Raw genomic sequence first — 124,267 nt, forward strand, 5'->3', positions numbered from 1 at the left:
GAAGGTTTATGCAGACAAAAAGAGACTGAATTGAAAAAAAAGTATGAGTATTTATTATTAACAAACTAAAACTAAAGAATTATATCTACAACAATTCTACTTGAGTAAAAGGTACTATGTATTTACAAAAGATACTTTTCCCCCCACTTCCCTTTATATCAGTCCAAGGAGGAGAAACAGTCTTTTTTTGTTCTCAGAATTCCAGCTCTCTCTCTCTCCAGTAACTGCAGCACTTTCGTCGCAGTTGGAACTTCTTTATCTCTCTCTCATTCTGTGTTGGCCTCCAGGGCTGGGCTTACCCCCCTCCTGGGCTAAAACCGAAGGCTGAGGGTTACCCAGGTCCTGAAGGGTTTCCTTCCATAGACTTGCAAGGGGACACTTGCTTACTATGGATCTTCTTCCACAGGGTTACAGGGGATAATGGTTTAAGAGTTCACCCCTGTTTCCCTATGGAGGTCCCTCCCCATGGGAGAACAGTCCTTGATTGACTTCTCGGCATGGGTCCAGTCTGGATCCCTTACTCGGATCCCAATATCCCACCTGAGCCATTTTCTGCTCCAGCGTAGGTTCTCTCTAGCACCAGCAGCACGGATCCCACACATGGATCCCAACATCCCTACCTGAACCGCTTTGTGTTCCAGCGTAGGTTCTAATACCCGTCAGGGTCATAAATCTTCAACAGCAGCAGCATGGATCTCTCACTGAGATCCCAAGCTTATTTGAGCCGTCTCGCTCCAGCATAAGCATCGATCCCTTCGAGGGTCACAAAGTCTTTAACAGGACTCTGCCTCATCTGAGCCGCTTTTACTCCAGCATAAGGCTTTCTCTGTTAAAGTCACAAATCTCTGGTGCATCCACAAGCTCCTCTGTGAGCCGCATGGGGGGTCTTCACCCCAACAAACTTCTACAGGTGGCAGGGTTTTATTTTTCAGTCTTTACCCTGCTGAAGGGAGGGAGAGCGAAAGGGAGAAAAAGCAGTTCTCCCCCCTTCGAACTTTTCTTCTCTTTCCTGTGCTGCCAGCTTCGACCTTGAAAGTCTTGTTATCTCATGGCTGGAATTCTTCTGCAGCGGTTTCTCGTCTAAGCAGTTCATCTTTTTAAACTTTTTTTTTTTCACTCTCTCACAAGAGAGAAGGGAGGCTTCAGTGCTGCACTCTGCCTCCCGGCCCAAGCCGGGGAGGAGGGGGCCTTGGCCCTCCTCGGGCCCACCGCGTCTCTCCTACATGGCTGCTGCTTCTAATTTCAACTGCGCAACAACCTTCTCTTCCGTTTTCTTAAAGATGTAATTAGCAAAGGCGTCATTGAACTTTTTGATTGGTTTTTTGTCCGGAAATCACCTGGACAAAACCATCCTCAGCCCCAGGGATGGGCTGGCGGGCAAAACCACGACAGGCAGGATGGGCTCACTGGCCTTCTGACAGTCATCCTAGGAGAAGGACAGCTCTAATTTCAAACCTGGGTAGATGGAGCTCGCTTAGCCCTGTAAGGCCATCCATCCAAGAGAAGGATACTCTAAGTAAACCTCCGTCCTGAGGACCTCGCTGTCACCGTCCAAGCTTGCTAGGCTGTGGCAGATGAACCTCAGGAGTAAAGGGTGGGACCAGTTCTGTGCATGCTGAGCCTCGCCTAAAAAATCCGCTGTGCAGGCTTGAAGGATTTCTTAAGGCATAGCCCTCCTGCTTAGTAAAACACAGATCTGTAACCTTCTTATCATTCCTAGAACTGTTTCCCAGCTGCAAGCTGATACAGAGATCATCCTTATAAACCAACTGGTAACCTTCAGCTTGAACCCAAGTGGTGAAGAAAGCTGAACAGGGAAGGGAAAATGCTTGTAGATGATCAGAAGCACAGATCACGCGTTGCTGAGTCAGCTGATAGCAGGACACAAACTTTTTTGGTTCACCTGGAATTGAAGAGTCTTGATCCTGTGGATACAGAGTACCCATCTCTGGGGACTCCTCTCCTTCAGTGGTGCTGGCATGTCCCCTCCCAGGCTGGCAGCCTGGCTGTGCCTCTCTCTAGATCACTCCCTGTTCCCCATTTGGGGTTCTATGACGTCAGCTCTGAGGTCAGGCAGGCAGGGCCCCCTCCCAAACACAACAGACTATAGATAGCTGCCGCAGCAAATGCTTTTCATTAAGTAACCCCCCTCCTCAGCCCAGCACGGGTGGGAGCAGCAAGAGGCCCCTGTGCTGCTCTGCTACATGTTTTCTGTTATTTGGGGTGAGCTGTGCATTCCTCACAAGCTTTGAATGTCATGCAGAGCCCCAGGGGAATCCTCAGAGGAGTGGGAGGAGAGACCACGCAGGGGAAGCTGCCTGAGCACACCAGGGAAGAGGCACCCCCTGCCCATGTCAGGCTGAGGAGATGCCTAAAGCAGAGGGATGTACCAGGCCTGTGCCAGCACCCCCTCCCACACATCAACCAGCCCCTCAGAGACGGATTTAAAAGCCTTCTACTTCCAACCAGCAGAACTTACTCAGCTAGCCCTAGTCTGCCAAAGCAGACCATGAGGTGATAAATCTGTCTCTGTGTGCCCAAAACGTAAAGAAACAACTTCAGATTAAGACTGTGAATCAAGAGTAGCTGGATATAAATCAGCCATTAAGACATGCAGTAAGAAATCTGGAGATTTCGAGCTGTTAGGGCAATCAGGCTCCAAAACACCCTTCCAAACTAAAAAGGACATAGAAAAAAAATCCCATCTGCTTCCAAATGAAAGCCTAATAAAATTGTGATTACAGGATTTTTTATCTGTGACAGCTGAGGATCACACACACATGGACCAAGAATGGCTGCACAGTGCCTTCTCATCCTGTACCATGGAAATCTGACCTGGACTCCCTTCCTGGAGCACACGTGGTGTCTTGTACTAAGGACAGAAAAATAAACTCCAAGCCCGCCCCCCTCTCCCGCCCCCAAACTATTTGTGTCTGTGTTTGTGTGTTAAACCCAAGATGCCCAGTTCATGTTTCAGTGTCAGCTCACAGAGTTTGCACGGAACATTGTTATGGATATAGTATGGATATAGAAATGTAGGGCTGGAAAGTAGTTCCTGGAATGGCTGGAGGCAGTGAGCTCAGTAGCCACGCCCCAATTCGCTGCCACGCATTTCGGTCATAAATACATCTCCGGGAAAAGCTTCCATGTGGTTGAGGAAATGCCAGCACCGGGCTGAGGACTGAGCTTTACGGTCCCTGTTATAAAAATACACACGGACCATTCTCTTTAAAGTGACATTTTGAGACTGTAACTTGTTTAAAGCACAGTATACCAGTTTGTGGAGTGCAAGATGTATAGAGATGTTGAATAGGACAGCACGTGCAGCACTCGTGGCATCTCACGCAGATGAGGCTACCACGGCTCCTCTCTAACTCTAATACATATCCTAAAGAGAAATAACACGAAATATTCACCACGGCTGCCACAGACAGTCCCCGGCCTTGCCTATTTGTCCTCGGCATACCCAGCCTAGGGACCCCAGTCCGGGGTCCCAACAGAGCCATGTCCCAAATGGCAGTGCCACCAGTGCCACCTCTGCTCTCCATGCAGCCCAGGGGACAGAACCCGGGCCAAACTACTCGGGGTCCTGCTGCACTGACCCGTTCCCATAGCCTGCACTTCTGTAGGGATCCCCGCCCCGATCCCTGCCCATAGCCCTGCTCATGTCCCTGCCCACTTCCCCGCCCCATGCCCGGCGCGGCCTGCATGGCGTCAGTGCCTGCGCCGGACGCTGGGCCCGTCTGCGGTGGGCGAGGCGCGAGCGGGATGAGCCGCGGGGTGAGTGCGTGGCCCTGGTGCGTGTCCCCCGGTGATCCCGGGTAGGAGTGATCCTCCGGGCCCGGGGGCGGCTCGGAGCGGGGTTTGGAGCGGCGCTCCGCTCGGAGCCCCGCCGGCGCTGCCCGGCCCCCCCATCGCGGTGCTGGTCGGAGGCGTCAGCGCCGTGCCATTGTCCCGGCAGGTCCAGGGCACCGGCGGCAGCAGCGCCGTCAGCAAGTGCTCGGCGGCAGCGCGGGGCTACATCCAGGACCGGTTCCAGCGGCTCCTGGCGGGGCGGCAGCGCCGACGAGCGCCGCTTATCCACCGGTGAGGAGGGGGCGCTGCGCGGGGCTTTTGGCTGCTCTGTCCCGGGTGAAATGCGCCACCGGACTGGTTCCTAACCCCGGTGTTTAATGCTGCTGAAAGCTACTTTAGATTTGAAAGCATTCTACTAATGTAAGCACATCAGTAGATTTCCCATTAACTCTCCTGACCGTTAAAATTTCAGTAAGGTATTTGGTGGCTCCAGGAAGCAGGATTATCTTTTGAATAAGCAGTATCTGACCAGGAGCTCTTCTCCGGAGCTTTGCAAGACAAACATGTTTTAATGTGTGTGTGCAGAGAGTTCTAAGCTGATGTGGTGGTGGAGTTTACATAATTCGAGGCAAATAGTTTAAAGCAATTCAAATAACTGTGAATTGCCAAAGGAGTTTCGTTCAGAGCAAAAAACCAAACAGTGGTGTTCAAGTAGAAGCTTGCAGGCCTATAAAGGCAGGTGTGGCTTATTAAGTCAGGAAGCTGAGCCTGTGTTCATTTGCCACACAACATTGGCAGGCCAAGCTGAATTCATAGAAATGGTTGTGTATTGTAGTTATCAACACTGCCATCATGAATATTGGGACTCTTAGACTATCTGGTGAAATATTTGTCCCTGCAAGGAATGGAGGTGAAAACATGCTCGTTAAAGGGATGATAGGAGCTGGGATATAGCTGGGTGGATATACAATGAAACCAACTAAAAGAGAATGCCGAGGAACAAGAGGCATCAGTCCCTGCCAGACTAGGAAACGATAAACGCTTCCTAGGAGTTAGACTTAGTTCCATTTATTCAGAAATCAGAGAACAGAAGTCCTCTCCTGACTTTGCTGCTCTTCCTTTTTTTGTTCCCCTGTCACTGCATTTGTATACATTCATTTTGTTGTTATAGCATCTGATTTGGGGCAGGAGCTCAGGTATTGGCCATCTGCATTGCAGGGGAGCCTCCTCACTTATACATTTTCACTCAGTGAATATTTACTTAGGCAAAACAGAATAGATCCAGCTGGGATATCTGCACGTTTTCTTGGGGTTATCCGTAGTCTTGATGGTTAATACTCTCACTGAGTGCAGGAGATCTGTATTTGTTAGGAAGCTCGAGAAATGAGAAATTCATCTCCCAGTGCACATCTGTAAATGAGGGGTTATTGGGTAGAAGCTGAGAGAAAAAACCTTTTATTTTTCTGAAATGGAAGATGCCAGTGCTGGAGAAATCGGGTTCCTGGACAGCAATTCCAACTGAATTTCTCTCGGCAGGGGTTATTACATCCGCGCCCGTGCTGTAGATCACTGTGTCCGGGACTTCCTACTGAAGACACAAAGCCACCCTAGGACACAGGTGTGTTTTCTCTGGGGGTACTGGCAGGTTCCACTATATGTGTGAAAAGTCCCTCTGGCATCTGGGCACTGCAGTAAGTTGTTAGTGCATCTGTTGGGATCCTTTCCCAGGAGGGCACAGAGAATCTTGACTGGCACTACTGTGGATCTCCATGTGTCACTTTAGCAGAAATACCTGGGAGAGGGCAATATCCACACAAAATTCTTCTGCCCCTTGCAGGAGGTTGCCTGATTTTGTCACTCTGCAGATAATATTGAATATTTTTCACACCTAGATGCTCAGGATGCTGCTAGAGTTGAGCATAACTTCTTCTGACACTTTCTCTGCAGGTCCTGTCTTTAGGTGCTGGCTTTGACTCCTTATACTTCCGTTTGAAGGACATGGGTCTTCTGCATCATACTGTGGTATATGAGGTGGATTTTCCAAGTGTGGTGTGCCAAAAAGCTACTCTGATCAAAAGAATGGAAGAGTTGTCAGCACTGGTGGGAGACACTGCAGGGGAAGGATTAGGTATGGTATTTATGGAAGGTTTTTTAGGTACTAAATGTTTAGAAGAGACAAACATTCCTTCAGCTGTCAAAAAGTGAGAGATGATAGTGAGGGAACTATGAAGCTGAAAATGAAAAGCATGTTCATTTTATAAAAAACATTGAAACAAATAATTTTTAAGCATTAGGAGATAACAAGAAGCTGCCAGAGTGGATTTGTCAGGAGCTGATTGTATCAAACCAAGGTCTGTTTCTTTCTGTTACAATTTCTGAAGTCCTGTGTCCAGGTTTGAGCTCACTGGTACAAAGACAGTGGCAAACTGCAACATGTCCAGTGGGAGGTGATGAGGGTGATGAAGCGATGGAGCTGGTGGTGTAGGAGGGGAGACTGAGATGACTGGATTTGTTTAGCCTTAAGGGAAGGAGGTTACTGCAGTCTTCAGCTACCTATTGGGAGAGGGTAGAAAAGATGGAGCCAGATTTTTTTTGGAGACACAGAGCAAACAGTCAAGGGACAATGGTTGAAAGTTGCTTTGTTAATGATTTGGTTTTGGTTGAAAAGGTCAACAAACCATAGCTTATCGTATTCTGGTGGAGTACAGAGGTATGATAATACTTGCAGATCATAAACTGGAACTTGCGAGGATGATGATCTGTGAGTCAGGGCATGGTGTTTGCAGAGCTGGCATGTATGAGTTCAGAACTCACTGCCATTGTACAGAAATGAAATCTGTTTAGCAAGCAAACAAACCAAGCCTAAGAAACTTGAGAAGGGTTTTCTGGTTGTGAGGCAAACCATTTGAATTCTATCAAAGCAAGGTGCTTTCTTAGCCTAAACTGTAAGGCATATAATTGAGAACCTTTAAGGTTTGATTCTGAATTACAGTGGTTCTAGAAAAATGTTCTTAAAGTAAATATGATGAAGTTTTGTTGTTATAGTAAATGTAATAATTCTATGAGAAATCTGTAGGTGAAATTTGCATTAAGAATAATGGAATTTTAGATCTGCTTTTAATGGATCATTTGGCACTATCCCTTTATGGTTCATGTAGTGATGGGGATTTTCCTGTACACGTCCCAGGGAAATACAGTTGATAGACACAGTCTTATGAGTGATTGCCTGGGGTTTTTATATTCCTGTTTATCCCTTTTGCTCTCAATATTGCAGAAGCACCATAGTGAGATTGCATCATTTTTGTCTTCTAGGAGCCATTACCTTTTCTGGAGAGGATTATAAACTACTGGGAGTGGATTTATCAGAGCTGTCTGAGCTGGGGAGAGCCCTGGAGGAAGCAGGACTGGACAATGAAATCCCCACCCTATTCATTGCAGAAGTGGTGCTCACCTACATGGAAAACAGCAGGTCAGTTGGGTTCTCCTCCCATAGCCAGGTGACCTTGGGCTGGGAGAGCTGCTCTTTTAAAACTAAACCTTGGGAATTCTGTGAAGTCCCAAATAGCTCCTTATATCATCTTTGTGATGGTGTAATTGATGTCTATGTGATATCCTAAAAGGGAGGGAAGAAAAAAGAAAAATCTCAAATGAGGGATTTTGTTCTCTCAGAGAATTTTTTGTTCTTCTCATCCCCTCATTGTCTGCGCAGGTGGGGAGATGTTCTTAAGTCCCCAGCACAGCACTCTCATTTGTGTATTGCCACTTGTCAGTATGCCTCAATAGCAGCTTCATGGTGTTGCAGGAAGATGTACTGCATATGTGTGGTGATGGGGGAGCCCTCAGTTATTTAGTGTCTTACGTGCAGCCTCCCAACAGGTCAGATGCCTTGATTCAATGGGCAGCAGAGCGTTTCCCTCGGGCCTGCTTCCTGCTGTATGAGCAGGTGCACCCAGAGGACCCCTTTGGACGTGTCATGCAGCAGCATTTCAGCCAGCTGAACTCTGCACTTCACTCTCTGACACAGTACCCTGACTGTGAGGCACAGCAGAAGCGCTTTTTGGGAAGGGTAAGCACCTGCATCTCTAGGTCGTGCACAAAGCGTGACTGACCTGATAAAGATTGGAACTTTCAGGGCTTGGTCAGTGACGGGTTGAAGAAACAGAGCTGAGGCTGAGGCACTGCCTTCTCTAGTAGCATGACTAGTCATTTGAAGATGCTTCCAGCCAGCTTGCAGCCTACTTTCTGATACAGGATTAAGGCACGATGGGTTCCTCAGAGACTTTTGCTATAATAAATTAAGTTCTTAAGAGCATTAGAGATAAGAGATCTATTTTCACCAGATTTTGGGCTGCTGTTATTTTAGCTGGACAGTCTTAGCAGCTCATGCAAGTGTTTAATTTAGGGTCTTTGTTTTCTTATGGGAAGTGAGTTTCTGTCCTTCCAGAGGTGATTACTTTGAGGGATTTCTCTTTTAGGGCTGGACTGAGTGCAGTGTCATGGATATGAATGAGTTTTTCACCTGTTGTATTCCAGAAGATGAACAGCAAAGAGTGCAGGCTCTGGAGCCTTTTGATGAGTATGAGGTAACCCTCCTTTATTCTAAAGATCAGCAACCTGGCTTTGATGCCATAAGGTGTCTGCAGTTTCTCATGGTCGCAGTTCTGTACAGGGCTGTTGGGGTTCAGGTGTTCATGGAGGTGGAAAGGACCCTGGTCCAGCTTGGTTAACACAGAGGCTGCAGGGAGCTCCAGGTGAAGCTGAGGCAAGGAGCATGGGAAGTAGGCTCTCCTTGATGTTAGAAAAGCTTTGCGTTCCTTCCTCAGTGAGCAGTCTCTCAAGGAGACAGTCTTGGCATAGCAAACTGGCTGGTAGTATGGGAGATGTTTTAGATGTTAAAAGTTTGCATGGATTTAAGGGGCTTTGATGAAAGAGAAATACCTTAAGGATTACTGGCTACATAAAAACACACCTGATGTGATGTTCCTGACTGCAAGTGGTGGGTCGCATTCTTAGGGACAGTAGATGCACTTGTCCTGCTCTCTTCCATTTGTGTCACTACTTTATTTTTTGTCATTGTTGGATACAGGCTACTAGTTTCAGATACTTTTTGGTCTGATTTTGTACAGCCGGTCCTATATTAATGATTGAAATTCAACTCTGACTTTATTCTTTGCCATTTTTATGTTAACTACTGGCAAAGTTTCTGACTATTTGAAATCTAGAAGTGAAGGTAAGTGCAAGGTAGTGAGTAACTTTGAGCTAAGTATCCTGTGAAATGCTTACCAGAAGTTTTCCTTTTGATTTTGTGGTTCCCTTCTTATAATTCTGGAAATCCAATAACTGCAGCATGAAAATAATTTAATATGCTTGCATTTATTTTGCCAACATGCAGGATATACTCTGCTACGTGAATGCAAAAGTGATGACTGAAAGTGCTGGCAGACTTGCAAAGTGGTTTAGAAATGTGTACAAGAATTGCTGTAGATCCAGGCCATTGCTCATACAGTGGGGAAGGTAAAGACTTGGTATTGTTGCTGGAAACATGCAATAAGAGTAAACGATGTGATAACAGAGAGCTCTACAATTAGCCTTTGAGAGAAAGATTAAGTAAGATCCAGGTCTTGCTGTAAACAAGCTTGGTCAAATTAGGTAAGAAATATAAAATACACACTTAGTGCTGAGGGAGACATTTTTTGAATAATTTGCCTAGGGACTAATAGTGGATCCTTCCATTTTCAGTATTTACATTAATTTCTGGATACCACTTTTCAAAAGATGCTTCTAGTAGAGGTTGGGGCAATGATGCTGATAATGGGGTTTATTTTGCCTTTTAAATTCATGTTTGTGCTTTGTAGTTGTATAGCTGGCTGAATATATCCCACCCCATGGGAATGGACGTACTCAATTCCCTAGTGTCCATAAAGGCCGGGGTGGACTCTAACATTGCTGCTGACTTCCTGTATTTTCCTGTTGCTTGTGCTTTTGCCTCAGAATGATTCCAAGGCCAGACTGAAAATTATATGTATCTTTATGTATTATCATCCAGCACAGACCATGTTGCACGTTTGAACATTTGTGATTTCTTTGGATTCACTTATATTCCATGAACCTTAAGAAACCTTAATCCCTCTGGTATAGAGCCCTCGCTCTTTCTGTGATCAGAACTGGGAAGCATAAAGAAACTGATTCCAAAAAGAAAAGCTTCTTCATGCAACTTATAGTTAAGCTCTGGAACTCATTCCTACAGCATGTAGGAACAACACCCTACAGCATGTTGGACATGTTAAAAGTCTATGTGAGTTCAAAGAACAAGTGAATGTATTTCATGGATGAGAAATCCATCAAGGATTGTTCAATAAAAAGACACAGCCTCTTGCTTAGAAGATCCCTGAGCTGTAAATTTTTGAAGATTGAAGTGAGGAATGTATTTACACACCTTCTCTTTCTCAGATTCAGCCTTAGATCTCTGATTTTGACACCTATAGTGTAACACTGCTTTGGTGTTTGATTTGATCACCCTGGCTGTTCTGAGATCCTTACTGCTTCTTGCTCTGAGATTTTGAGGGGGATTGTTTTTTGTTTTTGTTTTTTCTTTCCTTTGGGCTTGCTACAGGAATGGCATCTGAAATGTTCTCATTACTTTGTGTTGACTGCGTCAAAGGGGATGGATCCTTCCTGGACTCCGTTGTTACCCAGTGTGACAGGTACACTCCAAACTAGTTTTTACAGTATGTTTTTGTCTCATGCAGGTTATTCTCTGAGAGGTTTTATGAGTCAGTGAAATCCTGGAAGGGGCAGATGGAATTCTGCTGTCTGGTAGCTTTCTCCGCCCTTTTAATAATGCTGTTCAGGGCCACAGCCTGACACTGCTGGTTCTGATCAGTTCCATTCTTTCAGTTTATTGAGCTTTCTAGTCTAAACAGCATGTCCTTCTGTTTATACATAGGTCCCCCCAGTACCTGCCAACCTGCTCTGCTCTTCCTGCTGTTTTTGGGATCTCCCTTTTAAAGTGTTTCCTGCTTGCCTCCATATGTAGCTCTCTGAACCATTCTCTCCTTCTGGCTTCCAAAAGGTTGTTCTGTTTTCCTTATTACCCTGTCCAGCAGAGCACTCAGGAGCCTGTCATGAAGCTATGCTTTGCTTTGTTATCCCTTGTACCTGTAGTATTTCTGTTTGTGAAATGCTTTTAAATCTGTATGTCACTTTTTTTAGATGGGAGGAAAGTGGTATAGTGGGGAAAAGCCAAGACCAAGACTGTGTTTCCATGATAAGGATTTGGCAGCAGTAGCAGTCCAAAGAATTCCTGCTTTTGGCTGCTTTCTTCCTTTTTCAGAGTGGAAAGCAGAAGGTTGTTTTTAACCTGTTTCATATCATTAGTCTTCACAGATTGGTACCACAAGTAGTTCTATCTGCAACAGAAAGTTGAAGTCTGTGTTTTAGGGAGCAAGAAAAGCAGCTGAAAAAGGATGGGGCAGGATGGCATTTCTGAGGCCAGCGAGGCCACTGAAACCATAGTGTTGTGTCTTGATTAGATCTGAAAACATGAAATTGAAGCTCAGTGAATGTGGGTGTGGTTACATATACTGTGTGATTGTCACTGGTCCTTGTGAGGCTTTAAATTCTTAAAGGCTCCTAAATGTATAGTATCTATCCATAAGTTAAAGTCCCTTTGCTTAACAGACTTTATTGCAGTCAGGACACTTGATTCATTAGAGACAGGTGTAGGGTCTTTCTGCTGCTGTCTCTGTTGTATTCAAAACTGATAGCAAAAGCCTTCAAAGTCTGATAAATGTCCATGATTAGATATTTTTTACTGGAAATGCAAAAGGTATGTCTCTAATACGAGTAAATGCCCCCAGTTATCCTCTGAGGTAGATTTGGGTCCCTGTTCAGGAGAGTGCAACTACTAAATCTTCAAAACAGATCATGGTAAGTATATTTTCTGATATGGAAAAACTCCTCAGTCTTAAAAAGATCCATCTTTAGAAAGACATTTAATCCCAAGGAGATGAAATTTCTTACTTCATCAAATGCTAAACTAGGGTCTTGTAATAAACAATATTCAGTACAGGCAGTTTTTTGAAAAATGGAATGAGAGCCACTTCTCCACCTCATCATCTCTAATAACACAAGAATAAAGGTCTTTATTAAATCACAGAAGACACAAATTCCATTTTAAGTGAGAGATAATGTATGCCATCTTTTCAAGATGGTCTTCTCGGGAAGCAAAAATCGAGAAGCAAGTTGACAGAGCACACAGACAATCTGACATGCCCTAGAAATCAGGCTGTAATGGTTAAAACTATCAGTTTTCTTTTAATCAGAGATTAAAAGAAAACATATGTTGGTGAGCCAGAATCCTGTGCTGAGAGTTTTTTTGTTAAGGGGTATAGTATTTAGAGAGAAGATATTTAGATAACTGGAAATATTCTCTTATAGTAGGACCACTGGAATTTATGTAGATCATTTGTCATGCTTCAGAACTTTATTTCAGTGCTTTGTGAAGGTAGGATCAAAATCTAGCAAGAAACTTTGAAATCAACTTCCTGACTTTTGTCCTTTCTCTGCTGTTCTTTGCAATTAATGTAGCCAAATATTGTCTTAACCAGACCAGCACCAAAAGGTGCTCCTTTGGAAGGCACTTCAGTGGTTCATATCTTGCTGCAGCAGCTTAGGACACTGCAGGCTCTTTGCCAGTCTTACCTCCGCCCCACGAAAGCAGTCGCAGAACTGTCAGGAGCTGAGTAAGCAGTAAGTAGAAGTTAAAGTTGGCACAGTGATAGTTTTAACCATTACAGCCTGATTTCTAGGGCATGTCAGATTGTCTGACGTGTGCTCTATCAACTTGCTTCTCGATTTTTGCTTCTCGAGAAGATCATCTTGAAAAGATGGCATACATTATCTCTCACTTGAAATGTAGTCCTTGGTTTGTGTTTGTGTGTAAGTTCTTTGGTTCTCTCTGGCTTACAGTTCCTCACCATGCTGGTCCTGTTGGAATGGCTGGGAGCATCCCTGCAGCAGTGTGTGCAAGGCTCTCAGGAATTCCTGGCCTGAGACGTTACGGTCACTGCTCTGTTCTTATAAAACCCGACGTGATTCTCACCACTGGAGGCTTTGGGGAGGAGGATGGACAACACTGCCGCCTGAGAAATTTCCATGTGCTGAGTAAGCATGCAGGCTACTGGAAAGCTGACTGTGTGACAAAGAAACATCCTGATAAAAGATGGGGTGAGTTCCTGCACTGATGGTGAGTGTAAGGGAGATACCTTTGTGCTAAAAGTGAAAGATATGTCTAGAAGAAGTGATGTCAGAGCACAGTGATGCTGGCAGTCACAGAGATCTGAAGGTTTTGAATGCTAAATGCTCGGTCCTGCTCTTTGATCACCACAACTCCATGCAGTGCTCCAGGCTGGGGGCAGAGTGACTGGAAAGCTGGAAAAAGACCTGGGAGTGCTGATTGACAGTGACTGAACATGAGCCCAGGTGGGCAAGAAGGGCAGTGGCATGTGGCTAGTACCAACCATGGTGTGGGCACAGGCTCAGGGCAGGAATTGTTCCCCTGAGCTGGGCACCGCTGAGGCCCCTCAAGAACTGTGTCCAGTTCTGGAACCTCATGGAAGAGAGACATTGAGGAGCTGGAGCGTGTTCAGGGAAGGGAATGGAGCTAGAGTCATAGAATCATAGAATGGTTTGGGATGGAAAAGACCTTAAAGATCATCTAGCTCCAACCATCTGCCATGGGCAGGGACACCTTCCACTATCCCAGGTTGCTCCAAGCCCTGTCCAGTGTGGCCTTGGACACTTCCAGGGATGCAGGGGCAACCACAGCTTCTCTGGACAAGCTGTGCCAGAGTCTCCCCACCCTCACAGGGAAGAATTCCTTCCCAATATCCCTTCTAACCCTGCCCTCTGTCAGTGGGAAGCCATTTCCCCCTGTCCTGTCCCTCCAGGCCCTTGTCCAAAGTCCCTCTCCAACTCTCTTGGAGCCCCTCTGGACACCAGGAGGGGCTCTGAGGTCTCTCTGGAGCCTTCTCTTCTCAAGGCCAAACAGCCCATACTCTCTCAGCCTGACTCCAGAGCAGAGGGGCTCCAGCCCCATAATCAACTCAGTGGCCTCTGGACTTGTTCCAACAGCTCCATGTCTTTATTGTGCTGGGAGCCCCAGAGCTGGACTCCAGGTAGGGTCTCAGAAGAGCAGAATAGAGGGGGAGAATCACCTCCGTCATCCTGCTGCCCACGCTTCTTCTGATGCAGCCTGGGACATGATTGATTTTTCTGGGCTACAAGCACACACTGCTGAGTTATACTGAGCTTTTTGTTCACGGAACACCCCCAAATCCTTCTCCCCAGGGCTGCTCTCAGTATGTTGTCTGCCCAGCCTGTATTTGTGCTGGGATTGCCCTAACTCAAGAGCAGGACCTTGCACTTGGCCTTGTTGAACAACATTAGGTTGGCATAGTCCCACCTCTCCAGCCTGTCCAGGTCCCTCTGGATGCCCCATCCTTTCCCTTCAGCGACTGCACCACACATCTCTGTGTCATCGGCAAGTATGCTGGGAGTGCCGTTGATTTCACTGTCCCTGTCACCGACAAAGATGTCAAACAGTACTGGTGCCAGTACTGACCCCTGAGGGACACCACTTACCACTGGTCTCCACTTGGGCACTGAGATGCTGACTGTGACTTTCTGAGTGAGACCATACAGCCAATTCCAAGACTACCAAGTAGTCCATCTGTCAAATCCATGTCTTTCCAGTTTAGAGACCGGATGTTGTGCACAGGCAGTGTCAAATGCATTGTACAGGTCCAAGTAGATGGTGTCTGTTGCCCTTCCCTCATCCACCACTGCTGTAATCCCACCACAGCAATAGCTGAGGGAACTGGGGGAGCTCAGCCTGGAGAAAAGGAGGCTCAGGGGGACCTTCTCACTCTCTGCAACTCCCTGACAGGAGGAGAGAGGTGGGGGGGGATCGGGCTTTACTCCCAGGGAACAAGGGACAGGACAAGAGAAAACGGCCTCAAGCTGTGCTAGGGTAGGCTCAAGTTGGATATGGAGAAAAATGTCTCCAAGGAAAGGGTTGTCCATGCCTGGCATGGGCTGCCCAGGGCAGTGGTGGAGTCCACATTCCTGGAAGGATTTAAAAGCTGTTTGGATGTGGCACGTAGGGTCATAGTTTAGTTGTGACTTTGACATTGCTGGGGGAATGGTTTGGCTCAATGATCTTTTCCAACCTAAGTGATTCTGTAAACTTCTTGGAAAAAACATCTGTGTGAACTATGGTGTTTCGTGTCTCTGCAGGTGAGCGGTTGTATCACACTGTGTCCTGTGTCTCGGACAGTCTGGCCCTGGTGGTAGGAGGACGAATGTCCCCATCAAGTGCAGGCTTGGGAATGTTGTGGCTAAAGTTCCCTGAAAACTATAATGCTTCAGATTCAGATGACATTGCAGTGGAGCTTGTAAATCTGCAGCCTGCTGCTGAACCAGCAACTTTGCGTTGGAGACACAGCACAACTGAAGTGACATTCAAAGGTAAAAAGCCTGGAAAGAGTGGAAATGGCCATAGATAGGCAGGACCTTGCACTTGGTCTTGTTGAACTTCATATTGACCCACTTCTCAAGCCTGCCAGTAGGAAAGAAATTAAAAGAGGCTTTGAGATCTTGGTGCTTGAAATGCGGTAGTTTTGTATTTCCTATGCTATATAACCCTCAGTGGAAGTGGAATTGAAACCTAGGGATGTAATCTATTCTGGAAGACTGATTCTTTAAGATCATTTGTGGCTGAAGTTATTCTTTCTTGATCACACCAGAAGGAAGTTTTGCTATCTCTAAAGGATATTTTTTTTGGAGCAGAATTCCTAGCTCTTTATCCAGAAGTGCCTCAGAAGTGTTACTTTTCTAGTAGGAATTGACAAATAGTAGTTGTGAAGGGCTCTAGAACCAGATTCTGCAATAGTAAGCTGATGGTTGGCCTAGTAAGAGATCCTGACTCTGAGGGGCAAAAACTTAAGCAGTGGCATTCAGAAGGTGAAAGCTGTCCTTTCCTTTCCTAAGCTGTCCCATTCCTGCCAGTGGACAGGGAGCTCTCCAAGGGGAGCAGAAGGGAATTGGTAGCCTAGTCTGGAGCATAATTTCCATTTGTGGAGCAGTGTTAAGTTAAAAGTGGAATGTAGTTTAGAGTTCAGCCTTCCAGTCAGAATTTTATATCAAAGAAGCAAATGTGAAATGGTTAAGTAAAATTTGATAAATATTGCATTATTCTTTGTCAGACTGTATTGTTTCATCTTATTTTTGCCTTGATGTTGCTTTGTAGCTGAAGGAAATGACCAACACAGATATTATCAACACAGTCCATTATGAAGCAGTAAAAGGACAGGGCATAGTGCAGTGAATGCATGTCCTTGACATCTATCCAAAGTACTTTTGCACCCTTTTTAACCTCCTTTTTGAAGCTTCTCCATATTAACAAATACACATTCATGTTCTGAGGATTTATCAGTTTTCCTGAGATGAATAGATGTCATTGAGCTGCTGTGATTTAGATACTGAGTGTTTTCTAGTTTTATTAGTTCTACAGGAGTCATTTTTCCATTGCCTAGAATTCCATTCCCTAAGTCCATTAGGTATGTTGGAAAACATGGTTTCTTCTCTTCATTTTGAGACTAGAGTGTGTGACTTCCATTCCTTAAACATTCCAGACTGTAACCATTCAGCAGCTACATAAAGTAAGTGGATGATGTGTTCTTCTGAATGACCACAAACATGAAGAGTGCAGGTTCTTAGTAAAAGTGTTTAAGATGCTCTTGTGCAGGGCTAAGGGTGGGACTTGATGATCCTTATGGGTTCCTTCCAACTCAGCATATTCTGTGATTCTGCGATTCCATGTGTCTTATAAAAGGTCTAGGTACAAGAGTAGTTCCAGTATCTACGAAACAATTTCTTGTCTTTATTGCTGAAGTCTGGAGTTGTTTATCAAGTTGCAGGATGTTTTAAAGAAATAGTACTTAGAGCTTCTGTCCAACTGCAGTAATTTCTGTCTTCAGTCAGCTTCCCTTCTATGCAGACAGAAAGTTTTGCTTTGGTGACATACCAAATTCTTTCTCTTTTCACCTGGTTGTCTGTTTCTGTAGGTGAGCAGTACCTGTTTGTGTATGGGGGCCGCTCTGCTCTGGAGCCTGTGCTTGGGGATTGGTATTTTCTGCACACTCGAGAACTCTCCAGCACTCTGGTAAGAATGTATTCCATGGTGATTCAAGTTAGAGCTGACTTCTAAACATCCTGCTCTTTAGTGGAATACAGTCTTCACTGACAGTCCTTGACCACCCTGATAGTACAGTGTGAGGGGTTTTATATAATAGTTTCTGAAAGTCTTGTCACTGCAGACTTTCAGAAACTATTATATAAAAATCTATGCAGATGATAATAGAAATAGTTTCATTTAGTTTAGGGGAAAGAGATGGACAAGGTGGCCTCCAAATTTTTCTCCACCTCATGCTTGCTATGATATTTCTTTAAACACCTGATTTTACATTTTTTCCTTTAGTGCTTGCACTGAAGTTTTTTTTTTCTGCATTTTAGTCCTGCAGTTCAGCCTGTTATTGTGCTCTATGGTTTGAGCTACTGATCACCTGCTCTTCTGGTCACTGCCTTAGTCCATGTGTTTGTAAACAAGCTCAGGGTTCTCAGGTGTGTCTCTTGAGCAGAAAGCAGCATGCAAGAATGCAAATCAAGTTACCTGTAATAAATGTGCAGAAATAAACCCTCTAAAGACTGATCATATTAAATATACTGAGGGCCAGAGAAATACTTGAGGTAGTGTAATTGGAAGCACTTGTATTTAGCAGTCTCTAGAGGAATGTGTGGATAAGGTTGGGTGTCAAAAAACTCAACCACACAGGAAAAAGTCATTTAAAATCCTGGACATTAAGAAGACACTTAGCTTGGCAAACTGCAGCCTTGGACCTGTGTTTTTCTAGATTGCTGTTGAGGGTCCAGTCCCAGAAAGCCGCCACTCTCACAGTGCCTGCAGCTGGGAAGGAGGAGTGCTCATCGCAGGAGGTCTGGGAGCAGCTGAGCAGCCCTTGGGTTCAGTTTTCCTTCTGAGGGAGCTTGAACATGGCTTTCGGTGGCAGGCAGTAGAGACATACCCTCCTCTCATCCCAAGGTGAGCAGAAGGTGCTCATAGCATCATAGAATAGTTTGATTTGGAAGGCACCTTTTAAAGGCCATCCAGTTCAACCTCCCTGCAATGAGCAGGGGCATCTTCAAGTAGACCAGGGTGCTCAGAGCATTCATCAGTGAATCTTCAGCCTGTCTCTACCAACCTCCCTTACTAATGGGGTTCAGTCTCATTTTGAACTCACAGGTATTCACATACTGCACATGTGCATGAAGGAAAGCTTCTGCTCGTTGGTGGAGTGTGGTTTCATGCATCCTCCGTGCCAGGCATCACTGTCATTGACCTAATGACTGGCCTCTGCTTGGACTATGTGATTAATGTGGTAAGTACTAAAATTTTTCTTTCAGGGTAAGCAGTAAGATGGTAACTTTAGGGCTGTTCCTTGAAACTGAGTAGAGAAAGCAAAGTTGGCAAAGCTGGGAGTGGAATAAACATTCCCTGTTTGAGATAGAATCTGATTCTGAAGCGCTTTTACCAGTACAGAGAACATAATAGTATTAAGAGAAAGAGAGAGACTGCATGGCAGAAGACTGGAGGACATGAAGCTGTTCTGTTCCAGACAGAGGCAGTAGAACTGAAATGGGCACAAACATAGTCCCTTCAGGATATCTGTGGAGGAGGGGAACAGGCCAAATGAGAGAGCCTCAGTAAGTCTTTATGGAGGTCTGTGGTATAATTTCATTGAGAACTTCTTAGTGGAAAGTGCAGTGTGTTATAGCTGCTGCTTGGAATGCAAGAAAAAACAACATGGAAATACCGGAAGCTCCACTGAAACATAAGAAAAGTTTACTGTAAGGGTCACTGAACACTGAACAGAGAGGCTGCGGTGTCTCCATTAACAAGGAGATATCTCCATTAACATGGAACTATTCAAAACCTGACTGGGTAGGGTACTGAGCAACCTACTGTAGTGAAGCCAGCTTTGAAAAGGAGTGGTTGGACTGGATGACACCGTCAGGTCCCTTCCAACTTTAACTATTCTTTGACTTTCTTCTACGAATCACTGAAGAGCAGTCATACAGGTGGTGTCACATAGCAGGATTTTGGCACACTCTGGGCAAAACTTGGTCTGTACGTGTGAGTAGCCCTCACCTCAGATAATACTGTCTGGAGTAAAAGAAAGACATAGATCTGTTGGAGTGAGTCCAGAGCAGGGCCACAAAGATGATCAGAGAGCTGGAGCACCTTTCCTGTGAGGATATTCTGAGAGTTGCGGTGGTTCAGCCTGGAGAGAGAGGGTTCTGGGGAGACCTTAGAGGCCCTTCCAGTGCCTAAAGGGGGCTTATGAGAAAGATGGGGACAGACTTTTTGGATGGGCCTGTAGTGATAGGACAAGAGGTGATAGTTTTCATCTAAAGGACAGTAGCTTTAAACTAGGTATAAGGAAGAATTTTTTTATGAAGAGTGTGGTGAAGCCGTGGCACAGGTTGTCCAGAGAAACTGTGGCTGCCCTGTCCCTGGAGGTGTCCAAGGCCACATTGGACAGGGCTTGGAGCAACCTGGACTAGTGGAAGGTGTCCCTGTCCATGGCAGGGAGGTGGAAAGAGATGGTCTTTAAAGGTCCCTTCCATCCCAAACCATTCTATGATTTTGTAAGAAAACTTCTGTTGCTTGACAAGTTATTTCTTTTAAATAATAATAATAATAATAATAATAATATTTTTTGGAGCCCCTGGTGGTCTAGTGGTAAGGGCGCGGCGCTGTCACCGCGGAGACCCGGGTTTGATTCCCGGTCAGGGCCACTCCCGGGCAGATGGAGCTCGTTAGCCCTTAAAAAAAAAAAAAGGCAACCCATCTACATCCTAAGGACCTCGCTGCCACCGTCCAAGCTCGCTTGGCCCCGGCAGATGAACCTTAGGATTAAAGGGTGGGCTCAGTTCCGCGCACACTGTGTCTCACCTAAAAAATCCAATGCGCAGGCTGGAAGGCGTAAAGACCTTCCCCGGATCTTCGCTCGCGAAGACTGGCCATATATATATATATTTCTTTTAAGTAAAGAAACAACTTTCTTTAGATAGCTGTACGTGTGGAACTTGTCCTTGGTGAAACTGGAATTTGTGACAGGTCAGTTTTTTATGGTGGATTGTATTATGTGCATCTGACTGACCTTGCAGCATTTTCTTGGAGGCATAAAGCATGAAGCATCCTTAAATGTTGCTTAGTTTTTAGTTACTGTCTGTAGCAGAAGTTGTAAGGGGCCTCATATCATTAGGCTACCCTTGTTGGACAGCAGTGAGGGTGGGTAGGGTGATAATAAAGTTGTATCTAAAAGAATATAACTTTTTTGTTTACATTGAGTAAGTGGATGCAGGTGGATTGGTAGCTGCCTTTGCTTATGAGCTGTTTGCTTTGGCTTTGGTGAAACTCTCTAGGCTTTTGAACCTACCAGTTACATAGTAAGCTTTGGAACTCCTTGCCACAGCCCAGGAACGCCACAGGTTTCCATTGAATCAAAAAGTGACTGGTGTTGCCCTCTTGGGAAAGCATTAGGGTTCAAGGGTTACCAAGACATTCTCTCCCATTAAAAGCACTGAATTGCAAGCTGGTGGGTGGGTTGGTGTACTGGAGGATTATACCTCATTGGTTCTTTGTTCTGTATTCTCTTACTATCTCTTTTTGCCCACATTCATGGGTGATACGGTGAACCATGTGAAGTCTTGTATGTTGAAAATCTTTCTTTTTTCAGGAGCATCTGGAGTGGCCATTAATGCTACATAATCATAGCAGTGTCTTTCTGCCAGATGAGAAGGAGTTGTTGGTCATTGGTGGTGGTGGGAACTGCTTCTCCTTTGGGACACACCTGAACCCAGAGCCTGTCTCACTGAGCCTCAGCAGCATCGTGACAAGTCACTGATTGGGACCAAGCAAGGCTGAACTGTGCTGTGGGAAGACATCTGTTCACTCGGAGGTCCAAGGTTTCCACAAGGGCTTTGTATCCAGAATGCATTTGTGAAGGTGGGATCAGGAGGGCCAGTTTACAGCAAGGGGCTCACCATCCTTTGCTTTGGTGCAGCTCTTCCTATTGCTGTAAATAAAGGGCCTCAGAAACGGCTGTAGCAGAGGGTCTTAGAGGTGAAGTGAGGGTCAGACTTTGTTGAAAGTCTGACCTGAATTCATAGAACCATGGAATGGTTTGGTTTGCGAGGCAGATCATCCAGTTCCACACCCCTTCCATGGGCATGGACACCTTCCACTATCCCAGATTGCTCCAAGCCCTGTCCAACCTGGCCTTGGAGAGTTCCAGGGATGGGGCAGTGACAGCTTCTCTGGGCAACCTCTGGCAGGGCCTCCCCACCCTCACAGGGAACAATTCCTTCCCAATAGCCCATCTATCCTATCCCTCTGTCAGTGGGAAGCCATTCCCCCTTGTCCTGTCACTCCAGGCCCTTGTAAATAGTCTCTCTTCATCTTTCTTGTGAGTACTGGAAGGCTGCAGTTAGGTCACCCCAAACCCTTCTCCAGGCTGAACAATCCCAATTCTCTTGGCCTTTCCTCCTAGCTGAGGTGCTTCAGCCACCTCTGGACTTGGTCCAACAGGGTGATGTCCTTCCTGTGCTGTTTCCCAGGGCTGAAGGCAGCTCTACCCGGGGCGGGGGGTCACCTGAGAGCGCAGAGGGCCAGAATTTCCCCCTGCCCTGCTGCCCACACTGTGGGATCAGCCAAGCATACAAGAGTTTCTGGGCTGGGCCACGTCCAGCCTCTCACCCACCAGCATCCCCAGGTCCTTCTCCCAGGGCTCCTTTTGATGTGTTTATCTCCCAATCTGGATTAATATTCGGGGTTACCCTGACCCAGGTGCAGCACCAGCACATCTGGATGGCATCCGGTCCTTCAGGATGTGGAGCTGCTGGAGCGAGTCCAGAGGAGGCCATGGAGATTCTTCACATGCTGGAGCCCCTCTGCTCTGGAGTCAGGCTGGGAGAGCTGGGAGGGTTCTCCTGGAGAAGAGAAGGCTCTGGGGAGACCTGAGAGCCCCTTCCAGGGCCTAAAGGGGCTCCAGGAGAGCTGGAGAGGGACTGGGGACTAGGGATGGAGGGACAGGATAAGGGGGGAATGGCTTCCCCCTGCTAGAGGGCAGGGTTAGATGGGAGATTGGGAAGGAATTCCTGGCTGTGAGGGTGGGGAGGCCCTTGCCCAGGTTGTCCAGAGAAGCTGTGGCTGCCCCTGGATCCCTGGAAGTGTCCAAGATGAGGTTGGACAGGTCTTGGAGCATCCTGGTCCAGTGGGAGGTTCCCTGCCCACAGCAGTGAGGTGGTATTTGATGATCTTTAAGGTACCTTGCAACCTAATCCTGTGATTCCATGATGATTCTCTGACTGCATCTTGGTTGTTGGGTTCAGAGAAATTGTTCAAATTCGCTTTGGTTTTCTTCTTTCCTTGTTTGTTTTCTTCCAATATTTTCAGAATTTTTTTCTAGTTATTAAATTATCTCACAAGTTTCTTTCTCCCTTTTTTTTTTCCTTACTGAATTGGCAGGTTGGGTTAAAGCACAAAACCCTTCCCCAGCTCCATTGCCCTTCTCCAGACACACTCCAGCACCTCAATGTCTTTATTGTTATGTGGGGCCCCCAAACTGACCCCAGGATTCAAGGTCTGACCTCACCAGTGCCCAGCCCAGGGGGATGATCACTGCCCTCATGTCATGGAGGCTCCTGAAATTGAGACAAACCACCTATTCAAAAGAGATTTATTTGATGAACCAGTTAAACCCCTGGAAATTACAGATCCAACAACAGCTGAAAACTTTCATGATGTCAAATGGAATTGTTACAACCTGACTGATCTTAGGAATCCCAATGGTTTGAGCAGGACAACCTGGAATGCATGGTCATGTGCCTGAGGCAGTGAGGGCTCTCCTCGGGGCCCTGCCTGCCCCGTAAGGGTGCCTTGCCTGACCTGTGATGTCACAAAAGGGGCCGTGCCTGACTTGTGATGTCACAAAGGGGACCCTGCCTGCCCCATGATACCACAAAGGGTGCCTTGCCTGCCCCGTGATGTCACAAAGGGGGCTCTGCTTGCCCCACAGGGTTGGGATCCTATCACTGGGATCCCACAGGTCACTGGGGAGCCTTTTCCCCAGCCTGTGCTGGTGACCTGGAGCGCCAGGGATGGTGCCATGAGGTACCTCAACATCTTCACCGCAGGGGAGCTGGTTGCAGTCACGATCCTGGTGCTGCAGCTCATCCTGGTCACTGCTGTGCTGCGGGACAAGCGTCTATGGGTAGGTGCCTCTGCACCGCTCTGTAGGCTGGGGTGGGGTGGGATGGTGTGTGGAGCGTTGTGGAGGGTGTGCGGTGGGCCCAGGAGATGCTGCTGTCTCACCCATCTGTGGTTCCTGCAGAGGATCTGGCAGAACTGGAAGCAGCCAAGGGCAGCAATAACCCAGTCAGAGGAGCAGAGCAGCTTGGACGGGGTGCAGAAGTCAGCAGACATGTCCACTGGCAGCTCCCACCGAAATTCCATGAACTACAGGAAGCAAAGGTTCATCCAAAGCTCCCAGGACACCCGGGCACTCTTTGAGGAGCAGCATAGGGAGCTGGAGGCACAGCTGGCCCAGCAGCAATACAGGGGAGGGGACTGCAGGGTGCTCCAGACCGAGATGCTGGTGGAGCTGCCGGGACTGCTGGGGGGCAGAGAGTCTCCCCAGTGCCTTGCAGTGGAGCTGCCGAGGCCGGACATGAACAAGGGGACAGAAGAGGCCAAACATAAGAACACAGGACAGTGCAGCAGGGACTACACGACACTGCAACGCAGAAGATCCGTGGTGATGGCCAGGCTTCTACCTAGACTAGTGGTGATTGTAAATCCCGCACTGTTGGAAAGCTGCAGCAGCAGCAGTAGCAGCTCCACGGAGGTGGAATACAGCAGCACCACTACTGGATGGTTCCTGGGGAAGCTCCGTGCCCGGCTCCAGAGATACCTGGAAGCCTTGCAGACACACTTTGTTCAGCGCCGCCGGGGCTTCTGCATCCACCTGAGGTCCCAGTGGTGGTGGCAGCGCTGGACACAGAGGAGAAAAAGGCGTAGTAATCATGAGTAGGGAGGGGTGGAGGAATGGGGTGCTTCAGGAACCATCTGGACAGCCCAATACCCGCCCCTCTCCAGATCCCTCTGTAGAGCCCTCCTGTCCTCTAGCAGACACACACCCTCACCCAACCTGTCCTCTGCAAACTGACTGAGGGTCCCCTCCTCTTGCCCATCCACCAGTGCTGTAGCACCATTGCAGAAGGTCACCAATTTTGTCAAACATGATTTTGCCTTTATAAAGCCACATTGGCTGTTACAAATCATCTCTGTTTTCCATTAGCCTTATCATAGTTTTCAAGAGAATCTGCTCAGTGATCTTGCTTGGCACAGAGGTAACACTGACTGGTCTGTAGTTCCCTGGGTCTTCTGCTTTCCCCTTTTTAAAAATGGGGGGTTACATTTCCCTTTTTCTAGTCATCAGGAACTTCATGTAACTGCCACAATTTTTCAAAAATGATGAACAGTGTCTTACCAACTTTGTCTGCCAATTCCCTCAGGACCCATGGACGGATTTCATTTGGTCCCATGGACTTGTTTATATTCAGGTTCCTTAGATGGTCTCAAATCTGATCTTCTCCTACAGGGGGCTCTTCCTTCTCCCAGTCCCTGCATTTGCCTTTCCCAACTTGGGTGGCATGGCCAGACTCAATTCTAATGGGCCTTGGCTTCCCTAACCTTGTCCCCTAGCTTCTCTTACAATTTCCCTGTGTTCCTCCCAGGCTACCCCTCATTTCCACTTCCTGAGAGCTGCTTATTTTGCTCTGCTCACCAGCTCCTTACCCATCCATGGAAGCCTCGTGGCATTTCTGCCCCATTTCCTCCCTGCTGGGGTGCGTTGCTCCCAAGCTTGGAGGAGGTGATCCCTGAAATTCAGCCAGCTTCATGGCTGAGAAGAGATGGGCCCTGCTGGGCAGCTCCTGGGGATCACCTGGGCCCACGTTCTGCAGGGAGCTGCTTGGGGGGGAGCAGTGCAGCATTTGGGTCTCTCAAGGAGAGTTGGTGAGAGCGCCTCTCAGCCCTGGGGAAGCACCTGGATTCTCCTGGACATGGAGCATTGCCCAGGGAAGGGGCCGGGGGTTGAACCCTGTGCCGAGGGGCAGTGCAGGAGGGGGAGCAGCACCCAAGAGGGTGGGGCAGAGTGGGGGCACAGGGAAGATCATTCTCACTCTGCCTTTCGATTTCATCTTCCCAGTCCCTGCCCAATGCATTCCAGTGACCTCAGAAAATGAGGGGTTCGAGGGGAAAATGGGTTTAAATTGAGGCCTCCAGTTGTGATTTCAAGTGTTTCAACTGAAGAAAACCCTGCCTTTTCCATGTTGTTAGAGGTTTTAATTGACACGGAATCCCTTATTTTTTGCTTGAAATGGAAGGGGACAACCTTTATGAGGCCATTTTCATCATCTGAAGGTTTAAATTGAGGGGGAATCCCTGTAGTGCCTCATTTTTGAGAGTTTGAAAGGAACTTCTTTATGTGCCATTTTAAGAGTTCCATCGAGGGGAACCTTCCGTTATAAGGGACCCTCAGGGGGAAAAAAAGATATAAAAAAGCCACAAAAATAGTGCTTCTTGAGAGGAAAAAGAGTGGTGGGAAGGGGAAGCATTTTAAAAAAAAATTATTAACAAAAAAGTAAAAAGAAAACTAAACTGAAAATAACATAAAAAGAATAAAAAGAGAAAAGAAAATTGAAAATAAACACAACAAAAATAAAATTAAAAAAGAAAGAGCAAATAGGCATTGTGTTTAAGGGAATAGCAGGGGAGCCTTTCCTTTGCCCAGAGGAGCTGCAGTGTTTCCCTCTATGGAAAAATAAGAAATAAAAAATAAAAATAACATAAAAAATTAAATTAAAAAAAAAGAAAAATTAAAAAGGGAAAATAAATGAAATAAAAAGAAAGTAAAAACAAAGAATATAATATAAAATAAAATAAATGTAAAAAAGAAAATTAAATCCAAGAAAACTAAAAGGGAAATAAGATTGAAATAAAAGAGAAAAAACCCTTTTTGGGGACCCCATTTATTCTCTCCCTAAACCCCCAAACCCCAAATTGGATGCCACCCTTAAGATGGGAGGGGGAACCCCAAAAAGTGGATAGGAGACCCCAAAAATTGGAGGGTGGATACCAGAAATAGGGGAAGATCCCCAAGGACCTTACAAATTGGAGGGGGAGCCCAAAATGGCACGGAAGGGCTCCAAAAATGGGTGTGGGGACCCCTAAAAGTAGGGAACCCCCCTCAAAAAGGGGGTGGAGACCTACCCAAAATGTCAGAAAGGAGCCCCAAAAATAGGTGGGGACTCACAAAAGTGAATGAGGACCCCTGGAAGTGGGAGAGGAGACCCGAAAATATGGCTGGTGAACCCCAAAAAAGTCAGGGAAGGGCCCTAAAACATCCCCAAAATGTGGGTAGGGACGCCCAAAAGGGGCAGAGGAATGCCAGTGATGCCCCCCGGCACCATTTTGGGTGTCAAGGGGGTGTCACCCCTCCCTTTCTTCCCGCTTGCCCCCTCCCATCCCACCTCACAAAGCCTTTAAGGAAAATAACAATAAAGTAAAATAAAAAAACCTTAAAAAATAAAACAAAATAAATAAAAACAAACCCAGTAAAAATAAATAAAAAGAAAATAAATTTAAAAGAAAAACAAAATCAAAGAAAAATAGGATATAAAATTAAAAAAAAAAAGAAAATAAACCATAAATATAAAAAATATATTTTAAAAAAACAAACAAAAAAACCAGGACGGGCGGGAATCGCTGCTTCCAACTCAGCATATTCTGTGATTCTGTGATTCCATGTGTCTTATAAAAGATCTAGATACAAGAGTAGTTCCAGTATCTATGAAACAATTTCTTGTCTTTATTGCTGAAGTCTCGAGTTGTTTGTCAGGGTGCAGGATGTCTTAAAGAAATAGTACTCCAGGCCACTGGGAGGGAGTCAAAACCCAAAGAAAACCCAAATCCTACTGAGGGACTCATCCAAAGGAAGAAAGCCATTATTGCCATCAACAGCTTCAAAACCTGTTCAAAATTCTAGGACAGCAATACTGGGATTCACAGGAATCTTCTTAGTGCTCTTAGTTCCATTTTAATGTATCTTTAGTCCTCAAGGAGCAGTTTGGAGAACTTACCCTGGGATTTAAAGGCCAAGCAGGGCTTGCTTTGGATTGCCTTGCACCTCTGGCCCCAGCTGGTGCAAACACAACTTGGGCCAATGGGGTTAAACACACTTTCCTACCAAAACAGTTGCTGTATCCCCTAGAAATTACCCCAAGTTTCCAGATAAAAATGACACCTCTGTCCCCAGTGAGTCACCCCAGGTTTTGCCAGTTGGGAGCTGTAAGGAGGCTGTAAATTCAAAGGCAGAAGGAGAAGATCTATCAGCAAAAGGCAGAAAGAAGGGGACAGGTTTCAGAAGACATTTCTGCAATATCATTAATAACTATTTCCAGTTTCCCAGTGAGAAGAACATGAATGCACCACCACCAAGGCCTGACAGTCCTCTGCAGCCAGAGCTCAGCACACATCCAGAGAGGTAAGTCCAGCACCTGAAAGGAAAAAAGAAGAGATAATTTTTTTTTTTTTTTAAAGTCATTTAAAGTTCTTCCAAGCAAAGCAAGACTTGCTCTGGTTTCAGGTGGGTGCACAGTGAACGGTGGGCACAGGGCAGGTCATTAATGCCTACGGGGATGGTGCTTTCTGAGGGAAGAGCAGCTGACTGATGGCCTGAGTCCACTTGCTGCTCCCGGGATTGATTTGCACAGGACAAACTCTCTGGCAGGAAGGGGTTTTGTTCCCTGTCAGGGGTGGACCAGAAGAGGCCTACTGAGAGTGGAGAGAGATGCAAAAGAACTACAAAGAAGGCTCAGAAGAAGAGATCTCTATTGAAGCCTCCTAGCAACTGTAGCTGCGTTTGAGACCCAGCTACAAGGCCATAGCCTTGCAGGCTCTGCAGATTCCCATGTCTCTGCCCCCAGGACAATCCTTCCATTCTTCCCTAAGCTCTCCCTACCCCCTGCGTGACCAGACATATCCCATGCAGCCTATCCCTCCAAGTTCACTTATCACTAAACTTTAGGATTCGAGGTTCCCTAGCAAGAAACCCTCCTCTGTTCCTGAACCTTCTGTATCCCCCTGTATATAAACTGTCTTCTTGTTTTAATAAATGCCATTTTGTGAGTCACAACTCGTCTGTGTCCCGTCTCCCACTCAAGATGTGCCACTGGGTCTGTCGCGGGACCAAACCCCACCCGCGATAGTTCCCTGTAATGGTCTTTGCCCCGTGTGTCCCTGTGGACAGGGCCAGGCTGGGGACAGGCACAGAGAGCTCTCAGCACTCTCTGCTCCAAACAGCCTTTGCTGGCACTGCAGCCCCGGGGATCGAGGGGGGCCGGAGGCGGCGGCCCAGGAAAGGCCCCCCTGCTCCCCCCGGGGCAGCTCCACAGCCCCGCTGCCCTCTCTGCCTCAGGGGCCCCACTGCTCCCCTGGCTGGCACAGAGACCCCTGCCCATGGCCTGGGCAATCAGGGTCAGGGCTCAGCCTTGCTGCAGCCGCGCCACAAAGGAGCCCCTCCAGCCTCACCCCAACATTTGCCTACTTGTCCCCTGCAGAGAACCTCAGTTTACCTCAACATTCTCTGCCTTGCAGGTTTCCTCGTGTGACTCCCAACATCTTCCCTCCCTCTCCACATCTCATCATCTCATGTACATCTAAATATGTTCATGCTCTACCCTACAGACCACCTCGAATATACTCTAAACTTTCCCCACCTGCTCACCGCTGACCACCTCCTTTTGACCTCCAAATATTATCACTGGCAGAACCCTTTAGTTACCCCTCTCTGGGTCGTGTTGGTCACAGGTCTGGAGCCTGCTGAATTGCTCCCTGAGCTGTTTCAAACCCTTGCTGCTGCTCATTTCCCCCTCAGAGTCACAGTCCTGTCCTGCTTCTTTATGTTACGGGGCAGGGATTTGTCCCAAAGGAGGACCTTGTCACCAAAAGCCAAACAAACCAATAAACTGCTGGGCTTCTGCCTTGCTCTGGGGGGTGACCAAGTCTAAAGTCTCTTGCCTAGTCCTGGGCAATACTTCCTGATGACACAACGCCACTGAGGGAACTGAGCCCAGTGTTCCTCAGCACAAGGCAGCCCTTGGAAATATCCACTGCCATTCCACAGTCAGGCACAGCAATAAGCACTCCACAAAGCTGCTGTGGCAGAGAACAATTTGAAGCTCAGCTTTTCTTTGTACCACCTCACTTTGTTTGCCACCTCATCCTGTAGTCAAAACCTGCTGTCCTTGCACCTTTTTAGGCTGACCATCAGTTGAAGAGGCCTCTGCTCCAGCACCCACAAGGGCCTGAGCCCTTTGACAAGATCCATTTTTCCAAGGAATTCAAAGCTCCACCTGAGGGCCATGGGCTTTTCTCACCCACCCTTGTGCTGGAGCTCGGCCTTCATCTCACTCTGCCTTCACTTCTTTCAGTGGCTGCACCATTTCCTGCCCTGCCTGGACTGGAGCTCGGCCTCCTGATCCCATCCCTGCCAGCCCCCGGAACCGCTGACTCAGCAATGGGGGGCCCTCCATTGCCAAGTGCACGGTCCCGTCGGGGCTCACGGGGGGAGCAGGAGGTTGAAGGGCTCCAGTCCTCCTGGGACAACCTTCCACCACTACAGCCAACAAAGGAGCCTCTCCAGCCCTGCCTCCGAAGGCATCCTGAACAAACCCAGCCCAGCTCCACGGGACAAACTGCTCCCTGTCTGCCCAGTCCAATCTGATCCCAGAGGCTCCCAGGTCATGCAGCCCAACTGCCCAGGAGATCACAGACTGTCTGGCCTTTGCTTTTAAACCTGTCCATAACACCAGCAAGTTCAGGCTGAGTAAAATCCTCCACCACACCAGGCCTGACGGGATAACCATCGGGGTCACCTTCCACTTTCCCTCCTGTTATTGGCTGTGCTTCAGCAAACACTTCACCCTCTGAACCACGCTCTAAAGCAGCTCAGTCCCAAGCATCTCCACGTCAGTTTTTGGGATCCCAACCTATCCCTGCCTCTGCAGTCACAGCATGCACTGGTTTACTTGAACACTTTGCTTCTCATATTTATATTGGGCTTCCTGGAGAGTCACGTCTGCTACTGTTTGACAAGTGTCCAACCTGGCCCTTCATAGGCCACAACTGTTTTCCACTGTCCCACACCACAGGAACAATTCCATCTGCCGCTTCAGTCGGGACGGTGCTGCTGACAGGAGTGGTTTCCTGCACAAAAAGAGCTGCTGCTCTCACACAGTTAATTTCAGAAACTACAATTTCAACCGCCCCATTTTCCAATTTCATTTCTGCCTCAACTTGTCCAACCAATCCCTTCCTAGCAAAGGTTTAGGGGAGCTTGCAAACAGACATTGTGAGGAATTACTCACTGTTCATCCAGTTTAACCCCTGTCACGCCACAAACCTTCCCAGTGCCATCCCTTTATTCTCCCTCTGTTGTGATAAGGACTCAGGAAGTTGGACCTGTGTCTGACTTACACATGTGCAAACCAAATGGTTGGGGACTGGAACCCACACCTTGCACTCCTGCAGCTCTCACAACTGCATTCAAGAGAAAACAGCCAACGGTACCATCACCACTCATTCCTTAATTCCAATCCCACACTCCTTTTGCTGTTGGAGCACCAGTTTTATAACCCAGTTACAGTCCATTCCAGAGCTGCATGGCCAGGATGGACAGCTACACCTCTGATACTCTCAGGAATGCCTGAATCCATTCCAAAGACCTTGCTTTGAGCTCCCCAGCTTGGGGCACTCGGAGGAGCTCCCCGAAGAACAATTTCGGTGCGCGCTCGAGTCCTCTGAGTCCCCAAGCCCGGGGGGCAGCAACAGCACTGTCCCTCCAGGGGGGCCCAATCTTCCCCTGAAATGCAGGGGGATCTTGCCCGTGTCCCAGACTGCTCCGGGGATCTGAGGGCCTTCCCGAGAACATCTCGGTGCCGGCGTGAAGGCCCAGAGATCCCTGGGCACACCAGGAGAGCAGGCTCAGAGTCCCTGCTGGGGGCTAATTTGGCTGCCTGAAAACAGCTTGGCAAAGAAGCCTCTGTGACTCAGTTGGTGAGTTTTAGAAGCCAGGCATTCCTACACACTGCAAGACATTCGAAGACCTTACTAACTGAGAAAGTAGAAAGCTTTTGTCATGGACAGTTGAACTCTCACAGACAGCTCCCTTCCCCTTCCAGTACAAAATTATTGTCATGGTACCATTTCACAGGGAGTGCCCGGGAACCCCAGACTGGCAGGACCAGGAGACCCCAGCATGGCCAGCAGGGCTGGAGCCTCTTACCTTTGGCTGCTCACACCCCAAGGCATTGGCAGAGCTGGACCCAAGTCAGTGATTTGCCCTGTGCTGAAAGAGAGGAGAACAAGACAATTAAGTGCACTGGGGAAGCCAAAGGCTCTTGGCTTTCACCCTTCTCTTCCCGGTACTTGCTACAGGCCTTTCTTCCCTAAAGCCTGCTCTTACCTAGGACAAGCTGAGCAAGTCACAGAGTTGCTGTTTGTATCCCAGCTTCCCAAAGGATTTCTCTCTCCTGGCAGCAGCAGCAGCAGCAGCAGCCTTCCATGGGAAGCCCTGACTGAGGCTGGGAATGGACACAGAACAAGCCAAAAGCGTTCACTCAGCACCAAAACACTTAACAAGAAACCAATTTAGAGTCACCTTTGTCTCCCTCCATGCAGGCAGAGGCTTTGGGATTCCAAGGCAAACCCAGAGACCCCCAGAGAGCAGCAGCCCCTCAGCCCCACCACGGCCTCCCCCAGGCTCACCCAGCAGGCAAGCCCAGCCCCTGTTGTGCAGCACAGCACGCAGGGGGGTGACCTCTGGGATCCCATACAGGCAGCAGGGCCAAGTCCTGCCCAGCCCCCAGGTACCGCAGACACTGCAGCCCCAGCAGCAGGGGCATTTTCTGCCTCTGGCTCCCCTCTCATTTGCAGCTGAATGGTGAGGAACAAGCCCTGAGTAGACAGTTCGGGACTGGCACCGGGCATAAGCAACATCAAGCAGCAAGCCCTGGCCTTGCCAGAGGCCTGGGCCTGCCTAGGCCAGTCTCTGGGCTGCCCTGGCTTTCTTCTGCTGCAATTATCCTGCCCTGGGAAGTGTTAAAACACAGACTGCCCAGTGAGGAGTGCTCTGAAACAGCAATCAATTCCAGCTCCAGAAAAATCTCAGAGCCACACTTAGAAACCCTTCAGCAAGGGCCCTGGAAAAGCCAAGGTGAGCTGTGATTACCTGGAGTCCCAGGGAACTGAGGAGAAGGCGGGGACCGAGCAGAGAGCAAACACCTCCAGCTGCTTCTCACTCCAGCCCCCACAGCAACTGCAGCGAAGCACACTGGTGGAGAGTTTGTAGGAGAGCTTTAAAAGAAATTAAGAAACAATTAGTTGACAGGAAAATCCCTGTATAACAACTCCAATTGCTCACTGAGAGAATTACGTAATTTAGAACAACTGAATCACAGAACCCCACAGCTTATCAAATGTATTCACTGCCACAAAGAAAAAAATAACACTAAATTTCCTCCAAATCTGTTCCCCAAAACCATCCACTCACCACACTGTGCCAAACAACATGTGGTAATAAAACTCTGATGTGTTCAAAACAGTCAAGTTCTTGGACACTTGCTATTTGCTTCCTCTTACTGTTGTTCTTCCTTCAGGAATTCTGCTCATAGCCAAGTTATCCCTACTGCTTCAAGCATTTCCCTCCCTGGTATTACCAGCACATTTACACAGGTAAAGAACTTAACAGCTCTTCTAAAATTATCCAGGTGCCAATTACAGCCACAAAAGAAAAGCAAAAGGAAAAGAGGGCTCAGGCAGCCAGAGAGCTCTGCAGGTGGCACCGGGCAACGTCACACTTGCTAAAACACGTCCTTTTGCACAGAGAAAGAGACAGGTCTGTATTATGGCAAGTTATGCCCTTCCCCCAGTGCTGACAATAATCACACACAGCACCAAGTAAGGCTCAAAGATAAGCTGGGGGGAAAAAATGGCAAAAGCACACACCCCGGGACATTCTCTTGCTTCCAAGGCAAGACCAATCACCCCTCTAGGAAAAGGGAAAGAGGCGAGGGTTTATCAGCAATGCACAACTTAGCAAGTCAGGTTAACGAGTACCAGCAGGGTTTGTGCACAGAGGAAACAAAACTCAGTGGGTTTAGTAGCTAAAAACTCAGTGTAAACCACTGTCTGGTTACAGCAGTAAGCTTCCCACAGCAGTTTCAGGTGCCTTCCTTTGTAGCCCGGCCCCAAAGTAGAAACTCCTCTCGACTGCTCCTGAGAGAGGCAATTAATTGGAACTTTTGGTGCTCGGGAAAGGTAGTCCCTTCCCTAAGTCCTGGCTCACCTGCCCGAGCAGCTATAGTGCTTATAACCTACCTCGCTCCCTGCTTTGCATGTTCATATCAGTAAAAGAAACCTCCAAGCTCTTCCTCCAGTCCAAGCTGCATCTTCTCTGTACTCCCCCACTCCCCCACCTGTTCACGTGCACTGCTCCTCTCTCCTGCGCTGCTTCCTGGCACACGGCTCGTCCCTCGGCCCCTTCCTTGAGCCATGAGCCATCTCCAGATGCACCCAGGGGCTTCCTCCAGCTGCTGCAAGATGCTCTCACCATCACTGCTTCAGAGACTCCCTGGAATCAGCCGCTACCCTGCAGAAGCTCCCTACAAAAAGGGAACTCCCCTCACTCCCCACTCACCTCACCCGTATGTGGATGTTGCCTCGTCTCCCGCTCAGGATCCACTCCACCTGCGATCCAGTCAGTGCCAGATGTCTCAGCCCTACCCTACGACGGTGCTGCAGGGAGATCAGCCCATGAAGCTTTAGGACATGGCTTTACTGGGATCAGAATATGTGCTCACAGACCCACCTCAAACTAACAGCACACACACCCCGGCCTCTGTGCGCCTCTGTCTGTAGGGACAAACTCTGCAAAGGGGCCTTGGGAATGAGCACTGGACACAGGACACAGTTACAGAGTGCTGAGTGCAGGGAAGATGTTCTCTGAAAGATATGAATACCACACAGAAAAAGAAGAATTTTCTTTGAAAAAGCAATTTGATTTTTTATTTTCTACAGAGTTCCCAACAAAAGTTTCCCATTACTGAAGGGAAAAAATACAGGTCAGGCAAGCTTATCCAGAAGTAGTGAAGCACGCCCTTCACAACATGGTTGCACCTGTCCTTGGAACTCCACTATGGTCTGGCTACTTCATCTTTGCACTGACAAAGAAAACTGCACTGTTGAAAGAGTGCTGAGATAAGGAAGGATACATTAGGAGGACATATAAAATAAATAAAAAGCATCCATAAAACTTTCTTTCCACACATGAAATAACTTTTCCTTTGGACAGTGATTTCCTTTTTTTTTAAATTGACAGCCTATATAGAGATAAATCTTTCACCAGAAATCACGTGAAAATGCTGCTTTTACAAGCAATAATAGGGCATTAATCAAACCACCAGTCTTCTGCACACCGCCCAGTCTCTCCTCAGAGTTGAGGGTGCCAAACTTTGGGGCCAGCCCTGCTGCGGAGCACAGCCACTGGTGGCCCCGAGGCTGCTCAGCAGGCAGGACTGACACTGCTCCTGATGAGTTCAGTGTCCCCAAACTAGGGAAAAACCAGTCACCACCTTGTCAACTAGACCAGAGCACTGAGTGCCACATCCAGTCACTTCTTGAACACCTCCAGAGATGGTGACTCCACCACTGCCCGGGCAGCCCCTTCTAATGCCAGACCAGCCTTTCCATGAAGAAATTCTTCATGATGTACAGACTGAACCTGCTCTGGTGCAGCCTGAGGCTATGACTTCTTGTCCTGTTGCTTGTTACCTGGGAGAAGAGGCTGATCCCTACCTGGCAACAACCTCCTTTCAGGTAGAAAATCCAGAGATTATTTGCAACGACATTCTAGAATACTTGTCAGGAACAAGTCACTCAGACACTTCTCTGAGGGTGATACTTTCATACCCCTGGCCTGTTAAGCTGCCACTGTAGGAGAAGTTGTCCAGAACAGAAAAGTCTGTGCTTTTGAGAAATCACAGATATGAACTCAGCAGTCATGGCTTGTGTTCTTACGACGGAGGGCACTGAGCTCCAAAAAGCTGAATTACAAAGAAGAAGTCCATGAAAACGAGTAGAGAGATGAGGTGAGTTGGCATGTCGTACCAAGGGAGATGTATGTCTAAGCTGGATTACCTTTTAGGCTTTTAGGATGCCAGATTTACTGTGCCTCCTTGCTGCACAATAACCTAAGGCAAGAAGCTTAGCTTTAAAATGAAGAACATTACATCTCTAACCCCCCCCTCCATGAGTCACCATAAGGAGAGAGATAAGAATTAACAGTTCATGCCGCTTCCAAAATCTTGTATAGAAACAGTACACTATGTCCTTCTGGCAGTCTTGAAAATCTGCAAATTCCTCCTTCATCTCTCCATTTCAACAGAAACGGTCAGGTCCCATTCCCAAGACTTGCGTGTTGGTCAAATTGACAGACAAATGAAGTTCGTATTCTCTCCCCTTGGAACCCATTCCATTTCCATCCTCACTGTCTGGATTTGTTTACATTGTCTTTTTTGTCCTAAGGAAACGCATTGGCAGTGCAAACAAAATATAGGTATGATGAGAGCCTCACCCACCCCCCTTCCCCAAACAGCAGGTGTTCACCTCAGCATCGTAGAAAGCCTCACAGGGTGTTATCTGCATGCACAGGACTCCACTGTCATGTTGGGGTACACCTTCAGAACCACATTTTTGTTTTCATCAAAGAACAAGATACTAAGAGAAGACATTTTGTCAGGAACACAGCAAGGCTCAGGAATGCCAGGAACAACTCCAACGGCTCTCACTATGCTCTGGATGGTGGCGTGGTTGGATGGCTTCAAGGCCTACAAGAGAGATACGGCAGAACATGTTACTGCACCCACATTCCCATGGACTCAGTTACTCTACAAAATTGCTCTCTCAAAGAAGGGCCCTGTGGAGACCCATCACCTGTAACATGTCTGCTCCTCCACCCTTGCCAGTTGCCACCACAGTTGCCTGGAGCCAGCCGCAAGGAATGTGAAACTGGGCTGGTTTCTTTTGGGCCCCTGTCAGGACTTAAAGGAAGCAATGAATTATCTTAAAACACTGTCAAAAAGGGAAATTCCCATAAAATAAGCCACCACAGGAACTCCTGGTAAGAGCAGATGGCAACAACAGGAGCCTGGCCTGGTAAGGCAGATCTGGGTAATGCACCTGAACAAAGATTCCCACAGTGGAACACTGTGAGAAAGGAAAGCGTTCATTCCAGACCTAAACGAAGCTGAAGTTTGAAATAAGCACACTGGACAAAATTCCACCGTGCAAACTGTGGGAAAGAAAACAATTTGCCATGCCAAGTAGTGGGAACATCTGAGACGCCCCGTAAATAACAGGGACTTGGACTGTAGAAAAGTGGTACCCTAGAACCAGGACTCTGGGACCCTCACCATCGAGAAGACCAGAAGAAGGAGCGGCAGGACGCTGTTAGAATCCATGTGCTGGCGATACCTTTATCTTTTTACTTAATCTGTCTCATTGTCTCTCTCTCTACCTCATGTTTGCTGTTAAATAAAATCCGTACCATTGACCTTGGCATGTGGTCTCGTTTGCATCCTTAATTCGGGCACAGGCATCTTTTAATAATTGGATCCTAACACCCCCGGATGACATTGTCCCTCTGCCACGTTCAGCTCCAGCTGCTGTGACAGGACCTTGTGCTCCCTGTGGGATCTGCCTGCCCAAGGAATACCTATAGGTCAAGGTGGTCTCTCCTGTGCAATTTCAGTTACGCATGGGCTGCAATTCAGTCATACAGCTCATCAGGCCGGGAGGGAGGCTGTCCAGCAGGCTGAGTCGGTGGGGGAGCCAAAGAAATCTAACACATGGGCTGAAAAGTCTGACTGATGGAACATAAGCGCGTCAGGAAAAAACAAAAGTGGACAAAATCCATGGAAAGGAGAGAACGGAAGCGCCTCAGGCCACGATGCCAACTGTTCCAGCTAGCACTTGTGCCAGGCTCGGCTCTTTTGCCTTCCATGCTAATGCCTTCTCATCTGTAGTATCCATTTGTAGTCGTGGCACTGCTGAGGAACCGAGCCCCAAAGTCAGTTGTACCTCATAACTAAGGCGCCATTTTCCTCCAAAGGACAAACTCCAAATGACAAAGTTCACGGAGTTATACTGATGTAAAAAGGAACACACTTGGCTTTGCTTTGAACAAAAAGCAAATCTGACTGGTGAAAACTATTTGATCAAAACACTAGAATACATTAGGATGCTCAAAAACATAAAAACATATAGAAGTGCAAAATACCAAGCTGTACCTCTGAACCAGTAAACCCTTCCAGATCCAGGTACCTGTACAAAAGATAGGGGGGCATGAAAAATGCACAAGATGCAGCTTTCAGCCAAAGACTTTTGGTTTGCTTTTTAGAGCTGTTCTTACACACAGAACCTGGATATCAAAACAGTTCCCTGTGCTGCTCCATCACATGCCACTGTGAAATAGAGGGAACAAGGTCATTTGGGTCAAATGAGCAATTTGCAGTTTTGCTGCGACAAGAGGCGATTTGTTTCTGGGAAGAAAATCAGTCCCAAGGTTAGATATGTACCAACCTGAGGACCAAGTCTCAGTGACCTTGCAAGCAAAAAGCACAGGAATAACTCTGAGATTCCACCTCGCCATATCATTTGCATAACATGTTAACACATTTAGTAGTAAGTCTCCATTTGGCAGCTGATCTCAAGAAATATACTTCTGCTGGTTTGTTCTTGAATTCAGTAGCCCCCAGGGTTTTAAAAACATGTCTTAGATTATCATACAGTTCCAATTTTTGTATCATTTCTGCCTGCAAAAGGACGTGAAAGCTCCAGTAGCACCCAGGTATCTTTCCCTACTCAGCTGCAGTGCAGCGTTCTCCACAAAAACAACTAGGAGCCCAAATGATGTCCCAAGCCTGCTGATCACATGCCAAAAGGTACAACACCTAGTGAGACCCTATTTCGTGTAGGCAGTAGTACTGGAATTAAAATCAGGTCTCTGAATATGCCATGTAACATCATAAATCCTCTCCTTCCAATATGGAATATGTACAGCCAAAATGCTGAACTGCGCTGAACCCACTTCAAGCAAAGCACCACTGAACGGATTTCAAGCATGGCCTCAGTCGTCAGTAGGAACAGCCTGGACACGTTCTGTTCAAAGAGAAGCGTCTCTGTTTGACACAGCTCTCATCCAACACGGAACATCTTCCGTACTGACACGAGCCCTGTGCTGCGCATGCTGCCCCAGCTCTTCAGATGCACCTTGGAGGACAACCAGCTTTGGGACAACTCTGCTTCAGCTGGCAGGAATTTAACTGGGACTGAAGCAAAATCCAGAGGCGTGTGCTTCTAGGGAAACCCAAATCCCCTTGGGAGTACTGAAGTGCCAGAATGCCCTGCACAAGGCGGGGCAAGTTGGGCCACTACCTGCAGGCTGCCTACGCTCCATCCAGCACATGGTCACGGAAGGCAGACAGAGGTTTGCTTTTAGGAGGGGAGCAGTGGTAGAAAAAAAATGCCGAGCTGCCTCCAAACCGCCAAATCTGTGAGCAAGTCCAGCTGCGGTCAGGCTGCACCCGCTAAGTTCCCGTGCTCTCAGGAAACTGGTTGCCCTGCAGGAATGTCATTACAGCTGGGTTATGAGCAGGGCATGTGACAGCAGTTACAAGCTGTCATTCCTGACCATGAGAGCATCTGCCTGGCCCACATGCTCTGCACCATGGCACATGCCCAACACGTGTGCGTTTGACATAGTCAAACCAGTTCCTGGAACCAGGGAACGTGTAAAGCCAGAAAATCTGGAGGTGAGAAATGGGAGGCACACCTGTTCTTAGTTACCCAACAGCTTGTCAACTCCAGGAGCTTGCCCTCAGCCAGGGAACATTATATACGTACTGGCATAGATCAGTCTGTGAGTGTCTGATGGCCACAGTATCACTTTGCAGACATGGCCTTAGTAGTAGCAGCAGGCATTACGCATCACTCAAGAACAACACACAGCTCTAGAAGACACCCCTGTATGTAATTTAGCTTTCCATTCTCTTTGGAAAACAAGGTCATTTTGTTCTTTGCAATTAAAAAAGTGCAGGAAACAAACAACTTGAATTTCAACAATGGGCTGAAAGCTACCACTGGCCTTCAGGGAACCCATCTCACAGCGGGGATCAGCGCACTCCTCTTTCACCGATCCCGATCTCTTTGCCACACACAGCTCCGCAGTGTTGAAATGGCTGCAATGCTCCACTGCTGTGATCCTTTAATCACATTTTTACAACTAACACTGCAACTGGAAATGTGAACCCAGTCTTACCCAGAGGCATACAGCAGGCCCCTTAAAGTTAGAGTATAAGCAGTCCAGGTCTGGCACCATTAACATTTCTAATCTGCACACTGACTTACTGGTTTGATGGAGCACAGTTCCCAGTAACAAAGTAAAAGGAATGATGCAATGTATTCCAAGGTAATAACTCTATCTCTTCCCATTCCCTTTCATTTTTTTCGCTGGATTTGAAACTTTACAGCCTGCCATTGCAGGCTTCAAGGAGAGGCTTCTGTCTTCCTCAGCTGCTTTCTCTGGGCTCCATCCCCTTTGGCACAGTTCTTCGTCCCTTGGTTCCTTAAGCCCCTGAAATACCACACATATTTTGGAACTAACTGCTCAGGCTTCACTGTGGCAGGAATAAGGAGTCTGGAATGCGATGCTGCAGTAAGTCCAAGAGCGCTGCCTTTACTGAAGTTTCCTGCAGGTGTTACTCATGCACACCCCTCATTTTAGGTCAGCCTTGAAAACCACATCTTACTCTCAAATTTTGATAGCCTCAAGGGGGTCCACACTGCTAAGAACGGCATAGGACATTTGGAGCCGAGTTCATCTGCCTAGGTCACAGGCCTAGGAGCACATCAGCCCTTCCTGTTACTCACATGCAAGCCCATACAAACCAGAGGACATTTTGAAAGTCAGCGGGCCACCCATTGCTTTTGGATCCCCTCAGTCTTTCACAGACTCTTCTGTTTACGAGCATCCCAACCATTCCTGCAGCTGCACAGAGCTCCCTGCCCTTGTGACAGCCCTGCCTCACGAGGCACATGCTTTTCCTGGAGGGTGCTGTGCCGATTGACTAACACAGTGTGTGTCTGGCACCACAGGCTCCTTCGGGGCACAACTGCTGGCTGATACGCGATTTTCCGGATCTGGCCTGTATTATGTTCATTAAACAGGTTAATAACAAGTTCACACATCATGAGCACTATTCAGGAAATGCTTTATGGCAATTTGGGTTCTGGACAAAAAACTAATACCACATCATATTTTTTAATTGCCTTTGCAAGCCTGTCTTTTTACTAGATGTTCTAACCACTGCCACTTGCAGCACGAGACAAAGATATCACTCAGGTACTAGACCCAAACACATAATGGGACTGGCTGCCTTTACTGACACAGGAAAGAAAATGCACAGTTTACAGTAAGAGATAGTGAGAAAGAATCCATAAAGACCGTACCTTTGGAATAGGAAATTGGCATTCCCCTGAGCAGTAATAGGCGTCAAAGGACTTAGGGGAAATAATCCACTCGCTCCAGCCGATGTCTGCAAAATCCACCTTGAGATAGCGCCGGGCACAATACCTTGGTTCATTCCACTGCTTCCTCCTCGCCTTCTTCAGCGTTTGCTCATCGAACTGGAGAGTCTGGCTCTTCTGAGGATGATTCTTCCTTTGTTTTTTCTTACTCTTGGCCCTCTCTGCTAACGGCGGTTGGAAGGTTTTATAAGGTTTTCTGTCTTCCCCTCTCTCCTTCTTGCTGTACCAGTACTCGGCTCCCGGCAGCTCGTTATTCTGCAGTGGCAACAGGATGTTTGCAGAACGTTTCCTCCGGTGCTTCCCAAGGCTGCTCCTCACATGGCTTTCTGGCTTGGGAAAGACTCTTGCCAGAGGATGACGATGTCCTCGCAAAGTTGAGATGACACTCTCGGGCTCTGAGATAGCAGAATCATTGGCATAAATCAGGATGTAGGGTTCACAGCAAGAAGATGCCCTTTCCCAGGGGTGATGGCCAGACAGAGCCATTTTGACGCTGATTAGCAGTTCGTTGTTTTGCTTTGCTTCATGCAGGAGCCGAGTGATATCCTTCCATTGCCAAGAAAGGATGTCCGGGTAAGCAGTGGAGACATTTATTAGGAAATGTCCCAGGCTCCGAGTCTGGTTCCCAACAGAAGGAAAGGCCCAAACCGAAAGACATATCTGAATGTCAGGTCTCCTATGCCTGTGACGAGAGCAGCCACTGGACTGCGAACAGTTCCACTTGACACGCAGTAGATCACCAATATAATAATACACTGAAGCCGACAAGACGTTTTCAGACTCTGTGAGCGATGTCAAGTTAAAAACGTACATTTCCTGGTCTTCAGGCCTCCCTAGAAAAATAAATGCTTAGATAAGAATATGGACATTTAAAGAAGTAATCGAGAAGACACATGGGCTGATCTGACAGCCTTTTGGCCAGATCAGACACTAATCGCGCCTGAAGTTTCCCTTGAGAATAATCAATTACACAGGGTACATGAAATCATTCCACCTAGGACACTTCTTCCATTTTCATGCCAGACCTAGAGGGTATTTACTAATACAGCTGAAGGCAGGCAGACAGTACTTGAGCATCCCCGATAACCAAAAGAAAGTCAACCGAAAATCAGGTTTGTGGGGTGTTGGGGGTGGCACACCCCCTCGCCTCTGTGCAGAAATAGACAAGCCAAGGACAACCCTTCTTCAGAGCTGGGATGTGCTCGTACCAACTAGGAGGGATGGGGGGACAGCAGACATCGTGCCCAGACCCAGGGACAGGCTCCTGAGACAGGCTGGCCTGGGAAACAGATAGGGGGCTCCTTTAACCCCTGCAGAGTGCAGCAGAAGGGGGCGAAGATTTAATTTTTGTTTTAAAATGTCCTGATTGGGCTGCAGGTACATCCATCCTTCAGAGCGAGAGAAATATAGATCCAAATGTTAAGCTGTAAAACCAGGCTGCGTGCGAAAGTCAAATATGGTATAGCTAAGGGACATTCTGCAGCCCCTCAAAGGGCTGGAAACAACCCAATGCATTAGAAAAACAAGGGGATGTAAAAGGAAATGCTTTTTTGACACCACAGTGTGTCAAAGCCCTCTCCAGAGACTGGAAAGACCTTACAGTTTACAGAATTTTGCAAGAGAGCTTCTCTCTTCCAGTATCTTGGGAGGGAGGGGGAGGGGGGTGTTTAGTTGTTTGTTTTCCAAGGAATGACAAGCACAGAGATGCCCATGGACTAGGGATGAACAGTCTCACCATTCTCACCCTCAAAATACCGGGGGAAGTCCCTGCACAATCAAGTGAAAACATGATTTTCTAGTACTGCCAAAGACTTTGACAACATCATATTCTGGTTAACATTCTGTGTGACAACCCGAATGGCATCAGCCGTAGGGAAAGTCCAATGTATTTCCCCCGTGCTGCCCCATTCCCACCCCACAATCCAAGCAGCCTCCTCTCCTAAACATTTCTTTGTCAGGAATATTTCAACTGATACATTAAAAAAGCAGGAACCCGTCCCACAAGAAAGACAGAACCCTTCTCCCCAACATGTCAGATGCACTGCTTCACAGAATTATGGAAAAAACAGCATACATTTTCCTCAGTGAAACAGGGTCAAAACAGTGTCAAGGCCAAATCATTTACAGAAGACACCCTTGTTTACACATTCAGCCCAACCTGATGGCAGAGCACAGAGGTAAGTTCCCAAGAGCTGAAAGCTGATGTCCCAAACCCATCCAATTTCCAGCTATTATTTATGCCCGGAGAACTAGATTTCCTTCCAATTCGATCCTGCTTTTAATTCCTCAAACCAAAACTGGCTGTCGGTTACACTTGTGCTAAGCACACATGAGGACCTGACCTCTGCTTTATTTATAATCACTAATGGAATAAGGTTAATAAATAATTTGGCAGAGCACTGAGTACATCAGTCTTAGAAAGCAGAATTTATGGTGTCCCGTAAGCACCTGTTAAGGAAGTTATTATTTAAATCATTGCTGTTAAGTTGACTGACAAGTTTGGATTTTAATTTTTAGTAAGAATTCCACTTAACAAATCCTGCCTGGAACACTGTAGCCCAAAACAAAACAAGCTGCTTTTGTTTATAAAGAAATTCTAGATGGCAAGGAATCCACAGTTCTGGTTAAAATCCCATGCCAAGAGAAAACACTTCCAGTAGATGGTGCTATTTTCCTACAAAAAGACCTCCAAGCTCCAGCGGCTCCGAGTTCTCAGCTCTTCTTATCAGCAAAATCATCTAGTGGTCAGCACAGACATCCATGGATTCAACGGCTTACACCTCAAGAAACCCAACTGCATGACCTGGGTTTGCATCACAACTTGGGAATATAGTGTCGAATAGGTCCCTTGTGCGACACGGATACCTGACTCCCAGATGTGAATGTGAAATAAGTGTTCCCCAGGCTTAAAAATGACAGGCATGCAAGGAAGATTCATCTTTAAAATAGCTACAAATGCACCTTCTCCTCAGAAAGATTTCCTTTCATTTCAATGAAACTTTGCCCTTGAGCTCTGAGGACAGACTCTGCCGGAAATCTTTCTGCAGGATAAGATTTAAGAAGAAACAAGCAAAGAAAAAAGTACGTGCTACAGAGCTATACACTGCTACCTTCTACACATCATGAGGCCAGATTTTAGCAGCAATCTCTGCTCCCCTCCACCTCGATATTGCTGCCAGCCTGATGAGGAGTTTTCGAGACCAAGCTCTGTGTGACAGAGCTCTTTTGAATGGCAATAGGTAGGACACAGCTCGACTGCGCCGTTAGCACGACTCGCTTCCACAGCGTCGCGCATTGGAGCAGCAGCCACGAGCCGAGGAGGATGTGCCAGTGTTCGTATTCACAGAGAATAGCATCTGGCAACTACGTGCCGTTGCACAGAAAGGCGACCGGTTTGTTGACCTCCGTGGCCCATAGGCAACTCTGTGTTCACCTGTGCCTTATCCAAAATGAAACCTTATCCAAATGAAGCTCAGAGCCCAGCAGCACCGTGGTAAAGCTTGTCTCAGGACATCACTTCCCAGTCTCCTGCACAAGTGACAACAGGGCTCTCTAGGAGGGGGCGAGACGAAAGGTACAAGTCTCTCCAGGCCTAAAGCACGAATGCCTTACTCTGCGTGTGTGCTGGCACTCCCCAGAGTGGAGTACCAGAGATGCCACATTATATACTGACAACTCAAACTCAGCTCACGGCACTGCAGCTGAAACGTGTACCTGCTGGACGTTCAGGGGCACAGCCCGTGCTTCCTCACCTCCCTGCACCAACCCACAGCTGCAAGGACAGCCTGTGACTGGCATTAAAAAGGTATTTTTAAGGAAGTGCAGTGCGTCTGTGGAGACAAACGTGGGCAGCGTGAACAGATTCACATCACAAGGGGCACTTCAAGGCATCAATAACCTGGAAGGAGTCTGTTACCACGTGGCGTATTTATCTTTATAGAGGATGCCCTGACATTTTTAGGGACTGCCAAATCTATCCCATGGGTGAAAAAGGATGCAGTAACGAGGACTATTTAGTTATACAGTCACCACGAGCCATCATTTAAAAGATATTAAAGATATTAAAGATATTAAAGTGGTGCCCTTGTGTTAGGGCACAATTAAGAACTTATCAGTGTTTCCACTGTAAAACTTTGTTTTCAGGGGTTCACAGCCCAGCTACAAAAGTTCACTCAGAGCTGGAAATAGGAACAAGTTCCCAAACAGGAACACAAATCTGGAAGCCAGATTTTCTCTTTTCTCTCACCTTCGCTCTTACTCAACTGCTGCTTCCCAGTTACCAACTAGTGTACTGCGTAAGAGAAAGATCTAGGATGTGGTTCTCTGTTTTCAAAGAGCATCGGACCTGGTGCCAAACTAGTTTTACTAATTCCTTTAGCAAAGCAAGTAAGGTCACATGAGCTAGCAACTGGACATAAAACAGCAGCAAGTGCACCACTCTGATTAAAGCCATCAGCTGCTCAAATAAAGAACTTTTCTAGAAGCAGCAGTGGTGCATGCTAAGGACCTAACTTACACGTGGATTTCATGATATGAAAACCACAAATCTGCACACTGCATATCGTAAGTGTGCTGCACAGTGGTCACAGGAACTGTCTTCTATACATTTTAAGCAGAAAGACCACAGCAGGGTGACAACTAAACACAACATCTAACTGGAAGCTAGCACAAGCCAAGCAAGCTAAGGGGGTGCATGCACAGAGTACACAAATCTGGGCACAGAAAGAGCTGAGCACATTCCCCCTCATAGCTGCGATTCATTCCACTTCAGCTGGTGGCAGCAGGCTGGTTGTGTGAAAACCAAATCGTGCACAGCCTTTGAGACCAGAGCTCTTCGTGCTGAAGCAACGTGCTCTAGAAACTGTGACTGGCTGGGCACTGTGAGCACAGGCCACCCACACGCACAACACCACTGCGAGACAGGTCGTGACAGAAGCCAGAAAATTCAAATTCTGGGTCTGGTCCTGAGAGGCTGAGCCTGTAGATCCTGCCCATTTGCCTCAGAGGAAGTTTGCAGATTTGGGCCTGTCTGCCCAAATCATAGTTTAATATTTTTCAAGTTCCTCCTGCCTAAAAACTACCAGGATGCTTCTGCTTGCACTTTATTTATAGAGGTACAACAAAAAACCCTAAAACAACGAAAAACCCGGCCAAAAAAAAAGTTGAAACAAAAAACAAATCTCAAAACCCCACACTCTGTCTCCTGACTGAATGTTTTTAAGGCTCTCGTTGCAAAAGACCCCTGATGTTACTGGCACTCAGAGGGGCCAGCATTTGGCCCAGACTGGTTTCTGCAGGCTGATGGCAACTCCTGAGGTGCTGCTTGCCCTGTGCAGTGCTTTGTTTCCCTGGTCTCCGTGGGCACTTCACACCACAACAAAGCAAAGAAAGGCCTTTAGAAAGGGAGGAGAACATAGCTGTAAAACCACAAGAATTGGCCTAGGGGCAGGTGTAATACCTGAAATTACTAGAAATTCAGTCAATAAAAAAGAGTTTAAAGTAATTTCTCTTGCTATAACATCATTAGCGGGACCTTCCAACTCAAGTCAAGTTTTTTAAATGACTCATTTGCAAGACACGCTCCTTAAGCAATGCTCAAATTAAAAATGCTTTCAGAAGCAAGCCTAGTCTGCTTTTGAGGCTTTTATCTTTCCACTCTCTTTCTCTCTTTTATTTTTTCATGCTGTGCCTTTCCTCCTCAGCCTGGACAGAGAATCAGCTTACCTCCAAGGGAAGTGCTGAAGTAAGCAGATTTCTGTCAACCGGAGGTCAGGTCACTCTCAGGAGAAAAGAACGGCTGAGCGTAGACACTGCTGCACAGACGGACCCGCAGATTCAGAGTTCCCTTGCCAAAATCACCCAAGCCTTCAGCTCTAACTCACATATCGTCTGACCCTTCCTCCTACGTGTCCTTTAGAGTCACAAGGGATGAAAACCACTCACTGCTGTGGCACCTGCAGGTGAAGGACTGGAAAAGCCCTGCCCAGAGCAACACAAGGGCTGTTTCTGTCATCCTTGCAACAATGACAAGAGCTGACACAGAAATCACAGGACTCAAACACACAGAAACAAATTAGAGCCTCTCTGGACTCAAACACACAGAAACAAATTAGAGCATCTCTGGACTCAAAAACACAGAAACAAATTAGAGCAGTTAAGTCCAGGAGAGAGAACGCTGCAATGAAACTAAATGCCCTCTGAAAGGGGTACATCGTTACTTCACTCCGCTTGGATTTGGAGTCTGGGGTTTCTTTTCAGCTTTGTCACAGGCAGCCAAGATTCCTTTTTTGAGTGATTCAAACTGAACAGTTCTGCTATGAGATAATTGAGCAGGATTAATGAAAAACAAATTTGCCAGAATAAATGATCGTCTAAACATTCATCAAAACCAAAGGCCAAAACCCTGAGGCCAAACAAGCAACCTTTGATACTCCAGCCTAGTCACGAAATCTGGTGCACAAGAGATTTCAGGGTAATGTGGGATGGAAACTTCAGAGGTGCTGCACTGCGCTGCAGCTCTCATCCCATCCCCTTGGAGGACTGAGCCACAGAAAGAGCAACTTGCATTTAAGTTTTTAGGATGCTTGATTTGATTAACCAGTCTTACTTGTTTTTTGTTGGCTATTGGTTACAAGGCTGCAGCTGCCACATGTGACACCACTGTTCTTTGATCAGAAACAGGATGACTTTCAAACAAATCCTACAAACTCTTGGTCTCATCATACAACATCTATTTTCCAAGGTCTCAAACACTTGTACGGTGAGTTACCTGGGAAATCCAGGAAAGGCCTTTCCCCTGTGCCACATAAGAACCAGGAGCCCTGGAGGGGTTTCACAGCCACATTTGAGAGCGCTGTTGCAGAAAAGAAAGTTTCTCTCCTGAAAATATCAGCTTAAATTGCAACGTTAAACTGCAAATGAAACCACTGAAGATTTGCTTCAAAGCCTCTTGCTATAGATGCTGGGGAATCCCCAGATTCTTGGGGAGCTCCTGCTCATGGCAGACAAAAACCTGAGTCCTGAGGGAGTTAGTAACAGAGATGGTAAAACATAAAGGAGTAACAGTAACACGATGTATTCAATTAACTGATGCAGTCCCACTAAGGACTGGGGGAAGCCCATGAGAGACTAAATTCGGAGCCAAGGGGTGCAACAATCAAGGCAGAGGATCTGGAGACAAAGCACCTCAAAAGGGGAATAAGGTGAATGCACCATTTTCATCGCAGGGCTGGCCAGGCAGTCAGGCACAAGGAAGGAGTCAGAAACCAGAGAAAGCCTTTCCGCTCCACCCACCATCCTGATGAACATCTGATCTAAGGGTTTTCTGGAAATGTGCTTTTCTGCCATCAGTAACCACACAAAACGAGTTGCTGCTGCCTATGGCAAGAGAAAGACAACCAACAGTTAAATCTGTTGCAGAAATACTTATTAAAGTGTCAAAAAACTTATAATCAGTTTATTGCTCTGGCTGTTGATCTGTAGAAGTATCAGATGAAGAGGAAGGGCATTAGCGAGCAGTGTGTTTATAGGACTGCTGGCACCCAATGTCAAGTGAGAGTACAAGTCATGTTAGGAAGGCAAGAGGAAGTTCCTCTGTAGGAGCAGCAGCCGGGGAGTCCCAGGTCTCCATCCTCCAAACTCAGAGTATTTATACCTCTAAAGCCGGTTCTGTGGACAGAAATACTTGCAGGACCATGTGATGGACAGCACTTGCAGGGCTGAACCCTAAGACACCAAAGCCACTCAGTGCCTCATGGTATTTGATCTCTCTGCAGAGCTACTTTAGGAAAGACATTGTTGCCTTTGAAAAAGCAGAAGTAATGACCCACAAAGAAACGTAAAGGAAGCCTGGCACCCAGCTCTCTTTCAAAGGAGAGGAAGGAATCAAGGCAGGTCACTAAAATTCCCAGACAACTCTCGGTTTTACTGATAGATGCTTGTTCATGAAAAATCTGCTGCATCAGTCCACTGGTGTAATGCAAAGTAAAGGACTGGCAGATGGGGCTGCGTGTGTGGCATTACAGTTGTCATACACAGTACAAGGTTTTGGCATGCAGTGGATTTGGGAAGGACATCCCAGCAATGGTCACTTTTGGGTTCTGGCAGTTCCATTTAGCCCTTGCAGAGCTCAGATGCACAAATGGAGCACCAAGAGCATCAAGACAGTGAGATCTTCCCTTTTGGCTAGGACACAGCTCTTTTGGAATGCTGATATGTTAAACATCCCCCTCCCCCGTTATGAAAAATGATTTTACCTTTTTGCCAATCTATCTGGGCACGTCAGTCTGTAATCACAGAGATATCTAAGCGCCACTGCCAAAGATGCCAAGATGCAGTATTTACCATGCTCAAATCACGCTCCGACTGAACTCTTCTGTCACTGCCTCTAATTGCCAGTACTATCTCCACTTCTCAACGTTAGAACGCTGCAGATAGTCTGAAGTATCACCAAACCAGGCCCTTGGTTCAACAGAAGCTACACATGCAAAACACCACTAACGGGAGACTGTGGAGACGATATGTTAATAACTCCACCTCCCTCACACTGTACTCGGCAGCGATGCTACATGCAGAGCTGAAGCAGCAAGGTAATAATTAAAGTGACACAACGTAAATAGAATATCTTAAAATACACAACAGTCCTCGCAGGAAGCGATACTTTAATCCTTTCACGTCCTCTTCCCTCCACCGAGCTCCCCGGGCACTACCCCTGCGATGCTCTGACGCGACGTCTGGGGACACGGCACGGCCCCGGCCGAGGCGTGGGGCTGCCCCGTGGCCGAGCGCTGCCCGTCAGGAGCCAAGCCCTGCCCTGCCGGGCCCCCCCTCCTCGCCCGGCCGCGGCGCGAACTCACCTGTCGGCAGCGGGCGGAAGCCGCGCACCGTGTTGCCCCGGGGGAGCGGTGGCCCTACCGGCGGGTGCCGGGTCCCCCGGTACTGCTCGTAGAGCCGCAGCATGTGCTCCGCGACCCTGTCCGCCGCCGGCAGCCGCCCGTGCCGCCGCTGCCCCGGGCCGTCGTCACCTGCGGCCGCCCGGGCGCTGCCGTCCCGCACGTCCCCCGGCGCCGCCCGGCGCCGCAGCCCGACCCGGCACGGCCGCAGCGCGTCGGCCGGCGGCAGGCACAGGCAGCTCCAGCCCAGGCACAGGCACAGGCACAGCACCCAGCCGGCCGGCGCCGCCATCCTGCCCCTCTGCCCCGGCGAGCGGCGCCCGGGACCCCACGGTGCGGCCGGGCGCGCTCGGGGCAGGCGCGGCCCCCGACAGGCGCAGGCGGGGCTGCAGGGAAAGCCGCGGACGGGCTGTCCTTCACTTCTGGGGAAGGAAGAAAAAGGGGAAAAGCGGGGCGGAGGAAAGCGCCTCGGTCTAAACCGGCCGCCTGCCCTCCTTCCCTCCCTTCCCGGTGTGGAGTGAGGGGTTTTATTCTCGCCCGTGCAGGTTGTTGTCGGGGGAGAGGCGGCGGTGCTGCTCCTGGCGCGGCCGGTGCTCGCTCCCCGCTCCCGGTGCAGCCCCGCGCCGTGCAGAGGCGCTCGGTGAGGGTGTAACCGCGGCGATCGCCCCGCCCGCCCTCGCTCCGGCGGGGGCGAAGCGCGGGGAACCGCCACCACGGGGGAGCCCAGCGACAGGACGGAGGGAGGGGAGGCTCTGGAAACTCCGTCCCCCCGGGCGAATGGGGAATGAGGCGGAGGACGTTCGCCTGCCCGCCTCCAGCCAGCCCCTCCCAAAGGCCGTAGAATAACGTGATTGCAATAAAACAAAAATTACGAGTCACACCGCACTCACCCTTCTCCCTTGGAACGTCTCACGGCTTGGTTGGGCGCAGAGCATAGTCCGCCGCGGGCAGATGGAAAGGATGCTTCCCGGGCTGTGCTGGGGTTCTCCCTGCCTCTCCAGAATACCAGGAGTACCAGGTCACGCTCAGTGACCCTCGGCTTCCTCCTCCGTCACCCTCCAACCCGGACGGGGCTAGCATAGGTGTCCCCAGCAGTCTCGAGCCCACAGAAAGGGACATGCACCCAGGGAAATCCTGCACATGAGGACAACTCCACTACAGCAGTGCATAGCAAGGTGTTTCTTAGCTGGGACGATTCCATGTGCCTCCTGCGTTTGCTACCTTTCAGCACCAAAAGGACAGAAATATCTCACTCCCCTTACCAGTGCCACAGCATCACACAACACCCCATCAGGTATGACACCGTCCCTTCCGAAATCCTCTTCTCAACACAAAGGGTGCCTCACCTGTACATCTGGCTGGGAACACAGGGGAGGTAGAAGAGGAGCCTTGTTAAATTGTCACCATTTATAAATGTTTCGGTTTCTGAACCACAGAAGGGAAATAATAAGATTAACCTGCAGATCAGTACATGGAGCTTAGCATATAGTATTTCCAGCATAGGCCATTCACATTTTCAACATGCTACAAAAAGTGTGTCATTATCCAGCCCCAAATACAACACTGCAATATATTCTTCACTGCCCCTCAAATTCCACTGAATTTAGGATCAGTAGCAAGTACTGTTATGAAGTTGTAATAAGACCATCTGTAACTACAAGAGGGAAGTGGCCACCCAGGAAGAGAGAAGATTCCCAACAGCAGAGTAATGATTTTTATATGCTTCTACATTTGAGGACTCAAATACAAACCACTGCAGTAGTGACTCATTTTCATACAGTTCTGAGGCACCAAAGCTGCCATATGCATCTCAAAATATTGTCCACAGATATGCAAGCACACACAACATCAGTATCAATGCTTATAGTACAATTAACTATACTTTTCACTTCCCCATGTAAAAATGTACATTAGTGCAATACAGAAAACAAACTGTCCCAAGTGAACATTCATAATTAAAAGGCGTGATTGAGTTTTTGAACAAAAGTAATAAAACCAATGCAGATCCCTGCAGAAAGAAAACACACTTATTTGAACTGATGGCTACAAAAATCAGCACAAGCAGCAGTCTCTGGCTAATATCCTTGGCCGAACTGTCAATCCCAAAGAAGAATCTTTATGCATCTGAAATACTGGAATTGCCATTTCAAGCTTCATTCATGTTACTTCCCACTGTCAAGAAAAGCAATAATAAAAAGAAACCCCAACCAACAACACACTAGAACTCTTTAAATAAAACAGGCATAACTGAATCCTCTTCTATACCTACAGTGCCAAATAATGTGCTGTAAGAATGTCATGTTTTGCATATCTCCAACACATCTTCCGAGCTGGGGCCTGACTCTTGAGATCAGACCACTGTAAATTGAGAACGACTTAAAAAAAATAAAATAAGTCCTCAGAGACAGCAGGTATCTAACACCATTCTCAAGCAAAGGGGGTTTAGTCAAGAGCTAACCTAAGTTCATCGAAGAAGTTCAAGCACCCCGTGGCTGAGCTTTTATTTAAAATCTTTTAAGTGTTAGCAGAAAGCCCTGTTTACGCAAAATTAAACCCATATTTGGCTCTCAGAGCCTTGCCCCGCCACCTGACTGCAGTTGTTTAAGTTAAGTGTCTAATTTAGAAAGTTAGCCCTATACAACCCTGTTACAGCCAGAGAGGAGAGAGAAAGAGGACTCTAAGTGTGAGGCATAGAGGAAAGAGTGAGTTCTCAGGGCATGAGAAGCCTTCTCCAAATGCCCCTTGTCAGACGGCCGCTGCAGTTTTCTGAGCGTGCCGCACAAGAACACCCTTGCTTTATGGATTGTCCCAGTGAATGGCATGACACTCATTACATGGAATTCTGCAACTCCCAAAGTTTAAAGATATTCCCCTTTCTGCAAGATTTTTAAATGCCGGAGCCCTGCGAGCACACAAACCAAACCAAACCAGAGCACATAGGAAGTTACTCTCCATAGTGAGTGATGGCTGAAAAACTCTCAGACCTGACCTCTGAGGGAACAGTGCTTTTGCACTTCTCTGCTACTCCTTTTCTGTTTCTTCTACAGAAGTGCTGCAAACCACAGTTATCAACATATCTCCTCCCTCCCAGCTACAGCCTGTGCAGCTCCAGGTGGGTCTGCAGACCCTGCTTCCTCCCTGTTGGGCCCAAGCATCTCCACGCTAGCGCAGCTCCATCCCAATCCACCGCGGAGTCTCTGATCGGTGAAGCAACCTGGCCTTTTAATACCTTAGTCACAGGCACACAGCAGGCTTCAATGCAAACAAAGTTTATTTAAATGGTAGGCAAGTCCTGTGCCATTGTCAGCACCAGCCTCACTACCCTCCAGCAGTGCCTTCAAAACTGCTATTTAAAAACTTCCACCAAAAACCTTCCAGGTTTCTAGTTTTTCAGAGCTTGCCACAAAATGTGCAACGTGGTAACTTCATAGTTACTTGTTGGCTTCACACAAGCACTCGGAAGTCCCAGGGAAGAGGAAACCACAAATACTCCTTTTAGGGGAAATGAAATAATTACATATTTGCATAACAAAGTGATATTAGTGAAATCTGTTCAGCATGTGAAGACCAAACTCACTCTTGTGCTATTAGTTGCCTGGCTCTCAGCCTTTGCAGAATTCACTTACCAAAGCAATCTCTGCTGCTGTGGCTCCCACATCCCAACTATTCTGGCTGTCATCTGGAGAATTCCCCACTGCAGCTCTGCCTCGGCTGCCTAGTACCCCCTCTGCACATCTTCTTGGCTGTCTGAGATGGGCTTCTGTGTGCTCTGCTCTGGCAGGGCTCCTCACACTGAGTCTTGAGTCAGTGATGCCAGCAGTATGTTCCCAGCCCCACAAAGTCACCCCACTCTTACCAGGCCCAAAACCCCTGGCTAAGGTGTGTTGTCCTGCCTCCAGTGACCTCATCTCTTCTCCCTGGGCTTGGTCTGCTCCACAGGACCACCGTACTCTGGGACATATCACTCCCCTGCGTCCCTGACACACGTGTTCCGTGTGCACCACCACATACAGCTCGTGGCCCACACAGGAGAACACTGAGCAGCACGTCATCACGCAGTGCATGAACCGTACAACACAGACTGCAGTGCGCCAAGACGGCTCTCCCATTACTGGGAAATGAGGCGATGCGTGCTCCTCGGAATGTCCCCACTCACAGCCCTAGAGACTTACACAGAAAATAGCCTTTTCCTAGGCAGGGCAGGGTGGTAAGCCCATAGCAAATGCCTTTGTGTGCAGCCATTCCCTATGTCCCCTGTGCTGGCTTTGCAGGGCTCACCAGCCAGGTTGGATGTTTGCTCAGGTGGCCAGCAGCAGCCTTCCCACTGGAGGGGCTTTCCAGAAGAATTTCTTCTCTCAGGTCCCAGGATCACATGTTTCTCTCATCACAGAGAACTTGTACTGTGGGATCTGTGTTAATCTGCCTGGAGCTAAGCTGAAATAAAACACACCTCGAGTGAACAACAGCCAAACAACAGGAGCGACGTTCCCCTCCGTGCAAAGCCATGTTCTGCACACACAGCTCGTCTGCACAGCCGCAGTCTGTTCAGCACCTGTGTTTTTGTTTTCCTTGCAGTGGGAATTGTGTCTTGGCCTGCACTGCTTGTCCCTGCCTGCCTTGCAGAGAAGTGCCCAAAGGTTTTAGTCATCTGTAATCTGATTTCTATATGTGGGGAATCAGAGTTAATGCTGCATATTCCCCTACTGCATCTTTCACTGATGGCCAAAAGGAGAACATCTAATGACTTTAGTATTTTAAACTAAATAATAACAACTTTTCTGTGATTCTGCTGGTGGTTGATGATGGAGCTGTTCACCACCAACCTCGTGCTACTTTCCAGCTTCATTCTGTGATCCAAAACAACCACCGCAACAAGAGTTCCCAAAGCTGATGCAAGACCAAAGATCCAGACTCCACACAAAAAGAACAAAACTATGATTGTGGTGGGGTGCTAAAGAAATATAAAGGACTACGAAACATATACAGGCTAATCAAATCTGTAGACCCTAACTTGTGCACACAGTTCAGATGTGCTCGAAAAACACCCACAACTCTCTCCACTGGCCAAAACTCTTGAGATGCCCGATATCGGTTCCCTTCGGGCAGCGTGCAAACACTGTACCTACAGTAAATGTCACAGTTGGTGAGGATACTAAAATCTTCTTTAAGAAGAGAATGGAGACACTTCCATTCACGTAATGTTTACAGAAAGCAATAACTTTGGATTGGACAGTTTGCATTTGTTTTTGCTAAAAAGCCATAGGGCATTAAGAACATGCACAGGAAGCTTTCATGTGGTTATTGGTCCTTGGAACACTTCTCTCCTGATTACCATGTGCTTTGTATGTCCACTTCACTTGTGTCTACTCAGGGCTGAGCAGTGACAAAGTGCTGGGAACAACCCTCAGTGACATTTCAGGAAGATGGAGCGTAACATCATTGAGTTGCTTTTACTCACTGTCTTTGTCTAAGAAAATTAACCTTTCCTACAGAATGCAAGCCAGCCCACAGTAGGGTTTGGGGACAGGTTTCCACTTACAGCAGAGACCAGAGCTTCCTCTAGTTAGTACTGGCAAAGGATTCTAGCACGTAGCTTGGGAGCTCTCATCTGTGCTAGCGGGTACTCGCCTTTGGATGTCAGCAGGCACACAACACCAGGAGGGCAGCTTAGAGCAAAGCACGAGTGGAAAGGAAGCAGGTGGGTTCCCTGAGCAGGCAGCACACCTGTGATTTACTCCATGAATACCATTCCTTTACTGCAGATACTGCAGGTAATGTTCTGTCTCAAATGATGTTCATTGCCCAAGTCAGCAATGATCTGAGGCTTCCAAGTGCTAGGACAGGGTGGCCTGGAGAAGTGACACGAAATGATTCATCACAAGACCTTTCCGTACAAAGGAAGATTAACTGGCATCACACAGGAGAAAAGACTGATACATGGCACCACAATAATCCAAAATAAAGGACAGCACAGTATTACCGAACTGAAATACTGTTTTCTATGTAATCAAACTCCTTGCAGGCCTCTGCTGCAGCACAGGAGATGAGTAGGTTCAGCTTGTAGTACTGAAGAATTTTTCAACCCAAGGTTTATTTCAACACCCTGATTGCTTAGACCTCACCAAGGATGTGGGAAATGCAGCTGCGTATCCATCCTTCACTGCATCTTTTAATTACTGATATAGTTCAGACAGCAGAGCTTGGAAAATGCAGCCGCAAGAGCCAGGAATCGCAGAGTCACTCTAAGCTCATTAGGGTCTGTCTTCTGCCTGCTTCTTCCCACTTAATATTTTAAAGATACCAAGTCTCTTCCAAATAATAGTTTGGGAAGTCTTAGGGAAAGCTTTTCCAAGGAGTTAAACCAGATCGCTCCCTCACTATTAGTTGTGGTTCCTGCAAGTTAGTCATCAAGAAACAGCCTCTGGTCTTTTCAGCCAGGCACAGGCATGGGCTCTCTCTCACAGGGCCTGGGGCTGCACCCTGCCAAGCCTTAGGCACAATCTCTGCTTAGGGAAAGAGGTGGCTCTCCAGAGAAGCCACCTCTTTGTCTACCACGAGGCCAGCTGTGCCTGCAGCAGCCAGCATCACGAGCAAGGCCAGCGCTTACCAGTGCCACACATGAGGAGTTTGCCATCATTTTTGCTAGGATATAGTTGGCAACTGAAGAAAGTACTAGTTATTCCATTTAACCATCCATTAAAAAATCTGGACATAGCGACTTCAGCCACAGCTATTTCCTGGTTGAACTTGGAGGAAGAAGTGGTTCCTCAGACACCTGTGTGTGGCAGTAATCCCAGGCTGCCCTGGCAGCGGCACACAGCTGACGCCTGTATGCCCAGACAGCAAACTCATGGCACGGAGTGTCCTGAATATACTCACCAAACTATGGGACGCTGTAGCCTCATTAGAAATACCCCTTTTGTGCCCGTGACTAACTAGCAGTGCCCAGACCAGCCATCACAATGAAAACCAAAGCCCCGTGTGCAGAGTTGGAAAACGTGCCCGAGTGCCCGGTGCTGGCCACTCGTTGCCCTCAGCGGGCAACGTGTCGTGTTGGGCTCCACGGTGCCACAGCCCTACTCCCTCCACACCTCGCACACTCAGTCACTTAAGGTACACTTGAAATAGACAGTGCAACTAATCACAGGATGTAACCCCGGGACCTGCTGAGCTCCCTTGGAGTGAGTGAACATACGGGGAACTGCTGCAAAATCATTCCCTCTATTTTCAGGGAATCAGCAAGAGGAGAAGGATCGATGCCGTTTAGGTCCCACTGCCTTCTGCATCTGTCTGTACATCGTAACACTGTCTTCACGCGTAAACAACTGTGAATCATTCCTGATTCCCAAACTGCACGCAGAAGATTCAATCCAAATCACATTCCATACAAGCAATTGGCCAATTTCTGGTTTGTGAGAGATTTTTTTTCCTTCTCTTCCATTCTTTCTAGAGTTAATATGGGGAGGGCAGGTTAGGTTTTTCCCCAAGTTACAACTTTTTCTCCCCTAAGATTTTAATGATTTGTAGTTTCCATTTCATAATTTCAAATGTATATGGTTAGTTTGTTCAAAGCTATGATAAAGCCCCCCTTTCCTCTGAAGAGACTTTCGATCCTTCTTACAAAATCAAAGTTGGAATTGAAAAAAAGGAGAGAAATTAAAAGTGAAAAGTAATATTTGCTGCATTTAAATACAAGCCAGATGTGGAACCATACCTTTCTAAATTAAACATTTACAGAGTTGGCAGCAATGAATTTTTCTGCTCACACATGGAAATGCTGAGTCTGAATCTACTCTCCTTCCTACCTAGGCATCTCTCCGAAACTTGCTCCCATTTCATCCCTAAGGATTATCTCCCAGACTCCTGCACGGCCACTTCTGATGTCAGCACAGTGGCCTCACTTCACCTCCAAAGTATGTGAAGACTATTACAAAAATCACGGTTGTCAAATGTGAGACAGTAACATGCATAATCAGGAGCCTATTGGGTGATTGACAGAGCCACAAATACTAAAAGGACCTACAGTGTAGGTACCGAAAAATCTTCCAAAATCAGGGCACGCTATCTGTGAGTGCGGACATCGAGTCTCATACATGGGGAACACCGTTATACAAGCAAAGGACTCTGAATTACATGTAAATGGTGAGAAGATGCTTTTCCCCATATGGCTCCAGCCACATATCTAGAGCAACAGCAGCCTTCCCTGGTCTCAGTCTCATCGGGCTGCCATCTTCACCCCTTCGCCACCCATTTCTCCAAAGTCTCAGCAGTGACTGGCCTGGTACGATCAGTATCTTGGTCAGTCAACACAGAACTCAGCCGCAACCAAAGGCCCAAGTGGTTTTGTAAACATTAAGTATGATGACAAAGAACCGAAAAAAACCACTTCTACTTTTTGTAAACTATACAACAAAGTGCTGCCCTCCTCCTCACAGTGTTCTAGCTCTTGTCTAAGAGATCCCATGCAATTTATCAGCCACAGCAATGTCATTACAAAACTGGGATATTGAAGAGGGGTATTTTTTTCTCAACCTTGAATTCTTTCACAATACAGTATTACAAGCAACATGGTAATCCCTGCAAATTAGGGGCTTGAGTCTGTACAGTCCTCTCCAAGACCCAAGAGTTCACATTTTGAAAACTCATGTTGGTTTGACCTTCTTCCTGAAATAAGGTTTGGACTCTACTCATGCATAGCCTACATGCATAGCATCTGATCATTAGGGATGCCAATAAGCCTCTGATTTGCAGGCATTCTACACTACTGACTGCTCTTGAGCTAGTTGGGGCAGCTGGAGAGCCACATACCAAATTGGTGATTGATGGGGCCCACCTACGTCCAGCAAGAGTGAGGTACCATGGGGTTTCCCTTCCAGAGCCTACTGCAACCTTCACACCTGCAGGGCCCCTGGAGAAAGGGTCAACTTTGTAACCTCCAACACAAGCACAAACTCCTGTTACATTTGCAAAAAAAAGATAACAAAATGGAAAATGCCACAACCAACAGCCTTTTTTTCTCTAAACCCCCTGCAGATCCTGCACCCTGGAAGTTGGTAGACCATAATCACAGCTGTCACCAGGCACTCGCTGCCTGTTGCACGTAACCTACTCCAACCTCTGCCTGCTGTCACTAATTAACTTACAGGCACCCACTGAGCAGCTCATCCTTTCCAGAGGTTTTGGGCTGAATACTGGGCTTACCACCAGGCCTGCACACAGGTTGCTGGCTGCTCCAGAGGCACAGTTGGAGTTTGATTTGGGTCCCACCACCCACGCTTTCTTCCCTCTCGGCTCTGGTCTAGGTGAATACGCCAGCAGCAAAGCTCCCCTGTACGCTGCTCTTAAATCCACGAGGTACAGAGTACAGCAGGGAAGAGAAAAGTTGCCTCATGCCCCATGTTTGGGAACGCGGTTGCTGACCACTATTTGTCCTACAGGTCGTTCAGACGAATACGTGGCATCTCTGAATACACCCGAGAATACGACAGGAGGGAACTCCAACCCCAGGTAACGACTGCATGGTCACCTACTCGCAGCGAACAAACCACAGCTGAATGACCAGAGGAGAAGAGCAGAACCAAACGGGATGGTTCTTGTGATAACAGCGCCCAACACGCTGCTCCAAGCGCCTGCATGTCCCGATGGGCTCCTGTTGCAGACGGGTGCAGTGCCGCGCAGGTCCGCCTGCCGGACCGCTCGCGCTCAGCTCCATGTGCGCCAGGCCAGAACCCAACCAGTTTCATTGCTGAGGAGATAAACGGGGAGGGGGCCAGACCATTAGGTCAGGGGAAAACCTAGGACTCGGGAGCTGCAGTAAATGGCTCCTTACTTGACTCTGTTTTAGAAAAGAACGTGCCCATGAGGAAGAATAAATGAAAACACTGCGACCACAAGCCAAGTGTGAGGACAAAATGCTACATAGTGCACAGTATCAAAATGACCACATATAGCACACTGCCACGGAAAACTAATAAATCAGGCAGGAGTTCACACAAAACTGAAACAGTACAATTCCACCACAAGAGCTTCCCTTCATCCCCCTTCACTAGAAGAGTCGCTCCAAGTACATTCGATCAGACAAGAAGGGAACCCAAGCTTTGCTTTTTGCTGTGCTGCTTCATTCAGAGAACTTTTTTTTGGTATGGTTCCATAAAGTGAACATTCTCCATTTTCTTTGAACAAATTGTACTACACTTGTTTCTCATCAGATGACATAAATTAGCTGAGAGGGAATGGATTCAATTACAGTCCAGATTCCAGATCTCTTGAGAACTGACTGCCTAACACATTCCTTTCATTTAATAAACTGGAACCAAATGAGGATTGTATCATATAAATAATACTCCCTCGATAGAGCAATGCAATAAAATGGCAAAAATACTCAGAGGAACTGCGTAGATCAAATACAAGAGCCTCTGATATTACCCTCTGGATTTAGAGTATGAACATCACATAAACTTAATTGTTCAGTATTTTTACTTTGTATTGTGAACAAGAATTTGATTCAAAGGCTATAACTTAATACCAAGTTTCATATCTTCGGACAGCCTCAGAAAGCCAAGGGAAAAATGTGTTGCAGCCAAGTATGGATTTCCACATTGAAAAGATAATTTGATAGCTCTGTACACCATACGAACCTCTCCTGAAAAATCCAAGATTTATAGTCTCCCAAGTGACTCAGAGTAAGGGCTTCTCAACGCTCCGAGCGAGGCAGTTTCCCACAGACATCCCATTCGCAAACAGCATTTTGAAGGAGCTGGGTAGAAAACAGAGGCAGAGAGCAACAACACCAGGGTGAGGGATGCTTGTTAGAAGTACAATTACCTGCAAGAAAACACGTTTTAGATCACTGAAGAATGGCTGAAGACAGTTTTGATGACAGCCCAGGCAATTACAACTTTTCTAGTCCTCCAGCCTTATTTAACCTGGCATGCAACTACAAATCCAGGATCCAGCAGGGGCACCTCACATCTAACACTCAATCCAAGAAACAGGATGGGTTTACCTACGCAATAAAAAGGTTTTCAGGGGACACGGAAAGTTCTCTGCAACAAGAATCCTTAACTCAGTACAGTGCTAGCCCAAGCCTTTCTTCCTGGGCTTCTTCACACCTGTCCCTCCATCTGTCCTCAGCAACTACAGCAAACAAGCTGTCCTGGAACTTTGTCTGAACTTCCCTTTATGTTCAGCAGGAAGGTTCAAATGTAGTTTTGCACATGCCACATTCCAGTTATAAAACCCCAGATACAGGAGATAATCTACACCCACTTCCCTCCACTTTTTTACCGAAGAGGTCAAGTGAACCACCACCTGAAGCTACATTCTATCTCACGTGCCGAGATGTTCGTGAAGTTTGCAGTGTGCCTCAGTTTTAACACAAGGAGCAGAAAAAGAGGTTGAAGCATACATTGAATGAGATGTTTTCAACCCGGAGCAACCAGGACTAAGCACATCTACTGGATACAATAAGGTTATTGCCTGTCGAATGTGACAACAGTGACTTAAAAAGGCTTCTTTGGATGCGAGTAACTAATAAAGTCCTAATATATAGAAAGGACAAATTAAGCGAAGCATTCACAATGTTATGCTCACTCCTATTCTTAACTGAGTCACGAACAGCAACTGTCTGTTCACCCCTGTGATTTAAAAGCACAAAATCAGGATTTTTGCTTCCCATCTCAGGTGTGCTGAGAGATTTCAGTCTCTTCCTGCTGACTGACCCATGAACAAAGCACCCAGACCCCTCAAGAGCTCCCTTGGCCCCTTCAACCCTTGGCCCTGCTTTTGGGCTCTGTAACACACACACTTGGGTTTGACAGAACAGGCTTGGCAGTGATTTGCTTTACAGAAACCACTCTCAGAAAATGAAGAAAACACAGTAACTCCTTCTTACCCGACACCTTGTCATTGGGAGACTGACTGTGCGTGATGCCGCAGGCAGCTGTTAACAGTTCTTACACTGCAACCCATGGGAAGAGGTAACTCCCACAAGGATGTACTTTGGAAGGGTTTTCCCACAGGTCCCAGGTTGTATCTGCCATGCACACAGTCCTCAAACACTCTAATGCCCTGGGAGACCTGTTTTTAAGCAAGGGTGGTTTGTTTGCCCATCTGCAATGCTACAGTCCATGCACTGACCGCCAGACAAATGTAGAAAGAGGGAGAACACTAATTTATTTGGGATGCATGTCTGCAGACAAAGCTATACTTACTCCATGTAATATTTGCTGCAGATTTTTTTTTTGTTTTTGTTTTTGGTTTTTTTTTTTTCAGAGAGATGTTGACTGGGAGCTGCTTACTGCCCATCTCCGCTCCATGCCCCTGACCAGAGAACACAGAAGGCTTTGCCAGCCCTTTCTCTTGAACACAACCCCTGTACTGCTTCGGTCTTACCAGCTAATGAGTTCCAGAGAAAAATCCGATAATTTAAATATAAGCAAACAAACAGCAGAGCAAAATCTGTGCCCAGAAGCAATGCTGACTAAGGCGAGGTGGCTGAACAGAGATAGGTTGGCAGAAGGCAATTCTTTATCTCACACTACCACCACTCAAAAAGCAAAAAGGACCAGCAGACAGAAAGGTTGTTGCAGTCTGGGATCCACAGAAAAAACCCTAAAGGTGGAGAGCAGAGGTCACTAGGCAGATGAGGTATAACAGTACCTGTTAGCTGCACACATTTGTTTTTACTCAACTGAAATCGAGTGATACTTCTTTTTTGGAACATGGGGAAATGGAAACAATACCACATGGAACTCTTTCAACAAACATTTTTTATTTTAACAGCAGCAGCTTTCTAGAGTGTAATGGTTTATCTGGCAAGCCTTTGTTATACCTGAGACATGTTTCCTTTTCCAATTTCACATTTAATTCCATCAAAACACGTGTTACTCATTTTGCAATTTTGTCCCCTCAGTGCTGTTGATGGGAAGGGCCAGAAGAATCTCCTGCAGTACATGTGACCATCCTGAAATACAAATCTCCTCCTTATCCTCAACACTCCCCATCTGGAACAACTGATTGATGCATCTGCAGAGCCAGGTACAGGCAGATACAAGGCCAGGACTGAAGTAAGACCGTTCCCAGTACACAGCAAGGGCACTGCATGCTGCATCTGCAGTTAGATACAATCCCAGGGGTATGTCGTACATCTGAGAGGGATTCACAACCGTAAATGAATGCCTTGACTCACAAAGTGTGACCTGATCATTGAGAAAAGCTGCAGATGTTACAGTGCCGCTTGCAGTGTCAAACAGAAGGTTACCACGCAAGGCTCTTCTGCTTACAAAATCAACGTCCTAAAAAAACTGTCCAGATATGTTCAGCTATAAATCATCATGAAACTCAGGCAAGCATATCAACTACCACAACATTGCCTTACAGTGTCCAAGAGAGCAACCAGACTACCCAAAGTGGCACATGTTACAGGTACACTTCTGAGGCGTCCTCCTCAACACTTAAAGGCCTTTGATCCTTCTCATCCATCAACACCACGTCTCTTCTTTCCTCACCCATGATTCATTTCTAGTCACCTGGAAGCATTCACTAATGCAACTATGAGTTGGATAAATTTTCTTTAGTTCTTCCAAACTTTTTGCCCCTGAGAAGACTTGTACAAATTTGCACTCTTTCCTCCCAAAACAATAAAGCTGTTGACAGAAAAGTAACGGACAGAATAAAAATACCATAAACCCCATGAACAGGGAAATCCTCTCCTAAAAGTCTCCTCATTACTCTTCTGATTTGTCTCTAGCACAATGAATTCTATTAAGTGGAGAGTTTGTGCTTTACATCCACCCCTGAGTTTTCAGGAATTTATATGGCATGAGGTGAAAACGCTTTTGTTTGAGATGGGGTTGGAAAGGGACGTGTACATAGAGTTTTTGGGCCTAACAACTGAACCTATTTACAACTGAAGTGACTTATACTTACCACAACTTAAAGCAAAGCAGAGTAGAAGAGAACCGTTGAGTTGGAAGGGAGCTGCGACCTCAGTTCTTGAGCAGGTACAGCATCATTGTGTTTCACTACCAAAAACTGCAACATTGGTTCTTTATCTTATCTGGGTATACAGAGCTTAGTTTGCATCCTGTTTGTTTGAGTTACATCCCTTAGCTAATTATCTAGGACTTCTCTAAGATTATATTGTTCCTTATTTGGGCATTCCGGAGTACTGTGAGTAATGCTGCTATTTCTCCTATCAGACAGCTCTTTTCACATGGACAATATCATAGGTGGGCACCCAGGCAAACAAGCACAGTTGGGCTGAAAGGACAGGTGTAAACACATTACCGGTGGAAATACACGTTTAATGAGTAATTTGATTTCATTGCACCGTGTTCGGCCTTATTTGCCACCTGCACATCAGGTTCCATATCACAGAAATACCACTGGGTAACAGCAGTCAGAGACAGGACCTTGCCTTGATATCTATAATCCAGATACTCTGACCATGTCTGCTGTCCATGCAGGAATGAAGTGCTGAGCTGCTCTTGTGGCTCACCAGAGCTAACGCAGCACTAAGTAAGGGTATATGGGTGGGGATGTGCCTTCTGCTAAGTTTGGTTTGGGTGAGGGAGGTGAGCTATGGCAGAAATATGCTGTCTCTTGAGCAGCCAGTGAGCCTGCAGCGCGAGACACAGGTTGCAGTGGAGCCTGCTTGGTTTAACAGCTCCCTGTGCTTGCCAGTGTGGGCCCGGGTAGATTCCAGAAACACAGGCACCGAGACGCATCCACACGCAGTAATCCAGCAGAGCTTCTGGAACTTGGGAAGCAACGTTTGTGGGAAAGAATGGCTAGCCAAGAAGCAGATGTTCTAGCTTTTCAACTCTTCAGAAAAAGAAAAATAAAAAAGGAAAACAAAATTTTAGAAACAAGATTACCCTTCAGAAGAAGAACTGTTTGCTGTGCATGAAGCTCTGCGGACTGTGAATTTGCCTATCTATGTAAACAGGGCGTTGCCTCAGTTTGAAAACAATCTTCTGGTTGAGAACAGCTTGTGGAGAGCACGAGTTTAGATTAATTCTGTTAGCATTAAAATAGAGGAGCTTATTAAAAACAGAAACGCACACAGAATTTACCCAGAATTTACTCAGACAAGAAGTCAGCGTTGGCAGCAAGAAGGCAGCCTCTGCCTTTGGGTGCAGCTAACAGGGAGCAGAGGAGTGATGGCTCTCCAGGTCAGTGAGGGGGAGGTGCTGCAGGCAATGATCTAAGTAGAATAAAGAGACATGAGGAGGAAAGAAGCAGAAATATGAAGGCAGTTGTCTGTATATAAGGAAACATGGGGGGGAGAAGAAAAGGAAGTCAACAAGAAAGGAGCAAGAAAATATAAAAATAACAAGTGGAGGACTCTCTACTCCCCCTGAGTTTAAGTGTAGGAATTGGGAGAGGGGAGTTACTTTTTAATTAAGACCTATCAAAAAAGAGACCTGCACATGCCTCCTGGGACCTTTTTGGGATGGAAGCTTTTCTCTACAGCCACTGAGGAACTACAAGCCTTTTAGTAAACTCAGAAACACAAAGTCAAAGCAAATCACAGCACACAAAGAGAGACAGCCGAGGGCAGAGCAGCCCAGAATGCCTCATGGAGCTGCTGTCTCAGCCAACATGCACTCACCTGAATGACCAGAACCTCCTGAACCACATTTCCTATGGAGGAGACAGCCAAGACAGTGACTCCACTGAGCCTAGTTGTGTGTCACAACGGGACACAGCTAGCACCAGCTGATCACCAAGATCCCATGGGAGGCAAAGGGTAGAACCAGGGCTTCCAGCTGCTCAGGATGGCACTTTTATGCCTGCTACACCAACTGAGTTCCTGTGTGCTTCTTTCAAATCCCTCTGCCAAGCCCCAAGTACCATTTTTCCATGGTGTCCAGCCGAGAGGCAGGATGATGGATTTAGGGGACATGGGGCCATTGCAGCCATCAGGTTTTTGGACTACCTCTTCCCTGTGAGCCCAGGATGTGCTGTGGGTCAGACTGCAGAAGTTACTGCAAGTGAAGCTGAATGTACTCAGTTCCCTGATTGAGCACAGTCAGTTCCCAGTTCACGCAGGTTTGCAATGACAGGTTTGCCACTGGCCCATGGGACTGTAGGAAATGGCTGTGCACTACCTGTTTCACTGAAAACATACACTGCTATTTATCCTGCCAAAACATACGCAAGCTCTGTAATTATTAGACAGGTAAACCACTAACACGAATCAGCAAAAGATGCCAGCCTGGAAAGAATGTGAAGAGAAATGCATACTTTTTTTCCAGGAATGTCAACTTTCAAAAGTTCATAAATGTTGCTTAAGGGTTTTGGGGTGGGGTGTTTTTCAACTTGCTCTCCTGTACCTGCCCTGTCAGAAGGGCATCAAGTATTTTCCCTAGCAAGCACCTCATTTATGAATCTCTCAGTAGAGAGGCATGAGAATTGAACAATAAAGGTATGCCCAAGGTGAGTGAAAGGGACTGCTCAAAGCCTGCCCAAGTATCGTACCAATCGGATTTCCACGGACAAGCCTCCTGCGACATCGGCAGGATTGTACAGAGGCCTCCTGTTTTGCATCCTGGTCATCCTTGTTCTTCCTCTGACACAAAAGAAAACAAATCATATATTCCCTATTAACCAGTCAAAAAACTTTTCAGGGCCCCAGGCCTGCCCCACTCAACTTCCTGCGCAGCCACGCATGCCTGAGTGGACATCCAGTCTGGAGCAGGCTCGCCAGTGTGCCGGGTCCTGTGGGATGGACAATCCCACAGTGTTCAGGTGCTGCAGGTGTCTGGGACTGCCGGCCACCAGCATTCATGCCCAGCCTGTGTGCGCAGGGAGGCCAGCCAGGCCACCACTAACAGCTCCACAAAAACGGGTCAGGGAAAGGAAAATAAAGCCTGTGCAGCGGAACCTTGGGGCTGGGGCTCTGCTGGCAGGGCCTGGTCCCACTCCTCTGCAGGTGCCACTGAAACACTGCTGCTTGTTTGGCTTGGCAGCCACAGGACATGCATGGCAGGGAGGCAGCTGCAGGCAGATGTGTGGTGTTTCTATTTCACCTCGCACCGCAAGAACGCTGCCTCTGCCCAGTTCTGAGGGCTTGGCTTTTCACAAGTCCATCTATACAACTCACTTTCCAGTGGAGAAAAATTATTGTAAAAATAGTAAGAGAAAAATTATTGTAAAAATAGTAAAGTAGTAATTTGTGTATCTTTGAACTGGGAGGGAGTTTGGTTTTTTGTTCTCGCTTTAAAAATGGGTCAAAAACAAGGGGGGAATGCCGCGAGGCGAACAGATTCCCCTGCTCACGCTGCTCGGTGAGCAGGGGCTCCTCAGCCTGGCACTGACGGGACTCTGACTGGGGAAGCGCATCCTCCCCAGATCAGGGTTTTGCCTCAGAAGATGTGGAGTCTGTCTCGGCCAGCAAATTTACAAACACTCAGCATTATTTTGTTCTCAACAGACATAACCTGTGCTAATTCCAAGACGTCCCACTGCCTTGGCAAACACAATGTTTTGACAACGTCAGTTTCAGCCACTGAGGCAAACCACGGGGCCAGGGCTCTGCTGGACACTCCCACTCTTTGGCAACAGTGCCCAGAGTGATCGACATGGAGAGACCGTTCTCTAGGCCAGTCCTCCCTAAGGAGACATGTGCACACAACTCTGGTTTCAGAAGTCAGACTACCTGGCTACGTGGGAACCAACAAACAGCCTAAAACAGCAACGAGTTGTTCAGATTTTAAGAGTTTTCCTCTGGAACAGCAGGGACTGAAATGAGCAAGTCACCTCCTGCACACTGGGGTCGCCGGCACTTCCACAATAACAACTTCAAGGCAGTGATCCTGCCGACACACGTTTGCTTTTCCGAAGCCTCCCTCCCTGTACCCCTCCCTGGCCTCTAGGGCAGCTGCAAAGCTGGCTGTGCCTGCCAGGTGCAGAGGGGCCAGCTGGTGCTAGCAGCTACAGCCAAGTTCTTCTCCAAAAGGAGCAGAGCAAGCTCTTTCCCCCACTTCATTCACACCAAGGTATAATTGGGCAGAGTTTACTAAATGTCTCCTCTTGTTTTGATGCCAGTTCTGATGGAACCTAGGACAACCAACAGGAATCAACCCACACACCAAGAACGTACTCTGACCCAAAACCCCAGAGAGCTGAACTCCATGTACAATGACAGCTGCTAGTAGCTGCTGTGGGCTTCACAAACATTTCCTCAGCGATCACACATCAACTCTCCTTATAACCAAGTTATGAGACCTGAAGGACGATGGCAAAAATTTGTGCCAGACAGAACAGACACTCACTGATGGCTCAAGGTTTATAGACCCAGTTAAAAAACAGTTTTACTCAGGTCAGTCAAAACATAACTAAGATCCCTGGCCCTGGACAGACTCACAAAATGAACAAGCAGCTCAAATCCCCACCGGAGTCCTCAAACTTCCACAAAAGAGGGAAAAAAAACCCCAAAATTAACTAAAAGGAGAAAGACAGGAAAGGAAGTAAAAGCAAAGCAAAGCACAAGTGTCTTGCTTTTAACGTACAAAAGTTTTAAAGGCTTTGATCATAAAAGAGTGTACTCATTTTTCCTGTCACTGGGTACAGAAGCCAGTTGAGCTGTTGATTTTGAAATCGTACTTAAAAATATGGCTTGATGTCTACCTAACTATGCATGACCTGCTGTGGGGGTAAGACTCCTCAAAGACACCTCGCTACAGGGTTTTCCCTGACCAGGGGGCAGGTCAAGCCTGACCCACGCTGTGGCTCTTGTCCTGCACCTGCAGCACCACCCTGTAGCCATGCTGCTTCTCCCAGAGGACAAAAGGGACTGCAATCCTCACAGCCTCTGTCTCCTTTTTTTTTTTTTTATTTAGGGAGAGACTTTTTAAAACAACCCACCTGTTTAAAGAACACTCTTTCCTGGTATTTGCAAAGCTTATTTGAACAGATTGGACTGCAATGAATGTCATGCCTCCAACCACTGAACTGAACGAGTCGTTCCCAGACTTCTTGTTTTTTTCCTTTTTAAAATATCTCTTTACCAAAACATCCATAAAATCCGCTTAGCAGCCTTAAGGCCTGAACCTCAGCTGTATTCCCTGTGTGTACTCAACACTGGCACTGCTGGAAGAGCCCAGGGAGAAGTTTTCACTCTTGCATCGGATTGGTTACAGATTTGTTCCCCAATTCAGGGAAGGGGGATGGGCCAGGGACCACGAGCTCGCGCTTCTGCACAGATGTGGGCAAGGGTAGGAGTGGCAGGGAGCTTTCACTAATAACCCCTGGCAAGTTGCAGAAGCTGTTTGTAGATCTTCATTACTAAATACCAAATTTAACACCTAAAGAAGTGGCACACTGGGCATCCAGTGCATTTTTCCTGCTGTTTCCCTTGGGAAGAGCGTCCCAATTTCACTCTGCTCTCAGCAGGTGAGGAAGGCACCTGCAAGCAAAGCAGTTTTCAAGGAAGTTAATTTCTCCCTTAGCATTCCTTCTAAGATTCTGAGTTACCTATATTCATAAAATAGACTTCACTTACTTTCAGCACCACTGAAATGCCCCTGCTTCTGTCGTGGCAGGAGAGAAATCCACCCATCCATCCAAAGGAGTACGAGGAAAGGGTCAGAAGGGAGAGTACCCCACAGAGGGCACAACCACAGTACCAACCATTAACAAAACCAGAAGGCAGAACCGGGACTAAAAAAAGCAGCCTAAACTGACCAATGACCCCAAAAGCTGACGTTGAAAACAAACAAACAAAACAAAAACCAAGGAAAAAACCTCTGATTTTGGAAGACGGCAGTCTGACTCCTTAATTGAACCTGCAGAATGGATGCCCTTCCGCACATGGGTAGGACAGCACATGGCAACCTTGTGTCTTAGACCTGTGGGTTTTTTTGAAAGAGGATTTTAATTACTCCAGGAACAATTCCTCATGTGGTAAAAGCAGCCCAAGCTGCACTTGTTTTGCCAAACTCCCACTCCGGCCCAGGCAGGCACAAGTGCCCTGTCCCTCCTGCCACACCTGGAACGCCCCATGAACAAATCTACCAGCACAATCAGAGGTCAGAGATCCCTGCCCATGTAATTGCAGGGTGGTGCCACTGTGCAGATGGCTTCATGCAAGGCTCTGGCAGCCCACAGCTATCCAGAAGAATCCGGCAGCAAATGTGGTTGGAAGGGGTGGGAAAAAAAAAAAGTTTGCCCTAAATTTGACAGAACTGCCCATAAATAACCATAGGGAATTTGTCAAGCACATCTTTGCTGAAATTCCTCTTCAAATAGCACGTCGGTGGGATTTAGTGCCGGGTGTGTATTTTCAATTGGAAAACAGCCTCGCTTATACATCCTAAAGATGTCTTGCTGCTCTCTGCCTCACATCTGGAAGGTACCCATGTGGATTTATAAGGCATATGTGAAGTGTAACTCAGCAGTTAATCCATCTGATTGTAAATCACATGACTCTGTACTGTGACCACATTAAAACTCTGCCATCAATTAAAAAAGGGAAAACTACAGCTACCCTCTAATTTTGGTTGACCGAATCAAGCCTTTTCCGTGGACTCACACGCATTTGGTCCCAGATCTGCCATACAAAGGAGATGCTCGACAGCCACATCTTTAATGACTTAGACGTTCAGCTCATGGGGCTGACGGGCTGGAGCTGAAGTGCACCAGAAATCTAGACTGTCACAGCTGCCTCACACTGTTCCAAGTTGTTTACTTTTAGGTGTCTTTCCCAACCACTTCCTGCCCCCAACCAAATTTCAGCACTCCACCTCCCAAGAACATGCATCTCCAGGCAAGCTAAGACAAAACCAGCAGTAGGTGTTGTGCTGCCAACAGGTTTCTCTGCAGACATGGAAAGCCAATTCCTCTCTGGAAGGGGTTGAGGAAGGTAAAGGATCTAATTTGGAAGGCTTCTCCTTCACATCTTGGAGATTTCCTCAGAGACTCTTCCAAAGTCACCAGCACTCTGACATCACAGCCAAAGGAAAAACGTTGCTTGGTTCCTTCACCAGAGCCACATAGAGCCTCGTGCTAGTTAGACACCAATGACACTGGGACAGACAGGCATTATCCAAGACTCAATTTATGGCACCACTGCTTTTTTTTCACAGAGAAGACAGATAACTGGAGAAGGAAGAACAAAGGGGGGAAGAAGAAGGAGGACATGCTGCCTTGTATCGGTCCTTCACAGTCTCCCCCCAAGTGCCCAGCCTGCCTCTAATGGCTGCGAGGTGACAGACTTCTTAAGGGGAAACAGGCTTTCAAATGCACAAAACCCCAGACTTCTCCATCTTCCCAGTCACAGCTTTCTGTTCTGATCACTCCTGTGATTCAGTCAAATGCATCCCAAGGTTTCAGACTCAGTAACAGCCATCCTGCACATGGCCACACTGTCTCGGTGCAGAGCAAGGATGGGTCTGTGTACGTCTGGGCTCAGCAGCAGCCAGCACTGCCCTTTTATGATCTCTTCCGAGTGAGTTCACAGCTCTGTCCCTCTCTTCCATGCCTCCCTCTCATCTGAAACCCTCTTGCTTTCCCCATGCTTCTTTGCTGAGCAGTGCCTCCCTTTCACTGTTGGTAGCTTTCATTTGCATTTCCTGATCATCCACTTCATCCAGTACAGGAAATTGGATCCTGGCCCTACAGTGACACCTGTATAGCATTGCTCCCATTTTCTGACTCCTTTAAGTTTATCCATTTCCAGGCTCTTTTGACAGCCCACTGGAGATGCCGAAGGAGATACCGGTGCGGAATCACAGTTTTGTGGTGAGGTCTGTGGTACTTTGTGTTGCCCTGGCACCCACAGAACTGATTAATAAGACTCTCAGCTTTCCAGCAAAGAAGTTAATAACCCTCAGCTCTGGAAAGGGTAACTTGGAAACCTGATCTAATGTGGGGCTCAGTGATTGACAGTTAAAACATGATTACAGACCTGTCTGGACCACGCTCCACTGGCGTGTCTCATCCCTGTACTGTCTGCATGGATGGAAGAACACGTTCAGCCTGTATGAACTCCACACGATATTTTCCTAAGCTGTCCTGTGCAGTCCGCCCCTTGTAGAGGGAAAAAAAAAGCATAAGTAGACCAGAAATCTTTTTGACAAAATTATCTATCTGCGTTTCAAATGAAATCTGACTGCTAACTCCCCTCGAGTCTCCCTATCAGTGGGATTCCAGGGCACACCCTGCTTGCTTCTATCAGTAAAACCCCTCAGTCATTTGCCTTGCCTGAAATACAGCTGGAAATAAAAGCCATGCATCTCAAAAGACAAGCAGATAAAAGGTTTCCTAAGCTGCAGTTTAAAAAGTAGCCAAGTTACTCAGAAATGTTTCCAAACATTTCCAAACAGCCCATAGAAACACACCTGAAACCACACAAGTCACTCTCCACAGGTCACCTTCCCCTCAGGTACCTTACACCATTTGTTCCTGAGAGTTTGCTTTTATTGCTCATCTGAAATCATAAGGGCTAGCGAATCCTGAGCATTTCCCCAAAACCCTCTTAGTTAGGAAGAAGTTCCATTTCCTTGAACACCACTCCCGACTTAGCAAGTTTGTCCAAGGGTGACACTGCCAGAGCCAGCTCGGAGCAGCTTAGGTGATCCTGCTTTCCTGTCTTGTAAGAACCTCTTTAGCTCTTTGAAAAGCTCGTTAATGGCTGGACAGGCATTCCCAGCCATGCCACAGACCAGGTGCAACCTTGTGGAGTAACAGCAGGAAATGCCTGCTGTGGAATTACACATTGGGATGGTCTTGATGCTGTTCTCTGATAGTGCCCTGGCACCTTCTGAATAGATTTTCACATCAAAGAATTGCTAATATAAACACACTTTGTTTACGTTGCTCCTCGAAATTCGTTGTTCTAACGAATCTTCTAAACATCTATAAATCACAGATCAGGCCAACTCTACAACTCCTAACCCAGCCAGATGCCAAGTTTTGCTTCGAGTTAAATCCCTAACGCTCAAATCACTGCAGTGCTCTGGTAGACATGCTGTTGAAGCTTTTCTAGAGTACGATGATAGCTTCAAAAGGACCTTACTGAGGAGAAGGCTCAGCAGGTCACCATTCCTCTGAGTTCCCAAGAGCATAACTACATTAAACAGCCCTTCAACACAGAACAAGACCCTCACAATCTAGTGCATTTGATTTAAAAATACTGATGCTTTAAGTAAATGACATACTAATAAGAAAAAAAAACATTACAATGCAGACAGAGTAGGAACATGTAACTTTACTTCATGAAAGCTGATTTCAGCCAGCTGAAACGAAACAGATAACCTAAGCAGGCAACTCTCTGTGCTAGTGTTTATACGTTCATTATCTGGATACAAAGTGAAGCTTTAAATACAACCTGAGTTGGCCCTTTCTTTCAAGTACCGGTTGGATGTTGTACATCCAAATCTGTCCAAAAGTCAAAAAAATTTTCCATATGAAAGACCTGGAAAAGTCCATTACGGATCCCTTCACAAAACGCGCTTCTTTCACAAAAGCCACAAACATTAACACACAAGCTCAGGAAAATCCTCGTGATGATGCCCTGCCATGCAATGGGACGTGTTCTCACATCAAAGACTTCACGCTCATTCCTCACGCACCAACTCCTCACCTCGAGCCCCATTCACAAACACAACTCCCAACCTTGAAACCAAGGACAGACATGACCAAACTGCTTATGCAAAAGGAGAAGCGGGTTCCTCAGTTCCTGCTAAGCCACGTAGTAATCCTAACTAACAGTATTTTCCAAGTAATTATAGTCTTAGAATAATGACGTTAACAAAAACAACAAATAGGAGGGCACTTGGGATAGTTCTGTCGTGTCTCAGCTGAAATTCCGGTAAACACTTCCGGAATTCATACCAGCAGCCAGTTTGAAAAAATTAAACCTCAAATGTACTTCACAGTTCAGCTAAATTAAAGCAAATCTGATTCCCCTGAAGTCTGAGTCAATGTCAGTTGATGCAAACGAGCATTACTTGAAGGAGTGAAGCCTAAATGCATTCAGCCTTGGAGCCAGAATCACACCTTAACTGCAGTCCTCAGCTGGCTCTATCTTCTTTTTTAGCAGTCCCCTAAAGAAAGGGGATTTTTGGCCACCTCGACAGACTGCTGTTCTCCTTGAAAGCATACTTAAGGAAGATTGTTTCTTTTCAGTATTCCCTCAAATATGTTGAATAAGCAAGTGTTCCAAAACACCTCAACACAGACTGCCACCTTCATAGGATGAAGAGAACTCCCAATTTCTTTCTATGCCTTTTCCTTCCTTTTTGTCTGTTCCACGGGGTTTTTGAAGAATCAAAACCAGCCTCTCCAGAAGAGCTGTTGAACACTATTCACCCCATGATTCCCCAAGAAGCCAAGGCCTCATGATATCCTCAGTGGGAACAAAGTGCCGTTCACCAAATGTATATGGCTCTTGAAATAAGCCAGGAATTCACCTTATCCTTTGACTGGTCTAAAACTGTACCTGGAATTATCACCAGATGCCTTGATAAGAACCTCTGAAGCTGGTGCCAGGGACCCAAGCACAGCGAGGAGGGGACTGAACATCCAGCAGCCGCATGCTGTTTCTCACTTTCTTCCCCAACAGCTGTGTGCACACCCTTCCTCGGGTCACCCTTTCCAGTCTGGACAGGTCTCTGCTCCCTGCAGCGAGCATGACTCACTGTCTGACCCAGCGGCAGCTGGGATGCCTGTCCCAGACCTCTGTTCCCACCTCTCACCTACAGAAAACATACAGGATCCAGCAACTCGGAGGTACCCACCATCCCACGGTGCACTACCCAAAAGATAAGGCAGGAGACTGAACCATCTCTTTGCTAGGCTGCTGCCCAAGCCACAGGGAGGCCGTGCCCAGCCCCGTGCAGAGCCAGCTGCCCTGCAGTCCCCAACCAGTGTGGCCCTTCCAGGCAGGGGCAGCAGTGTGGCTATGCCCCGCCATGCAGCCAGGGGAGCGAGAGCACCAGCTACCAGATACCGTGGCAGTGCTGGGCTGACAAACAGCAGGGCTGAGGGAGAGATGGACCAGGCTTTCCTCCACATGCTTGGCATTTTCAGAGACCGAGTTACCACAGAGCCGAAACCGTCAGCATTTGCAAAGTCTGGGGACTGCACATACACATGGCAACAGCTATGGAAGAAAGGAAGGGGTTAAAGATGGATTTTATTTGCTGTTCTAACTGCCCCATCTGTCACTGGTCGAGGGACCACAAGTATAACTGTAAACCCACCATTCCAAATCTTTAAAATTAGAAATATCTGAAATGCCTCTACCCTGATAAACATTTTTGGAGAGTTCTTCTATGTGCCAAATAAAGGTTCAGTTTTACCCTTTACAACTTCAGCAGAGCTCTTGAATGCAGCTGAGAAGCCCAGCTAAGATGAGCTAAGTTGAGAACATGTCTTTACACACTGCTCTAACCCTGACCCAACCCAACACACCAGCTCCAGATTCTGGATTCACCCATTTTAAGCACTTCAAAATGTTTTTGTGAGGGTCTTGACAATCTTCCAGTAAAAAGCAGCTGTCAAAATGTATCGTACAATATCCTAGCAGACCTCCTCCACACTGTTGCTATAATTAGGTGTGGTTTTTTATTTTGTCTTTAAAGCAGCTTGCAGAGAACATAATTTTCAATTTGACAAAATAAAATGTTCAGAGTACACTGGGTCCATAATTATATTCCAATTGGAGAAGAACGGTTTTGGTTTAAAAGAAAGGAATCAGCAGAGTTGGTGGTAATTTACTTTACCTTTTAAAGCTTCTGAAATTTCTGAGATTTCTGAAAGCCAGACCCTCAGAGTAACAGTTCACAGAGAACGTGGGAACTGGCAAACTCCTTCCGAAGCCAGCGCAGCATCCACACGTCCCTTTCAGGGCAGCACTTTTTAGGGAGACGCTCAGACCCTTTTTGCCCTCCAACTCTCTTCCTACACTTCTCTGACTTCCATTGACTTAGGAATTCAAGTCCCCGTCTCAAGGGCCATGGCCAGTTACAGACAAGAGGGTACACCTCCTGTCAGAGGCTGGCTGGCTGTGGTGCTTGTGTGTCACAAAACTCCAATAAATAAAGTTTAATTGCCTCTCCAAAAACATAGAGGAGCACATTTTTGATGGCTCTGTGTATGGAAACCAGAAGTTTGCATATATTCAAGAGCCTCCTGGACAGAGTAAATAGAGCCACAGGAAGTTGCTGAGTCCCCTCTGTTTCCCAGGATGCTCTATCGCATCATTCAAACAAAACAAGGGATGGTCAATATACAGATTTAATTCCCTGAATATCATCTCCCAGCTGCCCTAGCTAGACAAGAAGTGACACACGGAAAGAAGAAGGAGTGGCCACTAAACATTCACTACGAATTGAGAAGGCCACCATCAAGTGACCAGCACTGCTTACTTTTTTCCCTGGTTAATTTATTTCAAGTGTATGAAACAATGAGTAACCCCAAAAATATACACAAGAATCTATCCCAAACAGGTACACAAACATCTTGAAGCAGTCCATGGTCACTTGGAACCTCATCCTGATCCTACCTAAAACATCAGCACTGTTCTAGGGTTTGATTTTTATGCCGAGAACTTGCCCTCTAATTATATTCCCTTCATATTTAACCAGATAGTTTTCTCCTTCATTTCTTCAGTTTATTTTTCATTTTTCATTAAAAAAAATCCTTTCTATTCACGTTTCATCTCCTCTGAACTATTCCTCCCCTTTCACTAGGCCAAACAGAAAATCAGTAACACATCAAGCAAAGCATGTTCTAGTCCAGCGCTTTCTTTTTTGGAGTAAGCATGAACCTCTCCTGAGCCAAGAGCTCCAGTATCGCTCTTCCTTTATTTCTCAACACTACCAACTGGAAATGCAGTCCTATTTACCATGGCTATGCTGTGAAGTAGATGTGCCCTGAATCCTTACTTGGATTCGTCACATGCGTCATGACTGCTTTCTGTCAGTAGTATTCCACATCCTCAATACTTCTATTTAGAAGTCTGATACAGTTTTGAATCAGGTAGCTTCAAAAGTAATGCAAAAGTCCTAACAGCAAGGAGGCTCGTGAACTTCTGTCTCGCTCTGGTATTTGAACATCCAAAAGCAGTGTAATAAAGTATTTTACTAGAAAGATATGGGAAGTTCAGGTGAGGCAGCAGTATCAGCATCCCTACAGAAGCCTTGTACATCTCTGACATGCTCAGTTTGTAGAAGCCCAAGGCTGTGACATTATGATCCGCGTTGAGGCACAAGGATGACCATGTACAACTGCATCCACAGGCACTTCCTCACTGCTGCCTCAAGGTACTTGCTGCACAGCCGGGAAGCCCAGATCAGAGATCCACAGGATCCAGTCAGACATTTCCTACCCTGTTTCTAGGGTGACAGAACACACACCCTCTGGGACATATCTTTACTGGACTGAGCCTGGTTTTTGTGAAGCTCAGACTGGACATGCATATCGTGGCCGGTCCTTTGTCTCCACAACTTGGGGGTGATTCAGCACAGGGCTGAACGTGCATCCAGAGGAACTGGCACAGCTCTCCTGGGGATTAGGAGAGCCCTGTCACATCAGGATCAGATGCTGTTCTCAAAGATGCTTAGGATTTAAATGACTAGAGAACACACAATTACCGAGTGTGAAATTGCATCTTCATGCTTGGGCTCTTCTGAGGATTTCAGTAGGGTCCCAGGAAGTGAGAGCTGGAAAGGCAGGAGTTAAACAAGCCTACGGGTTTAGATTAGTGCTGTGCTAACCTCGGAGATGCCCTACACGCAGCTCAGAGCACAGCTGCTAGGCAGAAGCATCTGCCACGGCAAACTGGGATATGCCTTCCGAGCAGCCGGGTGTTAAACATATGAGCAGCCATGCTCTGCAGTAATTTATGTTTCTAAATGCCTAACTGCACGGTGTGCAGTTAAATACTGTGAAAGCCTGCACTTGCTGCGTGTGCGCAGGGCATTACAGTCATCTCTGGAGAAGAAGAATGAGAAACTGCTGAAAGATCACATCAAAAGAAAAGAGTTTTCAGTCTAAGAGCAGATGCAAAGAAGTGCTTCAGCAGAGCCATTTCACAATCCTCTCGATGCTGAAGGAGAGCTCAGGTCGTGAACACATATCAAAAGTGGTAACGCACATCGTCTGTCGAGGGGGGAGGTTTTATCCTAACCCATTCCTCGCTCAATTTCCCCAGCCTGAACTCATTTGGGATGCAGCGCTGCGTCAGCTGCAGCCCAGTCTGTGCCCAGTCTTTCTGCAGACACAGACATTGTGTCATTCAGTCTACGGCAGCAGTAGAGATAAAGACAACACAGTATAAAAATAGAGTTGTTAATATCTGCAATTAATTAAAGCCTTAACCTTTTACGACATTAAATAATTGAACTAAAATTGCGCCCCAAAACAAGATGATCACAATCCATTAGGTGTATCGTGTGCTATGAACCGGGTGTGAGACCAAGTCTTCCTTCATCTCTCCAACTGAGATGTATGCTGTTCCTCTATCCCAGCACAGTGCCAGGACCAACTGCCTCTCAAAGCCTCTCCCAAAAATGGATTTGATCTCACAGGGTGCAGCCCTGAGATTCAGAGTCCCTAAACCAAAATGGGGACACGGAGGGGTTCATGCCACGGCCCTCAAGGAGGCCAGCCAGAGTGGATCTGGGAGGACTTGTGGACCCTTCCACTACTTCAGACTCAAACAGCAAATGCCATTTCGCAACGTGGCTTGGCAAACTTTGAGCACCAATATTTAGGTAGGTTGGGTTTTCATTAGAGCCATTCGCATGGCACTGACCCAAACCAGTGTCGGAGTTTGGGGGTACTGCCACTGCAGATTTTCTTACAAAATGGTCAAATTTTTTCCAAGAACTAGCTCTGAAGGAGCAGCAACGGTCTGTCCAGCAACTTCCGTTGCTTTGAACGCGTTGGTTTTCTTCACATTGAGGCTTGTACTGCAGCACCTCTCTGCTCACAGGGATGCCCAAGGTGGAGCAAGCACAAAGGGATGTGGTAGCAGCATCTTTTCAGACAGTAACGCTGACAAGACAAGGAAGAGCTGCGGCGGTTTCACCCTGGAGCAAAGTTCGACTCTGCCTATCTTGACAGAAATGAACTATGACAGGTAAGGACTGGCAAGAAGGGAAAGGCATAATGCAGCTTTCTAGGAATTTCCTTCCGGTATTAAAGGATTTAATACATAGTATTTGCCCTCCACGCTCAGTGTCCTCAGCCTCACAGAACTAATGGTTCCCTTTCCTTAAAGTAAAGCTTTTCTTGCTGTTTTGAAACACATCCCAAAGCTATCCCTGTAACAACAAACTGATTTCCTTGCGTTGACCACAGGAAGAGACGGACAACTGTGGCAAGATAGTTCAAACGTCCTAATTGTAAACAGGATTCCATTGTATTTTCATTTATACCACACAGCTCCTGCTATATTCCCGCTGTAAAAACACCCCATAAATACAGTGACCACCCAGAAGTGAAGGACTGGATTCCAAGAGGTTGTGAGGAGTGACACAGCTCAGTTACACACGTGTTCTTATTTATATAACTCTTTAGCAAAATGCAGTTGAGCTTTAAGAAAATAAAATTAAATACCGATGGCAACAAAAAGCAAATTCCTATAACATCTGTGCTGAAGAAATACGATCATGCTAATCAGAGTACTGGATTGGCTACAATTACAGCAGAAGGATTTAAACAGAAAGGAGACATTTTTTTCCCCCAAAGTAGAAAGTCTTCTGTAATGTGTGACAGAAGGAAAAGGTTCTGCTCCTACACGAACCAATGCTACAGAGTAGCTCCGTCTGACCTCATTACTGCAATCCACAAGTGCACTGCCTTCCCTCCACTAAAGACAGCACTAAAGACTCTGGTCTAAGAGGGAACAGCTACTCTCTGATGTTTGTACCATAGAGCTGCACTGAGCAGTCACCCACAACCAAACAAAAGGTTTGTAAGGTCTCATAGATGCAACCAACAAACACTGCTCAGCCCATCCACAGAGAAAAGAAGGTACACATCAACACCGCGACATTGACATTGCTGGAAACTTCCAAAAATCCCCTGGCTTAAGCGCAGTGCATTCTAATCTTCCCACCCGAGAAAATCACCTTCATCACCTGGCCATGAGAGCAGTATGACTCTGGTATCCGCTCCTACACACTAACGGAGGAACCCAGCTATGAATGAATTGGACAGCCAGACCATATTTTTATTTCTGATCTGGTCCACTGTGCCTTCTAATTGCACTTTTATCTATCCATCACTTGCTCAAACAACAAGAAGATCCTGCAAGAAAAGATCCTGCATCTGAATTCTACCTGTCTTTGAACTCTCTGCACTTCTCTGGAAATGAGCCATCCAAGATACCTTTGTTTATCACCTCCTCAGAGAAGCTGAGAACTTCTTATTCCTTAACATCTTTATTGTCCAAGTCACCCTGGTAAAAACTCACCTAAGGCAGAGACAGACTATTAATGTCTCGTTCTACAGATTAGGAGCAGAAAATATAGCCCAGATTCATGTTCCCAATCCTTTTACCCAGCCCGACATTATCTGACACAAAACACCAGAGAGGGAGCTCAGTGCTCTTACAAGCTGGAAAATGTAGAGAGAATGAGCAAACAGCCGGACCAGTGCTTCCAGAAGGAACACACAAGTTCCTAGCTCAAGTTATTTGGCTAAAGCCTACATCCTCTTGTCAGAACTACCTAAAGATACGGTGACGGATCGCCAACGCTGGAAATGGAAGCAAGTTCAGTCACTCTTCAGGTGTTTATCCAGAATTAGCTGTGGACACTTACCTTGGCCTCAGCATCCTTCCCCCCCACTCAGCTCTTCTCCCCACATCAACCCCTCAGACATTTCTGTCCTAAGCCCACCAAGTAGTCAATCCAACCAAGAGTGCTAAGGCTCTGGTCAGTTTGAGCGCCGTCTTTTCCCCTTGGCCACGCAAAGCTGTGTTTTCACAACACACGGGTCTCCAGAGCCCTGGCCCTTCACAGGGTGCCAGAGAAACACACACAAAGAACAAGATAGTGGCATTACTGGTCCTAGACAGAACCCAGCCGGCGATGCCATCTGGACAGTCAAGCACTCGTCCCACACCAGCAGCCTCGGCCTTTACCTAGAGAAGGGCACTGTCACAGGGACGCACGGGGGACCCACGGTTTGGCAGGGTTTACACAGTGCTGCTGTGATGGCAACGCCGCAGCCGTGGCATCGGGCCTGCGCAGAACACTGAGGGCTGGCTGGTGTGTGCACGGCTGTTGCCTGACACACGGAGCAGAGAACAGTTCGTTGGTTCTAATCCTCCATTCAGGCAGCGTTCCCATTGACGTCAAACATAAATATTGCAGAGTTCAGCAGTGTAAGCCTCTGCAATGTGCAAAACAAGTATATTTGCAGTACTTAAACGCTTGGCGTGTCCTGAAAAAAGTTCAGATGAAGCCTTAAAGGCAGGTCCTTCCAAAGAGCTTGCTGCTGTCCCCACCTTCCCGTTGAACAATGTTCCTACCTGTGCCACAGAGCGTCAGGCCAAGGCACCGAACGCCAGTTGTGCAATCCTTCCCTAGCCACAGAACGTGGCAGAACTGTAAGCCAGGGCAAATGCACTATGCACAACCAGTGCCTGCACCTCTACCATCTCCCATGCTCTGCACACATGTGGACATGCCTATAACAGCAGCCAGCTAGAGGAAAATCCTTCCAGGCTCTCTTAGGAGCAATTGGTATGGACTGTCAACAGGGTAAAACCATAAGGGCTCATTTGATGTTTTCCCCTCTGCTCATTCAGGGACTAAAATCATCACCAGAGGGGAACCTCTCCATGATAGGAGGAATCACATTGCTGGGCAGATGAAAGGGGACAGCAGCATAGCTCAACTCGCATCTCATCTCTGGTGCAATGCAAGCAGTGGTAGGATGGCACACGCCAGTTCCAGTCAGGGTAGTTTATTAGTAAAGAAGTATAAAGATATTTGCTGGCCAAATGAACCCAGCGGATGTTTTTGCTGGCAGGAGCCTGGGAGTGACAACTGCACAACTCACTGTGAAAGAGCAACAGTTGAGCATGTGCCGAGGTTGTTTTCCCACTGACAGCAAGCCACCCCATGCTCTGGGATTAATTGGATGACAGTGGCTTTCCACTTCCCATCCAGATCAATTGGCATTTGAAGTGATTCATTTATCACCCTGGAGAGTGAAAGGCTGGAGTGAGTAACCTCAATACCAGACCATTCATGGGAGTTTAAGAGCCTTCTCCTCTCACCCAGCCCCTTCCTCCAAGCTCCTTTCTTCCCTGCTTTCCTATGTTTTCACTACGCTCAACTTCTTAGGCAAAACAATCAATTACTATGACACAAAATAAAAACTTTTTGGGAAATTTCCACCCCCACCTCCTCTGCAAAGATAAACCAAAGAAAACATTTTAAATTTCAATTTTTAAGAAATCAGAAGGAACACGGCCCACGAAAGCAATTGCCAGTGTAACTTGAAGTTCACTTTCAAGAGCAGCATGAAAAGCTGCTCTTGAAAGTCCATTCCAGGAACCCTGTCCAAGAAGCTGCTGTCCCAGAGAGATGTTATTCTGCCACTGCAGGGGTGCTCCTTATACAGTTGGAAATTAATAGTCAGCAAATGCTTTGATCTTTCCTTTTACTTTTTCTCACAAGTATGTGATGACTTTCAATAAATTCCTTTGCTTGGAACTCCCTGGCTTCACACTACAAATTTGGTACAGCTGTCAGCATTTGAGAGGGCACAGTCATACTGGGGACGTTGCTGGCAGATAATCCTGCAGTCCAGACAACTTTTTAGAGCTGGTAAAATAGACACTGGGCTTCCGCAGAGCAACATGTGACTGAGGTAAATAAGAAGTTACTATACAGTTTTTCTTTTGACTACAAAGACACAAAATAACACCAAGTCACTTTGTTTTTTCCCTGTATAATAAGGGAAGGAAATGGAAGACTAAGTGAAGAATAAAGTGGCAGTAAAGGGTCATGCCAGGAAATAAAGTGGGTGGTACCAAAACCTTTACTAAGACCGCAAATATGTTCTGTATGTTTTACAGCACAAACTTTCTACACCTCAGAACTGTAAAACTTGTGGAGTCACTAAGGCACCAACAATGAGAACCGCTGTCACAGAACATCTAGAGCATCAGACAGAGAATGTAACAAAACTAGGCCAAGTGCACATCAGCTGCTTTGTTGAGATGCCATGCAACATCACACATTAATGGTGTGTGTCCTCTGTAGGTAGAGTGCTAATGCTCATTTTCCCAAAGACACCATAGTCTCAAAGCTTTGTCCAACAGAAGCTGATCCCAACTAAGGCAATCTTCTGCAGGTACGTTTGAAAAGGTGTTTAATATAGCCAAGATCTTGCCACATTCTAAAAGCAAATCCCTATGCAAACCTGCCACACCACACATGGACAGAGCTCAGCCTCTGAGACAAGCTGTGCTCATTTTATCAGCCAGGTAGAAAAAATAATATCCCCACTCAAAATAATAGGGAAAGCAAGGTTGGGGCTTTCCTTTGTGTGACACAAATAACAACCTGCTTACTGTCCTGTTACAGAATCACAAGCTATTAGCTGCTGCAACGTTCCAGCCAAGCCCTACTCTTGGATAGGAAGGACCTGACAATTCACACGGAAGTCCACAGCCTGCCTGCACCTAAGTAAATATTTCACTACATCACTGAGCTGCTCTATCAATTATACAAAATACTCTTTGTTATAACATCAAAAGCCACCTATGCAGTGATCAGTCAGCCATAAAACAGATGCTGCGGGCCATTCCCTATCCTTGGACCTTATCCACTGGTAAGCAATGACTGAGGTTCTGGTAGCACATGGTCTGGCTCTTCTACTCCATGGCCACACGGGGCATGGCTGTCTCCTGAGCTGTTCTCTGATGTAACTGCTTAGAATTTAATTAAATATCCATGAGATCCAACGAAGCCAAGCTTTGTGTCAAGCCCTGCATGAGATCCCAGGGCTGTTGGAGAAGCAAACTCTCCTCCTTACACCCTCCAGCCACTTTCCCCATGTGGACCATGGTCCTTGCTTTGGGAACCATTGCCACTGTCAGACTTTCATGAGGAAAAAAACTTAAAGCAAATTCTCTACAAAGAAAAGTCTTGGCAACCTCCATTTAAAAAAAAATTAGAATGTTCTGGAAAAGAAACCCTCACAGAAAAGCTTTTCAATGATTCTGAGGTGCGATATCTAAAACAAGCATTCATATCAAGACACAAACTTTGTAGGACACAAAGTCCTTCTTGGTTATCATTACAGCAGCAAATCAGTTGCTTACAGTACAACACAGAAGGTGGTAAAACCCTTTCCTCCAAGCACCTTCTTGTTTGCTATTGCAGGATTTAATACACTGTTGATCATATCAAACTTACACAGACTTGATAAAAAAGTGTCTGCTTTGCCACCTCTTCAGCAGGAAGGCTTGTGCCCTATTCCCACCTGGAAAGCCTGTGCCCCAGGTGACATGCAGTGTCGGGCAGACCTGGAGTACACCCAGGGTGGCAAGTTCCAGTCTCTGGGTGGCCGGAGGCCAGCACTGGCTATGTGGGACCATCCCATCCCTTTGGCTGCAGCAGCAGCTCAGCAGAGATCTTGGCAGGGAGAATAGACCCTGCAGCTGGGCAGGCTCTGCAGCATCTTCCCCACGGCTGCCCAGCCACCAGCCCATGCTGTGCCCTGACTAGCCAGAGCCTTGGACTTGTATGGACTTCACATGCATCTCGATTATTCACCCGAGACTGACCTATAGCTGTTATTTCACCTTTTTAATCACTTAAGTGTGTCAGAATCTTCCTTTTCTATGATGTTTGCAAGCCAGGGTTGTGAGGTCGATATTTCCCAGGAAACACAGGGATACTCAGACATGGTAGACTCCACCTAGGCAGTGCTGGAAGGCTGGAGAAACTGCTTTTCCAGTCCCACAACTGTTACCTCCCTTCCCACCTTCCCTTCTGACACCTTTATACTCAATGTATTCCCCTGTCAGGATTTGAACCTTAAAAAGCGTAAAAACAAGTCAACAAAAAATGCCATGAAAGAAACCAAGACTTTCCATATCAAGGATTACAGCAGAGCTACACAAATTAAGCTGTTCATAACAACTGCAATACTAAATCTTTTGGAACATCCACAAAACATCCAAGGGACCAAGTGCAACCAGCTCAGATACCGAAACGTAATCATTTCCTTCAAGTCTTCTGCCTTTTTCTGTCCCTTATCCAACCAGAAGAGCCTCCTTCCTAACTTCCTGCTCCGTGTATCTGTGTGCCACACACAGCAGCCATGCATGGGGCTCCGATGGGCCGACACCAGGCACGTCTGGAGAGTCAGAACAGTGTGAATGAGGAGGGTACAAGAAGGAAACACGACTTGGAGCCCTTAACAATAAATGTGGGAACATGCTTGCAAATCGAAGATTTAAAGTGTATTAATGAAGTTAAATCAGATGTTATCAACTGCACGTCACCCAGAAGGATTCTGGTTCATGCACAAAAATATGGTTGACAGCACTAAAAAAAAAAAAAAAAAGGAAAAAACCCAGCCAAAGCAGAAATGGTACATGGAGAATACAAAAACTTATGCTCAGTTGTGTCTTTTGAATCACCAAGCACACAAACCTAAAAATACAGTGTCACAACCTGTCAGTGTTTCCTTACTGTGGATTCAGGGTTGTTGGTTTTATCCCAGCGGTTGCACAAAGAATGGCAGGATGACACAGAGCACATGAAAGGAGCTGGCATCTGGAGAAGCCAGTACTGAACATTTTCAGCCCAACTGAAAAAAGACTATTCAGAAAAAGCCCTAAAGCCTAAAGGCCTCCAAGCTTACAATGGTACATGGGTTACTCAATCAGGAATCTAAAAGCTATTTTCTATGTGCCTTATATACATGTCTCTGTGCCCTGGGACATATTCGAGTGCCAGTGAACATTCAGTTTGTTTCCTTTTTTCTTGTTTACACTTTTAAGAATTCATGTTAGTCATGTTCATTTAACCAGCTGCCCGAACTACATTTCACTGTGTGACATGGGTTTTAACATTCAGAGCCATTAAATATCACTTAGAGCACTGAAGAGTAACCAGAGTTTACTTATTAAACCCAGGGTGACAATCAACACTGATTTCCATGAGGAAAGCAATTCAGGTATTTTTCCACACATATGAAAATGGGTGCATCTCTTCAAAGAGCAAACAATCGTGGGGAAAGGCTGGCAGATGGCAAAGTCAAACTTGGACCAAACTAAGATAAAAAGAGAAAGAAATTATGAAGCTGGAAAACCTTTCCCAGAAAAGCTCATGGAGGTTGCTCTAGGAAAAGGAAGGCATCCACGTTTCCAGGCATTCCCCATCTTCCAGAATTCACCTGTGGTTGATAGTCTTCTCCTCACAGGATTTTTTGAGAGCAGGACCGGTTTTTCTGTATTCTCGAGCAAAACAGGTTCTGTGCCATTAGTTGGCTTCATAGAAAAGCAAATAAATAAATAAATAAATATAACTTGAAAAATGCTGAGAGGAAACAACTAGAGATGGGGAGAGGGGAAGGAACCCTGATAAAGACCATGCAAAGCTCGTTTGTGGACTCCGCAACGTGAAGCCAACACTGTTACTTCAACAACACCCAGAATCTTGAAGGAAAAGGAAAGGTGGAGGAATGCTCTGGAAAAGTCACAGCTAAGGGGAGCATATGCAGCATATCTTTACAACTGAAAAGCACAGCAAGGGACTGCCTTAACCACAGGCTCAAAAGCACCTACCTCGGCCCCTGCAATACTCTCCAGAAGCTTCCAAGGAAACATAGACAAAGAGAGGTGGTTACCAAACTGAGCTGGGTCACCCTGGCCGAAGCATAAACAAAGTTCTTTTCACCTCCACAAGGGACAAGCTCTCATCACATAAAGCTAAAACCAGAGGTGAACAATCCCTCCAAAGGGGTCAGTTTCCAGCAAAAATGCAGAGAATTCTCTTAAGAGATTAAGGTTGGTTTGTGTGATTTTTTTCTGAATAGTCAGCATTGAAACCAAGTTGTTCATGAACAGGCAGCAATTTGCTCTTTCTTGTCCTGGACTGTCTAACCAGTTCATGGAGCGAGGTTTCAAGGATGCCCTGTCTATAGAATAAAGTTTGAAACACTCACATCCTAATGTTGGCTGATCAGGACAACTTTAAAACATCTGCAAGTTTTGGTGCAGCGCCCAGGAATCATAATTATTTCTGAGGAGGAGAAATGCAGTAAAGGAGTAAGACAGGGCAATATCTGGACAATTACAAATCTTACGCAAGACACATGCTCTTGCTACCGGCATTTCAAAACTTGACGAGAGTCAGCACTGTGGAATGGTGAACTCCAGGCACATTTTTAATGATGTTTTTGATTATGATCCATTTAAAATCATCAGCTGTCAACACCGATCATTTCCTTTTTTGTAATTCGTAAAGTGGTTAATTTCAGAAGCAAAAATATTATGGGCTTGAGTAATTGTCTGCTGAAGCACAGCAGGTGCTCAACCTGCACATCTGGTGGCTGGCAGCACGTGCTTCCCTGCCAAGCGTGAAGGAACGTGCTTCCCCACACGGGCACACTGCCTGCCCCGGGGGCAGGAGGCCTGCGAGCCCAGCACAGGGGCCGTGCAGAAATGCACTGCCCCGTGTGCTGCCGCTGCGATGGCTCTGTGCCGCTCCAGAGGCCACGGATCAACTCGGGCTCGCAACAGAGCACGCGAGAGGTCGTGTTGGGGTGGAAAGAACCCTACCTGTGCCTGGCCACAGTGCTCAGGGCTGGCAATAGCCCTGCCCCACGCCACCCAAACACAGCCACGCTCTGGCAGAGCGTCCAGCAGCCCTGGGTTACCACAGTTGGATGCCGTTACACGATTCGGAAGCTGGCTCGTGGACTCTGCAGCCTTGTCCTTGCCAATGACGTGTAGGGCTGGCGTGATGCCGAGTCCCCCATTAGCCATGCCCCCACCTCGCTAGCAAAGCCAGAGGGACACCGGGCCCTGCTTAACTCCGGTTTGGACGAGCCCTTGTAAAACAAACACTTTTCCTCACCGCCAACCCTGGATGTGTCCTGTGGCATCCGAAAATCAACCCGGGCCTACTTCATTGATCACCAACAAAAATAAAGCAACCACCTTGGCTCTGCACAATTTCAACTGTTCTGAACAGAGAGCTGGGATTAAGAGCACACCTTTGTCTTCCACATGTAATTTAATTCACAGTTCAGCTGGAGATCCAAGAGAGAGAACATTTGTCAAACCATTCATGCACAGAATGTCTTTGGAGGATTATAAAGAAACAGCATTTACAATTTACTTTTGTAAGTTTCCTACGAAAACTTACTAAGGATGAGCCCCAAGTTTCTTCCTCTGAACTATAAAAAGAAGGTTTGATCTTTTTAGAGTGTTTCAGGAACTGACTTGGCCTCTAGACTTGGTTAGGAAGGAATCCCACCATGCTTTCCCTAGAACTGGAAACAGAGACAGTGGCACTGCACTCCTCGTGTGGAATGTCAAACGTCGTCCTATTGAGGTTGGTTGTAAAGCCAGTTAGGAATTTCTAAGACTTCTCTGTTCTGAGTCTCTGGATTTAAGCAATTAGAAAGCAGTAACCAGTTAATTATGTAGAGAAGTCTAACATTTACTGCCTGTCACCACTGGTTAGTGCGGAACAATTCATCTGCAGAGAAAATCACTGACCTCCATTCCCATGGGGAAGTGAACAACACACCCTGTCACAACAGCAGTAGCCCAAGATAAAGTCTCCAGCTGAGTTCAGGGTCCCAGCACGTAACACACCAAGAGCTAGCCAGCCACTGTAATTCTTTAGAACCCGACAATTACTTTCCCCTAATAATTAGGGGCTTGGGGAGAGGTAGGCTGCTTTCCCTTTTAGGATTGTTTGATCCGTGTCCAGCACAGTGCTGAGTTACAGAATCAGCGGCTGCAACGGTTTCAAACATGGTCACCATGAGAGGAGACAGGAGTATTCAGCAGTAATCAATTTGAAGGAAACAAGTTACAGGTGGGATTGAAAAGAGACAGAGATGCTCCCCTCAAATCATGCTTTTCTTGTGGCCTTCAGATTTCCTTTCACAAATGCTAATGCAGCCCTCCAATAATGCTCTCCTGGGGGAAAAAAACCCAAAATAACAAAACCCAGCAGCTCTTTTAGAGAAGGAGCGACTTCTGGAGGAACAAGAACATCCTTTAGGAAGCCCTGCCTGTTTGTTACCCAGCTCGACCGACGCTGGAGTGCCAGGAACACACTCCACTGCTCCAAGCCAGGGCGAGCTACAGAGACAGGTGCTGCAGAGCTTGAGCTCTCCAGGAACCACCTCAGAGAGGGCATCCCTAAACACCTGGCACTGCATAAAATGCAGCCAAAAACTCAATGTGCATTCCTGGAAATCCTTTGAAACTGCATGTTTCCAAGCTCTTTGATCCTGCATCAAAAGGTTAAGTGAAAAAATTCCTTGACCATTTCGTTTTACCAAGTGAACAGAGGGTTTCCCAGAAATCTTCTGGGGTGGGAGAGGAAGGGACAAGGCAGACCTGACATTTTTAGTGGTAGAAGTCAGCAAACAAACACGACGAAGTTGGGGGAAGAGCAAGCAAAAGTTAGGGACCTTGCTTCCTCAGCCAGAAATTACATCACAAGGAAATCAGCTGCCAGGAAAACCTGAGAACTTGTCAGCCAGAGCAAGGGCAGAGAAAACCACTCCGCAAAAAACACATCACAGTGCAAAATAAAACTTATCCCACCAGAGCTCTCAGTGCAGAGGGGTGGTAAAAAACCTCAGAGCTCTGGATGAGTGCAATTTCCAGCAGGGCCCCAGCAATTTTTCAAAGACTTGTCACTCACTCTATGATACTCCTCAAGCTCGCAGCAGAGCCATCAGGGGATCTGGATTCCCCTTCTGCAGGTGCAATTTTACACGTGGAAAATGAATTCCAGATGCAAGACAAAGTATTTGTCCATCTCCAGATACGAACTGCAGTTTGAGTGACGTTCGCCTGCTGAAATTCCCACCTGTAGTTCAACTGTGGCTTAACACGGGGGGAGCCCTCTCCTCAAAACCTCTGCTGATCCATCTCATTCTGTCCCACTGCCACATACACAGTGCCACAGGGGGCACGATGAAATAAGCCTGCACCTTGGCCTCGGGCAGGGTACTTTAGGCACATAATTCATGTATGTCAGTTATTTGTATAGGTAAAAATACTTCTTCAATTTTAAATTAAACGTAAAGAGAACAAAAAACATCTGGAAATGTCTTCTGTGTACTTACAAATATGGAATTTTGAAGGAGCATGAAATCTTTGGGGATGTCAAACTCTTTTCAATTCTTGATAAATCACATTTCCAATTACCTCCCCCAATATGCATAGCACTGGAATCTGAGGAAAGCTCAAGATACAGAACTTCTGTAGAAGCAATCATATGTCACAGCTGGCCCTAAAGCAGTGCAGTGAGCTATGGAGAATGTACTATGCACTGTACCCAGGATCAGTCCAGTTAACCTCCACCATTATTATCCAACACTTGCTGAATCGACGCCTGACATGAGGAGAGGGATCCCAGGCAGGCACACCCCAAGCAGGCTCTCCTAGGCAGATGCATCACCTGAGGCTACATGTTTCAAGGCACATAAGCACCCTGAGCCCAGCAATCACAGCCTCGAGCAGCTTCCCAGGAAAGCTCAATGCCCAGCCATGGGAGCTTAGACAGACATTTTCTCTAACAGTCTGCTGGCTTTGGCTAGGGTAGAGTTAATTTTCTTCACAGTGGCTGGTCTGGACTATGTTTTGGATTTATGCTCAACACAGGGTTGATAATATAGATATGTTTTTGTTATTACTGAGAAGAGCTTACACAGAGCCAAGGCCTTTTCTGCTCCGCACACTGCCATGCTATCAAGGAAGTTGGGGGTGCATGGGAGGGTGGGAAGAGACATAGCCAGGAACAAGTGCCCCAAACTGACCAAAGGGATATCCCAGACCGTATGACATCGTGCTCAGTATATAAAGCTGGAGAAAGTATATGAAAAATGAGAAAGGCGAGGATGTTTGGAGTGATGGTGTTTGTCTTCCCAAGGCACCCTTATGTGGGATGGGGCCCTGCTTCCCTGGAGATGGCTGAACACCTGCCTGCCCATGGGAAGCAGTAAATTACTTGGTTTTCTTTGCTTGTGTGCACAGTTTTTGCTTTTCCTTTTAAACTGTCTTTATCTCAACCCACAAGTTTTCTGGCTTTTACCCTTCCAGTTCTCTCCCCAGTCCTGCTGGTCGGGGAGTGGCCGAGTGGCTGCGTGGGGCATGGTTGCCAGCTGGGGTTACACCACGACAAACAGGTTAAACTTTTCTATTTTAGTTTTTCACAAGAAGAAATGATGAGAAAAACTCATTACTAGCACTCGTAACAGCCACAGAGAAAATACAACCTAATTTTTGTTTTACGTACAGGAACACTACCAAAAAGACAGATAAATTGTTATATAAAGGGTCTCTATCTGCTGCCATCTGAAGATGAATGGTAATTGGCAGCAGTAACAACTCCCTGAAGTTCATGAAGCCTCACTTGCCATATTCTGTGGTGCTCTGGACAGCAGAGGGATGCTTCCAGGGTAGTCAGGCTAAAAAATGATAGCTGTAACACAGAGAAAGAGACACCAAGTTCCCCACAATGGAGCTCTTCCTGCAGGAAAGCTATGTTTGCTCTGAGCATGGCAAGGAGTAAGGCAGACACACCCCCCATTTCTGTCTGCATCTCCTTTTCCCACCTGTTTAAATGTGCTCCTGTCCCACCACATCCCAGTCCAGCTACGTTTGACTCCACTCTAGCTGCAGAACAGTACATCTGTAGGGAATCAGATCCTCGTCACACACAAAGCAGGGAGAGAGGTTCCACCCCTGGGGCAGCAGGGGCCACATGGGGTCACACACCAAGCAGGAAGGAAGTTTTTCTCCCCAGGCAGCAGTTACGAGGCAGACTGACTCACAGCCAGTTGGAGCAGGATCACCCAGACCAGGTCACTGTCTATTGTCATCATAAATCATGGACTTGGAAAAGCTGCAGGCCAGGCCTGGTCCTCCGGGAACTCAGCACTACTCACTGCGTACTTGCCACCAGAACACAGGACAGCCAAGAAGAAGGTGGAGGAGAGAGGTGTATATGGGAATGACAGAGGCTTTTAAGCCCACCAGCACGGCTACAAATACAAGGTTTCTGCTGATAATTATTCACTCCATTAACCAAACTGGTTTTCATGGGCACAGGGAAGCTATCTCATGTTTCCTTGCCTGACTCTGTGCTGGTCAACGGGGCCCACAGGGAACATCACACCACTTGGCATTTTACAGTATTGAAAGCAGCATCCACATTGAGGCATATTTTGGGGGAAGTTCTATAAAAACATCCTAAAAGATAATTTTCACTCCAGTCAGCTCACTAACTGTGTTGATAAAAGACAAGCAAAGGGTGAAGGGGAGCAGTAGCATAAGCCTGTTCAACAACTTTCCCAAAAATCAGAGAGTAGCTCAGAAAAAAAAGTAATAAAATCTTAAGTCTCCTGATTCCCAGTCAAACATCCTCTCTGCTAGACCATGCTGCTTCCAATCCTCTGGAAGCACCATGTGCACCCATGGACCAACAAGCTTATTTACTATGAGAAACGTCCACAAGGTTTGACAGGTTGTGTAGTTTTTAGGTTTATTAAAAAGAGAAGCAGCATTTTTTAGGGAACTGTTCCACTGAGTAGTCCTCCTGTCCAAGTACAGTGCTGTCTAACAGGCAGTAGACTGTTTGTGTTCTCACTTTTTCCATCAGCTTCAGGTTGTGAAATCCCTTGAGCTCTCTGTGCGCCACGGTGCCAGGATGATGAAGCCCGGCCAGTAATATCTGCGTGTCAATTTTAAGCAGCAGTACCCCTGTAAATCAGTGCTGTAGTGCAGGCACTGGAAGTTTGCCAGGATTCAGATTCACAGTGCGCTGGCTCTCCAGCCCTCCTGGCCACCGCTGCCACTCATGCCACGGGTGGAGGAGGGTTGGGAGCTCACACCCCCCGCAGTAAGGCCGCAAGCACCTGGAACTCACCTGGATCGAGCCTTCAGATGCAGCCATTAAGGTGCCCAGTTCAAAAGCTGGTGCCTCGTAGCGCCCACAGCAAACCACCCAAGGAGTGCAGGGGAGACCAAGGGTATTTCCAGTGTGCTCAGACCATGTGCTGGCTGCAGGGAGATTTGTAAAGCCCAGGTAACACTTCCTCCACAGTCAGCAACACCTGCAAACACCTACAGAGCAGCCACAGCCCCTATTTATACACAGCAAACTAATACTGAAATCTCCCCGGCCCAAACACTTGGGTTTCTAAAGGCTGAAGGGAAAGCTCTGCTTCCCCAGTGCGCAGCTACATTCTTTCCAAAACCCATCCAGCCAATTAAAAGCAATTTTCAAAAATTTCCTAGCCCTATTTCTGGTTGAAAAGGAAAACTGCAACATAGCATCCCAGTTTTCAAATGGCATTAATAGGATCAAAACGGATCCCTGAAATATTGCCGTTCGTGACAGCGGAGCAGAATCCCACACAGACACAAGTAGTAAATTAGCAACTCTCAGCAATTACAGTCTTTCTGAAAGCATACAGCAGATACGCAGGCTTTTAAGCATGCAAATACCGAACAACCAACCCTCTTCTTGAGACAAGGGGAGAACAAGTAGTGTTAGATCAAAGCCCATGTTTGAAAGTTGGGAGATTATTTTTAGCAGTCTGTAACTCTAAAATAACACGAGTGATTTACCACATATAATTTGCTTTAAGCGTAGCACTTTTCAAACCAAGTCCATTTTTCAAGCTGACGTTGTAGCAAGGCTGATCAGGGGGCACCTTCAGCCCAAAGAAACTGCTGCTGTTCACAGCACGCACGTCAGATTGCAGCAACAGCGGTCACTGCTTGCATGTGACCCTGAGGTCCAGAGGAGAGTCTGACACAGCTGTCCCTATTCTCTGTTCAACTATTCATGCTGCTTTTGGAAAGTGCTCTGTTTTGCCAAGTTTTCCCTAAACGTGCCTTTAAATCAACGCTGGCAGATGCCTCAAACAAAATCTGCAACCCAACCATCTCTCATACTGTGGCTTTCAACAGGATTCTCTCTTCACTCGGTAGTACAGTCACTAGAAACCACTTTCAAAGCACATTGTGTCTCTGGTGGTCAGCCCCTCCTTCCCTCTCTGCCCTGACTCTGCTCAGGACATCTCCTGGAAGGTCAGGGGTTCACAGCCTTTTTGCCTGCTGGCAACACAGAGGTAAAACTACACAAGAACTTGCTCAAAGTAAAAGGTATGAAGACTTGTAGTGGTATCAGGTGCTTTCACGTGAGTTCAAATGAAAGCTTGGTATCTCAGAGGGAAAAAGAGCATCTGCTCTGCCAAGGAAGAGCCTCAGCAACAGCTCAATTAACAGTATTGCCCTTAATTCTATGTGAGTTCCAATTAACAAAGATGCACACCAGAAATACCCACAGCTGCCGGCTGGGAACTATGACACCAGACACACTCTGCTGGTATCTCGGGGGATTCAAACGGCCTGTGGGAACACAGAAGGGCCTTCTGCACAAAGAGAGAACGACCGGGAACTGCAGCTTCTTCCGAAAGCCCCTGTATGTCTCAACCACAGCTCCGTGGGCTGCACTGTCTACGGCCCCTTCTGTCAGACACCCGGTGTCTATAAATATGCCACTGACTGAGGCCACCTCAACAACTAGCCAGTGGTTCCCTGCCTTCCTGTAGCTCCTGTGTCTCAGGAGCCCTTAGCACAGGCATGGGAATACCACTGGCGCTCAGCCTGTGCCCAGCAGCAGCAGCACAGCCTCCCCAGCACAGGCTGCCAACAGAAACCAGCGGCCGGAACCCCAGGTCTAGTGCTGCCTTGATCAAAAGGTGAATTCCACATTTATTCCCATAAAAATCACCTCCTCCAGTAAAGTTGGCAGACCGCCGAGTTTCACAGCTCCTAACACCAAGTCAAGCAGCCAAGTGCCTGAGCACACTCTCCAGGTACCAGCAGCACATCTTGGCTACAGCATCTCCCTCCTGCCTGCACAACCCTGGCAGCATGCTCCTCCTTTGGAGGCCCCCTCCTTTGTGCCCTTTCCTGGGAACCCCAGGCATGAGGAATTGGTTTTCCTTCTTATTTCATTCATGCTGCTGAACCTGCTCACTTGCTGGGAGACTGACACTGAGACAGTTCAAAAAGAGAGAATTCTACACTCATCTCCCACAAAAAAAAGTTATTACACATGAAAACAGGCATTAAACCAGCAACTCCCCAGCTCACAGCCACTTTGGGGAGCCAAAAGCCCAGCGCCAGAGCACCTGTGGTCCCTTGTCACCCTGCAGACATCCCGGCCCTCTTCCACGCACCTGCCGCCCAACAGCCCCGGGAGCTCCAGCCATGCTGGGGCCCAGGCTATGGCTACTCACATGCTGCTGGGCCTTGTACCTACTGACCTTCCAACCTGAACCTCTGACCTGCCCCTCCCTATAACACAGCTGTGGCTGACCCTGGCTGGTGCCACCAGGCCTGGGTGCCCATCGTGCTGCTAGCTCCCTGCCTTGGCAGAAGCACTCCCGACTCCTGCTGCGCCCTGACACTAATGGGAAATCATAAAGGGGAATTTACTAAGCTTGGAAGTAACCCAGTGTTAAAGATCTATTAACAGCTTTAAGCAATTCACCCAAGATGATAGGAGATACCTGCGGCCGGACAGGAAAACCAAAACCAAACCTGGCCTTTCCACCTGGGACTCTAGCACATCTCTATGCCCTCCCCTCAGCTCCTGCATCATCCTGATGCCTGCAGAGCTGCTGGATGATCAAACCACAGAAGGCTGCGTGGCTGCAGACTCACTCAGGATAATTACTGCACTATGAAACAGTTTTGTGGGATTTGAGACTGCAGATCAGAAGACGATCTGTGCATTTTTTTGTGCATTTTTCCTTTGTTTGAACTGAACTCCTTACACTCTATGTGTAAACACAGCACATTTTGTGCATTTCTTAAACAACTGTCTAAGATGTGTCTTTCCCACAACAAACATCACTGGTCTGGTACCACCTGCTTTCCCCAGCAGCAACTGCTGTACTTCTTTGAAAGAAAGGATTTCAACAAGAAACTTTCCAGTATTAGGAGGTAAACTCTAAACTTCCATCTGTGCCTATGAATGCCATGACTTAAAATCTCTCAAAACTACATCACGCCTTAGACCAGGCATCAGCAGAAGTTGCGTGTTCAGGTGGGCACGCTGAGACACAACTAGACCAGTTCACCATTTGCACCTCAACTCCCACCCGAGAGAAGCTTCTCCAAACACAGAGACACATTAGCCACCACACAAGCAGGTTCTCTCTCCCTCGCACCACCCCCCCCGCCCCCGATAACTGCCAAAGGAGCAATGCCAAGGGCTGCAAGAGAGCCCTTGCTCTGGTGAGCCAGTGGGACACTGGAGTCCCTTTAGGAGGCTGCACACAAGCCCTGTGCCATGGACAGAGAGCATCTTGGAGTCCTGGGGAATAGCTCACAGCCTCACCAGGTTCCTAAGCAAGAGACAAGACCAAACAGTCCAAACTCGCTTATTTTCCAGCTGATGGCAGTCATCTTGCTGGAAATTCATCTCTTGTCTCATTCCCCCTCAGCCACTAATCCAGCATAAGCACCTTTCAAACCCGCACTTTTACTTTTTTCCCTTAAAGAACGTAGTATCTGATGAAATACTACATTGTGTAAACAAAAGCCTTATCCCTGGCTATTGAATGCAAAGTCCCTTGTTTTGTTAAAGACATACCAAAGCCAAGTCCAAAGTCCCCAGATGTGCCTGCAGGATACTCAGATCGATTAACCCCTCTGTCAGAGTACCCTGACCTCCAGATGGATCAGTGATTTTCTGCAAGTGTTGCTTCAGATGTTCTGGCAGCACTAACAGGCTGTTCTCACCTGCAGCAGCGGAGGTGATGCCTGTCCCGGGACACACACAGGTTGGACGTCAGGATAATAAAAGGCCCTTTACCCTTGGATAAGCCATGTTGCTTATCTCAGTGCTGCCCACCTGCTGCAGACAGCAATGCTGACCACAGCTATTTTACAAGCCTCTTTTTAAGGTTGTTTAGAGGCAAACTCCAGCTGCAGCTCACAGCACAATCCTTCTGAAATGTTGCATATAAAAGGGATTATTCAGGAAATCTGAAAGAGCCCTCAGAAACTGAACGTGAAGGTCCCAAACCCTTCCCCAAACACCAACGCTTCTGAGCATGGAAGAGAGAAATCCTGGGCTCTCCCTCTGGAGAAAGAACAGCTGAAAACCATGTAAACTGCACTTCTGATTGATGAAATGCTGATGTTCATACTGTTCCAAAGCATAAGGCAGCAATGTCTTCATGACAAAAACATGGAACCTAAAACTCTAATCTTGGCAGATAACAGGATAAGAGGACCACACACTCAAAGAATATAAATCAGCAAAGCTTCTGAGCAACAACTTCCAGGTCTCCATATATTTGCAGGCACAACCTGAACTCCAAAACTGTGCTTGTACCCTCTTCTGCTGGGCTGAACCCACAGGCAGCAAGGTGTAGGTCTGAGAACACATTTACCATGTTCCGCTCACTGCCTCACATGAGCATCTGACCTGGCAGAAGGCAGTCATTTTAAGACTTCTTCCATAATATCAGTGTGCAGGAGGTGCAATTCCATATTTTGGCAATATATCCTGCCTAGTACAAATGTCTGGTCTGCATCAGAACAATGCAGAAAAAAGAAGCTTGGCTCCTAAATCAGACTGCAGCTCAGCAGTAGTCAGACTGTAAGCCCCAAAGGGCTCTGCAGCCAAGACCAGGGAAATATGTTTTTTGTGTCTGCTCGGACTTCTACAGTAAAGAATGTATTTGCAGAGCAACCATGGTGGAACTACACAAGAAGTGCTTTTCACTACAGTATCAAATAGTAATAGTGACTCAAAAGGTGGGGAAAAAATGGAAAAAAACAAACCAAACCAAACCACCACCAACAAAAAAACCCCAGCAACAACAAAATCCAAACAAAAAACCAAATCAAAAACCAAACAAAACCCCACAAAACAAAAACCAAAAGACCACCACCAGCAACAAAAAACCAAAACGAACAAACAAACAAAAAAACCACCAATGAGAGAGACCCGTAGTCAAGACCTTAGGAATTATATGGAAAACATATTTCTAAAGTAAAACATTTCTTATCATTCTAGACAGCTGAGAATGACTTTGGAGGAAGGTGTATTCCTCCAGTTAGTGACCACATGGAAATGCCAGCAACCACACTCCAACTGTTCAGAGTTGAAGCTTGCTATTAGCCATTTCTACCTTAAAATATCAATTAAATACCATTCTTATTTTGCAAAGACTAATTTATTCTCCCAGTCAGCAAGCAGAAACTGGCAACTACACCATACACCTGTTATTATGCATTACAATGAAATTAAAGCATTTAGAGAATTTGGCAAGTCCACGCTGCTGAAACTATGTCGGTGGTTTTAACAGTAAACACGCAGATGAACACTGCTCCTGCCTGCTAGGCAAACACTGCTGCACAAAGAACTCCTGATGGCCAGCAGCTGGCCTTTCAAGACAGTATCCAAAACATGCCCTCTGTGACACCTGCTCAGGTGGCGCGGGCGCGAGGCTGTGGCGGTACAGTGGGAGCAGCAGGGAAGGGGCCCAGGAACGGCCCCTCACAGGCGCTGACCTCAGTAGGGGAAGTGCACAGCACTATTTGTTCAGGTGCAATAATACAAATCTTTGGGGGTTGTTCCGCAGCGATAAAACAAAGAGGATTCCAAAGAATGCACTCCCTGTGCGACCTCTCGAGCCCCACTGTAAGCACACCGTGTTCGCAATATCCAATGATGGCCAGAAGCAAAATTATTGTCCTTTGAGGCCGCCAAGCACAGAGCACGAGCAGCTTTTCAAACTGGAAAAGTTTTATAGTGCTGCAGAGTGTAACTGGGACGTGGGGAATAACACAGGGACACGGTGGAGATTGGCTTTTTCTCCCCCAGCCGCTCCTTTCAGCTGCCCTAACCTTTTCATGTGAAAATAAACAGCACAAGCCTGCAATAAAAGGCAATTTATGTGTTGTAGCTGCACTAGGAGAGTACAGGGAGCTGGGGGCATCCTAGCACAGTCAGGCAACAGAGCTTGTGTCATTAATTACTGCTTTTGTTTAGGATAAGAAAATTTATATGAAACCCCATGAGCAGAGGTGGAAATTAGAACTCTATAATTTAGGGAAAAACTTTCCTCACCATGAGCAACAGAAAGTAGTGCAGACACCTCAGCATCAACAGTACACAACCATGGAAAACCAGTCTAAATGTGGGCTTCGTGCCCGGAGGCTTCGACACATACACACACCTGGGCTACCTTTATGGAGACGATCACTCCTGCAGTCCTAGCATGACCACGTGACAGCAGCTCACAGTGATAATTAGGTTACTGTAACCTCATTCACATGTCCAACAACATCCTTGTCCCAGGGGGTTGAAAAATAAATGTCCAAAGGATCTGTGACTTCCCAACAACGCACTGGCTGTTTCATAATGAATACAGAAACAGAATGATCAGTGACAATTTCCAGGAAGACTTTACATTCTTAGTACCCTTAGGCAACTGGAGGCACGTGCTGGATGCAGGTAAGCTGCTGTGCTACACCTGGCCTATTTCAGGGGCACAGAGAGGGACAAGGTGAGCTCAGGCCAACTATACTAAGATCAAGTCAAGCTGCTATCCTGAAGAAAAAAAGTAAAAAATGCTGGTATAGAAGCTACGGAAAAATACTGCTAAAAGGCATTTCCCTGCTTGTCTGTGTGAATCTGCCTTTTGCCTCTCAGCAACAGCTCTACTGCACTTCTGAGTAAAGTGGAGTTCAGGCACAACCATTCATCCTCATGAGCAAGAAAACCACAAAGGCACGGGACACAGCAGGACCCCGTGATCCTGGTGCTAAGACAGAGCTTGTAGAAAAGCTGTCAGATGAACTGGGTGTTCCATTGTCAAAGCCAAGAGGCCTTGGTCGTAGGAACAGATGTTACCAGCTGGAAGTTTTTAAAAAAAAAACATAAGCCTTAATCTGCCTCATCTTCTTGATGGCTGTCAGATGTAAGGGCACTGGAAGAAAAGCACAGAGGATCCCTCTGCTATAAGGAATTTGTCAAGGAATCAATCTGTTTCATCAGAAATTTTTCTCATTTTACTCCTTCCACCATCCATCTAGATCGCCAACACTTACACGGGTAGGTACCATCAGCATGGGGCTGTCAACACACAGCCTTCTGTGACACGGTTCCTGAGCCATTCCTGAGGCACAAGGAAGGGTTGGAATATTATACCTATGCTGTTTCTGCTGGAGTCTGAGGCAAGCCATCAAATTCGATATGTACTTGTATGAAAGATTAAAACAAAAGAGCAGAGCTAATGGGGAACTCATACACCAAGTTTAAAAATACACTTGCATTTTGACCGATTTCTATCAATGCCCTCTAACAAAACAAGACAGCTCTTGAAAGCACAAACCACTGGTTTCCACTGGGAAAGAAAGAAAGGCCTAAACTCCAGTTTTCTAATGGTCAGAAAACCCCAAAAGAATGAAACAGAACGCTCTCTTTCATTCAGAGTGGTCTCCTGTACGTGCAGTAGGTTCATTATCACAACGCTGTTCAGACATCAGCTGTGTGTACACACTGGTACAAGATTAACTGCAAGATCAACTCTGCTAAAAATGCCTACAGCAAAGCAGGTTTTGAGAGGGAAGAGCCTGTATACATTGCCCTGTGTAAACCAGACAGATGCTGGGAAAAGATGACAAGAGTTGTTTGATATGAATCCAAAATGCAGACATTTTCAACAAAGTTCTTTGTTAAAAGCTCACCTGACCCACTACATGGGCATTTAGATTTTATTCCTTTCAACTCTAGAGTGTTGAGGGCAAAAAATGATACAGATCAAGAAAGCAATGGAGCCGGTAGAATTCAAGAAGTGAATGTTACAGCTCCACAGCACTACCAGCCCAGGTGGAAGGCACTTTCTCCACATCTGGATACCTGAGGAGCGTTGAAACACCCTCCTACTGATGGTTTGAATAAATGCAACTCACATCAAGCTGGACACATATTCTGTCTCCATTAAGTGCATTGCCCTACATGAGCTAATTAAAAGCACTTGCATTGCCAGCTCTCACCTCATCATTCAGCTTTCAGTTTTTTCAAGAATCACACTGAGCACGTTGGACCGAAATAAAACTAGAGATTCCTCCTATGAAAAACACTTCCTTTTGCCTGTGGAAATAGCAGCTTCCATAAAATGGATCATCTTCACTGAACAAGAACAAAAAGGGCACTTGGGTTACTGCAATCCCATGCTTTCTCCTGGTGAAACTGCTTTCCATACAATAAAATCACAAATAATTTAAACAAGTCCTATACATACACCCGTGATTTGGCTAAATGCACTATCAGCAGCTCAGTTCCAAACTATATAACTCTGTAGAATTGAGCGAGTCAGACCCATGCTGGAAAGCAATCTCACTATTTTTAATGATTCTAAGCCCCATAACAGACTCCCAAATGAGCATTGAAAAGGGGTCAACAATATTTTGTGCAAGCATTACAGCAGGTCTTACGATTACACTGCACAGCAACAGCAAAAGCACAAAGATTAAGCCAGAGAAAAAGCAAAGATGAGCAGAAACCCGAGAAGCAAACCACTCTTGATTTTGGGAGAGTAATGTTCATAAGAGCAAAAAAACCGCTTAACAAGTTTCAAACTTACAAGTATGCAAAACCTCTTAACCTCTTATGCCAAAGACGGAACCAGTCCACCCAGCCTCCATATCAGAAAACACTGTTCAGAACAGTTAAGGTGAAGCCTTGCTCCTGTCAATAACCAATCTGCAGGTTGAACACTCTGATTCTCCCACTGCACATGGGAAGGACGGAACTGGTCAAACACAACAAACCACAAACTTGATTCAAAACACAAATGCCAACCCACATAAAGCCTCCCAGGTCAACAGGGAGCACTTCAATCATGGAGCCTGCAGCTTCCCTTGCTCCTCTGGCACACTTGCACCACAATGCCAGGCCTCAGACCACCTTCAAAGTTCCAAGGTCTGGAGTGTCCAAGCACAACCAGAGGTAACAGATCACCATCGTATGCTACAGCACTGATGGTTCCAACCAAAATTAAAGAATTGCAATGCTGAGCATGGCATAACCCAAATATCTGGCAACTGGTGGTCTTCTCCCTTTCTCTGTGAACCTGGAACATGTTACAGTTCCTGGACTGGCCACCCTTGCAGACCAAAGGCAATGTGCAGCTTTCTTGGGCAGCCTGCTGCCTCTTGCATGCTGAAATTGAAATACAGCAAATCATACAGATAGTCCATTTATTTCCTGCTGTCTGAAGAGAAGAATAAGGGAGGCAAGAGAAAACACTTCATGTATATGTATATATATATAGATAGATGGATACATATAAAAAAATAAATCCCCTAATGAGGCCGTCTGATAGTGCTGTTTATAAAGGGGTAGCAACCTCAATATAAAATTCAGCTACAGGTACACAGAAGGTGTATCCCTAATGCAGCAGCCCCTCCTCTGTACCAGCTGACCCACTCACACCTATGCCTGTACCCACCACAGTCTGGCACCCACGGAACTGTCTCTGAGCCACTGGAGGGACCAGGGCAGCAAAGCCACCACTACCTCAGCCCAGAGACGGGCTCACTGGGCCAGAGCCTCTCTGCATGGCAAGCGTCGCTGACTGGTAGGAGAGCAAGACCTGGTTCAGACCTGGTTCAGCCTGGTTCTCCTGTGCTCTGATACTAATTTGGCGGCTCCAGAAAGGTTTCCTCAAGCACAGCAGTATCAAAGGGGCTTCTAATAGAGGAAGGAAATAGAGGAAAGTAATTCCTCGAGCAAAACTGAAACAAAGAATTCAAGCACAAGAATACACAGCTGCTTAAATGCTCCAGTAAATATAGATTGATCAAAAATCTCCTTCCAGTCCCAGAAACGCAAGTCCACCTTTTGACTGTGGTGTAACAAACTTTGGCCTAACACACATCTGGTTCAAATTAGCACCTGCATACCTCAGTTATTAAACAAAAATCAGAGCTCTCCACGTGACCTGCAGAGTCCTTGTGCACAAGAACTTACCCAACAGCATCGTGTCTTCCCTCATCAGATGTGTGTGGTGTGACATAACCAAGGCAGCACTGCAGCGCAATTGGCACCACTTCAATTCCCAAGCACCGGCTCACGTTTCCCATCATGCCATTTTAACATGGATGCTATGGGCTTGGTGGCTAATGGATGGAGTCCTGGAATTTGACCTCAGCTCCTTCAAATTTAACTTAAGTCTGATGAACTAAATGCAACCTCTAGGGAAAAATGCATCTGTCAAAACCACCGCTTGCAGCATATGGCCTGAGAGGTATGCACCGGCCATTTCCATCTTCATTTGCTGCACCTAACTTTAAGTGCCTGCTATGCAAACTGGATTTCAATTGAAAAGTTGCTGCTCTAGATATTTTTCCAAAACAGCACTTGGGGATTTGGATGGGTAAAGCAAATTGTTTTATTGTTGAAGCACACATCCTGGTGTCAGGGAGACTTAGTTTCTACTTCTGAGTCACCACATATACCATGTAAGCCAACACAGCTACTTTGCTACCATCTCCACAACTCATCCCTAACCTGGCGTACCGGTGCTCTCGGAGACAGAGGATTTGCACCAACTGAGAGTAAAACTGTTCATTTCTTATTGTTCTCATATTCAAACCACAGTCAGCAGCCATAGTCCCTCACAACTGTCAGTAGGTTCAAGAATTTGGGAAACTCCTGCAAGTGATATACCTGTTACTGGCATCCCGAGACTCCCAGTGCTGCCTCTGGGCACTGCGCAGATGCAGCCTTCTGCAGGCCTTTAAACATCAGCTAAAAACTCATTGACTCACAAGGAAAAAGACCTTCACTGAAAACAAGTTTTATGAGAAGGGGAAAAAAAGCAGGGGGCTTGTAGCTGCCTATTTTTTGTTCACTAAAGCAGAAACCATTGGGGCAATAATATACTGGAACATACAGGAAATGCATAAATATACGTGGGTATAAATAACTCTATATGCATATGTTTATACATTATTTATATATTTATATGTATATTTATATATGTATATACATTTAGCTGCCTATTAAGGCATTGAGTTAGTCTTGTCAACAACTCTCCATTTTCATACGTTCCTCCAACCTTTTGAGAGGCCCAGTAGATTTCCCTAAATTCCAACTGTATTTCTCACAAGAGAGCTGTGACAGTATATTTCTAGCACAGAGACACCTCCTCATAGTCCGAAGTCCTTCCAGCGACCACCCCAAGCACAGAGTAATTGAGCAGATGAGAAGGACTTCCTTACTACAGCTCTCAGGAACATGAGTGACGGTCCACAGGTTGGGTCACATCTGAAGCTGACACAAGCTGGACCTGGGTCCCCATGCTGTGTTGTGAACTCACTTCCACTCCGATCTCAGCATCCTTCACACCTCAGTGTGGGCTTAAGTTATCAAAACTGACCTAACAAAACCTTTGGGTCTAGTTTTCATGTGTTTCATCAAGCAGCTGATGTTCTGGTCTAAAGCCCTGGTTAGCAGCAAGCTGAAGAAGCTCAGCACTGAACCCTCACACGTACATTTCTTCAGATCTGCTCAGACTGATGCTTAAATGCAATTCTGAATAAGAATATTTTTGTTTCTACTTACTCTAGCCTATGGTAAACAGCTCTTCAAGATATGCCCCGGGAGCTCCTGGCAGTAATCACACTCCAAGGGCAGTCGGTCTCAAACTGCAACATTAATTTGTTCTGCACTTGCCCAAAGACTGCACAAAGAAAACTTCCAAGTGCAAACAGCAAGACATCCAAGGAGATTAGATTAAATGTCTCCCTTTTCATCTCTGCAGAGCACTTGCCAGTAAATACTCTAACTGGTGTTGGGACAATGTGGTGCAGCTGTTCATTAGAGCAAACAAGAGGAAATCCTTAAAGACAGGAACTTGCAGCCGCTTGACTTCCACACCAGAATAGAAGCAGCAAGTGCACACGTCCATGACGTGATTTCACGCTCACGAGCAAAGTCTGGCCTCGCCTTACACCGCCAATGAGCCTTTCTGTGCACTGTAGCAGAGAGCTTTCCAGTTCCGTTCTCCTGGGCTCCCATGCTTACACATCCAGTAGCTGAGATGTACGTAACTGCAATTTTACTTCACAAATACTGCTGAGCTCTTTTCATGCCTCATTTTCTTCTTGGAGTTCAAGTCTTCACTAATTATTTCAAACATTAAAGGGAAAAAATGCAAACCATAATTGACACAATTATTACACACAGAAAAAAGGAAAAATTCTCATGGTTTGGAAGATGAGGGGACTAAAGATTTTTGTGTTGGGCTTTCTCCCCCTTTTGTTCTTTTTTCTCTTTAAGAACAGCACATGCAAAACATTTGTGAAGCCAACACAGCTGCAGGGCCCGCTCACCAGACCAGGACTGTCTACTCAGTATCCTTTCTAGTTTTTTATAGATACAACTTAAAAACACCATGAAATTTATTTCCTGTAATAATGATCCACAAATATCTTCTTTAAAAGTCAACGTTTCAGCAAAACGCTCCCAAGAATGTGGAGTTATGCATTTACATTGTCTTAGCACAGTCCTTCCCTCCCCCCTTCCTTCACTGTTCCCCCTCAGACTCTCTTAGGTGTTTTATTTCACCTGCCGAGGTGTCTGAGGTTTACAAGGCCACGCTGGCACTGCCATAGCCACACACAGCTTACTGGGAACTGGCACACCCCACAACGGAGAAAGGTTCCAACAGACAGAAAAAAACATATGGGGTCAGGGGTTTTTCCCTTAAATTTTCCCCTTTCCTACAGTAAATTCCTGGCTGCTGGCTGGGCTTAAATCACAACAGTGTGGTAAGCAAAGAACCCTGTTCACAGGCATGTGCATCCATCCCCACACACCAGGAAAGATGTGCGAAGAGCCTGCCTCCATTCACTATTAAGGATGCAAAACTGTCTGTGAGAATACTGCACTTCAATACCTGTCAACTCACACTACTCTACACATGGAAATGTATATAAAATGCAAGCCGAAGAAATCCTGTGGCCTGCTGTTCTGCTATGATGACATTTTCCATTCCGTTAATTCCACTCCGTTACGTAAAATGCACAGAATCAGAGAGTATTCTCAGTCAGAAGGGACCCACTAGGATCCTCAAGTCCAGCTCTTAAGTGAACGGCCCATATGGGGATCGAAGTCACAACCTAGGCGTTACCAGCACCACGGTTTATGTGAATAAACTCTCAAAGCCTGGAGAAGTTGATACTATGAACTTGTAGAAAAAACTACATGAATAGGAACACATTCCGTGATGCAAGACAGTGGTTCATCGCTGTTTGAATTCCACGTTTTCCCCTTTCTTTGGCTTAACGAGCAGGCCAACCTACAGGATCATTGCAAAAGATAAAGTGGACACTAAGAGCACAACACGCTGTGTTGTCAGGGGATGCCAGACAAACCTGGAAAAAAAGCTTGACTTTTAAAATACCAGCTACTACTGATGTGAGCACCATAACCCACAGAAGAGCAGAAAATACACTGAAAACATACAGTTCTGAATTTCTGAACAACTTGGTTTATTGTCCAGTCTCCAGCGGCACAAAGATGCAGTCAGAGGCAGGGATACCTCGGGCTGTTACAAGCCTGATGAGGAGAACATAATGTACTTAACTCACATTCACTGCCCAAATATCCCAAGCTGATGTCAAAGCAAGTCCTGTCACAGTGTTTGTCAGGCACTGGATTGTCTCCTCTCTGGTTGAAGGCTGTTCCACTCCCCCGCATCAAGTGAACCTCCATTGCAGCCTTGAACTCTGTGGAGTCTTCCTGCCCCCTCTTGTCACTGCTCCATTACTGCCACGCACAGTCCGAGTTCCAAGGATAAAATTATCTCTAAATGACGATCTGTCTGAGGCCCAGGGTGCCTCTAGTGCATCTTGGCTGATCTCCAGCTTCACCTCAGAACCTAATGGCTCAAATATATTCTGATCCATTAAAATAAAGTATTCCAATTGACTCAACTGACTTTGGAGTCTCTCTCTGTTTCCAGAGGTACTTTTCGAGATTTAGCAGGTGCTCACCAACCTTCCCTCCTGCCTTTGGTGCCCACGTCAAGGGCAAAGGGCTGGGCTGTGCAAGTCTCCATGAGGTTGAAACACAAGAGTGTTAGGAATTTCTCTTAATTTTTTCTTTAATCTTAATATTTCAGCTGCATGACTGACCAGGTCATTACCTCTGGGGAGCAAGGTCTGCTCAATGCTGAGCATTTCGGGTCCACAAACCAGGAACAAGCGCAGCCTTCATGTGGCACTTCCAGAAACAGAGAGGCACTCACAGTCATTGCTTCCAAAGGCCCAGGAAGGAAAGTGCTTGTCTGTCAATCCCAGCTAATTACTGTACATTACACTGTGTCCAGTACCAACTGCTGACAATGACTGTTTAACATTTCCAGCTTGAGTAGATGAAATAAAAAGCAGGAAAGTGTCCATTTTTTTTTCCCTCCTGATATCTGCTGTGGTGTTTCTGTCTTGGAGAGCACGAGACCACTTTAGTTCCCCATTGTTTAGGTAAGACTATGACATATCTCCCAAGAAGAATCCATCTTTTCTGAGATCTCCTAATACTGTGTGGACCCTGTGGTGCCACCACTGTACCAATGTCACAACTCTCACTTGTAACTCAGAAGAGCAGTTTCATCACAGAATCCATCCCTTACCAGAAAATAAGCAACCTGCAATTCTTCAAACAGGTCTTTCACCTTCCTGCTGCATTTCTCACACGAACACAAGTCAGTTCTGCTGCATCTACCCGCCTTCTCTCTCAACTACAGACCACTCTGACTTCCCTCAACCCACTCCTGCTGCCATCTGACTGCCCTGAAGGAACCATGTCTACGCTGGCTGGGCCACGGCCCGTCCCGGCACGGCCCTGCTCCTGCCACGGTGCCACGCCACACATGCTAGCTGGGAAGTCCAGGTGGGAGCCAGTCCTCTGCTGGGCCTCTCAAAGAGACTGGAGACGTAGCCTGAAGCCACATCCTATACTCTTATTCCATGTGCTACGTTCAACCGGAAAAGCCCACACAACCTACCTTCCCTGGTTACTCCTCTAGGCAAATCCGTGAGCTGGGCCACATCACAGACAGATTTACCATTTCTTATCCACCAAGTAAAGAACTGACATCATGCAACAGAAAATCTTTGGTCTCTATTGTAATCATTTCCCTCTTCTGTTTGCTTAGCTTTTAGGTTCTCAGTAAATGATTGTTCTAAGGAACGAACAGAATAATCCCACAAACAGAAACCTGCTCCTAATCACTGAGAAAAAAGAAATAAGAAAGAAAGAATCAATATGCCTGACTGTATCCCCCCATATATTAAACTCCAAAGCCTGTGATACTGTTCATTTGTCACATCCTCAGCATCAGTGTACAGGAACAGCCATCAGTCAGAGTATTAGTCAATGACATCACCGCAGCAAACAGAAAGGGAGACAGTGCTCACCTTATAAAGGGAGAGTAGCAAACACCTCATGATGTGGAAAGTTCAAATGGTTTCATTCTCTATAAAGACCATACTTAAGCCTAGAGAAGGCAAGGGAGAAATTTCATGACATGAAGTTGGATTAATTGAAGTGACACGGGAACAGAAGTTGACACGTTATTCAAGTTCCCTGTGCTACAGAGCCCTGCTCAAGAACCAGACTCATAACAGTGCCCAGTGCCAGCTCCACCAAAAGGGTAGGAGCCCATTCTGGACAAGACTCTGTCAAGTTCGGATGGGTCCTTTCCCTTGGCTTTGGAATAACTACGAATAACTGTAGCAGAACCTTCCTTGCTTACAAGGTTGCAGCTGTCCGCACTAGAAGGCAGCAAGTCTTCATCCTACCACACACGTTCTGGCTCAGCTTTGTTCAAAGGGACAGCAGGAGTTTTCCTGGAGATAAGGGCTACAGGCAGCCAAAGGACAGGGTAACCTCCTTAAGGCACATCCCCTCCCTACAAACCAGCGGGATGCTCCCTCACCTGCCATCAGTCAGCACACATACACAGCCGGCCACAGAGAGATCGGTCCGTGCTCACACCTGCACAGACTTCTCTCTGAATTTGTACTTCAGTGTGCAAAGCTTTGCTCCAGTGAAACCAGACACATTCCACACACTTTGGAAAATGTTACTATTTATAGAATATCCAGTGATCTTTTGCTATACTAAAGTTTCATCCCTCCTATGTTGTTCATAGACATTTTCCATAAAAAGTAAACTTCACTGCTTTGCAGTTAATGGATAGATTCTGAGGGGAAAAACTGAGGGGCAACTCTCCTGGGAATGCCATCAAGGGCTGTGGGTGTAAACTTGGTCTATCTCATTTGGAAACCAAAATGTTAGAAATGCATCCTGTGGGTTGACTTTGGGCACTTGAGATGACAAATAGGACAGCAACCCAAGATATGGGGTAAGGTCTTGTAGCTGATGTAAAGCAGCTGAACATCGAGCTTTTCCACGCAGGAAAGACTTTAGGAAAGGTGATTTGTCCCACAGCGCTCTCAAACTGTGCATGTTGTGCTCAAAGTGCGTGTGCCCCTCCCTACCAGTATGCTCTGCACCTGGCACTGGGGAAGCTGGACAGCTCTTGGAAAAGCCCTCTCTGCCATGCACCCTTCTCAGGTACTTCAGAGCCATCTCCTGATCAGTTCTTGCTGACAACAGCTGTCCAGTGCTCCATCAGTGAGTCCCACAGAGCAGGTAACAGACAGCCTGAGCATTTCCTTGAGCTTACTTTGGGCAAAGAACCCCAGAGTACTGGATCTAATGGTTGGATACATTCATAGAAGGTATTAGTGCTCATTCTCCTCTACTTAGGGAACCCTTTTCTGGGCAAATGGCAAATCAGGTAGGTCAGGACTAGTATGTCCCAATTCACCCGATCCACACTTCCAAATAGTGTTTAACTTCTACTAAGTGATTAAAGAGAACTAACTCGTCCTTGTTTTTAACTCTGGGATTGCTGCACCTGCATTGGGCACCCAGTCAGGAGCCCCAAGCTGGCCTGCCAGAAACGGCACCCCCAGGATGTTCCAGGGTGCTGACTCAGCACCAGCTCACTGGCAAAGCAGCATCAGGCATGATGGATGCTGTTTGGCTTCAGCTAGTCAAAAAAGACATGTATTTACCAGAGTCAAAGAAGACTGGGAAAAAAGCAGGCAGACGAGAATGAGAAAGAGGTAAGGTTTCTAAACAACTGCAATCCCCAGGAACAGGTCACTTCAGCAACTTTTTATTCAGCTTGGTCTTCCTACTAGCACCTACAACTGAGAATGTGTTGGGGCTAAATTCAACAAATATTGGCCATGTAAAAGGCTGAACATACACAGAAATCTCTCCAGAGACCAAAACGTCCCTTGCTCTGTCCCATTTCAGGTGCAGCAGACTAGTGTCACAAACACCATTTTCATCTCACCATTTTTGTGATTAGTCTGAACAACAACCCACATTACTGCAATGTAGCCGAGACCTGCAGGAGCTACATCAAGTTCTTCTAGTAAGATTTGGAATCCCCTCCGCCAACCTCATTACTAGTGGATTCAACAGCATTGCTCCACACTAAATGAAGCAGAAGGTACGGGTAACAAACCTATCACCAATAAAAGCCAAGTGTTTGGACACACTCTTTAGGACAGGTGTTATGTAGACTTCACACAAAGAGAAACAAGAGTCCTCCACAGCCCTTGTACATCAGCTAGTCTGACAGCTCAAATAAAAATCATAAAAAAACAAGAAAGGGGGGAAATGAACCAACAAAATGATGATTATACACAGAGCAAGAAAGCTGCCAGCCACTCCTCTGAGCGTGCAGACCCACCTGACACCAGCACAGACCTCCAGTTCACAGCAATGCATCTATTCATGTGTTTCTGCTAGGTTTGCATTGCAGCTTCTCTGCCAACTTCAGGAGGAAATCAGTATTTTCATAAGATAACTTCTCCTTCTTTTCTGCTTTATTTTGCTACTAAACTGCACGGAGTATTGCAAACACTCTGTTAATGCTGCTCTCCTGTGGTCAGCTGCACACAACAATGTTTATTGGAAGAGACTGTGACAAGTATGATGATGTTTGCTATCATGAGTAGTAATTCACGGGGAATGCAACAAACGCATTCCTAAGTGATAACCAAGCAGCGATTATGAACTCAGGCTTCTGGTTCACTTCAGAGCTACTGGATATCTGGTTTCCTTTTCAGTTTAGGAGGGCCAGTGCTCCATCTCCCATCTAGTTTGCTTTCCACATGCAACAGCCCCAAGGCAGCTGACAGTTACTCCCCTTCCATGTATGGATGCTACATGTTCATTCAGAAAATACCCTGAAAATAACGTGTTTTTAGCAACTGCCTGAAATGGTGATTAGGAAAGGTATTGGCCAGGTCTGCAGATTGAGCTCAACTCCTCACACACACCTGGTTTGTAAACCAACTGAAAAGCAATATAGCATTGCCCTATCAAACAGGGATACACCCAGAGAGCTGGCAGGTGAGTCCACAGACACCTGTGCATTCTGATCATGTTTCCTGTGCTCTACTCTCCACCTCGGCAACTCAGCTTGTTAAAGCAAACGTTTCCAAATGGGGTGAGGACTTTGGGTGCGTCGGGGCCAACTGAGATATCATGCATTGTCCCAGCAGCATGGGTTGGACCCCGTCCATCCCTGTGCCACCAACTGTCCTGTTTCAGACTGACAGTGGGGTACGGGAGCCACTCTACAATCTCCAGACACCTGTGCCCCACAGGCTGGCGGGGCAGAGAGAGGAGGTGAGGAGCTGACCCATACAGTCCCTGCAGGCTCCTGGTCAGAGCCCGGCTCTCGGGCTGCCGCCCTCACATTGCTCCTGTCTCAACCTTACGCACACTTCTGACTGCCAGTGCAGGTGTGAACTGCACCTGGTAAGGCATTCCCTTTGTTCTGTGTGTTACCAAAACAGGACCTGCACGAGTGCACCTCTTGCTGTGAGGTTACTGGATCATACCTCAGGGAAAGGCCCACTGCTGCGGGGCAAATGGCCGGCTGCTACTGCTGCAGTCAAGTGAAATCATACACAGCACAATTTTTTCGGGCCCCTTATCCTTTGTTGTGGTGGATTTCTTCTTACAACACCTTAGGTCTCATGCTCAGTTCAATTCGTGATCCCCGATGCAATGTGTCATTTACTAGACTTACAAAATTCATTTTTCTAATGCTTTTGAAGCTCAATTTTTTCTGCGTTTTGCTTCAGGTCTTCTTATACCCCAACTGTGGCTCCACCTTCTGTGCACTCCCAAGTCCTCAGGAATTGAGCTATCCAAGAAGGCAATGAAATACCTCCAACTTCTCTTGGAAAGCCAGGATGTGCTTTATGGCCACCTAAATATCCTTCAAGAACCAAAACCTGCACACAGTTCAGCTCCTAGTCCAGAAGCACATTTAGTGCTGCAAAGACATGCAATTAATCATTCTTGCAAACCAGATCTGAAGGGGGAACGAACAACTCCCACCTAAAGCACTGGGACTTTTCTCTTTTGTTATCATGCACCGGAAAGAAGAACAGTTCAGAAAGATTGTAAGAAATGCTACACAAGGTGTCCCTTCTCACAGCACGGGGGTTGGACTCATGACCTTTAAAGATGCCCTCCAACACCTACTATTCTACAATTCCATTCTATGATTTATAGACTTAGCTGCTATTTCCTGCCTCAGTTGGCTCAGATACAACATTCTGGGGCACTTCTGGACACTGCCAGGGCATGTCCAGAGGTTCCACAGTAAGAGCACCCCTGCTCACAACAGCAGCATGAACTACATTAAACAATCCTTTTTAATTCACCTGATGCTCACAAGTATAACACACATCCCACTGAAACAACAGCTTCCCGACCAACTTCTGCAGTGCCAAAATTCCACTGTACGTGAACGGAGATTGGAATGTCATTAACTCCTGTTAGCAACGACAGCCAGCTCCTGACAAATGACAAGGTGTTTCACCAAGGCGTTCAGGAAGGGGCACTTTGTGTGTGCCCAGCAGGCATAAGGAACTATCCTCAGAGTTACATGTACCAGCTTGCCAGTGGGATCTTGTATGGGACTCGTTTTGGCTTCTGGAGCAGCCAGTGGGCTCACACCTGCACCTGCAACAAGCTACTGCTGAGAACCACTACAGCTCCAATGTTGCTCCCGGTTCCAAACAGGGAGAACCCAGCTGACAGCAGCAGAGGAAGACGAGGACAGTATGGACCCCAAGGGCCTTACTCACACTGAAGAGTTTTAATTTCGTAACACGGTGCTGCCTCAAGGCAGACTATAACTCAGTGGCACACACACACACACACACAGATGGAGTTGTGGCTCCCTTGAGCTCAAAAGTGTCACTGTAGCCACTGCCTTCTGCAAGGGCACAACTGCACCTCCCTTGTAAGCACCCCAGCACCCCCAGATGTGGTGAGCAGCCAGTGTGGACATGTTCTCGGCTTTGTGCGAGCAACCTACAGAACGATGGCCCCAACACAAACACACAGCCTTAAGGGAAACTTGCTTTTTTGTGATCTGCATTAAAAGTTTTCCAATTGGTATTTTCTGACTTTAAACAAGGCAATTTTGTTGGAATACTTAATTAGCAAAGGGCTACCGCAGAAAGAAAATTCAGGTTAGAGATACAAATCTGTGAGCAAGTCAGTCAGTGTCAAAGACCAAGCAAGTCATCTTTAAAAAAGTGAGTCACACAACAGTCTGAAGACTCGCTTTTAAATCTTTAAGACTGAAACCTAAAGTTCTTCAGGGGGTAGGAAGGATATTTAGCTTTTATTGTTCCTCACAGTACAAGTAACTGGAAGTTATTCACAGCTGATACATCACTGAAATTATAAAGTTCATGTATTCCATGAAATGTACTCAGCTCTCCTAACTTTCACTTCACTTCCAATTAATCACAGCAGAGAATGAAGAAATAAAAGATTCTCTGCATTTCTCCTCATTGTTCACGTGCTTTCCGACATGGAGTCTCAGCTTTTGCAGTCTGCTCATAGGGAACATGCACTACAGGGAATCAGGCCATTTCCAGGCATTTAAAATCATCTACAATTCACCTATTACAAGTAATGAGAACCATTTGTTTACGATACCATGGCTATGACTTACAGAGATGGATCTTGGGGAGGGAGGGGAGCAATAACTTTATGAACTGGTCATTTGTAAGATGTATTTCTCCAGAACAGACTAACAGCTGATCACCACAAACAGAAGCCACACTGAACATCATAGCTGCTCTATCATTTGAAGTAACGTTCTCTGCTTGCTTTCTTATCCCCTTTCTGCTGCCAGTACTTCATGATCTGACAAGTGAAATAACAGAAATGAAACTGCACCATAAAGGGACAGTCAGCACCCCAACAGCTGGGTTTGGGGTTCAGAGGACTCCAGATCCAGTGGCCCCATTTCCAAGAATTCCCAGTGCTTTTGTGCTCCTGTTGCCAAATGTGCATCATCATGAAGTGCACTAACAGCAGCAGTAGAGCATCACACAGATGGTTTCCAGACATAAAAGGTTCCACTTGCCACTTGCATAAGAAGGTCTCAACGAGTAACATTATTTCCACACCTCCCTACCCACATTTTCACTGGGAAGAACAGCACACTAAGCCTTCAAGAGGTGAAACAGAAATCTGACATCTGCGACCAGGAAAGGCAGTCTCTTTCACACTACGTTGTACAGTGATACGGAATCTGATAGGTATTTTGTATTTCAAGGGTAGAAGTGTTTGAAATTAACTTATGATTCCTGGCACAACTCATGCAATTTCCATAGCAATTTATTAAACAGACAAACACGGCTTCGGTTAAAAAAAATAAACACCTCTATAACACCCTCCTTTTCCTGAAAGGGAACATTTCAGAGATGTTGGGAAACAGTAAAGGGGAAAGAAATCATGGCAGCAGAACACTGTTGCTCAAATACAACTCCATCTTAAGCTTCATCCAGTTTTCCACTCATGTAAAAGCCCTACTGGAAACTCCTCTCAAGCCACCTACAGCAGCTGCTGTGAAAGGTTCCAAAGGAGTAAGTGTAACCAGTGCCTTCCCCACCCATCCGCAGTGGAACAAGGGAGGGAGGATGAACCCTCAGCTTACTAAGGTCTTTAATTTTCACCAACAGATTCCACCTACTTATTGGAGTGCCTAAATGGTTTTGACGCCTGCACTGATATGAGAACACAACTAGAACTTGCTCCAATCACCATAAAAGCCATGTCCAAGCTTACAGAGTCCTCGGACACATCAGTGTGGCTGTAGTCTTCCTCTCTGCCCCATCTTGCCAAGCCCCTCCCAAAAGGTCAGCCTCAGAGACCTGCTCTGGGACACAGAAAGGAGTTCCCCAGTACTGCAGAATTTCCTAAGGCTTTTGGCAACACCAACGACCAAGGACCCACAGGGCCCTTTATCACCTTAAATAAACAAGTAATATTTAATGCATACCAGAGTAGAGGTGAGGGCTAGACAGGGTCAACACACACCTGTGTAAAGAAGTCCAGACCTGTCTGCCTGCTGAGTTCTTCTGCTCACGAGACACGCACGGGGTTTCAGGTGAATTCGAGCTCCTACAGCTGATTTCTCACACACACTTTTCTGGAGCAAGCTTTTGAACAGAACTGGTTAATAAAGAAATATCTGTCACGAAAGGCTTGCTTTAGAGAATGAACCTCTCAGACCAACCTGACATATGAGTGGCCTGCAAAAGCCAATAGGAAAAGGGAAGCAAAGAGCAACCTCAGCTACTGTTGCTGGTGTTGGGTTTTTTACAAAAGGATAGCTGGATGTACATGTAGGAAAGACACAGAAGATCATCTGCTGGCGGAGGCTGGTTTCTAAGGGTCCAGACATACCAGAGATCCCACAGGCAACATCTGTGGGGGAGAGTGCTGACACTGCTCGCTACATATCAAGATGCAATACCCCTGTTGCTGTGACATCCACAAACAATGCTGACAGCCTTCAAATAAGGGGCTGAGCCCGGCTGTGGATAACGCCACAGCAAAATAAGGATTGCAAAAAGCTTTGTCAAGTTCACACACGCTCAGCTCTGAAAAGCTTTCTACACGGTTTTCTTTTTCCTCTCCCATTTCTGGAGTAACCCTGAAGTCCTGCTCTGCAGCAGGCAACCCCACAGCTTGCACTGCTTCCACCTCCCAGGGAGAAGCAGATTCCAGATATCCCAAACTGGACAGAACCATGCAGGAACCACGTAGACGCCTCATTGAGCACAGCCAGAATCCTGCCATGCCAGCACTGCTCCAGCTACCAAGGCTCCTCCACAGCCAGTGTACAAGCTCCAAGAGCCCATGGGTGGTCCCTAAGGCCGTACGGAACCGTCTGCAGCCCTGCTGATGACACAGGTGGCACTCTCCAGATTAAAAACCCCACGGCTCCATAGGGAAAACCTGCTCTCTGCTGGTTCAATAGGTACACAATAGAGAAAAACAAAAAAGTCTTTAATGTGTCTTTTTGATTGCAGTCAACAGTTTAAGTTCTGAATCACCAGCTGAAATACCTTCTCACACCTAAGTGTATTAAGCAAATATTACAGAGTCTCCTGTACACCAGCAAACTGGAGGACAATTAGAGTTGAGGCTGGAATTACACAGTCAGTGCACTTCGTTACATCTAGGTTTGTACTGAACAGCTTGTAATAACTCACTGTTCCAAAAGCTTTTGATACTTCAGCAGAGGCTGTTTCGGGGGCCTAGAAATGGCAGCACTGTAGGAAGCCTGGGAACTGAGACCAGCTGTCTTCATTTTGGTGGGACACTTACTGTTTATGCTTTATTTTAATTTATAGATGAGCTCATACTTTATTCACCCTAATCTCTTAGAGCACCACACGTTATTCATGAGAGCACTGAAACCTTACTAGAGCTTTCTGAGTCCATCTCTGCTTAACGCAACTGGGTTGGCTCCCACTGCTTGTTTAAACATCCTCTGGGGCAGCACTCCAAGGACACACAGCACGAGGGTGGAGTGGGGGACTCAATGTATTACAGACATGCCTCAGAGCAGCAGAAAAAGGGAACAAATGAAAAAAGTTACCCCCAAAAATCTTTTGGATGAGGAAAGGTTATCAAAAGTCACCTTTCCAAATTACAAAACCTAAGTCCTGTGGCCCCTCCGTACAGCCAGAAACACCTCTTGCCTGCACTGCCAGCCTCTCCCTGGCTGGAAGGGCTCTGCCTAACCAGGAGCGACCCCGTCTGTAAAACAAGGAAATTGCAGTTCCTTTACAAGGTTCTCAGGAAACTGCGGCCAGAGAGGGAACTGCAGGAGTCAGGGGATACAATTGCCAGTGGTGATTACATTTTCAAGGCTAAACCATCGTGGCACTGTTTCATCCTGTCTCATTTCTGCCATACGTTTAACCTTTGGTGTCCTATTTTTCCCAAAATATCCCAAGAAGCACAGTTCCCAGGAGATCTGTCAGGCAGCAGACACCATGAGCTGTTTGAAGCTCACGGAAAAGCTTGCTCACGTATGCTGTGGCACCACACTTCACGCATTTCCGCTGCAAATCCCAGGGGCTAATTAACTCACCATGAAAAATAAATACTGACCCTGGAATTATGGAAGGGAGGGAGGCGAACAATGCTTTTGCTTCAGTCAGGAGAGTCAAAGGATATCAAAACAATCATTAGCATAGCCTGAACAGTTTCCTAAGCGGTCCCAGGAAATAAAGTCACAATGATTCCTGACTTCCAGAGCACCCAGCGCTGCCTTCGCAGTCACCTTAACTACTTTTCTTTAACATGAAGGCCATCTTAAGGGAGAGAAATCCAGACTCCTGCTTCTCCTTGAAGAAGGTATCAAAGAGCAGTATTCTCTCTGAACACAGCAGCAAGAGCAGGATGCTCTTCCTAAGGCAAAATTAAAGCTATTAAAAAGCCAAGAACATAGGACAATCCTCCCTTTAACCTGAAGGGTATCGATCCGGCTATACTGACAAGTGGCACTTGAAACTTCAGCAACACATTTCCCTGAGCCAACCAGCTGCACATGGGGGAGCAGCAGACAAGGCAGGAGCAATCCCAGGTGCCCCTGGCAACACGACACTGGCAGGCAGAGTCCCCAGACAGCTCTGCCAGGGGCACAGGGACATACCACAGGGGTACTGTACAGGGACATTCCTCGGCTACCCCAACACTCAAGCACCCCTTCAATACTCTGCAGGAAAACTTCAAGACCACCGCTGCTAATGAGTTCCAAAGAAAGCCTCTCAATGCTCTGGCTGGATCTTCCTCTATTCAAAGCACCCACGGCAACAAATTTTACAAGACACTAATCTACAACTCCTTGTGAAACCAAAACACGTCACTTAATGTTTTCCTTCTTTTCTTCACCTTGTCACTTACCTTTCATAGGCTTCTGCAGAGTGTTTTCAGATGCTTTGCTCATACAAAAAAAATTAACATCAACATATTTCTAGATCTCAAGAAATCTTTTGTCAAATAATCTTGTCGCGCGTTCCACCTGAGGTCTTCCTGTAAAATACTGCATTTTCCTTTCAGATTCATTCTTAACCTGTTAAGAAAATCAGGTACTCACAGAAACTCTTCTGGGACGATTTGCTGCTTCTCTCTGTGCTTGGGCCTGCACGTAGTCATTGTTCAGGTCTTGTCCCATGTTTGCTAGTGACCTAGAGAAACAAAAGGCAGAATTACTGGTATTAATTATTGCCACAGGCTTTGGGTTTACTGTTGGGTTAAGTGCTCCATAAATATAAGCAGGCAGTCCTCAACATACTGAAGCTTATTTGTCTATTCTCTGTCCTGCTTTTACAAACTGTGAAACCACTCCTCAGGACTTATCACTGCTGCAAATCTATAACAGAACAACGGTTTATCCCAAAGGTGACTTGTACTAACACATTTTTCCTTACCTATCCGGAGCAATGTAAGCGCTCATTTTATCTCTCCAGCACTCTGGCCGAAGTCCCAGAAGCACAAGAAAACCCCATTTTCACAGCGTACCAATAGAAGCTCGAAAAGACTTAATACGTTATTCTTCAGAGGACAACCAAACACTGAGAAAACTGACCCGCTACGGACTCCCGGAGCTGCCCACAGAGCCCCGCCCGCGGCCGGCCCTGAGGACGAGAGCGGCCGGGTCCGCGCGCCTGCCCCTCAGCACATCCGGCAGCGGCGGCGCCTCCGCCCCCGGCGCTGACTGTGGCGCGCTGGCTCCTCATTGGCCGCGGGACGGGGGGGCGGAGCGCGAGGGAGGGAGGGGCGGCGCGAGAGGCGGGGACAAGGCGGGGACGGTCCTGTTTGGCACAACCCCATGGGGTATTTCCTGCAGAGACCGTGGCACCGCAGCCACACTAAAGCATCTAAACCTCTGACTGTGGATCAGCAATTTTCTTCAAAGATGTCAGTAAGAAGAAACTGTAAAATATTACTCAAAACAAGTGCCATGTCATAGGAAAAAAAGGTGGGTTTTCCTCTTCCTTTACCTTCCAAGTTATTAATGAATTGTCTTATCTGTTTGCATTCTCAAGTGATTAATGTTTCATTACCTCATCTAAACATGTTGTGGGAGAGCTCACAAGTGAAAAGATGAGTAGATGTACAATTTCAAGAGAAAAGTGAAGAAGATGAAAAGTACTGAATATTAAAAAAAAAAATACAAGGCATGAATCAGGAAAAAATTCACTGAAGTAAAACACAGCCTGAACTGTGTTGTGATATACTCTCCAAGGAATTGCAAAATGCCCAATTCTACTTTGGCCTGGTGATGGTATCTATGGAAAGCTTTCCATCATACCAGTACTAATAAATATTCCTCATGATATCAATCTAAGACAAAGAAGCGGTTTCCCCTTAGCAAGAAAATAAAGAACATGTGCAAAACCTTGAAATCCCAGGTGACTGCATTCTTTATTCTTACTGGAACTCTCTTCTACCTTTTCCTCCGGGGAGTCCAAGTGAGATGGACAAGATGAGTCCGGGATCACAGGCCTCTGAAACTGAAGAGAAAACATTTTAACAGCTGCTCAAGGCCACTCATTGAACCAATAAGCCAAGAATTCTCTCAAGAACCTCATGTGTCACTAAACTCTCTCCAGCACAATAATCAGCAGTGCCCAGATTAAAATTACCAAACTCCCCAAGTATTCCTCCTCTTTCATTCTCTCCCCACTGGGACTGGATTCAACGAAACTGAAATAGAGTCATACCTTCACAGAAATACAAAGATTCTCGATTCTCCAACACATAACTTGTTTTTCTAATGAAACAGATTCGGGATATAGCAACTTTATTCCTCCTTCTTAGGCCATCCCCTTATTTTTCAATGGACAATATCTGGGGGTAGCGTTCTCGGCACTGAACTCTCCTCCTGATCTGTGCAACACTGCCTGTGCTCAGATTTAGTTTAATACTATGTGCTTTTATTTAGGATTGCATTAGCCACCATAATCTGGCCTTGGAGCAGACCAGTGTAGCTGTGAATGCTTCCAAAGCAATAACAAAAGAGAATTATTCTCTGCCACTCCCATTACTTCCCATTTCAAACCCCAAAGCCACAGAAATTCCTTACCCAGCCTCTGGACAGCTCTGCAGCACATTTCACCTTTGGTTTTCTTTCTGTGCAAATCTAAGCCATTTGCTCTTTTTTTCATTTTTGTGTGTTCTTATCCTAAGATCACCTCAGCACTCACCTTTGATAAATTCCAAACAGTGTCAGAAAGCAGACTGCGGGGTAAACCTTCAGCACCTCTGTAAGAGGGGGAGAGAAAGGATTAAAAAAAAACCAAAGCAGCAAATTTAGGAATAGACTTAACGCATGGACCACTGAAAACTAGATGGGAAAGAGGGAGGTCCCGGAGCAGTTCATAAACTGAGTTCAGGTTGCAACTTGATCTGAACCCAGGCAGTTCTTAACTCCCAAATCCTCCAAAAGCGCTGTGCTCCACACCAGGCGAAAATAAAATCCAAACCAACCGAACGACAGAGCGGGGAGGGAAACAGGGAGAAAGGAGAAGCAGAGAAAGATAAATCCCTCACTGGTCCTAAGGTGTGGAGCAGGAACTCCACTCGCCTCCAGACACATAACATCACAGCTTTTCTTGCTAAAGGTCTGTTTTCTGGATTCTGCCTGAGTTATCAGCTTCTGTAACTAAACCAGCACAAGAAGCTGAGAAGGGGCACTCAGTTTGCACAGGACCACCCCTTCTTTCACATAATACAAATAGTTTTGTGGCCCTGATTTCACTTTTTCAGAGTTTGCTGATGATCAAACTTCTCCTTTACTGCCTCCTTTCCATTCTCCTTTCCATAACCCTACACCACCTCTTCCTAGTTCATTCTTGTTGCTGTCCTCACCTCCTCCCTTTAAGTGTAACTTCCTTAAACTACTTGCCAGCCACTCTAGCTGCTGCCCTGCTCTTTATTCTCTTTTTGATTTGCTTCCACACCTTTCATATCACTGCCTTCTCCTTTCAGAATCTCAACCTCTTTTTCCAAAGTTACTGCCTTTAGTCTGTCTTGACCAAGTAGTACAGGCAACATAGGTAAGGATGTCATACCTTTTCACAGAGGTGCATGTCCAAATGCTTTTCTGAATTCTTTTACCGATTACTAATTGTCAGGCTAAATTCCAAAATCAGGCTTCCAGCAGTTAAGGGCTGACACCTCACTGGCCTCTAGCAGGCTGAGCAAAATAAAGCTGCTGTTCCCTGTCACAAGTTAAGCATTTCCTGGGAGGGCTTCAAGCCACTACATGCGTGTGCATTGATGCACAACCGATGCTGACCCAAGGCTTGGACAACTACCAAGTGAAAATAGGACCGTCACCTTTGATTTACATCTCGTACAGCCACGACGTGACCGAAACCGGTGACGGTGAGCTGGTTTAGAGCGAGGAACTGAATTAGTTCATTACAAAAATAGCTTACCAAAGCATAATTCAGTGCTCTCCTCTCTTCCTCCTGACTCTACCTGGACATATAGACTATCAGAAGAACAAAAGGCAGCGAGAAAAAAACACTGAAAGCATATTTCATAGCAAAACACTTCATCATTACGTGAAGCATCAACCTCCGGACAAAGACAACTCGGAACCCTCAAAGAGACGAAATGCTCCTTCAGGAGCAGGTAACGTGTTTTCCTTTCAAGGAAATTTGGGTTTCATAGGAGAAGTTCTTATTTCAGTTGGAAGAGATTGTTTGAGCTATATGTATAGAGACTAGTTCATCCATTTTCTAAAGTCACAATTTCTCCTACTTTACAAAACATCCAAGCTCCAGAGCACTGAAAATCTAAGATTCACAACTTTATCTCCAGCCTATTGGGAACACTGTCCGTGATACAATCCTAAATGGGGAAGATCTACTGGGTGGAATTCTCAGCAAGAACATCCCTTATTCAGATTGTTCCCATGAGCAAGTCAAGTCCAAAAGCTGAAAACACGAACACGTTATACTCCACCAACATCCTTCACCGCTTTGTCTAATTTTAGAAGACTGAAGCTCCCTATGCTGGCTTCTTAAACATGCTCCAGCACCAGCCTTTTCTGTCTCATCCATGTATTGTTGCAATCAATTGTTTACCCTCCACTTTGTCTCCAGCTGATCCACAGAGAAAACCTGTCTGCTATTTCTACCAGCCAAAGGTACTCACATACCTAAATACACATCCAAGTGCCTTCCTAGGATTTCTTATGCACTTGCTTACAACTTCAGATGAATAATTACCCTTCTGCTGCTGCAATTCTCCTGCCCTGGCAAATGTTAAAACATAGACAGCCCAGTGAAAAGTGCTCTGAAACAGCCATCCATTCCACCTGCAGAAAATCTCAGGGCTACACTTAGAAACCCTTCAGCAAGGGCCCCAGAAAAGCCAAGGTGAGCTGGGATTACCTGCAGGGCCAGGGAACCGAGGGCAAGGCGGGGACCGAGTAGAGAGCAAACACCTCCAGCTGCTTCTTACTCCAGCCGCCACGGCAAGTGCAGCGAAGCACTCTGGTGGAGGGTTCGTAGCAGAGCTTGAAAAGAAATTAGGAAACAATTAGTTGACAGAAAATTCCTTGCGTCCCTGGTGGACGAGGGGAAGGCTGTAGATGTTGTCTATCTGGACTTCAGCAAAGCCTTTCACGCTGTCTCCCATAATATACTCCTGGGAAAGCTGGCAGCCCACGGCTTGGCCAGGTGCACTCTCTGCTGGGTTAAGAGCTGGAGGGCTGGGCCCAGAGAGTGTTGGTGGACGGGGCTGCATCCAGCTGGCGGCCGGACACCAGTGGTGTCCCCCAGGGATCAGTGCTGGGCCCAGTCCTGTTTAACATCTTTATGGATGATTTAGATGAGGGGATTGAGTCCATCATTAGCAAATCTGCAGACGACACTAAGTTAGGAGGGAGTGTCAATCTGCTGGAAGGCAGGAGGGCTCTGCAGAGGGACCTGGATAGTCTGGAGAGTTGGGCTGATTCCAATGGGATGAAGTTCAACAAGGCCAAGTGCCGGGTCCTGCACTTTGGCCACAACAAGCCCCTGCAGCGCTACAGGCTGGGCACAGAGTGGCTGGAGAGCAGCCAGGTGGAAAGGGATCTGAGGGTGCTGATTGACAGGAGGCTGAACATGAGCCAGCAGTGTGCCCAGGTGGCCAAGAAGGCCAATGGCATCCTGGCCTGCATCAAGAACAGTGTGGCAGCAGGATGTGGGAAGTGATTCTTCCCCTGTACTCAGCACTGGTGAGGCCACACCTTGAGTATTGTGTTCAGTTCTGGGCCCCTGAGTTCAGGAAAGACATTGAGGTGCTGGAGCAGGTCCAGAGAAGAGCAACGAGGCTGGTGAAGGGACTTGAGCACAAGTCCTGTGAGGAGAGGCTGACGGAGCTGGGGTTGTTTAGTCTGGAAAAGAGGAGGCTCAGGGGTCACCTCACCCCAATTCTGTCCCACCTCCCCGAGCTGGGCAGCTGAGGCCAAGGCTCCCCTTCCTCCTGCCAATCACTGTCTCAGCACACCAAGGCCCATGCGGGGTAGCACTTGGGAAAACTTAGAAAAGGCAACAGGAAAATGGCAGTGCCTGTCAGAAAACGAGTGCCAACAAACACACCTTTTGGACAAATGAAATAACATCACTCTCCTCCAAAAAAAAAAAAAAAAGGAGACCAGGTCTACCCGTCAAAAAACAGAAGACCAGGTCTACCCGTCAAAAAACAGAAGACCAGGTCTACCCGACAAAAAAAGGACAACAGGTCTACCCGTCAAAAAAAAAGGACAGGTCTACCCATAGAAAATAGAGAACAGGTCTACCCATAGAAGAAGGAGAACAGGTCTACCCCTAGAAAAAGGAGACCAGGTCTACCCATAGAAAAAGGAGACCAGGTCTACCCATTGAAAAAAAGGAGAACAGGTCTACCCACAAGAAAAAGGACACCAGGTCTACCCATAGAAAAGGAAGACCAGGTCTACTCCATTT

At 46.7% G+C, this 124,267-nt stretch overlaps 2 protein-coding genes across 10 annotated transcripts; one reads left to right on the forward strand and one right to left on the reverse strand.

Annotated features, from left to right (window-relative positions):
* The first annotated feature begins 3,721 nt into the window (after positions 1-3,721).
* On the forward strand, positions 3,722-28,178 carry LCMT2 (leucine carboxyl methyltransferase 2). Of its 4 annotated transcripts, XR_007630957.1 has the most exons (16): positions 3,722-3,780; positions 3,962-4,086; positions 5,332-5,413; positions 5,743-5,923; positions 7,108-7,264; positions 7,672-7,861; positions 8,271-8,378; positions 10,409-10,499; positions 12,766-13,023; positions 15,094-15,324; positions 16,923-17,020; positions 17,769-17,956; positions 18,158-18,293; positions 20,658-20,926; positions 23,313-27,527; positions 27,630-28,178. XR_007630957.1 is itself a non-coding variant. In XM_050332817.1 (14 exons), exons 1-14 carry the CDS (start codon positions 3,769-3,771, stop codon positions 20,823-20,825), a joined length of 2,025 nt encoding a protein of 674 aa, XP_050188774.1. In that variant the 5' UTR covers positions 3,722-3,768; the 3' UTR covers positions 20,826-22,409. The 4 variants fall into 4 exon arrangements, 3 of the variants coding, with proteins under 3 accessions (XP_050188774.1, XP_050188775.1, XP_050188776.1); XM_050332817.1 differs by lacking the exons at positions 23,313-27,527; positions 27,630-28,178 and having other exon boundaries at positions 20,658-22,409; XM_050332818.1 differs by lacking the exons at positions 8,271-8,378; positions 23,313-27,527; positions 27,630-28,178 and having other exon boundaries at positions 20,658-22,409.
* BMP3 (bone morphogenetic protein 3) lies at positions 27,392-118,351 on the reverse strand. 6 transcript variants are annotated; one of them, XM_050332840.1, is made up of 6 exons: positions 118,206-118,351; positions 40,610-41,520; positions 32,274-32,398; positions 31,509-31,620; positions 31,247-31,391; positions 27,392-27,540 (listed from the first exon to the last, which is right to left on the reverse strand). In XM_050332840.1, the coding sequence occupies exons 1-4, from the start codon at positions 118,246-118,248 to the stop codon at positions 31,509-31,511; spliced, it is 1,191 nt and encodes a 396-aa protein (XP_050188797.1). In that variant the 5' UTR covers positions 118,249-118,351; the 3' UTR covers positions 27,392-27,540; positions 31,247-31,391. The 6 variants fall into 6 exon arrangements, with proteins under 6 accessions (XP_050188797.1, XP_050188791.1, XP_050188796.1 ...); XM_050332834.1 differs by lacking the exon at positions 118,206-118,351 and adding an exon at positions 49,543-50,097; XM_050332839.1 differs by lacking the exons at positions 27,392-27,540; positions 31,247-31,391; positions 31,509-31,620; positions 118,206-118,351 and adding exons at positions 33,741-34,045; positions 35,708-35,928; positions 49,543-50,097.
* Positions 118,352-124,267: the final 5,916 nt, after the last annotated feature.

This window comes from Myiozetetes cayanensis, unplaced genomic scaffold (assembly GCF_022539395.1).
Source record: "Myiozetetes cayanensis isolate MyiCay16 unplaced genomic scaffold, myiCay2020 scf5-8, whole genome shotgun sequence".
Taxonomy (NCBI): domain Eukaryota; kingdom Metazoa; phylum Chordata; class Aves; order Passeriformes; family Tyrannidae; genus Myiozetetes; species Myiozetetes cayanensis.

Bases quoted from the DNA above. Each gene is read 5' to 3' on its own strand.
- LCMT2 (XM_050332817.1), top strand. The intron at 7,265-7,671 runs GTCAGTTGGGTT...GCCTCCCAACAG, and splicing joins ACCTACATGGAAAACAGCAG to GTCAGATGCCTTGATTCAAT. The intron at 8,379-10,408 runs GTAACCCTCCTT...GGCTTGCTACAG, and splicing joins AGCCTTTTGATGAGTATGAG to GAATGGCATCTGAAATGTTC.
- BMP3 (XM_050332834.1), bottom strand. From the start codon at position 49,870: ATGGCGGCGCCGGCCGGCTGGGTGCTGTGCCTGTGCCTGTGCCTGGGC. The intron at 41,521-49,542 runs GTGAGTTCGCGC...TTATTTTTCTAG, and splicing joins CTTCCGCCCGCTGCCGACAG to GGAGGCCTGAAGACCAGGAA. The intron at 32,399-40,609 runs GTACGGTCTTTA...TTTCTTTTAAAG, and splicing joins GCCAATTTCCTATTCCAAAG to CTCTCCTACAAACTCTCCAC.